Source organism: Salvia miltiorrhiza, chromosome 3, assembly GCF_028751815.1.
Source record: "Salvia miltiorrhiza cultivar Shanhuang (shh) chromosome 3, IMPLAD_Smil_shh, whole genome shotgun sequence".
Lineage (NCBI taxonomy): Eukaryota > Viridiplantae > Streptophyta > Magnoliopsida > Lamiales > Lamiaceae > Salvia > Salvia miltiorrhiza.
This window is the reverse complement of record NC_080389.1, coordinates 4,966,404-5,110,582: the sequence shown is the minus strand read 5'-3', so window position 1 is coordinate 5,110,582 and position 144,179 is coordinate 4,966,404. Positions and strand designations below refer to the sequence as shown.

At 37.2% G+C, this 144,179-nt stretch overlaps 8 protein-coding genes and 9 long non-coding RNA genes across 21 annotated transcripts in view; 11 read left to right on the top strand and 6 right to left on the bottom strand.

Moving 5' to 3' along the window:
- Window positions 1–12,448: 12,448 nt before the first annotated feature.
- On the top strand, window positions 12,449–13,818 carry LOC131018179 (uncharacterized). Its single transcript, XM_057946899.1, has 5 exons — window positions 12,449–12,478; window positions 12,567–12,851; window positions 12,924–13,031; window positions 13,112–13,300; window positions 13,384–13,818. Exons 1-5 carry the CDS (start codon window positions 12,449–12,451, stop codon window positions 13,816–13,818), a joined length of 1,047 nt encoding a protein of 348 aa, XP_057802882.1.
- An 8,813-nt stretch (window positions 13,819–22,631) lies between these two features.
- On the top strand, window positions 22,632–25,246 carry LOC131017156 (uncharacterized). Its single transcript, XR_009099457.1, has 3 exons — window positions 22,632–22,700; window positions 24,293–24,368; window positions 24,991–25,246. It is a non-coding gene; the product is annotated as an uncharacterized LOC131017156 (long non-coding RNA).
- Window positions 25,247–28,996: 3,750 nt separating this feature from the next.
- On the bottom strand, window positions 28,997–31,685 carry LOC131017155 (uncharacterized). 2 transcript variants are annotated; one of them, XR_009099455.1, is made up of 4 exons: window positions 31,370–31,685; window positions 30,063–30,131; window positions 29,853–29,899; window positions 29,253–29,517 (listed from the first exon to the last, which is right to left on the bottom strand). It is a non-coding gene; the product is annotated as an uncharacterized LOC131017155 (long non-coding RNA). The 2 variants fall into 2 exon arrangements; XR_009099456.1 differs by lacking the exons at window positions 29,253–29,517; window positions 29,853–29,899 and adding an exon at window positions 28,997–29,180.
- Window positions 31,686–32,621: 936 nt separating this feature from the next.
- Window positions 32,622–45,949, top strand: LOC131018178 (probable disease resistance protein At1g59620). The gene is made up of 3 exons (XM_057946898.1): window positions 32,622–33,550; window positions 44,258–44,455; window positions 45,435–45,949. The coding sequence occupies exons 1-3, from the start codon at window positions 32,644–32,646 to the stop codon at window positions 45,947–45,949; spliced, it is 1,620 nt and encodes a 539-aa protein (XP_057802881.1). The 5' UTR covers window positions 32,622–32,643.
- Window positions 45,950–60,464: 14,515 nt separating this feature from the next.
- On the top strand, window positions 60,465–63,604 carry LOC131017146 (disease resistance protein RPP13-like). Its single transcript, XM_057945886.1, has 2 exons — window positions 60,465–60,940; window positions 61,743–63,604. The coding sequence occupies exons 1-2, from the start codon at window positions 60,616–60,618 to the stop codon at window positions 62,546–62,548; spliced, it is 1,131 nt and encodes a 376-aa protein (XP_057801869.1). The 5' UTR covers window positions 60,465–60,615; the 3' UTR covers window positions 62,549–63,604.
- On the top strand, window positions 62,692–63,345 carry LOC131018177 (probable disease resistance protein At1g59620). Its single transcript, XM_057946897.1, has one exon. It carries the CDS (start codon window positions 62,692–62,694, stop codon window positions 63,343–63,345), a length of 654 nt encoding a protein of 217 aa, XP_057802880.1.
- A 220-nt stretch (window positions 63,605–63,824) lies between the features above and the next one.
- LOC131017151 (uncharacterized) lies at window positions 63,825–64,658 on the bottom strand. Its single transcript, XR_009099452.1, has 2 exons — window positions 64,595–64,658; window positions 63,825–64,136 (listed from the first exon to the last, which is right to left on the bottom strand). It is a non-coding gene; the product is annotated as an uncharacterized LOC131017151 (long non-coding RNA).
- Window positions 64,659–68,452: 3,794 nt separating this feature from the next.
- Window positions 68,453–71,418, bottom strand: LOC131017147 (uncharacterized). The gene is made up of 3 exons (XR_009099448.1): window positions 70,991–71,418; window positions 69,351–69,430; window positions 68,453–68,750 (listed from the first exon to the last, which is right to left on the bottom strand). It is a non-coding gene; the product is annotated as an uncharacterized LOC131017147 (long non-coding RNA).
- Window positions 71,419–77,834: 6,416 nt separating this feature from the next.
- Window positions 77,835–80,796, bottom strand: LOC131017148 (uncharacterized). The gene is made up of 3 exons (XR_009099449.1): window positions 80,372–80,796; window positions 78,733–78,812; window positions 77,835–78,132 (listed from the first exon to the last, which is right to left on the bottom strand). It is a non-coding gene; the product is annotated as an uncharacterized LOC131017148 (long non-coding RNA).
- A 1,244-nt stretch (window positions 80,797–82,040) lies between these two features.
- On the top strand, window positions 82,041–85,483 carry LOC131017149 (uncharacterized). Its single transcript, XR_009099450.1, has 3 exons — window positions 82,041–82,712; window positions 84,484–84,564; window positions 85,196–85,483. It is a non-coding gene; the product is annotated as an uncharacterized LOC131017149 (long non-coding RNA).
- Window positions 85,484–86,775: 1,292 nt separating this feature from the next.
- On the top strand, window positions 86,776–90,263 carry LOC131017150 (uncharacterized). The gene is made up of 4 exons (XR_009099451.1): window positions 86,776–87,173; window positions 87,257–87,313; window positions 89,479–89,541; window positions 90,052–90,263. It is a non-coding gene; the product is annotated as an uncharacterized LOC131017150 (long non-coding RNA).
- A 6,990-nt stretch (window positions 90,264–97,253) lies between these two features.
- On the top strand, window positions 97,254–103,192 carry LOC131018176 (probable disease resistance protein At1g58390). Its single transcript, XM_057946896.1, has 5 exons — window positions 97,254–97,285; window positions 97,623–97,743; window positions 98,607–98,787; window positions 100,340–100,815; window positions 102,179–103,192. Exons 1-5 carry the CDS (start codon window positions 97,254–97,256, stop codon window positions 103,097–103,099), a joined length of 1,731 nt encoding a protein of 576 aa, XP_057802879.1. The 3' UTR covers window positions 103,100–103,192.
- A 7,227-nt stretch (window positions 103,193–110,419) lies between these two features.
- On the top strand, window positions 110,420–133,432 carry LOC131017145 (putative disease resistance protein At1g58400). Of its 4 annotated transcripts, none has more exons than XM_057945885.1 (4): window positions 110,420–110,664; window positions 110,936–111,041; window positions 129,652–130,466; window positions 131,544–133,432. In XM_057945885.1, exons 3-4 carry the CDS (start codon window positions 129,671–129,673, stop codon window positions 133,247–133,249), a joined length of 2,502 nt encoding a protein of 833 aa, XP_057801868.1. In that variant the 5' UTR covers window positions 110,420–110,664; window positions 110,936–111,041; window positions 129,652–129,670; the 3' UTR covers window positions 133,250–133,432. The 4 variants fall into 4 exon arrangements, with proteins under 4 accessions (XP_057801868.1, XP_057801867.1, XP_057801865.1 ...); XM_057945884.1 differs by having other exon boundaries at window positions 131,541–133,432; XM_057945882.1 differs by having other exon boundaries at window positions 129,652–130,472.
- Window positions 113,180–116,481, bottom strand: LOC131017153 (uncharacterized). The gene is made up of 3 exons (XR_009099454.1): window positions 116,218–116,481; window positions 114,026–114,088; window positions 113,180–113,420 (listed from the first exon to the last, which is right to left on the bottom strand). It is a non-coding gene; the product is annotated as an uncharacterized LOC131017153 (long non-coding RNA).
- LOC131017152 (uncharacterized) lies at window positions 124,011–127,414 on the bottom strand. The gene is made up of 3 exons (XR_009099453.1): window positions 127,151–127,414; window positions 124,958–125,020; window positions 124,011–124,352 (listed from the first exon to the last, which is right to left on the bottom strand). It is a non-coding gene; the product is annotated as an uncharacterized LOC131017152 (long non-coding RNA).
- A 3,601-nt stretch (window positions 133,433–137,033) lies between the features above and the next one.
- On the top strand, window positions 137,034–140,291 carry LOC131018175 (uncharacterized). Its single transcript, XM_057946895.1, has one exon. The coding sequence runs from the start codon at window positions 137,034–137,036 to the stop codon at window positions 140,289–140,291; it is 3,258 nt and encodes a 1,085-aa protein (XP_057802878.1).
- Window positions 140,292–142,831: 2,540 nt separating this feature from the next.
- Window positions 142,832–144,179, top strand: part of LOC131018174 (uncharacterized) — a 1,641-nt gene continuing 293 nt past the window's right edge. Inside the window, exon 1 of the mRNA XM_057946893.1 lies at window positions 142,832–144,179. This exon is cut by the window's right edge and continues 293 nt beyond it. Within this exon, the coding sequence (XP_057802876.1) occupies window positions 142,832–144,179 (1,348 nt within the window).

Sequence of the window (144,179 nt, the reverse complement as noted above, 5' to 3'; positions counted from 1 at the left end):
ATGTCAACCTAGTCACAGGCGAATAGGTATCAAAGAAATCATACCCTTCTTTCTGCCTGAAACCTTGAACGACAAGTCGGGCTTTGTACTTATCTATAGTACCATCAGATTTGTACTTCTTCTTTAGGATCCATTTGCATCCTAAAGCTTTACTACCAGGTGGTAGATCCACTAACACCCAAGTATGATTTTGCATAATGGAATCAATTTCAATATCTATGGCTTCTTTCCATAGAGCTGCATCAGAGCCAGATAAAGCTTCTTTGATCGTCACCGGTTCGCCGTCTAACATTAAGACAACATAATCCGGTCCATAGACCTTAGCTTTTCTAACTCGTTCCCCACGTCTTGGTTCTACATCCACAGGTTTAGACCTTGGTCTTTTCCTATTAGGTGGTACAGGATTAGAACTCGTGGCATCATCTACTTGTGTAGAACTGCTAGCTACGTCTAAAGGTTTAGAACTTGTAGCTTCACACTCAACTCCATTGTTTGAGTTAGACATACCCTTATCCTTATTGGGATAGATATTTTCAAAAATATAGCATTCCTTGACTCTATCGTTGTCCCAACATGTATATCGGGTATCTCCGATTTGTGCACTATGAAACGATATGCACTGCTATTAAGTGCATAACCAATGAAGATACAATCTACCGTTTTAGGTCCAATTGTAGGCACTTCAACCTTAGCTAAACACCCCCACACTTTGAGGTATTTATACGAAGGTTTCCTTCCTTTCCATAGCTCATAGGGAGTTACATCTTTCCCTTTGAGAGGAATCTTGTTCAAGATATAGTTAGCAGTTAAGACAGCTTCCCCCCACATGTTCTGGGGTAATCCTGAACTAATCAACAAGGCATTCATCATCTCCTTAAGTGTTCGATTCTTGCGTTCAGCAACGCCGTTAGATTGTGGTGAATAAGGAGCCGTCGTTTGATGGATTATACCACTTTCGTTGCATAATTCAGCAAACGGAGCTACATACTCTCCACCTCTATCACTTCGAACCATCTTAATTTGACATCCAAGTTGATTCTCGGCTTCATTTTTGAAGTTTCTAAAAGCTTCAATCGCCTCATCTTTACTTTTCAATAAGTAAAGGTAACAATATCTTGTGCAATCGTCTATAAAAGTGATAAAGTACTTCTTACCACCTCTAGTTTGCACAAACTTTAAATCACAAACATCGGTGTGAATTAATTCTAATGGTTTAGTGCTCCTTTCAACCGATTTAAACGGTAATTTAGCCATTTTGGCTTCAACACAAACTTCACACTTCTCTTGTGAATTATATTCATCAATTTTTAGTAAATCCATTTTTACTAATCTTTTTATAGCATTTAGATTAACATGTCCAAGTCTACAATGCCATAAATCGGAACACTCAATCAAGTAAGCAGAAGAAGTAGATTCTTTCTTATTGATAGTTGCCTTGGCAGGCTTACAAGCTCTCACGCCAAGTTTGAAAAGCCCTTCGGAGGCATAGCCTTTCCCAAGGAACTTTCCCCACTTGCGAATTACAACATAATCAGCTTTGAAAAACAATTCAAAGTCTTTCTTAGTGAGCTTAATGCCCGAAATTAAGTTCTTTCGGACAGTGGGAACATGTAGCACATCCTTCAAGGTGATCTCCACGCCCGAAGTGAGTTGAAGAACCACATCTCCCATGCCAAGGACTTGAGAAGTCCGCTCGCTAGCCTCCATGATCGTCTTGTTTTCCACTTCTTTGTAGTTGTGGAACAACTCACGATTGATGCAAATGTGGACGGTAGCGCCGGTATCCACGAACCAAGCATTTGGGCTATCAACATGATTCACCTCGGAAATCATCGCCGCAAAGTTGTCTTGGTCCCAATCGCCAAAGTCCTTCTCGATGTTGTTGACGTTGTTCTTCGCCTTCTTCCGCTTTGGCTTGCGGCAATCCTTAGCCATGTGACCATGCTTGTCACAATTGAAACACACACCATCGAACTTTGATGGTTGTCCTCCACCTTGCTTCCCTTTGCCCTTGTTGTTGGGGTTAGGGCGACCACGCTTGTTGGAAGGACCGCCTTTCTCGGTGAGATTGGCCTTTGCATCCATCGGCGCTTTGCCCTTTTGATCACGACTCCTCACGTGATCCTCCATTTGAAGCTTTGACACCAAGTTTGCCACGGACATCTCCGAGCGCTCATGTTTCAAAAGGTTTTGAAAGCTCCTCCAACTTGGTGGCAACTTCTCGATGATGATCGCTACAAGTAGCGCATCCGCCAAGGGCATTCCTTCGGCTTGAACTTCGTGTGAAAGAGTTTGGAACTCTTCCACTTGGTCCATCACGGAGCGGGAGTCGACCATCTTGTAGTCCAACCACTTGGCGACGACATACTTTGTAGTATTCGTCTTGTCCACTTGATATTTGAGATCAAGTGCCTCCCACACCTCCTTCGCGGTCTTATGGACCTTGAAGACGTTGTAGAGCCGCTCGTCCAAGGACATGAGAACGGTGTTGCGGCACAAGTAGTCGCCTTGGCACCAATTCGCATACTCGGCACGAACCTCGAAGCTCGTCTCCCCTTCACTCGGGGTTGGAGGCGCATCCTCCGTCAAGAAACCGGCAAACCCCACGGTTGTGAGGTAGAACAGCATCTTTTCTTGCCAATACTTGAAGTTCTTGCCCGAGAAAATAGAGGGTTTCTCGGCAAGACCCAACGTCCTCGACGTTTGCAACGGGGCCATGGTTGAAGTGGAACCACCCGTTGAGCCAAAGGATGACCCAAAAAAGGTGGATGAGGTGGAGCCGACAATGGCGGAGGCGGTGGAGCCAATGGTGGCGGAGGAGGTCGAGCCAATGGTGGCGGAGGCGGTGGAGCCGTTGGTGGCGGTGCCGGCAGCAGGGATGGTGGACGCCATTCTCCAAGCAAAGGATTTAGGTTTCGAAAATTTTAGAGTAAATTAAAGTCTAAGCTCGAACGTGCGGCAGCAGCAGATTAATCTTCTTGCGATTGTAAGCACCGGGTACACGATCGAGTGAATTACAATTGAAAACAACTTTTACAATTCGAAACTGGACTAAGAAAGAAGATGAATTAGAAGATAACAACGTGACTAGAAACAGAATTACAAACAAATAAAACAAACTAGATGAATGCGTCGAGTCGAGGTGGAACTCTTCCCGCAAGAAGATTAACGCCCCGGTAGTGCTCACGGTGTAGGCGTATCTTCCCCAAAGGTAAAACGACGAGCGTCTCGTCGGATGTAGCACCACAAATCCGGCGAGCTCCGGCGAACTGAACGGGATCGAGAAGTGAGCAAAATGCAGTATGAGAGAGTGAGGAATGCAGAATTTTCGTAGGGAGTATATGCCATGCAGCTAGCCTCCTATTTATAGGCTACTCACCAAGGGAGGATTAAAGACAGCATTATGGGATTTTAATCCACAAATAAAACTGCTGGATGTTACATAATTTAAATTCTGGAGTTACAGAATTCATGCTGCATAAATCCCAGAATTTGAAAGTTGAGCAGTTTCGAAAAACTGTTGCAGCTCTTCAAAAGCTTGGGCGGGCCGATGGGCTTCAGTTAGGTGGTGGGCTTTTAGTTGGGCTGCAAATAAATACTGTTGGGCCGAGATGTAAGAACCAAAAGAAGCCCAAAAGTATTTTGTCCAAAAAATTATATAGTTTGGACCCAAACACCACCCAAAGCACCAATTGCCAAGATCCAAGTCCTTGGCCGCGGCCCGTACCCGACCCGCCCGTCCGGCGGCGTCGTCGTCCGTCCGATCGATCGATCGATCGTCGGCGGCGGCGCGCGTGTGTGTGTGCGCGAGGCCAAGGCCTTCATCCAAGCCCATAGCAAGCCCACAAGTTATTAGCTCCATGTGCTTTGCTATTCTTATACAAGAGTTTCATTCTCTTGTTTTCCAATGTGGGACAAATAACACTACACAAGTGTTATTTCCCTTCTCAACATCCAAACTTTGATATACAATATCTCACTCACCGGAAATCGGTTTTGAGACTTCAAGTATACCACGTTCATCTACTCGAGACGTAGATTAACATCCAATAATTATTTCAATTAAATAATAAATATTTAATTAAATAATTAATTCCAGATATGGTCCAAAACCATATTTCCAAAACCATATTTCCAACAACTTTTTATGTTAAATTAGGGTAGAATTTTTGAGAAGCAGCCGCACCATCACCACATTCAAGCGGATACTGAATTTTTTCGTGTGAGAGTGAGAAGCAGCCGCTGTTTCATTTTTTCAAACGAGGAGTTCATTCGGTCTTTCTTCAAATCCATTCACGCCATGGCTTCTTCTTCAAACCAAGTAAGTATACTACATTTTTAAAATAATCACGTTTTTAAAATTCACGGTTTACTGTATTATGCATAAAATAATAACGTTTTTTAGGTTATTCAGAATTTAAAAATTTATAACATATTAATTAAAACATATAGAACCATAATAAAGTAATATCCGCCAGTAATTAAGTTTTTTAAGAAGTAGCCGCCGGGTTTTTTCAAACCCAGCGGCTACTTCTTAAAATTATTATTTACTGGCGGATATTACTTAATAGTGGTGCTATATTTTTTTATTTATGTTTGTAGCAATTTAATAGTTAATTATTCATTATTATTAGTTGATGTTTGTTAATTCATTATGTTTTGTAAATTGAGTTATTCATTATGTTTATAGTATTGAATTTTGTTTTGTACTTGTAAGAAAATGTTAGATATATATGTTAGTTATATATGTTTTGTATGTGTTAGATACACTTGTTGAATTTATTTGTTTTGTATTTGTATAGTATTGAATTTTGATTTAGATATATAGTATTTATATAGTGTAGTTGAGTGTTGTTACAAGTTTGAGTATAGTTTCAGTGTTGTTAGAATTTTTATTTAGTTGAAGCATATTTAGATATATTTAATCGTCTATTTAGATCATTAGGGTAATTTTACTGTATTACGCATAAAATAATAACGTTTTTTGGGTTATTCAGAATTTAAAAATTGATAACATACTAATAAAAACATATAGAACCATAATTACCTAATATCCGCCAGTAATTAATTTTTTTAAGAAGTAGCCGCCGGGTTTGAAAAAACCCAGCGGCTACTTCTTAAAAAAATTAATTACTGGCGGATACTTGTTTATTGTGGTTTTATATTTTTTTATTTATGTTTCCAGTAATTTAATAGTTAATTATGCGTTATTATTAGTTGATGTTTGTTAATTCATTATGTTTTGTAAATTGAGTTATTTTTTGTATTGAATAGGTCCGTTATTCGAGGCCCGAGCAAATCAATCGTCCAACAGTTGAGATCAGTTCGTACAACAATATTACTTACCTATCGACAGTAGTCCAGAGACTAACCGAAGTTGGCGGTTTTGCACTGGAGAATACGTTCAGGCATGGGTGCTTTGGATTTATGTTGGATTGGCAGTCGGGCCAGAAGTGCAATGCTGCATTGCACCATATTGTCTCTCGTCATCTTCAGATCACGGCCTTCAATGAGGATGATGAGATCTCCTTCCACATCAACGGGAGGAAGGTTGAGTTTACTCCGAGAGATTTCGCTCTCGTGACAGGATTGTCCTTTGGGGATGATCCTTTTGACCCCGAGGCTGAGCACGATCTGAGCCACGCTCAGACATTTAGAAAATTTTGCCGCTCTAAGCCGGTGTCAGTGCGGGACCTGGCCGATAAATATTTCGACACCGACAATCCAGTAAAAGACCCCGACGGCGGGTTATACCTCCGTGTGGCCCACTTGTTGGTGCTACACGCATTTGTATTAGGAGTGGACGTGCGACGACCCGTGCAGTCCTGGACTTGGAAGCTGGTGGATGATTTGCCGGCCTTTTCCAGATTTCCTTGGGGATCGTGCGCGTATAGAAGCTTGAACTACAGGTTGAAGCACAGCACAATCAAACAGGATTGTAAAAAGTATCACTTCTACGGTCCTTCTTGGGCCCTATTCATTTGGGGTCTTGAGAAAATTCCCTATTTGGGCCCAGCCATAGCCATATGCAATGCGGGGGTTTACCCTAGATTTCGGAGGTGGACGTTCGTGAAGACCAAGTTGGATGGGTTACAGAGTTATTTTGAGTCTCCGGTAATAATTTAGTTGTTTATTTGTTAATATTATTTTATTTTATGAATATTAATGTTTGACTACATTTTTTTTGTTTCTAGGAGAACGGGATATGGGAGATGGTCCCCGATGAGTACGAGGCCAAGACATCTTACTGGCTATCGGTGGCAGGCGTCAATGCCGGGATAGGGGTTCGAGTACCAGAGCCGGCAGTCTTTGGTCATAGGCAGCCTCGGCAGCGCTACACTGGTGGGGACCACAACGAGGATGCTCCTGAGCATCAACCTCGGCGTCGCAGTATGAGACAGGATACTGGCAAGCGCCCGAGGGGACAAATAGTGGACACCTCATCGAGCAGCAGCCATCACGATCAGAGCATTGGGGGCGATCACCCCGTTGATTCTGGTCGAAGGTCTCACAGTCACAGAGCCCCGAGGCCTAGGCACGAGGATGCTCCTGCACGGTCACAGTGGAGCGAGGAGGATTGGCAGCGCATGCAGCACATGATGCGCGAGAGTGAGGGGCGGATAGCGAGGAACGTGGAGGACAGCCTGTTCAGGAGGATTAAGAATTGGTTCGAGGACAAGTTGGATGCTATGCGTTGCCGATGCTCGCATAGCACTGATGTTCACGTGCCCAGACCTGCTCCACAATCTCAGTCTGACAGGAGACTGTTCGCTAATATTTTCACCACGCCGCAAGTATACGGTGTAGTTGCAATAAAGGGAAGCAAGGTCGTATTCCACAAGGATTAGTAGTCAAATTCTAGTGATTACCTAAAGTCATTATGCTAGAGCTATTTAGACTAAACAAGGAGGTGAGTGGTTTGATTAACTAACAAACTCAAAGACAAAATAAGAACAATCAAATAAAGTGGATTAATTAAGTGATGAAGGTGGTTTAGGGATTAGGCAACGATGGATTAGCAATGGACTTCAATTTAGCTCAATATTAGTCTTGATACTCCTATTAATCTAGAGTGATCTCCCAACTAGTTCTAGCCCCCTCCCGGACGACTAAAACGGTAGATTACGGGTCATAGTTGCCGTCCCCGGTCAACTTCTAACCTATAACTCCCAAAAGCACAATAAGATCGATAAACTCTCACCCAACTCTCAACCTCCCGGTTTATTGAGTCAATATGTTTCAAGCTCCTAATCTATTATGATTATCCTCTCCCGATTCAAATCACAAATGAGAAATGCATAGAAAGTGGCCAACAATCCATACAAGAAAGAATTCTAGGGCTTGCAAAGATAATGACAAGGAAGTAATCAAGACATATATTAAGCATAATAATCAATCCATCACATAATCAACTAGCCTAATCCCCAAACCAATGGGGGATTTTATCCAAACATGTTCACAAACAACAAACCTAAATCAAAGAAATACATAAATGAAAGAGAGAGTAAGAAGTGACAAATCCTATTAATGAGCTTTCTCCAATCTTCTCTCCTCTTCAATGCATTCAATCTTGGTAAAAAGATGTGGTAATGGAGGCTAGGGTTTGGTGTGGAGGAATTGGGGAAGATGGAAAATGGGTGTGTATGAGGTTGGGGAAGATGAATAATGTGAGGAAAAGGGGAAAAATGGGGGTTAAGGGCTGAAAAACGCGACTGGGGCCCACTTGGGGATGCTCCGCTCTTTTCCCGCGGTCACGGCCCGCGCCCGCGGCCGGCAAACGTGGGGGAGAGTCAGGGGACCCGCGGTCCCGCCCCGCGGCCGCGGGTGGTGACCGCGGGTGTGTCCTGGAGTCGGGGGCAGCTGACCCGCGGTCCCACCCCGCGGCCGCGGGTGGTGACCGCGGGGTACTGGGCGTTTTGCGCAGCCCGCTCGTTTTGCTCCGTTCTCCCTCGTCCGGACTCGGATTTGGTCGCCGTTTGCGCTCACGGATTCCTCTCGAGACGTACTTCAATCTCATATCTTCAAAATCCTCCAATTAATCCTTGATTTTTCCTGAAATTACTCCAAAACTACACCAAGACATCAAATCTTCATAAAACTAAATATTCGGGCACAAACAAGCATTGGCAAACAAAACATGAAGGAAAATGACAACAAATCATGTGGAATTGAGGTACGAAAACCATGTTTGTCAAGCCCCCAAACTTAAAGCGTTGTTTGTCCCCAAACAACAAAGAGAAGAGAAATAAAAGATAACAAACATGTGAGAATGAATTGGTGTCATTTCAAGGGCTTCAACAATTTCAAAAATCTTTCAAAAATGTATCACAAGTAGAAATGCATTCCAAGAAATCACAAGTGATGAAGAGTTCAATATTATGGCCTCCAAGCTTGAATCCTCACAAATGTGGATGTTTCAATGATGCACTCAACTCTCAAGTGTTTAGATTGGGCGTGTTTGCACTCAAATTGAAACAATGTATGCAATCTACCATAAGCTTGCCATTTATCCTAACTCTCTATACTTCAATGTGTTATAAATAATGATCAACAAGGGCTTTTCTTAAGGTTGTAATGAGGGCTCTTTGGTGAGGTGAGGTGTTTTTAGGCAAATGACTCATATTCCACAATCTAACAATCACAATGAACAAGTCAAATTCACCATTTCTCTTTTTTAATCAATCAAAAACCAATATCCCCACATTTCTTCTTTTCACCCTTAGTGATACTTATCATGATATGATTCAAAAGGCAAATCACTCCCCTTTATGCTCTTTTATTCACATTCATTTTCATTTTTTTTTCTTTTTTTTTCTTTTTCTTTTTAAGCTCATAGGGGACTAGTGATTTTCACTCAATCAAAGCTTGATAAGCAATTTCAATCATTTCCCAAACATTTTCATCAAAGTAACCACTAACAATCTAAGTTCTACCCATCATTGGTTAATTCAAAGAAATGCTACAAGGCACAAAGAGGGTAAACTAGGATCATATGAGAATTTGGACACAATTTAAGTCAAGTGGCTAACAAGGATGGCCTTAAATCACTTCAATATTAACAACACATCTACTTTTATTTTCAAGAGAGGACTCATGGCAAGTTCTAGAGATCAACACACATGCTCAAATGATTTACACTCAAGAACAAAATGAGATTGTAAATGTATGACAATCAAAGGCTCAATTCTTACAAGCTCATTTTCAAGTTCTTGGAGGCAAAACATTTAACTCACTTGTCACAAGTTCAAACTTTTCATGCATAATCCACAAGTGATACACACAATTTTTCCAAGAAACGATTTATATCATAAGCCCAATGACATTCAATCAACATCACAAAGTTTGATACAATTATCCCAAGCAAAACAAAAACAAAAATATCAACTTAACTAACTCTCAAGCTTTCATTTATTCAACAATAACAAAAACAAGACAATAAAACTAAAACAAACAAGAACAAGTAAAGCAAAAGATAGATGAGACATTAATCCATCTTTCCCCTCCCCCCAAACTTATTTCACACAAAGGAGAAATAAGTTTGGATGAAGGAGAAAATGGTTACTTGTCTCGTACTCACAAACGAGGTGGAGGCTTAGGCGGTGGCCATTTTTCATCAAATTTGTATGCTCCATCCGTTGCCATCCAAAAATATGGTGGCTTAGCAATCTTTGAGACATCCCGGGGGTCATGGTAATCTCGTTCACCATCTAGAGTACCACCATACTCAAACAATTCTTTATTAGACAAATCAAAGTGAAAATCAAAAGATGAAGATAAATAAAAGTGAAAGAAGCAAGCCTTCATAGAATCGCCCGTGTCGAGGTAAGGATCGACAAAATTTTTGACTTTGCATTCTTTACAGCTTGTGAAGTCTTCATCTTTTTGGAATTGTAGAGGTTGCATTGGAAAAGTTGGGCTCTCGACTTCAAGGGATTTGGAGAATTGATCGTCATCTTCTTCATACTCTTCTTCAACTTCTTGAGGCTCTTCACTTAGCATTGACATTGGTTCCTCATACAAGGTTCCATTTTGTAGGCTAATGGCCATGCACAAATCATCAATTCGCTTTTGATTCTCCATAGTGGTAGCCAAAGACCTTCTTTGCTCTTCTAGCATAACATCCGAATTTGCTATACTTTTTTCTATCCAAGCTTGTGTAGCTATGAAGCATTGTAGAAGATCGTCTCTAACATTCGGATTCTCCTCTTGATAGTACCAATTTCCCCCTTGAAAGCCTTCTTTAGTGAAATAAGAATTTTCATAATTCCAACTATTGAAGTGGTCCTCATACTCCAATGGTGATTGCCACTCCATGGCATTGCACCCCATGTCATAATACTCGCCATAAGAAGGTGTGGGTTGGAAGGCTTCTTGAATAAATGGTTGCCTACAATTTCTTTTTGCTTCTAAAACTCGCAACTTAAGTTGCATCATCGCCAATTGTAGTTCGAGTTGCTCAACCAACTCATTCCTTCCATCATCCATTTAATATTTTTGGTGTTGTGTAACAATTTTCTTTTTCATCACCCTACCAACCAACAAAACAACGAGTCAAAACAAACATCTTAAGATAGAAAACAAAAATAAATCAAGTAAAATGTCTAAAGTAGTTAAGCACAATGATTCAAAATATCACAAACAATCAAACTAAACTAATCCCCGGCAACGGCGCTAAAAACATGTTCGCTAATATTTTCACCACGCCGCAAGTATACGGTGTAGTTGCAATAAAGGGAAGCAAGGTCGTATTCCACAAGGATTAGTAGTCAAATTCTAGTGATTACCTAAAGTCATTATGCTAGAGCTATTTAGACTAAACAAGGAGGTGAGTGGTTTGATTAACTAACAAACTCAAAGACAAAATAAGAACAATCAAATAAAGTGGATTAATTAAGTGATGAAGGTGGTTTAGGGATTAGGCAACGATGGATTAGCAATGGACTTCAATTTAGCTCAATATTAGTCTTGATACTCCTATTAATCTAGAGTGATCTCCCAACTAGTTCTAGCCCCCTCCCGGACGACTAAAACGGTAGATTACGGGTCATAGCTGCCGTCCCCGGTCAACTTCTAACCTATAACTCCCAAAAGCACAATAAGATCGATAAACTCTCACCCAACTCTCAACCTCCCGGTTTATTGAGTCAATATGTTTCAAGCTCCTAATCTATTATGATTATCCTCTCCCGATTCAAATCACAAATGAGAAATGCATAGAAAGTGGCCAACAATCCATACAAGAAAGAATTCTAGGGCTTGCAAAGATAATGACAAGTAATCAAGACATATATTAAGCATAATAATCAATCCATCACATAATCAACTAGCCTAATCCCCAAACCAATGGGGGATTTTATCCAAACATGTTCACAAACAACAAACCTAAATCAAAGAAATACATAAATGAAAGAGAGAGTAAGAAGTGACAAATCCTATTAATGAGCTTTCTCCAATCTTCTCTCCTCTTCAATGCATTCAATCTTGGTAAAAAGATGTGGTAATGGAGGCTAGGGTTTGGTGTGGAGGAATTGGGGAAGATGGAAAATGGGTGTGTATGAGGTTGGGGAAGATGAATAATGTGAGGAAAAGGGGAAAAATGGGGGTTAAGGGCTGAAAAACGCGACTGGGGCCCACTTGGGGATGCTCCGCTCTTTTCCCGCGGTCACGGCCCGCGCCCGCGGCCGGCAAACGTGGGGGAGAGTCAGGGGACCCGCGGTCCCGCCCCGCGGCCGCGGGTGGTGACCGCGGGTGTGTCCTGGAGTCGGGGGCAGCTGACCCGCGGTCCCACCCCGCGGCCGCGGGTGGTGACCGCGGGGTACTGGGCGTTTTGCGCAGCCCGCTCGTTTTGCTCCGTTCTCCCTCGTCCGGACTCGGATTTGGTCGCCGTTTGCGCTCACGGATTCCTCTCGAGACGTACTTCAATCTCATATCTTCAAAATCCTCCAATTAATCCTTGATTTTTCCTGAAATTACTCCAAAACTACACCAAGACATCAAATCTTCATAAAACTAAATATTCGGGCACAAACAAGCATTGGCAAACAAAACATGAAGGAAAATGACAACAAATCATGTGGAATTGAGGTACGAAAACCATGTTTGTCAGAGACGCGAGCCCGAGCCCGAGCCCGACTCCGATCCGGCGCAGCCTACATCCTCAGAGGCCCCATCGCATCACCGATCCCCTGCACACGAGTCTCCTGCACGAGAGGTGGGACAGACTACTGGTGATGCCATGCACACCCCGCAGTGGCAGCATGATCCGTTTGGACACCCGACTAGTTTTGGGCATGTGCAGACTCCGCACATGGGTGTCCACCACATGCCCACATTCGAGGCGTCCAGTTCTTATGGTGGGCCACGCTACTCGTGGGCTGAGCCGGGCACGAGTTCAGCATACCCTTTTTAGCCGGCCCGTTCTTCGGCTCCGATCCTGACTCAAGATGAGATGCACGAGTATTGGAAACAGTTTAGAGGGGTATGTTGTCGTTGCATTAAATTTACAAGTCATTTAATTTAAATTATGTCAACATTGTTTAACTTGCGTTGTTTTAAGTGAATTATAGGGAGTTTCTGAGGCAGTAGCTGCTGTTCCCCTCAGTATTTGTGCACCGGAGGCTCCACGCAGAAGTCGCCGAGAACGGAACCCGTCGGCTGCACTTCGATCACCATACGTGCACAGCGCCGTGCCGAGACCCGTCGACTCACAGTATGTTGACGGGTTTGACCGTATGATGAAAGCTGGCAACCGTGGCAACTACCGGACGATGTCGGTGGCAGAGAGCGAACACCCTCTCCCGTTTAGCTTTTGGACCACTATGCAAAACACGAGGACTGACCTCTCGTCCAATGTTGGTTAATTTATGAATCAGTTGTTATCATGTAAGTCTGGTCACTTGTTACTAACATTTAAGTACGTGCAGGCTGTTGATTGCTACATGATGACGATGAGATCGAGGTTGATGAGGGGTGATGACTTGATAGACGGTGTTGATGCGAGGACCACCATCGTATTGGATACAGAGTTATTCGTAAGCATTTAATTAAATATTATTATTGGATACAGAATTATAATCAAATATGCTTTTAATATAATGTTTAATTGCTGCAGAAATATTTCGATGATGAATTCACGCAGTTGAAGTCAGCGTGGCGGGAAATGTTTCCCGCGAAGGCAGAAGGGCGGTTTATATATTCCGACGGAGTTTTTGCTACGTGGCAACCGCATTCCAAGAAGATGTATATGGTGCATGGGCAGGGGGTATCTTCGACTCATGGCGATTGGATGAATGCCACAACGGTACACATATATATCTACAGTATCAATATGTTGGAGTAGTTCATTTTTTATTTCCTCTTCACCAATTGCATTTGCGTGTGCAGCTCATTTTGCCTATACATGTGTGTGGATGTTACATTACATGCCGAGTGGATTTGCTGAGTGGAGTTTGCGACATCTTCGATTCGCAGTTGTTCAAGACCATGCCGCAGCCGCGCTTCGATGTGATCGCCGCCCTATATCCGCTGCAGTGCCTGTTGGGTAAGATGCTTGAAGTGTCCCAGTGGTTCGCAAGGACCACGATTGTCGACAACCCGTTGGAAAACCTCCAATGGCGAAGGTTGAAAATCCAATATGCCGACGAGAATGAGCAGTTTCAGCAGCCAGATCAATGCAGCTCCGGTGTTTTTGTGTGCATGTATGTGGAGCGTCTGATATCAGGCTCGCCGAGCCTTGCGTGGGGCAATGGGCACGCCGCCGACTATAGGCGCAAGATAGGCAGTAGCATCTACGAGTTTTGCATCCCCGCATCGAAATAGCTTATGTATTTGTACATTTAAATGATAATTATGCAAATGACGTTTTGATTAGAGGTTGCAGTATCTTTTTTAGTATGTTTCTATGATTTTCCACTTGCATCCTAGATAAAATTATGAAATAAGATGATTAATGCAACTAGCCGCCAGTAAATAATTATCCGCAAGCAGTAGCCGCTTGAAAACATTTCAGCGGCTAATCACGGCGGGTAATTAATTTCTGGCGGCTACTTGGGCTAAACGTCTTATTTGATAGTTTAATGCATAAGAAAGCATACTTTGGGTGTTTTATGCTATTAACTAAACTTTTATATAAAACATTGTTCACTTCTCCAAAGTCTCATTCATAATTTCAACTCATAATTGTTAAGACATGTCCATGTTGGTCATTACTAAAGGCGTGTGTTTTCTGCTTCAAATATTTCAAATCAGGCAACACAATAGCTTCTAAAACATCAAAAAACCGCTAATTATCAAAGTATCCGCCAGTAAATACATATCCGCGGCCAGTAGCCGCTGATGTTTATTGTTGGGCGGCTACTAGTGATAAACCATTAATTACTGGCGGATAGTGAGCATTCCATGGTGTTTGCTAGTTCATCGATATTATGCAAATGACACCGCTTCGAAATTTATTCAATCAGTATCCAATACTCCCAACTTCAGAACATCACTTACTGGAATGAACTAGCTCTACTGAATATTCAATCAGTATCCAATACTCCCAACATCAATATCCATCGAAATTTAATATAAAAGGTAATTAAACTACTGCTCCCAGCCCGTACCCTTGCATGCTCTACGTGTGTGGCCAGGCGAGCCACATAGACCACAGGTTTTGGGTGCTCGTTTTCCCAGACTACTTGATGCATCCGCTGTTGTGGTCCTTTGAGTCGGCCTCTCACCAGCTGAAGGAATTCTAGATTCTCTTGGTCGACCAGCTTGTCGCCGAGAAAGGTTTGGCAAAACAATATCAGATGCAACTTCAAACGGAATTTCCCAGTGCTCTAAGGGAGGCAAGTGATTTACTGCTCCGGAGTATGTTTGAACCAGTGAACTCCGCAGGTAGTAAGCTTCCACGTAATCTTCCACTGGCTCTTTCGCCTCACTGCGAAAAGAAAGCTAATATTTAGTAGGCATCTAATAACTGTAATTTTATAATAAAATAGATTTAGCATACGTAATGGCTGCGATCGCATGAGAACACGGCATGCCGTCCAGGTCGAATTCATTGCATTCACAGCTCTTCGCTTGAAGGTCAACCATGAAGCGACGATCACCAGCACGAACCCTGTATTTTCTCTCGGAGGTCCTCTTCGCAGTGTAGCGACGACTCTTTGAGATCTCCGCACTTATCTTCTGTTTTGCCTCTGGACTAAGAAGGTCATCGCTCTCTTCCGCAGACGCAAGCCTGTCATTGAACCACTGCTCCAGAACCATCCTGATTGCCTCCAGCATGGAGCATATAGGAAGGCGTCTGGCCCACAACAAACGGGCATTCAAAGCCTCGGCAGCATTAGATGTAAGAAAACTATAACGGGTCACCGGACTTTGTGATCGTGCCCACTTCTCAGGGCCTACGCGCATCAACTTCCCGTACGCCGCCGGCTTCAATTGAGCCATAGCCGACATTGCACGTGAAAATTCTGAGTCCGTGTAGGCGTATGCAGCCTGGCGGAAAAGCTCAACAACAGCTTGCCCGTAGCCCTTAATTTTGTTCTGCAAGTGGTAGTAGCAAAGACCGTGAGTAGCATTTGGTAACTCGCTCTTCACAGCATTAGCAATGGAGACATGCGCATCAGAGACAACTAGTAAGTTGTCGGGCTGACCAAAAGTTTGTCTCACATTTGAGAGGAACCACTTCCATGACTCATCATTCTCGATCGGCCCGACACCAAATGCCAACGGAAAAACTTGCTCGTTTGCGTCTTTTGTCACGGCGACGAACAAAATACCATTGTTCTTCCCCTTCAAGTGTGTGCCGTCGATCACAATCACTGGTCGAAGCGAAAAGAAGAAAGGTGTGATGGAAGCCCCAAGAGCAAGAAACAGATGTTTGAACCGGTTGTTTTCGTCTACTTCCAAATCCATCACGGTGCCTGGATTCGCTTGACTTAGGGCATACAAATATTTGGGCAGAAGAAGGAACGAATCATCAATTCGACCGTATATCTTCTCTAAGCTGAGATTTCTTGCACGCAGCGCAACATCATACTTGATTCTGACGCCAAATTCACGTAACAACTCCGCCATAATAGATTTCGGCTTAATGACCTCTCCGTCATCGCGTATTCTTTTTTCCACATAAGCTGCAACCACATTCGAGTGTGCCTTTATTGGTTTCAAAATGCCCAATTCCCCTTGGCAAGAGTGCTCTTTAAACTTATGCACTCCCCACATCCCTCCGCCGTGACAAGATGCACGCACATCGAACTTGCACTTATCAGAGTGCTTGCACTTGTAATAGAGGCGTCCCTGATCTGAGCGTACAACTTTTGCCTCAGCCCCTTGCTTCATATTCCAGAAGCCAACAGCAAGGACCAATTCTTCTTTACTGTTGTAAAAAGAGTTCTTCCCCAAATCAGCAACTCTGGATAGCTCACTCTCGCGAGAAACGAGCGAAGTCGTGGCGTCCACTGGAATCAACGGAACTATCCAATTAGATAGATCACCGGTCGAGTCCGTCGAATTTCCGTGACGGGTTCTACTTTGTCGGATCCAACCTGCTCGCTCGGTCGTCGTGAACTCTATCAGATCATCGTCTAATAAATCCTCAGAGGCGGCAGAATCTGTGCCCGACTCGTTCGTTGGATCGTATTCTTCGTCTTCTTCATCAGAATCGTCATCAGGTTCTTCGGCTTCGTCTTCAGGTTGTACGGCTTCATCCGTCCGCACCTGGTTGAATCTCCCGCACATTTCATTCAGATTCCATGCGGATTCGTCCAACGGTTGCCCATCCCATGAAAAGTACTGTGTTGGAGGCGCGCTCTCGCGAGCATGATACGACGTCTCATACTGACTAGATTGTGCTTCATCATCTCCGTATCCCGAAGCCTGGCCAAAATCAAAAGTAGGGATGTACGCTTCTTCGATCGGGTTGTTGTTGTGCTCAACGTACACCATGGGATATTCTGCAGTTTCCAACAAGCCTTGCACATCATCGTCGTCACTTATTACGCATTTCGTCTCCCTTCCAAATCGATTGGTCGCCAAATAATACAATTGATAGTTCGGGCTCAACGAATGCGTTGTCAGCACATTGTTGATGTTGTATATCAGGCTCGCAACTGTTTCATTTAAGAGGGGAAGGACCTCCGTATCCCTGCCAACATAGTGTATACCATCGACGACTCCGTTGTATCTCACATATATGTATCTCACGAATTCCATCTATAAAACCACATAAAATATAGTATTAAAATACGCTTAAAACGTTCAATACATCACAATAAGCTCGAAAAATAAAGTATCCGCCAGAATATTGTTATCCGTCAGCAGTAGCCGCTGACCTTGTGGGGTCGGCGGCTATTGTCGGCGGCTAATGAAATTCTGGCGGATAGTTTAGTTTTTTTGTTCAAAACATTCAATTATATTAGAAACAGGTTTAATATTTCCCTAAAATGCATTTAAAGTTCAGATAATAAAGAAATTCATTAAAATAACGTAAAACATGCTCTCAACGTTAAAAACAACATACGATTAAACATGCAAACTATAATTTATACAAACAATACAGGAGAATCACCTTTTCGGGTTGAAATTCAACACAAATTGCCTGCTCTCGCACAAAACCACTCAAATCTTTAGGGTATGCCTGAATTTCTGAAATTCAAGGTGAGTATTTCAATTTGTGTTTTGGTCATTCACAAATGCAGTCTTATAAGGACTAAACCTGATTCCTTACAAAAAGTTCACGTGAAGTGTAGTGTTCATTCAATACGGCTTCAATCTATTATTGCATGTCACCTCACACATGCATAAAATTAGCATTAATGCCCCACTACAACCAAAATTTTTGCAGAGTCACCTTCTCAGTATGTACTTTTAATATTTTACTAAAAAATTAACAAAAAAAAACAAAAAATACAGAAGAGGAATGCGTATGTTATATTTAAACATTCATAACAAGCTGAAAAATTAAAAATTATACATATTTTGAGACAAAATAATATTTTCTGCCTCAAAGACCCAGTATCCGCCAGAAAATCGTACAAATGACCCAGTAGCCGCCATACCTTTTTTGTTAGCGGCTACTGATAAAGAAAATAATTTTATGGCGGATACTGTAGTTTTTGGCTATATAATATTTGTTCATTGCCGAATATATGAATTTCCAAATAATTGGTATATAATTTATTATTATTTTATGTGCAAGTCAATTATTTTATGTGTAGTCAACTCATGCATAAAGTGAGTGTTATTACCCCCACTATAATCCAAATTTTGGCAGATTCACTATCTCTCATATTTCCCATCCATGTGTACTTCTTGTACTATAAATATTTCACTATCTCTCATATTTCCCCTTGTAAAATTAAATAAAAATCTAAAAATATCGGTGCATATGTAACAATACAAAATAACGAAGGATAAAAATTCACAATCATGTTAATTATGAACAAATTGTTTTTTTTTGAAGCGAATAACACAAGTATCCGTCAGTAATTAGTAGCCGCTGAATAGTAGCCGCCGGTCAAAAACTTCAGCGGCTACTGCGGCCGGCTACTAATTACTGGCGGATACGTGGTTTACTGGTTTCAAAAAAAAAATTTGCTTAAGAATTGACATATTCGTGATTTTTTTTGCCTTCGTATTAATGTTTGTAACACACAAACGTCCCCTAATTTATTCAAAATTTGCAAATCTATTTAATCTTATAATGCATGAAAGTGACGTGAGTTCACATTTTCTCACATTTTGTACCAATTTTAACTGTTTTCTTACACAACTCTTACACAATTTCCATCATCATCAACTTTTACACAAAAAACCAAGCAACCCATCACCATCAAACTTGCTTTTCGGTCTTTGACTTTGAAAGTGGGTAATTTTGCAAGACATATTATAGATGTGGGTAGATTCCCCTATTAACACATGTTTAATAATCATTTTATTTAAATTCTAAATTGTAAAATTTTATATAGATTCAATATATATGAGAGTGTAATAGATCCATTCGGGAATGATAATTTATTTGAAATTATATTTCATGATAAAATTAAATAGAAGAATCTATTTATTTTAAATGCATCTCAAAAGTATCCTTTTATTTACGTTTTTTTTCATGATGAAGTTCAATAAAGATCAATGCGGGAATGATAAAATATCAATGTGGGAACGATGATAAACTAATATATAAAAGGAGATTAAGCCGTTTATTTAGATATGCCATTATGAGATTAATGTGAGAATGAAGATTTATTTCAAATTATTTTACATATCCAAATTAAATTGAAGAATTTATTTATTTATTTTATTTCATATACTCCCTCCGTCCACGAAATAAACTCCCATTTGCCCTTAAATTTTTGTCCACCAAATAAACTCCCATTTCACTTTTTGGACACATATACCCTCCCTTCTTTTTTAGTTTTACTACCCTTTACCCTTAATTTATTTAAATCACACTTAATTAAATCCTACCAACCTCTAATTAATTATTCTACCTACCCACCCTATTCTTTACTTATTCGGTCCTTAATATCCTAGGGTTCCCTATGTGATTTATTCCATTTTTGGGAAAACCTAACGTCTCGCTGCCACTCTCTCCGCCGTTCTTCACTTCTTCTTCTCCGATTCACTGATGTCTCACGCGTTTCTATGGGAGCAAGATTCGGGATCCACAGCCCTACCATCGATGGAATCGGTGGCAAACACCTATGCCGCCTTTCTTGGGTGTGTGGTGCCGGAATCCGATTCGATGGTGCTGGAAACCGAGTCGATGGTGCTTGAAATCGAATCGATGGTGCCTGAAACGGAGGAGGCGGTGCCGGAATCCGAACTCTTCCATGGGCCGTCTCGATCTTCCCTTCCTTTTATCCCGGTGACTAGATCTACCGTGGATCGGGTCCCGGCGACACGAACTCTTCAAGCTAGGGCTCCGGAACCCGGATCTCTGGATCATGGATGAACCGCCGCCGCTACCCTCCGTGCGAAAGTAGCTGGATTCCTCTGTCCGTAAGTTTTATAGGTGACAAAACCCTATGATGACTATTTTCTAAGGGTTTTTGTGAATAATTGCTCCTATGATTACTTCCCCTGTTTATATGTGATTTTTCATTGTGTTTGGGGGCTGGTGATGCCATTTGTTGGTTATGTGTGGTGATTGGGGGCTGGTGATGCCATTTTCGTGTTATGTGTGGTGATTATGGGCTTGTGATGCCATTTTCTTGTTATTGAACTGATAGTGAACACTGATACTTCCCTTAGCCTTGAGGAAACCCTATGATGAGTGTTATCTGAGGGTTTTTGTGAATAATTGCTGTTGTCATGGTGTCCCCTGTGTATATGTGATTTTTCATTGTGTTTGGGGGCTGGTGATGCCATTTTCTTGTTATGTGTGGTGATTGTGGGCTGGTGATACCATTTTCTTGTTATTGAACTGATATTGAACACTCATACTGCCCTTAGCCTTGAGAAAACCCTATCATGACTGTTTGCTGAGGGTTTTTGTGATTAATTGCTGTTGTGATATTGTCCCCTGTGTATATGTGATTTTTCACTGTGTTTGGGGGCTGCTGATGCCATTTTCTTGTTATATGTGGTGATTGTGGGCTGGTAATGCCATTTTCTTGTTATTGAACTGATAGTGAACACTGATACTGCCCTTAGCCTTGAGGAAACCCTATGATGACTATTTTCTGAAGGTTTTTGTGAATAATTGCTACTTGTACACTTGAATGAGCAACCACTAGGTTGTAAGCCTAGTTTTGGAGGCACATTAGGTGTTTAGCAAATAAGTAAACATGGTTTACATTCCAAACAATTCATAACAGAGATTAACATCTGTTTGGGTTTGTAAACCTTAGGAAAAAGTAACTAAACCTACTATCCAAACTAAACTGTCCTCAAGGCGATGTGGAACATCTCAGCGGCCTCTTTCTTCGCACCATGGCGAAGCTTCCCGTTCGTGCTGTGTTGGAGTAGCCATTGTGCGATAGAGTTCCGTTATTCATTAGTCAACTTTGGCCTTGATCTTAAATCTGTCATTTGTAGCTTTTCTAAGAGAAATCTGATTTTGTAGTTGTGTTTGACGAAAATCTGAAGTTAATGAAGCTATTTATTGTTGTATTCAATGTGTTAGGTGAGAGTTAAAAGTTCCCTCCAAAATTTGGGTGGGAATTTACATATGTACACTTTTTGGCACTAAAATCTGCCGCCACTTTTTAATGCAAAGTTGGAGGCTCATTTTTTTAATATGTCGCCACTTTTCAATGCTCACAGTTCAATCTTTTTAATGTAAGTTGAGTGCTCATTTTTTATTTTCAGATTAAAAGAAGGAAACAGAATTAAAAAAAAAAGAACAAAATAACTTGGGTTAAATACAAATAAGATCATTTTTTATTTTCAGATTAAAAGAAATAAACAGAATTAAAAAAAAAGAAAATAAAAATAACTTGGGTTAAATACAAATAAGATTATATGCACTTTAATTAAATGAGATAAAAAAAACAACAATTTCAATACCTTTTATGTAATTGAGATTAACAAAAGTAATCAAAAGTCATTAGCACTACCCTTTATTCCACTCACAACACCTTTATCAGCTTTTCTTAGTTTTCGTGCCCAACCCCAAATGGGAGTTTATATCATGGACGGAGGGAGTATATCTTAGTATCATTTTGTTTACTTTATATGACTAAATTAAATTGAATAACTTATTTTTAAAAATATTTTTTAAGTGTTTATATGACCAAATCAATTGAATAACCTGTTTATTTTTTAATAGTATATTTTTTTGGTGAATCAAGCTGTCATCCACTAATCATATCCTCTCTCCTCTTTTGCTTATCTTCTTCAACGCATCATCATCTGCAATTCTGCATCTATTTTCTATCTCTCGACTTCTCTCCAAAAAATCAATGAAGTCGTATCTCTCTCTCTCTCCTAACTTCTCTTTCTAGAATCCAACTCACAGCAAATGTTTTATCTTCGCAAAAAGCTCACCAATTTCTCCGTCTCTCAAAATCACAGTAATAAATCGACGACAAGTTGTGTATTGTGTGGGAAGGTTAAGACTTTAGAAGTACACATTACTCCACTGGATCATTATTGCCATGAAAATAGAAATAACTGAAGGGATGAAGATGAAGGACTCTTATCGACGCCATGCTTCTCCCTCTTACAGTAGAATTAAGAAGAAAAAAGAAAATAAAATAAGATTTCAGAGCGACGGAAGATGTGGAAGATGTAGATATGCTTCTCCCTCCTACAGTAGTAATCACTGGTCGTGAGTCTGAATCTCGTCGATGATGGTACTATGAAAATGAAAAAGTGATATTTTTGGTTTGTAATTATATTTTGGGTGTGTAATTAATGGAAACAAAAGAAATGAAACACCTTTCTAAATCGCGTGTATATCACTCGAACCGGAGTTAAAACGATACCGATACTCAACCGATATATAAAAATACAGGGGTAGCCACGTGTTAAAATTTTAAGGTAGACGCGCACCTTCCTCAATTGCGCAACGCGCAGCATAGAATTTACCGATATTTTTACAACTTGTGTTAATTAAAGATGAAGATTAAATGGATAGGCTGAGTCCACGTATACTTTACTGTTCGTTCTTCTTCTTTAAAAGACACTCCCTTCTTCAACAAGTTACCCAAACAATCTCCCAGTTTAGACAGTAACATCAACGCACCTCGACCAAAGTTCTTAAGGTTAAATCTTGAACCCTCATCTGATTTGCTGTTACTGTAAGATTTAAAGTATCACATGTATATATACTCTTCTTCCCAGTAGCCAACTCATTCATGGATAAACATGTTTTATATACATTGTGCATATCAAGAGGCAAGAAACTGAAAGAAATGATCTTTATATATGTATGCATAATGCACCGAATCGGCTATTACAGAAACACATATTTGTATATTTAGATCGCAAATCATAAAGTTTATGTTTTTAAACAAGACATTGAAATATTTCAAGAACATTGCATTCACGAAAACATAAGTAGAAAAAGGGAAACTTGGTTTAAAGCTTTGATTTTTGCTTGCCGTGTTGAGCCGGTTGATGCCGGTGCGTCTGAGTCGGGTCTGTTGGGTGTTGTCGCTACTGAGTCGAGTCGGGGAAGAGGGCTGGCAGAGACGGCGGCGTGGAGACGCTTCTGTCCGGCCGAGCTTGAGCAGAAAGGAGATGGAGTCGAGAGATGGACGGAGGTCAGGGCACGGTGGCGGCTTCGCTGCTGCTGTCCGGCCAAGGGCGAAGGATGAGAGAAGGGGGGAGGCGGTGGTTGCTACTGCCAGCGGCGGCTCCGCCATGGCCAGAAATCGAGGGAGGCGACGGAGGCCACGGAGGCCGCCGTTGCCAAGGAGGAGGCGGTGCGGACGTCGCCGGTGAGGGAGCAGTGAGAGCTGTGAGACGGAGTGGTGGCTCGTCGCTGCCATTTCGCCGGGAGTTAGAGTGTTGGCGCGAGTTGGGGAGCTAGGGCTCCTATTCGCGGCGCCTCTTCGTCGACCAGAATCGGAGCAATAGATGAGGGAGAAGAGAGAGTCGACGGGAGGAGCGGCTGACGACGGCGCCCTTCGCTGGGGTCACAGGGGCAGCGCCGTCTCTGTCGGATTCTGGTGCGTGTCGAGGGAGAGAGAGATTTGAGAGAGCAGAGCGTCTGTGTTTGTGTGTAGCCGAGAGAGAGAGGGAGCGAATTGGGGGAAGAAGAAGAAAGGTTTTGGGCTTGGCTGATGGGCTGATTTTAACTTCTGTTGGGCCGTTTTTATTTTAAAAATATTGGGCTCAAAATTTTTACAATTGTGCTGCAACTATTTATTTAAGTCATGGGTTGAGTATTTAAATGTTGGGCCTCATCTTTTAAATAACTTAGGCTGTGAATTTTTAAGAACTTGGGCCTTGAATTTAATTATTTTGGGCAGTTCATATTTTAATTAATTTAACTACCATTAGTTTGATTAATTATTTTTTAAAAGATAAATTGCATAATAATATTATATTATTATTATGTGCATATGTTAAGTAAATTACTTATCATATGTTTCAACTTTCAAGCATGACATGAAATTGCATTTGCATTATGCAATAAAAAGAATTATGATTTTAATTGGTTTCATAAATCCAATTATCAAAGAAGATCGAGTAAGGATATTGTTGGTGTCATTGACTCAAAAATTTAGTTTTCAGTTATTTATTCATTAATTTTTTTAAAACCCGGCGTGATGAATCATAAAATGTTAAAGCACTTTACCATGACTTGAGCTTAGATTTAAGAGACCTATTAAGAATAGAATTCTTGTAGGCTTTGAGGATCAAGAGGATTAGCACTGCTATTCCGATTCAGAGTTAAGTTTAAAAGACAGGCTTTGCCTATTCAGGTGGGCTTACTTTCCAAATGTATAAAGTATGATTGAGTTATTAAGCTCTAAATGTTTCAATGAAATGCAAATTATTTATTCAATGAAATGCAAACTGTTTATCCAATAAAATATTTATGTGCACTCTGCTCTGTTTAAGGCTCGCCACAACGAATCAATTGAGGTTCTCTTATGGCCTAACACGTTATTTGAGAATTGTGTACACTCGTTAGCTGACTCGGTGGGTTGATCTCCATCGGGCACTAACTAAGAGGCGTTATAAGGGTGCTTGCTGGATGTGTTCCGAAGCATGTAATGTAAGGGCCTGCCTGGGTAGCGTCCCGAGGTCAATTCAACTTGTCTGAGTTACGTCCTCAGGGCAAGTGCAATGGGAGAAATGGATCCGTCGGTGGCTAAAAGGTCCGGGATCACAACGAGTAACAGAAAGGGAGTGTGACATGTGCGCACAAATGAAAGAAATTATTTTAACATGCTTAGAAGTTATTTCAATTTAAAACCTTCTAAGTTATGTCAATTATGATTGGATAAACTGCTCTTTACGAAAATAATGAAATGTTTATGAAAATGCTTGCCCACTGAGTACATTAGTACTTAGCCCAAAAATCCTTTCAAATGTTTTCAGGTTGGCTGGCCGGTGCTGACGGGACGGAGCTGAGGCTAGAGTTAAATTCCTATGTTAGACTTCCGCTGTAGCAATTACTCATATCCGTCTTTTATTTTCCCAACTTAAGATCTTCATGTTAAATTTCAAATGATATACCTGACCGAGCTCAGACTCTTCACTACTAAATTTATGCTAATGAATGTCGGTTGTCAGAAGCATGAAACAAAACTTGTGATCCAAAGGGGCATAGCCCGACTTTCTATCATATTTCGGTTTTAACAAGATTTTTCCCTTGTTTATTTCTATGAATTAGTTGCACCTCGATTATATTTATTCATTCAAGAATTGGGGTGTGACAGAAATTTATAGGCATAAATTTTTATTATTCTTCTTTTTTCTATGACTAGCAGGAAGAACGTGCGATGCACGTTGAACACGTTTGATTTTTACTATGTAAATAAAATTGATCATAGATATTTTTATATAGTTTTGAAAACGTTGAACACGTTAGATTTTTACTATCTAAATAAAATTCATAGATATTTTTATATAGTTTTGAATATTTGTATTAATTCATTTGATTATTATTATAATTTAAAAAAAGAACCAATGCAACTATTAATGAATAAATTTAAAAGTAATAAAGTAATATTCATGCCTCTAAATAAAAATGCTAAAAAATCTATGAAAAACATCCTAAATTATCTAAGTACTGAGCAAGACGAATTTTAAATCTTTTCTTGTTTGATTTTGACGATTGAGGATCTCTTCTTCTTATTTTTGGTTTGCAACAGAATGTTGTTCAGTGGCAGATCATCGTCACTTGTAATGTCAATGTAGTCATAAAACTTTTTCTTGGTTATCCTTCTTTTTTTCTTTTGCGATTATGTAGGCTGCAACTCCATCGTATATTTTTTCTTTCTAGAGGGGATTTTTCTTTTTTTATTTCTCGGGTGAATTTTTCTTTTCCTCCACTTCAGTTGACTCTTCTTTAATATCTCCAACATTGATGCTTTCCACTTCAGTCGGCTCTTCTTCAATATCTCGAACATTGAGCTTTCCATTGGTTGCATTTTTTCATCAGAATTTATAGGAATTTTAAAGCATGAATGTGTTGTTCTTCCTTCTGGCATGATCCCTGCAGCAACTCCAGATGTAGCAGTTGCAAGAGCTATGTGTTTTCTTAATCTAAGATGAGCTAATAGTGCACGATATAAGAAAGTCTTTCCCGTTCCACCGGGTCCATCTATGAAATAAATCCCACTTTCTGCTTTCTGTATGCATCTCAAAATCATAGAAAATGATTTCCGTTGGTCATCATTCAACTTTAACTTTGCATCTTGATCTTCCTCAGGAATTTGTATCGACATCTCATGTTGTATCTCTCTATAACAATTATTTTCTATATTAGCATCACAAGAAGGAATTGTGGGAAGATCATATGAATTTATATCTTTTCCCATGCTCTCTAACAAAACTCTTAAGCTCAACAATGTCTTAGAAACTCGTTGTCGAATTGAAGTATTGGCATCCCTTTTAAAATCTTCAGACATAGCATCAAAGTAAGTATCCCATAGAACTTTTACATCTGCCGGTGCAAAATGTACCAAGATTATTGCAAACAACCTCCGTAGTTCATTTGGCATTTGAAATGTTATTGCTCATTCATGCAATCGAAAATTCTTTGATCAGCTTCTATTAAATCCCTTTTTTGGTGCCGCTTCTTTAAATGTTGAGCATTCTATACCATTAACCGTCAATAAATATCAGAAAGAGGTTGGTCCCCTAACATGATTCAACAATAATTTTTCATAGTACCTTTCTCCTTCAATCGGACTAACTGCACTTACGTCCAATAACACCAATTTTCTGCCTTTTTGTCCAATTTTTGTTCCTCTTATTCATATGTAATGCTATGTTCTCGGTAGAGATATTGCCTTGCCTTTTCACTTGTAGCACACATAGTAAAATATTCAGTTAGCATTGTTTTTGAAACATGATCCCACAACAAAAGCTTCTGCAGATTTTGGGATGCGTGATAGGATACAAACTATTTATTAGGAAGGTGAAGCTGTAAGTTGATAACTGCTAGAGAAATATCATTCAAACCAAATTCACAAATTCTCCACATTGCTTCTTGTGCAAATACCCATCGTGCATCTTGAAATTGTTTGATTTCATCAACTTGACACGGATGATCATCTTGGGTTATATGAACTGACACCCTATCATGTCCCTTATAGATATATTTGTACAAATACTTAACAGTTATGATACCAGAGCATACCTCAACATTAATATGATAGTTGTATCTGGACAATAGATGTGCATTATATGGTACAACCCATTGGTTGTCTAAGTCTGTATTCCGAACACGTACAGTTGATCCATTTTTTCTTCTTCTGTAAATTGGATATCCATCTTTACCTTGTTGTGTGCTTTCACAATATGGTCGTGGATAATGGCATTTGCATTTTCCTGTCACCATACAAGGATTATTTAGATTTTTCTCTCCACAAGGTCCATGCATCATATGTTTTTTCACCAATTCAAACAATTCGGAATTGTTTTCTTCATCGGGAAGTTCGGCACTTACAAACTTATCTATTTCACTTGTCATTTTCAACTTATGCCCGGACTTGAAAATTATCAGCATGTGGACATGTGGTAACCCTCTTTTTTTAAATTCAACTACATCAACATGTGCAGCTACATGTCCAAAAATTTTCCTCTTAAATAATTGATCTTTCAAATCTTGCAATTTTGCTCGAAATACTCCTGTAGTTAAGTCTGGACGATCTTGAGCTGCTTGACCATCATATAATGTTTGTTGTATTTCTTTCCACTCTAGATTGCAAATCATTGTAATGAATAGATCTGGTTTTCCAAATCTTTGTACTAATGTCAATGCATCAAGATATCTACGACGCATATCTCTTGGTCCTCCTATAAATGTTGCTGGCAGAACAATTCTTTTGCCAACTTCATTCCCTCTTAATTCTCCATTGAAGACACTATTCACAATTCCTTGATACAATTTTACTCTCATACTTGCTTGGTTTTGACGATAATAATAGTCTTGTTGTCTCCAATTTTATGTACATATCCACTATATATTGCTGTAATAATCTTCCAGCTAATAAGAGTATGGATTGTCTTGGATTTCTAATCTGTATCTTTTAGCAAATATATTCTCGGCACGATACATGCTTAACGTTTTCTCTTCTAACACCTAAAAACATAGAAAAATGCAATAAAAAAAATTAAAAAAAGTTATATTATAGTGATTAGTGAAATAAAATAAATATAACAATATACAAAATAAATATATATGTCAACAATTGCTTAAAATATATTCATTATCACCTAAACACTCTAAATACAAATCAACACTTTATCGATTCAGCTCATTCATAGATAGGATTTATAGATTATGATTAAGTAGGGATTTCATTAAGACATATGCATAATGAGAAAAGTAAATAGAAGCTAAGGTGGAGCATAAATATTTGTAATTTGTAATTGTAAAATTCTGAAAATCAATTTATATTATGGTGATGATTAGTATGCTACAGTTAATGGGTGGGAATGAAAAGAATGTTCTCTACTCATAGCCAATTATAATCTCATGATTGGAATAATATAACTTTAGAAGAATAAAATCATCCAAAAGTTTAATACTATAATTTATCAAATCAGTAAAATCAATTATAAACATTATAAAAATATAAAATATGATACTTAACTAATTTAATCATTAATCATTTTATAAAAAGTGACGATGAAGCGCAGTCTGTTGGTAAGACGCTTCTCCTCCAACGAATAGGTCGGGGGTTCGAGTCACCCTAGGAGCTAGAGTGTGAGTGGGTTTTTTCCTAATTTAAAAAAAAAATCATTTTATAAAAAGTTAATAGAGATACTTTGTTCTTCATTGGAGATAATATCGCTTGCATTTATGGTTCTTGCTAATGAAGTAGAAGTAGAAACAGAATTTGTGTTAAGAACCAAAGATGCTGGATCAATCTTTCTAATGTTTTGATGTCAACCTATTTCGCCCATTGAAAAAAGAAGTGGATATTGCAATGGATCATAACATCCATAATAATGCTTTATTCTATGTCTGTCGCCGGAATGAGCATGAACTACAATATCCCGCTCCAATGGGATATTTTCATTATTTCCCTCAACCCATATAGCTGCAACTTGATCTGCACGTGAAGAATTATATACTCGTTGATCTAAGTTGACATCTTTAGAAATATGAAGTTGAACATTGTCCATTGAAGGATAATCTTTCAATCTTCGAAAGAATTTTGCATACGGGTTGATCTCTAAAATTTTTATGAACATCTGTACAACTGCTTCTGACAAAACTTGATTTTGCATTATGTTAATTCTGTTCTCAACCTCATTTTATGTGTCATAAAAGTATAGCTGAAAAACGTTGGAGACGTATATTGTGGGACCAATCCAGGAAGATCATGTAAACCTTGCCTTGTGCTCGAAAAGAATAAACTCCCCGTCTTGCAGATGACAATTCTTTATCTAATTTTACACCGAACGAAGTAAATGAGAATATACTATTATAAGCACGAATATTCCTTGTGAAATTAATAGCTTCTTCTGACTGGGCTGTAAACAATTCATCCAACTCCGGAGGAACTTCAGAAAACGCAAGTTTAACTTTCCCATTAATTATCACAACAAAAAGTAGAAGGTTCATATTCAAATCTTCTTACACCACAATGAATGCAATTGGGTACATTTTTCAATTCATGTAGCAATGAACCTAAATAGATAAACAATATAATTAAAAAAACATTAATAGTTTATCATAATGTATTAAACGTATTTTTATCTTAAAAGAATGTAATACTTACAATTCAAATCACTTGTAGATTTTTTCTTTGTCTATATACCTCATTAGCTGCAATATATAAATATAAATATATCAATTTAAAGAATATTTTGATTTGTGCTCATATCGTGTGATATGTGGTGATTATATGTGGTGTCTATATATATATATATATCCCTTAATATAAATACTTAGAACTTAGAAGCTTGTGCGCTCATGCTATAGAAAATACCTGAAGATGAGCTTGTTTTGCGCAATGTGACTTCCATGTTCATAATTAGTGTATATAAATTTTAAAATCCTGCAAATAAATATTTATTCTGTAACACAAAAATAATAAATAATAATAATAAAATAACAACAAAAAGGAATGTTAATAATAATTATAAGTATAACTCTAATCAAATAAATATAAACATATTGATATGGCAGCAAAACAATTACTATATCATTATATTTTATCAAGGCCTAACTTTCACAACTAATTAAATAAAGGCCATTCTACAAACCCAAAAATTTGCATAACTTATAAATCAGCCTAAATGACCAAAACAAAAATTTGAGGACATAACTGAACATTCAGAACCTTTGGATACATGTGTCCTGCAAATATGGTATAATAAAGTTTATTTTTTCCGTTTTCTATCATGAACATGAAATATTTTCTACTTTTTGTCAAATGTAATAACGAATTAGCAATCATAATAAAAAATTTATATTAAAATCAACAAATATTTTAAAAATAAAAAATGTATATTGCTATTTCCAAAAACAACAAAGACAATTAAAATTATGAAATTTATGAGAGGTGAAATATACTACATGAGATCATTTTTCTTCTACTAATAGAGATTGTTGATATGAATCTCATTCTTTGATTCCTCATCAAAGCCTAAATCCACCCCACCACCACATGCAAATTACTCTCACTTTATCACGTGGGATCCACAAGAAAAACACACCTGAAAAACTTATATAAACAAAGTCTAACAAAAACATGAAACTAAGCAAAGCCAGACAGGTTTATTGATTTAGAACATGGTCACTAAACTCAGAGTTAAACGACATGCTTTTGGAATTCTGAACTGTAATTAAATCAAAGCTTTTGGGGATACAAAATAGTTATTAGGCTTAGAGATAGATTGCAACACCACCGTGCATTAATTACAATCATCTTTTTGCATGCTTTCATTAATTATATCTTAGTTTATTATTGGGATTGATAATCTTAGATACATGAGCAATGGGAAATACAAAGCAGTGCTTCACAGATCAGTGGTAAACAAGGAAATAACAAGAATTTCATGGCCAGTTTTCATGGAGCCACCTCCACATCTTGAAATCGGCCTCATCCTAAACTTGTAGTTCAGATATACCAGAACAGAATAAACATCAATCAAACAACCAAAACAAAGTAAATCAGCGCATTGGTAATATCACCATCAAATACCAGCAAATCGATTCATACTGAAAACAATGAATATAATATGATAGGCGTACTTCATACTGAAAACAATGAATATAATATGATAGGCGTACCTATGTGCGGAGCAAATTGTGAAATTCCAGTCGACAGCGGCGACCTGCGGAGCAAATTGTGAAATTCCGATCGACGGCGGTGACCTGCCGGAGATTGGGAGAACTAATATCTGCTCTTGTGGGTGGGTTTTGGAGAGGAAGAAGAGGATGCCTTGTGAAGGTAGAATTCTAATGCAATACATATTGGTGATGTGCTAGATTACGTCCATTAATATTAATTTGTGTTAAATTTAAAAATTATATTTAGTAGTTTTCGTTTCCACTTTTTCACATTGGTTTCGAATCCACTTAAAATATTAGTTTTTGATTTATAATATAAAATATGTAGAGTTTATAATATAAAATATGTAAAGGGGTAAAATAGGCAATCCACAAGTTGTCCCATATAATGCTTAGGCTCTTTTTCTATTAGTATAGATAAATTTATCAATGAAATTAAAGAGAACGCAACCTAATATTATAAAACCATAGTTCGTATATATATTCACATAATCAAAACTCAAGTAATACTTGATAATCTAGGCAGAGCTAGGAAATAAACAAAGGTATAATCAAGATCGTCAAGACAGTTAAGAATAAATTCTACGCTAAAACTACGTCAAATACATCGAATTTCTTTTATACCAAATCTTTTACCAATGAGAAATAGAATTAATCGTAGAGTTGAAAGCCAAACTAATAAAAATATTCAAGCCTAGCTAGAGATAGGAAGTAGAAAAATATACTTCCTCCATCTCCGAAAAATATGCACATTTTGTCATTTTAGGCTGTCACTTAAAAACACGCACTTTCCATTTTTGAACACTATCCCACCCACCATAATCTCTTTATTTTTTTTAAATCTTACTTTTGATACTTATTCACAAAAAAAACATCATGATCCACCATTACTTTTTGTTTAATGATTCCACTCACAATACACTCGTGCTCGTGTCACCCACACAACCGCATGTTTTTCGGAGACGGATGGAGTATATCATTTCACAAGATAATATAAATAATCTATAGATCTTTTTTTACCCCCTAAAAAAAATTCTTATATAAGCTTTTTTAAGTGGTTTCTACTTTAAATTTGTGGGGCATATATATTTGCTTTACAGCCTTACGAAGATTAGAATAAAAGTGGTACCTAGTTTGGAGTGTTTACTTTACACCCTTATGATTATGAAGATTGGAATAAAGTGTTCGCTTGTTTGCCATATTTAATTAAGCCCTAAAATGGTGAAAAGTTTGGCATCAGAAAATTTTAGAGAGCAATTTTGTCATCGATCATTATGGCAGCTGAAGCGGCAATCTCATCTGTGGTCGAACTACTGGGCAATCAGTTGATTCAGAAGGTTAAATCCCTGCAAGGCGTCGAGGGAAAGGTGGAGTTGCTGAGAGAGGAGCTGAAGAGGATGCAATCCTTTCTCAAAGACGCCAACAAAAAGCAATTTGAAGACGAGAGCGTGCGTAATTGGATCTCGAATATCAGAGAGTTGGCTCAAGATGCCCAAGATACCATCGAGATCTTCCTTCTCAACGTTGAGAGTGCCAAGAATGGGGGGCTTATCAAAAGATGTACAACCTTCCCGAAGCGTATGCACCACCTCGACAAAATTGGAGATGAGATTGAGTCGATCCAAGCTAGGCTTGATGCCATTGACAAAAGCCGCGAGAGGTACGGGATCAAGGATCTCGGAGAGGCAGCTGAGTCGGCATCGAGATGGCAAATTGAAATGCGGCGGCGGTTGTGTCCTTGGCAAAAGAACGAACACCTTGTGGGCGTTGAAGATGATTTGAAAAAGCTGCTGCAGGAATCAATTCTGCATGAGAAGAAAGGGCTTTGCATTGCGGTTTTAGAGGGTATGGGCGGGATCGGGAAATCTACACTTGCCCGGGAAATATACAACCACCCTGACGTCGTTGCTGGTCCATTCGAACGTCGTGGTTGGGTTGTGGTGTCGAGTGAATTTACACCACAAGAGACCATCAAGCAGCTTATCTTCGATCTGCCGGGCTCTGACAAACAAAAGGTGCGTGAATTGGAGGAGACGATGAAGGACAATCGATACCTCCTACAAAAGCTTCAAGAAATGCTTTACAAGCAATTGGAGGGAAAATCATATTTGATAGTTCTGGATGATGTGTGGGAGAAGGAACATTTGGAATCTCTCATCACTGCTTTCCCACATCAACAAGGTAACCATACCATTTTGCCTATTCCTTATTAGGGATAATTTGGTTTAAAACCATAATCTTTGCCTAAATTTTGGAATTTCCCATGAACTATGAAAGTTGGGTATAAATACATAAACTATTTTGTTGTTTGGAATTTCCCATAAACCAAGTTTTGATATTCAAAAAATAACCCCATTATAAAATTATTTGTACTTTGACCCCTAAAACTTTTGATTTTTGACCTAAAGACAATTTATACCTAAAACATGTTTAAGATTGGGCTTAAATGGTATATAGGCTGGAAACTTTCCTCGTGCCCGATAGATTACTTTGTAATCTGGGTCTGGACTGTGAGACAATGCCACGTACTGTTAAGCAAAAAACAGTTTAAAAGATCCTAGTCTAAAATGGTATCAGAGCGGGTTTTAATAGAGGAATTATTTAATTATTAATTTATTTTATGATTAACCCATGTGGGAGGAGACTCCATTAGAAATTATGGATCCGGACGAGTGTCCGAGATGTATTGTTTACAGGAATTCTCTTCAAAATTTGGAGAGAGAAACTACTCATCTTATAGACGATCTAAACTGGAATAATCGAGCCCTCGTAACAAACATTCGGCGAGGAGAAGAAGCGGAAATTATTCGTGATATCATCACGGGTATTCAATCTTACCATGAGACTCTCATGGGAATCGTCGGAATAAGAACGGCGATTGAACGAACCAGAGATGAGGCCCATCAGTCACACGACTGATGGAACCAAAAGACAAGGCGGGAGTAGCTTTTCCAAGCTACCACAAGATCGAGCCAAGCTCTTCCGACAACGTCAATTTGCGGGAGATCCAGAAGACGGTGGAATATTATGGCGTCAAGCTATACGATCTACCGATGGAGCTAAGCAGAATATCACTCAAACAAGAGGAAATATTAACCCTCTTGCGTGATATCCAGAAAAGAATGGAGGAGATAGAACGGCGAAAACCATGTTCCGGAAAAATCCGGAAAAAATGGTCCAAAGACCCGACGTATCCATTGCCACTCGATGCAGCACCCAAGGAGCTGACACCAGAGGACATAATTCGAATCATGAAAGGCAAATGAATAGCCTTGATCGAATCGGATTAGAAGATCTACAGGAGTTAGCAGAATCTTTTGCTAACCTCAACATGGTGGATCTAAAAATGAACCAAGAAGATGAGGTGCCCAACCTTGAGGTGCCCAAACCTGAGCACCAAGAAGGAGATTCGTCAAAGAGGGGTGGGGCTTCAGATGATGCAAGCCATTACCAACGAACCAGAAGACGCAGGCCACAGATGTGGGATACTCCTGTACGTAGGAAAGGCCACACTTGAACCAATCCATCCATACGGATTGATTCTCAACCTTGATGAAGCCAGTTTCAAAGATTGGGAAGGACTCATCGATGAATGGGCTTCAGCAATGAAGATTGTGATTGCCACGATCGAATATGACAAAGAAGAATTTGTCAAAATCTTCGAGGCAAGTTTTGCGGGCATGGCAAAACAATTCTGGGATAGAGCCGACACCAAAGGAAAGAATGAATTGTTCGGCCACACATCGGCGGCTGAAATTCTTACGTTGGCTACCAAGCAGATTAAAATCCATTTTCTTGGAATGGGTTTTTTCGAAGGATCTGCAGAAGAAAAGCAAAAGAAATATCATCAGGCACTCTACAATCTAAGATTGGTTGTGCTAGAGCCAAAAGCTCTCGATGAATTTCTGCGCCTATACACCCTATATGTCCATATGGGGGTGGTGGATGATCGAACTGCCAAGGACCTCTTTTTCACAAAGTTTCCAAGTCCATGGAGGGAGATGCTCACCAACGAGTACGTTTCACCTGGAGAATATCCACTTGATAGTGCATCAAGAAGGATGTCTTATGTTCACAAGAAGCTGTCCGAATGGTGTCAGAAGGCAGCGGACCAGAGGAATCTCAAGAAATTGAGGAAACTCAATAAAAGATCTCCATTATTGATATGCGACAACATTGATCTTCCAACAGAGATTGGTGCTGAGTTGCTGTATCAAAAGAGGAGCCGAAAGAAGCATAGGTACCAACCCTATGAAAGAAAGTCTAGAAGAAGTTCTTGGAAGCCAAGAACTATGTGGACCAGACAGAAGGCGCGCTCCTACAAGTCAGGCCAACGGAGCGGACCATCAAGAAACCAATTCTCAAATCAAAAGAGAATCCCGACGAGAAAAACTTTCAGACGTACCCAAACTAAGGCAAATGAAAGTTTTAAAGATTGCAACTGCTGGACGTGCGGTGCAAAGGGGCATATTTCAACCAATTGCCCAGACAACGAGAAAAGGAAGATAAGAAGATTCGAATCCACACCGGATATCGAAGACGCTATCTACCACCAGGAATTGATACCCGTGTATCAATTCAAAGATATATCCTCTGATGAGAGTATATATGAGCAAGAAGAGGTCTTTAGTTCTGAGGATTCGGAGATGACCGATGGATCAACCGGAGACGAGTCAGACTAAAGAGGAGCAAGAGGTTCACCACACCCAGAAGGAGGATCAGAATGGATTTACCAGCCATTTCCTGATTCCACAAGAAGAAGTGGTGAAGAAGCTCGTGAGAAAACTCAAGAAGGAAACCGAAGAGGTTCAAACCTATCAAGGGTTTTCCAATGGAAGATTGAATCGAGTTTTAACCAGCTTGATTCCAACTAAAAGGAAGCATCATGTCTATTTTGGCGTCACAAGCCAAGAAATGGCGCTTCCAATTGAGATCACAAGTAATCAGGTGGAAATCCAGCTGGTTCCAGCCGAAGAAATAAGGCAGGATCTCAAGAAAATGAAGCCAGAAGTCGCAAATACGATGAAATGGATTCATATTGGAGCAATTCAGTTGGTAATCAAATCTTCCCTTTTCCCAGGGACGGACCAACCAATTGATGTCGCACTTTGCGACAAAAGGATCAGAGATGCCAGAGGATCAATTCTGGGAGCTTTTTCAGGCAATCTCTATGCTAAGAAGATTATAACCGAGTTCTATCCACAAATCGCTTATAATTTGCAAGATTCATCCTTCAGCCGAGCCCTGACTCTCTATCAGGACTACAAGAAGAAGGAATACATGACGGATGAAAATAGGCCATACTCACTGACTTATCAAGTCTCGTATGCCTTATCAAATTCCCATCACACAGAATTATTTCTGGGAAGAGAATATATTGAAATTCCAGAAATATTCAAGGAAGTGGCCAAGGCAGTCAATCCAAACCGAGTGGAGATTCCTCAGATCAGAGAAATCGACATCGACATTGGAGACAAGCCGGTGCTTAGCCATACTCAGAGTCTCAGACTAGGAGCACCAAGGCTATCATTCTAAGGAAATAGGCTAACTTCAGGGCCTATAACAAGAAATTTCTCTCATTCATATGAGAGAAGGGCGATTTAGGAAACACCAGCTCCAGACATGAGAGTTAAGCTCAAATGTCCCGAAGGATGGAGACAGGTTTCCACAAGATTTGATACAACTAACAAGGAGAACAAGTTTCCTTGTAGCTCGTTGTATTATTTGGCAAATCCAGGAAGCAACCGATACATCGGAACTCTGGAGGTTGGAGGCTTTGAAATCCAGGCCGAAGGCCAAGCCGGACAAGAAGCAGACGTCCTGATTTTAGGACGAGATTTCCTTGACAAATTTCAGCCATGGTCATAGAAATCAGGAGGAATGGAGATCACAATCGGCCGCCAAAGATTGATGATCCAATGACAAGTCCATTCTCGATATACATCTCTGTAGGGATGTTATATGAGAAATTCAAAGCAGAATATTTTGCTGCTTATGTGGATTCGGGAGCAGAAATCTGTACATTAAAACGAGGAGTTTTTCCAGCAGAAGTGGAAGAAGATCTACCTCGAATTGCAGGAAGGGATTTCTCCAAGAAGATTTTGCTTCTATCAAAGGGAGTAAAACAAACGGAAATATTGATCGGCGGAGCAGGACAGACACCTTGGTACAAGGTCAAGACTCCACCAATTTATTTCCATGATACCGGAGCAGATATATTATTCGAAAATAAATTTCTGTAAAGCTTCAAGAGGTACATACAGGACAATGAAGCCAGGAGGCTAGTGTTCACAACCAATTGTGATCACAAAATCATTGTGCAAAGGCTCAATGGAGCTTTTCATCGATCAATGCCAATCAAATTCCGCAGCAAGCGTGGTGATGATGGCAGACTCCGGAGACCCCATATGAAGGATCAAAGGAGATTCAGAGAAGTTTTGCTCAAATGCAGAACTGAGGCATTCCCAAATCTCTCTGAGGAAGAAACTCAAATCCTCAAAGTATCCCTGATATCACACAAAGATATCAAGGAAGAAGAACAGGTGTCCATAGCCGACGTCAAAAGGAGAATCCAGAAGTGTTACCACGAGGATCCTTTGGCATGGTGGGACAAGAACCAGCTCAGAGCAACCTTGAAAGTTAAAACTGGAAAGGAGCATGAGTTCGTAAGGTACAGACCTATCCTGATGAACCCTCAAGATCAACAGGATATGATGAGTATAATCAAGGAACACCTTGATTTGAAGCTGATCGAAGAAGGAAGATCACCCTACAGCAGTCCTGGATTTCTGGTGAGAAATCATGGGGAGATCAAGCGAGGAAAGCCAAGATTGGTCATTAATTATAAAGGGATTAATGACATTCTTGAGTTTGACGGATACTTCATCCCAAGTAGAGAACACCTCATCAACTGCATCAGAAGTGCAAGGGTATTCTCAAAATTTGATTGCAAATCAGGATTCTACCAGATTCGCATGGAGGAAGAGAGTAAGAAGTTCACAGCCTTCTCAACTCCACAGGGACATTATGTCTGGAATGTCATGCCAATGGGGTTAGCCAACGCGCCTCAGATATTCCAAAGGAAGATGGATAATCTCTTCAAAGATTATTCTTCGTTTATGTTTGTTTACATTGATGACATCCTTATTGCATCAAAAAACATTCATGAACATGTCAGGCATCTGGAGATCTTTGCGGATGTTTGTCAACAAGAAGGACTAGTGCTGTCAGAAAAGAAGGCAGTCATAGCCACCCAGAAGATGGAGTTTCTGGGGATCGAGATCGATGAATCTGGGATAATTCTGCAAGATCATATTGTGGAAAAGGTCCAGGGATTTCCAGAGGATCTTAAAGAAAAGAAGCAGCTCCAAAGCTTTCTCGGAGTTGTTAACTTTGCAGGAATGTTTATCAAAAATCTTGCAGAGCACCGGAAAATCTTCAGTCCTTTACTGAAGAAAGATGTTCCATTCATATGGAAGGAGGAACATCGGGAGGGTATGAAGAAGTTGAAAGAAATTTGTAAAAATCTCCCGAAACTTTCAATACCACAAGACGAGGATGACTTGGTCCTCTACACCGACGCGAGTGATTTCTGGTGGGCAGCCGTGCTTACTAAGATCACCCCTTATGGAGAAGAACCTTGCAGATACTGTAGCGGTCTTTTCTCCGACGACGAAGCTGTGCGATGGCACATCAACGAGAAGGAATTCTTTGCAGTGCGAAAGGCGTTTAAAAAATGGCCGCTTTTCTTACTTGCTAAAAAATTCGTTTTGAAAGTAGATAACACTAACGTTAAAGCTTTCTTAACAAAAAAGATTGAATCTAAACCTAAAAAGGCTAGATTGCTTAGATGGCAAGCAGAATGCCAATATTATGATTATGATATTGTCATCTTGAAATCTGATCAGAATGTTCTTGCAGATTTCCTTACAAGGGATGGAGCTCCCTGAAGTGGAGGCCATCGAGGCAATATAGGGGCAGCTCTTTGAAAGTCTAGAGCTGCTACAACAAGAATGGCAAAAGTGTGTTCTTCACACTAAACAAGCGGGAAAGATACAAGCGGCTGATGAAGCCCAAGTATCCAACCAAATCGATGTTTGCTTCATGAAGATGTTCAATCTTCAGGAAGTTCTCAACAAGCCGCTCTTGCGCGTTATCCGAGAAGATCGGATTAAAGCAATGCTTTCCGTACAGGGCGGATTACCTGTAGCAGGGGATTCAAGTACCCCTAGCACGAGTCCTAAGGCGCCGGTTTTACAGCCGGAGTCCAAAGGAAAAGATGTTGTTAAGGGGTCACACCCTGAATCAACATGTCAACCCTCCACCTCTGGGGTAAAAGAGGAAGAGATCAATCTTAGGCCCATGACAGGCCAAGTTAAGGTTGATACTAATTTTATTGATTTTTCTCCTTCTTGGCAGATGTATCAAGACAGGTGGGAGAAACTTCTCACAAGAAGGGGCATTAATCCGGGAAATTGCCGGGTTGATGTTGCAGGAAAATATCCAAGAGTTTGGATGACTCCAGGAGCCAATCCGAACGACGTCAAGGAATGGTATGAGTTTGGGGCATTAGCCTCAGTCTATACCACCTCTCCAGCCTTCAACGAAATCAAGGGTCTACCCAAATGGATCTAAAGAACGGTGTTTGAGGCATGGGAGAACAACGAGTCCCTTAAACGGGGAGATGTTCTGAAACTGTACTTCTTCAGCGCAGCACCAGAACCCGTGGGAAAAGGGGTCCATGAAGCTTTCCACTTCATCAAGCTTCGGAGACCTGATACGGGAGCCTTGAACCGAATCAAAGTTCCCGATTTCCAGGCCGCAATCGTTTCAACATTCAAGGAGGATCAAATCTCCACGAGACGAGCATGGGGTATATGGGTCTGTCTTACAGAGATGGACAAAATGAAGTCCAGATTCAAGTTCTTTCAGAGCTCGGATCTAGGATCGTTCCTGGTTAATACAATGACAGGAACAACAACCCAGTTTGCCGAAAAATCTTTCGAAAATAAGAGGCAAACGATATGGGACAACAAGATTGCGGGGAGCAAGGAGACTCGTCGCAAATTCTGCAACATGGCTCATCTGGGCCAGTGGATCGAGAAAATCTGCGATCAATGTTCGTCGCAGAAGGAGCCAGAATTCGGCAAAGGTTTCTTCCCGAAACCTGACAGAAGGAGGTTCCGGTCTGATGAACATGACGAGCGTCAGACTCCAAAAGGAAGAACCCCTCGGGCACCAAAAAAGTAAGGTGGCCGACAAAGCAAAGTGACTCATGTGATTCACAGCAAGGATCGCACCCACAAAAGAAACGACAAAAGTGGGTAGAATGACAGGAGGACCACTCACCAAACGCTCCAGGACAAACGTGAGTGGAAGGAAAAGCAGCCGACCCCTACCAGCATTATCACAAAGCGATAGAGCAAGGGTCCAGCACCATGTGATGACACCAATAAATGTCGGCAATCAAGGCCGACAAAAGAAGGTGGCTGTCAATTTCAAGCAAGCTGGCCACGAAGAAAGAATCCGAGGCCAACAGCCGAGCAATAATAGAGGGATTCAGACCTCTATATAAACCCAAGTGCTGGAGAGAAGAAGGACATCCGAAAATCACAACAATTTCACACATCACTTCCTCTCTCTTGAATTTATCTTTGTAATTTTTAATTTTATTTTCAAAGTTTTTCGTTTTAGTTTCAAGTTTCTTTTTATTTTATGTACACAAGTGTTAGCTACTATGAGTAGCTAAAACAAGTTAGTCTCCTCCCTTGGGGAGTATTTTATGAAATAAATTAATTATTATATAATTCCTCTATTAACGCTTAGTTTTTGTCCAACTATTCCGATTGAGTAAAAATTTATCTTTATTTTTCCAACAAAGTATTGAGTCGACACTTAGTGAAGGAGAAGGGTTGCAACCATCTCTTGCGAGTGTGTGGTTGGTGCGTGCCAGGTGGGCAGACGAGCCGTAAAACGCAACAAGACCGACTCCTGAAGAAGACCAGTCGACAAAGGTATAATGTTGGTTTAAATTTAAGATTTATTTCGAAGTGTTACGGAAGCATGTTGGGCCTGATTACGTGTTAAACTGTTTTTAAAAAATCATAATGAGGGTATTTTGTCTTGGTATTATATTATGGTGGGGTCATTATGCAATTTAGGTTTATTTTGGGGCTGATTTGCAATTACTAAGAATGGGTATGGGAAAAACCAAACATAATCCAAAGATGATGTATTTACACCAAAAATTCAAAGTTTATGGGAAAAACCAAAATCTGGATAAAGATTGTGGATTTAGAACAAATTAACCTATTCTAATTAATTTGATTTTGATTCTATGCAATATTTATTTTTTTCAGTAATGTTCGACTTCATCCACTTAAATTACTCCCTTCGTCCCACGAATCTTGACACGTTTTCCTTTTTGGGCCGTCCCATGAATCTTGACACGTTTCCATTTTGGGTAATAATTATTACCTTCTCTCTCTTACATTATCACTTTTATTACTCTCTCTCTCCTACTTTATCACTTTTATTACCTTCTCTCTCCTACTTTATCACTTTTATATTTTATTAACTACACACTTAAAACACTAATCTACAACTTCTTAATTCTTGTGCCAAATCCAAACGTGTCAAGATTCGTGGGACGGAGGAAGTACTATTCATTATTCTCTAAATTAATTTTTAGATTTTCAATTCATAGTTTTAATTTTTATTTAATAAAAATACAAGTAGTTTAATCCTACTAGAATCCTATAGGCTATAGAAAATTCCGAACAAAGACAAAACCTAGCAACTGTAGGTTTACATACCAATTTTACTAGCAGAAAGAACGTACGTTGTACGTGTAATTAATGTTATTTTAATTAATAATTTATTGTTTAAAATCTATTAATTCATTAGTTTTATTAGATAATTTATTGAATGGATATATTTATTTATAAGCCTTATCAATAGCTATAGATATAAAGTATTCTTTATAGATTTGGATGACAAATAAATGTAGGTGACAAATAAATGTATATCAAAATAGATTTATATTTTATAAATATAATAATTAAATATATATATATATAACAGGGGTAAAATAGGTAATCCACAAGTTGTGCCTTAGATTGTCTTAGGTTCTTTTTCTATTAGTATAGATAGATAAACTAGCAAAGAAAGTATGCATTCACGCAAGTGAACTAATTTACATAAATTAATTTTTGTAATTGAATAATTATTATATTGTAAAATTTGAGTAGTCAATTTTTTTTACATCTCTCTATATATATATATATATATATATATATATATTTATCACTTTATAAAAGTATATATGATCGAAGAACTTTGTTTTACTAAAAAAGTTCAAATTCAAGCAACTTTTATTAATTAGTTCAATATTCTTTTCACAAAAGTAAATCTATAATAATTTCTGTAGTGATAAATATTCATATATAAAAGTAAAAAGAGGCACTCTCCCGTGCAACCGATTGCACCGTGCAACTGGTTTCTGAATGACACTACTTCAACATAAAAACGACACTTTAAGATCTTCAAGTGTGATTTGGAAATGTTCAAGTGTCATTTCCGGAATGAAGTAGTGTCATTCTGGAAACTAGTTGCACGGTGCAACCGGTTGCACAAGAGTATTTGTGAAGTAAAAATACTATTAAATTTTGAAAATTATAATATGGATATATTATAATGTAGATTTACATTAACGTTAAACTTGAAAAAAATTAAGTTATTTACTACTCCCTCCGTCCCACTAAAAGTGGTTTGTATTCCATTTTGGGCCGTCCCACTATAAGTGGCATATTTCCATAAATGAAAAAATTTAACCCTTAAAAAAATGTTGGCCCTACCACTTTTAATCAATTTACACTTTCTCCTTAATTTTCGTGCCGAAAAGTTTTGAGCACTTATAGTGGGACGGAGGGAGTATATTGCAATAATTTCAAACTATTATTAATTTATTTTTCTAGCTGAAAATAAAACAAAATATTAACGTTAATGTACACTTACATTACCGTTTGTTTTGCACGAATTCTATTATGGGAATGTAATCTGATTCAAAAATATTAAATTCCTATGTTTAGTTAAATTTTTATCAATCAAGAAAGTAATAAGAATCCTCACAATAAGGAAAGTAGTGCAACTTTCTAGAATTCTTATTCTCTAATTTCTGTTAGGTATTCTTTTTCTTAATTTTCAAGATTCTTACTTACATCTACATTTAATATTATTTTATAAAATGCAAACTAAAACTTTTATTTAGTATGTATTCTGTGTCGTTTATTATTATTATTATTATTATTATTATTATTATTATTATTATTATTATTATTATTATTATTATTATTATTATTATTATTATTCAGAATCCTAATAATTATTTTTGATGTTTTCAAACACAAGAAAATGAATCTATGGAATCATTTTCCTAGGAATAACATTCCCAATTGACATTACTTTTCTACCAAACAAACATGTCCCAAATGTTTTATTGTAAGCAATTTTGAAATTATAAAAAAATTATGAATGAAAAAGATTTTACGTACATTTGAATCTATCCTTTGAATTTGTTTTTGAGACGGAAACCAGGTAAAAATATTACGTAATATCATCAGACAATATCCCGAAGCCAACCTGGAAATCATCAAACCATCTAGTAGTACCAATAAAATCTCTTATGTAATAGACGAGTACTATTTTTTCTTTTACTGGTGTTTTTTTCCAATGGGTTTTCTCCAGAAAGGTTTTATTGAAGCACGGCCCTAATTAGTTAACACCTTATTCTTTTTTCTCCTTTTATATAATTTATATTTCAGCAGTAATGACCGATGGAACCGTTGAATTTGTTTCTTTGAATTAATCAGTTGTTGCTCTAATGGACAGATAAAGCAAGTAGATTATTGGTTACAACTCGCAACAAAATTATTACAAAGTATGATCAATATGTGCACAAGATGAGTCTCTTAGACCCCGAAAAGAGCTGGGAATTGTTGTTAAAGAAGGCATATATTGGTTGCACAGTTAGCAAATGTCCAGAAGAATTCGAGAGTGTGGGCACACAAATCTTGGAAAAATGCCATGGTCTACCATTAGCTATCAGCGTTGTAGCAGCCTTACTCGTGGAAACACAAACCAAGAGTGGATGGGAACAAGTTCTTAACGAAATAAACTCTTATTTATGGAGAACTGAAATCGACGTATCAACAATTTTGGAGTTGAGTTATCATAATTTGTCTCCCCAGTTGAAGTCGTGCTTCTTGTGCTTAGCCTTTTTCAAAGAAGACTTTACTATCCCAACAAAAGGCTAGTAAACATATGGGATGCACAAGGATTGATCCAACACGAAGGAAGCAGAACAACTGATGAGATAGCGAGAGGTTATTTAAATGAGTTGATCAATCGAAACATGCTTCAAATTCAAGAGCTAAACGTCAATGATCAAGTCAAAAGTTGTCGCCTCCATGATCTTGTCCGCGAGGTTTGCTTAAGAAAAGCAAAGGAGGAAATAGGTCTGGAGATAGTAAAGAGGGAAATGCGGATTTCATCATAATCATCCTATAAGCCTCGCCATCGTGTTGTCTATGGCGAGAATATTAAGACTTCCTCGTCAAATCAAAATAAGCATGTACGCTCTCTTTTTCTACATAATGTCCAAGGAATTTGGGATCCAAATATGACCATTCAATCTCATTACTGGAAGAGCTATCATCTCCTTAAGACACTCGAGCTTGACGACATTGCCTTTCATAGATTGCCCAACTCTTTTCGGTCATTGATTGGATTGAAGTGCTTGAAAATATATAAATCTCGAGGCAGTGTGATCAAACTCCCAAGCTGGTTTGATCATCTTAGAAACCTCGAGGTTCTAGACATGAAATGGTGCTATGTAGATTTCCCAAGACTAGTTTCACTGGAAATGGACAGGCTACGTCACTTCAGCGCATATCTTGTCCGTGGACTAACAAAGATAAACATGTGGAAAGATATTGAGTGTTTGACCACAAGGATTGGATGAAGTGCATATCAACTCTAACGAGTAGTTGCCATCTTCGTGAATTAGGCATAAGTTTTGATGAACAAATAGAGCGTCAAGAGTTGATCATAGTGAGAGCGTCGTTGGAGAAGATGCAGAATCTTGTCATACTTCACATATTAGGGTTGTTTGGTTGTCCTACTGACATAGCATTAGCTGTGCCGCACCTCGCCAATCTCACCAAACTTAAACTGTATAATCCGATATCCAAATGTCCAACTGTGCGTATGTTCCCTCCAAATATTTCTCACCTCACGTTGATGAGTTCCGAGTTAGTTGATGATCCGATGGCAGAGCTGGGTAAGCTTCCAAAGTTGTTCTTCCTCAAGATAGAGAAACAAGCTTACTTGGGTGAAACGATGCTAGTTTTGTGTGACGGGTTCCCCTGCCTCGAAGCCCTGGTCCTTCGAGATTTGGATGAACTGGAGAGCGTCTTCATAGAAGAAGGTGGAATGCCGAAGCTCAAACATCTCCGAATCCGTGAATGCCCCAATCTGAAGACTAGGAATCTACCGCAACACATCAACATATTTATTGAATAGACTCAAGCTTACTTTACTTATCTTTAGTTATTCCTGTGTCTATGTGTAAAAAGACATAGTAAAATGTAACCTTGTGTGTGTATATTGGTCAAGAGGTAGAGTAGTTAATATATCAAAGGGCTTAGGTTCGACTCCATCATAACGATATTTATATAAACTAGTAGAAGGAACGTGCGATGCACGTTTAACACATGTGATTTTATATGATGAAAATAAATTATATAGATATTATTATTTAGTTTTAAATATTTTTATTAATTAATTGTATGTATGAAATTAATTTATTCATTTGGGTATTATTAAAATTTAAAAAATTCATCAATAAACTATTAATAAATAAATGAAAATGTAGAAACTAATATTCATAATATACGTCTAAATAAAAATGCAAAAAGATCTATGAAAAATGTCCTAAATTATCTAAGTACGAAGCAAGACGAATTTTATTTTTTTTGTTATTTGATTTTGACGATTGGAGATATTTTCTTCTTATTTTTGGTTTGCGACAAAATGTTATTCAACGACATATCGTCGTCACTTGTAATTTCAATGTAGTCAACATTTGGTAAAATTTGTCATTGAGCTTTGTTTATTGTCATTGCAAAACAAAGTCTGATAGAAAATTGCTTTCATCTAAACTGAAAAGGATATGTTTCATTTTCAGTTGGAATGAAGACATGTTTTCCCATATGTTGTCCAAACATTATCTCTGCATTAATGACATTGCCTTTGAAGTCTCTGCATACTTGTGCCATTACACAGACCATTTGATGGATCTAAATTCCTTAGAAGAATTATTGGACAACTTTTCTTTAAGACCAATTTATGTGGCGGTAATACATTTGGAGTAAAAGAGTTCAAAAAATCAATGTCATAGTTTATTTACATTTGTCTGTTCAATAGCTTCATCAAAACTGTTGAAAATTTGTTCTTCTTTAGGAAACATGGAATGTCAACTTCTCATTCATCTTATCCATATGCTCATTTTTTGGCGTTAATATTGCTCGATTTGTCATGAACTATGCCGAATATGCATTCCTTGCTAAGCTCGAAAAAATTGTTGCGATAAGTCTTTTTATAAATTTTTTCATACTCAATTACCATATCATCTAGAATTTTGATATTACCTTCATCATCCATTGGTTCTTCACTATTTCCAACACTTAGTATGAATTTTTAAATTATGGATCATTCTTGGATCTCATGTTTATGGACAATGTGATTTTTTTCATTTTAGATCATAAATAAGAGTTGACCAAACTTGATAATATAGTCCGGTAAACTGTAGCTTTAGGAACAACCGACAATACTTGTCTGAAATCTCCTCCAAAACAGAGACTTTTCCACCTAAATCTTTATCATTCCACATCACATCTGTTAACAACTTATCAACATTTTCAATTGCCCATTTTTTGTCATAGGTGCTTCATCTCATATAATCAGTTGTGCTCTTCGCAATAACTCTGCAGGTGCACTTTGTTTAGAAATTGAACATTCACTTGTTTCATCAGATTTCATAGGTATTTTAAAGCGTGAATGTGTTGTTCTCCCTCCTGGCATGATCCCTGCAACAACTGCATTTGCAAGTGCTATGTGATTTCTTAACCTCATATGAGCTAATCGTGCACAATATAAGAAAGTCATTCTAGTTCCACCAGGTCCATCTATGAAAAAAATTCTACCTTCTGCTTTTTGCATGAAACTCAAAATTATAGAAAATGCTTTCTGTTGGTCATCATTCAACTTTAACTTAGCATCTTTATCCCTTAGGAATTTTTATCGACACATCATCTTGTATCTCTCTGAAATAATTATTTTCTTTAACATCAGAAGAAGGAATTGTTGGAAGATCATATGAATTTAATTATATCTTTTCCCATGCTCTCTAACAACTCAATATTATCTTAAAAACACGTCGAATTGAAGTATTTGCATCACTTTTAAAATCTTCAGACATTACATTAAAGTAAGTATCCCACAGAATTCTATTGAAGTATTTGCATCCCTTTTAAAATCTTCAGACATTGCATCCAAGTAAATATCCCATAGAATTCATACATCTGTTGGTGCACAATGCACCAAGATTATTGCAAACAACCTTCGTAATTCATTTAGCGTATTTGAAATGTTATTGCATACACGCAATTGAAAATGCTTTGATCAACTCATAACAAACCCCTCTTGTGTGCCGTTTCTTTGAATGTTGAACATTTTATACAACTGACCGTCAATAAATGTTGGAAAGATCGGTTGGTCCCCTAACATGATTCAACAATAGTTTTTCATAGTATCTTTCTGCTTCAATCAGGCTTACTAGCTACAACCAAATTGCACATACATTAGTCATGTATGTAGTGTTACCTATATGTATATATAATAGTAAAGATAATGGTTTGATAAATTTTCGTTATGTATATAATGTTATTTATATGTATATATAATGGTATAAAGTAATGCGTTATGTATGAGCGTTATCAATTAGTCATATATATAACGGTAATCCTCAACCATTATGCAATGCGTTATCTATGAAGATATCTTTTATAACGATAGTTAAAGCGTTATGAAAAGTGTTATATATAAACATCTTTTATAACAATTAATTCAACCGTTATGGAAACTGTTATGTATGTTAATACATAACGATAATCTTGAACCATTATGGGATACGTTATCTAGGAGCATCTCTTTTGTAACTATAGGTAACATTATTTTAGCGTTACGTATGAGTGTTTCGTACCGTTATCTATTCAATTATAGATAACGGTATTTTAGCATTATGTATGAGCACATCATACTGTTATATATTATAACATATAACAACTTTTTTACTGTTACGTAAGAGCGCATCACATAGATGACACCACTATATACAACAGTTTTTCTTGGTATAGATAACAGAGAATCTCCGTTATGTATGAGCAAAATTCTTGTAACTGCATTTATACATCCAATAATGGCAATTCTCTGCCTTTTTTACAAAATATGTCTATCTTATCCTATACTTAATGCTCTGGAAATTCCATGTAAAGATAGTGTCGTACCTTTTCACTTATAGCACACATAGAAAAATATTCAATTAGCATTGGTTTTGAAACATGATCCCACAATAAAACTTTTTACATATTTTGGGATGTGTGATAGGCTACAAATGATTTATTAGGAAGATATGAAGCTGTAAGTTGATAACTGCCGGAGAAATATCATTCAAACCGAATTCATAAATTCTCTACACATTGCTTATTATGTAGATACCCATCGTGCATCTTGAAATTATTTGATTGCAGCTCATCGTCTTCGGTTATATGAATTGCCACTTTATCATGCCCCTTAAAGATATATTTGTACAAATATTTAACAATTGTGATGCCAGAGTATACCTCGACATTAATATGATAATTGTATCTGGTCAAAAGATGTGCATTGTATGACATAACCCCATTGGTTGTCTAAGTCCGCATTCCGAACATGTACAGTTGATTCATTTTTTCTTCTTCTATAAATTGGATATCCATCTTTACCTTGTTGTGTGCTTTCATAATATGGTCGTGGATAATGACATTTGCATTTTCCTTTCACCATAAATGGATTATTTAGCTTCTTCTCTCCACAAGATCCATGTATCATATGATAACTATATATTTAACTAATTTAATCATCAATCAATTTATAGAGATACATTGTTCTTCATTTGAGATGATATCGCCTGCAGTTACTGTTCTTGCTAGTAAAGTAGAAATACAAACAAAATTTGTGTTATATGAAGTGAAGACATGAGATCATTCTTTTTGATGTTTTGATGCCAACATGTTTCGCCCATTAGAAAAAGAAGTGGATATTGCAATAGATCATAACATCCGAAATAATGCTTTATTCTATGCTTGTCACTGAAATGAGCACGAACTACAATATCTCGCTCCAATGGAATTTTTTCATTATTTCCTCAACCCATATAGCTGCAACTTGATCTGCATGTGGAGAATTATATACTCATTGATCTAAGTTGACATATTTAGAAATATGATGCTGAATATTGTCCATTGAAGAATAATCTTTCAATCTTCGAAAGAATTTTGCATACGGGTTGATCTCTAAAATTTTTGTGAGCATCTTTATAACTGCTTCTGATAAAATTTGATTTTGCATTATGTTAATTATGTTCTCAAATCTCACTTTGTGTGTGATAAAAGTATAGTTGAAAAACTTCGGAGATGTAATATCGTGAGATCAATCCACGAAGATCATGATAAACCATTCTTAGTCCTAGAAAAGAATAAACTCCATGTCTCACAGATGCGAGTTCTTTGTACAATTTTACACCGAACAAAGTACATAAGAGATGCTATTATAAGCACGAATATTTCTTCTGAAACTAATAGCTTCTTTTGATCGAGATGTAAATAATTCATCCAACTCTGGAGGATCTTTAGAAAATGCAAGTTTAAATTTTTCATTATCACAACAAAAAGTAGGAGGTTCATATTCAAATCTTCTAACACCATAATGAATGCAACCAGTCATATTTTTTTAATTCATGTAGCAATAAACCTAAATAGATAAACAATATAATTAAAAAAAATATTGATAGTTTATCATAATGTATTAAATATATTTTTATCTTAAAATAATGTAATACTTACAATTCAGATCACTTGCATTTCGTTTACATTTCTTTTGCTTTTGTAGATTTCTTCTTTGTCTATATACCTCATTAGCTGTAATATATAAATATAAGTATATTAATTAAGAAAACATTTTGATATGTGTTCATGTTGTGTGATATGTGTGTTTGCAATTTATACTATGCTGCAAGTATACGGGTAGTTGTAATAAGTGGAAGTAAGGTCGTATCCCACGAGGATTAGTGGTTAAATTCTAGTGATTATCGTAATTCATTGAGTTAGAGCTATTTAGACTAAATGGTAAAGTGAGTGGTTTGATTATCTAATGATTACCTAATAAATTCAAAGACAAATTAAGATAAAAACAAACAAAGTGGAATACTTAAGTGATTAAATGAATCTAGGGACTAGGCATCAATGGATTATCAATGGACTTCAACTTTAACTCTATATTAATCTTGATATTACCTATTTATCTAGAGTGATCTTCCAACTAGTTCTAGCCCCTCCCGGATGACTAAAATGGTAGATTACGGGTCATAGTTACCGTCCCCGGTCAACTTCTAACCTATAACTCTCAAAAGCACAAAGGATCGATAAACTCTCACCCAACTCTTAACCTCCCGATTTATTGAGTCGATATGTTTCAAACTCTTAATCTATTATAATTATCCTATCCCGATTCAAATTACAAATGAGAAATGCATAAAGAGTAGCCAACAATTCATGCAAGAGAGAAAACTGGGGCTTGAAAAGATAATAATAAAAGAAACAATCAAGACATATATTGAGCAAAACAATCAATATCATCCATCTAGCCTAATCCCCAAATCAAAGGGGGATTTAGCCTAGCATGCTTGAAATCAAAATACCTAAATCAAAAGAAAACATAATCAAAGGAAAGAGATAACAAATCCTATTTAAAGTCTTGCAATCTTCAATCTTCTTCTCTTTTCATCAATGCTCTTCAATCTAGGGTAGATGGTGTATTAATGAAAGCTAGGGTTTTTGGTGGAGTATTGGGGAAGATGGGATTGTGTGTGTATGGTGAATGATGTTGAAAAATGAGAGAAAATAGGTGTTTTTGGCTTAAAATCGCGACTAGGAACCACATGGGAGAAATCACACTTTTTCCCCGCTGTCACGGTAGCGGCCGCGGGTAGGGAACATGTGAAAAATGGGAGAGGCAGCGGTCGGGCCTTCGTCTGACTCAGGGCACAACGGACCACGGTCCCACCCACGGCCGCAGGTCTAGTCCCTCCCACGGCCGCCTGGCTGCAGTCGTGGGGTCCTGTGCGTAGCCGACTTTGGCGGCTTCGTTCTCCCTCGTCCGAGTTCGATTCCGTCGCCGTTTGTGCTCATGTATTCTTCTCGAGATGTACTTCAGTTTTATGTCTTCATAATCCTCCTATTAATCTTTGATTTTCCCTGAAATCACTCCCAAACTACACCAAGGCTTCAAATCTAAATAAAGTATAATAATGAGATACAAACAACCATTCACAAGCAAATCATGGGGAAATGACAACAAATCATGCAGAATTGATCGAGGTACATAAATCGTATTTGTCAATGTGGAGATTATAGCATAGACAATTTATCTAGATTATTTTTTCTTAATATAAATACTTAGAAGCTTATGTTCTCATGCTACAAAAAATACCTGAAGATGAGCTAGTTTTGCGTAATGTAACATTAATGCTCATAATTAATATATAAATTGCTAAATTAGGCAAATAAATATTTATTATGTTACATTATCATGTAAAATTTCAATTAATTAAAAGGTGATGACATTATTGCAACATTTTGAAAGCAATGTTAAAATTATAAAATAGAAGCATATAATGTACAACCGTACATTAATAAAGATCTTATAAGCTCAAGAATATAACTTTAATAATTATAAATTAAAAAATAAGTTCATCTACCCAACTTATTTTCTCATTTTCTTATAAGCAACACTCATTTTACAAAATTAATTCAACTATGATTTTTTATTTTCATTATATATCATTCTAATTTCATTTCTTTTATTTTCTCTATCTAATAAAATTTTTCTGTCTCTAACTAAAAAATATCTTTCTAGCTTATAAGCTCAATTATCCAAACACTTTGACAATATAACATCTTATAAGCTCTTGAAACATCTTATAAGCTCCAAGAGAGCTTATAAGCTTAGCCAAACACCCTCTAAGTAATGATCATCACAATGGATTGTGACATTGAAGTCAAGATTACATGCTTGAGCTTATTTTGCAAAGATTATATGCTTGAGCTTATTAATTGTAAAATTAATCTTGAGCTTATTAGATCTTATTTTACAGCATATAATCTTGAGCTTATTATTAGCCAAACACCCTCTCACTTAATTTTACAGCATATAAGCTCTTTAGAAGCTTATTTTCCCAAACACTTTGAAAGATCTTATCAGCTCCCTAAATAGCTTATACGTTATTTTAAAGAGCTTATAAGCTCAAGCTAACACTCTCTTAATTAGTTTCACTTGAGAGCTCGACTCTGGAGTAACTTGATGACTTTACCAAAGAACAAAAAAATAAATCGTTGTGTGAATCGGAACATACTAATAATCGCCGGAAGTGGAGGATGGAGGGCGGGCACAACTCGATACACTCAAAAGATCGCCGGGAGCGGATGATGAGTGTCGCTACAAGAAAAGTGCTAATAGACTAGTGTTAAAGTAATTAACACAAAAAATTGTGGTTAAATAAGATTCCGCAGGGTTGCGAGTGAAAACAAACTAAATTGGCTTTTGGCTACCTTAAAGTGTATCTATAACTATATCTATAAAGTAATTAACACAAAACATTGTGCTTAAATGAGATTCCACAGGGTTGTGAGTGAAAACAAACAAAGGAATTGTAGCTATCTTGTTGATTCCTAATTCAATTCAAACATCAATTCTTAGGGGGTTGTATTCATTCTGGAATTTGATGGATTTCTATGAATTTTAAAAGTCTGGGTGTATTCGTTCAAGACTTTTAAAAGTCTGCAGAAATCTGGGTGTATTCGTTCAAGACTTTTAAAAGTCCATATAAATCTGGGTGTATTCGTTCCAGACTTTTTAAAATCCATACAAATCTAGGTGTATTCGTTATTCTATTGACTTAAAATCCGGAATGACTTTCATGGATTTCATCCAAAAAATACACACGACAAAATCCGGCCAAGAACCACGAGAATTGAAATCCATAAAATTTTAAGCGAGCGCTGAGTTCCAGCGCCCGCGGCCAAGAAGCCAGCGAGCGCTGGAACTCAGCAATCGTTGAGAGCCAGCGCGCCCTGGGTTCCCTTAGAGTAGACTCCATAACTGAAGAGCCAAGATTTTTGTCCTTTAATTCACTCCAAAAGCTTTGACCCTCACCCGTCAGCAGCCATCGATTGATTACTGATTAATTAATTATTTAATCAACAATTAACATCATCTTTATATTTCAACTTTCCGCCTCTTTTCATTAATTTTCTTGTGCTCTTTTATGCTACTCTTTCATTAATTTTCTTGTGCTCTTTTCTACTATTGAAGCTCTTGCTTGATCCGATCATGGCTCATTCTGTTGTTTCTCAAGTATGTTTCCATTTGAGATTTGCTTTTTTTTTTTTGGAATATCTTATTTTTATGTTGACTCGTTTTGAATTCTGAAAAAATCGCCCTTTTTGCAGGTCCCAGTTGCGCTGACTCTGAATATTCCCAGCGCTCGCTGGAACTTAGCGGTCGCTGGGTCTTTTCTAGCGGGCGCTGGTTCTCCGCGGGCGCTGGTTTCATGGAATTCAATTCTAAAATTATCCCGTAAAGTCTTCGAAAATCAGTGAAAATCGGGGTGAAATCCAACCACGAATTCTTTGAAAGTCGTCTGGAATCTATGTGAATTCCATGGACTTTTTAAAGTCTGTGGAAATCCACAACGAATACAAACATCAATTCTTAGTTAAAAAAAATTAGATATCTCGCAACTAAATACAATATATAAAAAATAGATTTATATTTTGTTTATAAATATATAATATAAAATACTCCCTCCGTCCATGAAATAAACTCCCATTTGATGGTCGACACGGAAACTAAGAAAGTTGATAAAGGTGTTGTGAGTGAAATATAAGAGTAGTTGACTAAAATGATAAAGGTGTTGTGGGTGGGCCCATGAGTGGTAAAAGATAATAAATGTGAATATAAAAATGATAAAGGTGTTGTGGGGTGGGCCCATGAGTGGTAAAGGAGAATAAATGTAAGAAATAAAGAAGGGCATAATTGTCCAAAAAGTAGAATGAGAGTTTGTTTGGTGGACAAAAATTTAAGAGTAAATGGGAGTTTATTTCATGGACGGAGGGAGTATGTAATAGGGGTAAAATAGGCAATATAATCCACAAGTTGTGCTCAAAGCTCCTTTTATATCATCAGTATAGATAAAATAAATATAACCTGCTAGCTATTACTATAAAATAAATTATCAGTATTTATTATTAGTATTACTATAATCATAAGAAAACAAATAGCATGTGTATTACAGCAGCGCAGCAACTGAGCGTTCTCATACGTCTGTATAATTATTAATAATTGGCAGAATTGATATTAGAGTTGACTTTCGATTAAATTAATAATGGTTACGATATTCTCAAAAGAATTTATTGACTAATTAGGACGAAGCATGTGGAGTGAAGCTGGAAACGTGCACCCATCTGCTGCTTCTCATGGAAAATAGAAAACAATTAATTTACTTATAATTAATAAGATTATCTGCTTGCATCCCCTTCATGCCTTCTATTTTAATTGTGAATCTACATTATTACGAAAACTTTTGCAAATACTATGAGAACAAGAAACAAATGCCAACTTAATTTTCTCTTTGCATGATTAATTTAATTCTCTCTTGTAACTTTGCTTTGACTTGAAAGATAAGAAGAAAGGGTTTATCAGAAGATCGAGACGAGCAAAGATAAAAAAGAAGAAGAAGAATCACGTATGTAACGGTAATTTCCTTCCACGTAGATTTGAATTTATTTATTTCTATTTTTGTTTTTGAGAAGGAGATTTGAATAATTTTTATATGATGTTTTCACATCGAAAACTTTGATTTTTGAAATCTTTGGCTTCAACAAATTTTATCTAACCCAGAGCTAGTCCTTTAAACACAGAGATCTTTTGGAATATGATGATGAATATAGGCAACAACTATTTCATTTCTTGTAAAGCTTCAAGATATGTAGATGTTGGTATTTGAAGTTTAAGATTTTATTATTCTATTTAGATTATAGCTATAAATTCTGAATCTACTAGAATTAGATTATTATATTTCTTGTTTCCAAGTTTCTCTGATCATTAGGATATATATGTCGATAATATCATATATTGCTATGAATCGTGAACAAAAAAATAGAATCTTGGTTGCTCTTATAGAGAATTAAGGTACTTTGTTGCATTTGGAGACTTTTTAAATTGTTGTTTAGCTAGTTATTATTATTGCTTTTATGTGCATTTTTTTTAAGATGTCGATAATTAATGGTTCCTCATTTCTCAGCGTGGGATCAAACCCCCCACTAATTACCCGGGAAGCGTCTTACCACATAAAAATAATTAACAATAACAGTAAATTCATAAAGACTATAGTAAACTCTAAATATTTATTCACAGATGTATGTTGTAAGAAATTATATTTCCAGTGAGTTTCTGGCGAGCCATGTCAGTATCCATTGTAATCACTATTTTATTAGCAACAAAAATTGCAACTATAACAATATAATTGTAGGACAACATTAAGCAAAATAATATATCACTAAAATTTTTTTATAAATTTAATTTTGTAAATAAAACATTGAACTAACTAATAAAGTCACTTGAATATTACTTAATTCCCTCGTCCACGAAAAAGAGGCCTACTTACCTCTTTTTTTTTCCACGAAAAAGAGTCTCATTTCACTTTTTGAACCATCACATCATACCTTATGTCCTATATTTAACTATAAATTGTACTTGTATTCCATTTTTTTTAACTAATAATGTACTTTTTTACTCTACTTAATTTTTGTATAAACACTACCCCTACAAAATATACATTTATCGTACTTATAACAACTTTATTAAAACTTGTGTCCACTCTCAAACTGAGAACTCTTTTTCATTAACGGGGGAGTAGCTTTTTAATATTTTCTCTAAAGATTTTTAGATATATTGAGAATACTAGAAACATTTAGTTGAACTTGAGTTCAATATTACACATATATATCTTTCTTTTCATTTTTTAATTTGTTCATTGCATTTCTAACATTACTATACCTTTATAATGTGATATATGTATATACCAAGATGTAAAATTTCTATTGACTACTCAAACTATACATTATGATTATTATTTAATTACAATACTTAATTGGGTTAATAGCCGAAAAATACACGAACTATTCCCGAATTTGCATTTTGCACATGACCTTCAAAAATAGCCACATAATACATCAACTTTTAATTTAGTTGTAATTTGCACATGCGTTGACCATCCCTTAAATTCTAGATGACGTGTCTCCCAGAATTTGTAGACGTGGATGCGCCGGTGATCAAATAAAACGACGTCGTTTTTGTCAAGCTTTTTAAATAAAAAAAATTAAAAAAAATAAGAAATCTGCAAACCCGTTGACCTCTCTCTCTCTCGGACCATCCCTCTCACCTGACCCCTCTCTCTCCCTCGGCCGGCGAGGAGCGCCGAAGGCACCCCCTCTCTCCTATACTCCGGCGAGCAGCCAGCCGGCCTCACCTCTCCCGACTTCCCTCTCTCTCGTGTCTCACACACAGACCAAACACATACACTAACACCTGATAACTCACACACACAACGCACCACCTTAGATCGCCGCCTCCCTCTGAAATCCGGCGAAGACACAGCCACCGACCATATCTCCGCTCCTAGATCCCCAACCAGACGCCACCCCTTCGATTCCAGCGACCGCGGTCTGTGGCTTCACACCACCACTGTCGTGCCTTAGCTCCTACCTCCCTCTTCCCTTTGCCACCGGCCATGTCTCCGCCCCTAGATCCCCAATCCAGACGCTATCACCGGGAGAAAGGAGGCGGCGCTGCGTGGGGCAGCGTCGATATCCAGATCTGAGACGGAGGTGGTGGCCTTCGGTGAGTCCGCCGGAGTAGAGGGAGATGAGGCGGTGGCGTGGTGGCTAGGTTCGTCGGAGGAGTGGCGGTTGAGTGGAGGTGGAAGGGGGGGAGGCAGCGGTTCCAGATCTGGGTGGTGGAGGTGGCGATTGAGTTGCCGTGTTGATCTCGGAGAGGCGTTCCTCGCCGGAGAAGCAGGTGGCGGTTGGCTTGTTGTGGTTGCCGGTGGACAGAGGGAGGTGGTGGCGGTACTTTTCGTCGTCGCCGGTAGATCTAGTGCTTAGAGAGGAGGGAGACTGCCAGGGAGGCATTTATTTTTATTTTTTTAGGAAATTTAATTTTTGGGCAAAACGACGTCGTTTTGCCCACGTGGCTTGCCAGCGTGTAAAAAAGCCACGAATAATGCCATATAATGTTAAATACTATCCACGTCATCGTCGGTCAAACTTAAGAGCTGCCGGAATTTTCACCGTGTGCAAATTGCAACTAAATTAAAAGGTGGTGTATTCTGGAGCTATTTTTGAAGGTGATGTGCAAAATGCAAATCCGGAAATAGTTCGTGTATTTTTCGGCTATTAACCCTACTTAATTATATCAATTATTTGAATTGCGTGCAATGCACTCTTTCTTTACTAGTTGTATATAAATTATTGAATTTTCAATTTTTTTGCACACCAAATTTAAAATTCGTATTAAAATTATTCAACTTATTATTTTTTTGTCAGTTTGCTATCTCGCCCATTTTCTAGTTAAACTTAGTGCCGAATTGACTAAAATCTTACGTGTCTAAATCCGTTGATTACTAAAACAACGTCAGTTTGTAAAGCTAGAAAAAAAAATTAATAGTACAATATTTTAATACAGATTTTAATGGTTGAGTGCAAAATGGGATTTTTTAAAAAAATCAATAATTTATATGCAATTAACCATTTTGTGAATGTTGTTATATTCTGTTAAACCTTTACAAATTACTCCCTCCATCCACCAAATATATGCCACTTTGCTTTTGGCATGGGTATTTTTTTTTCTTAATTAGTACGTACAAGTAGAATTGATTGTAGTTTGGATGGGTTAGAGGGTTTTTCATGACAATAATTAATAAGACTGATTTGGAAGCTAGGATAAAAAATTTAAGGCTTGCAAAAGTAGGATACTAATTAATATGTAATGCATCTGTAGGACAATTCTCGGCTCATTTTAATGAGTGTCCTACTTTTGTAATCCCAAAAATTTGGTTTTCGACTCCTTTTAGTTTCAAGTAAGCATGAAATTATTAAAATAGGTCGAGAATTATCTTGCGAGTGCATTACTTATTAATAGTGTTCTACTTTTGCAAATCTGAATTTTTTTTTGGTCTTAGTTTCCAAATCAATCTCAGTTATTGTCTTAAAAAAAACTTGTCAGTACTCTAATTCAAAGCTCTCATATCACCAGCATTTGTCAATTTTTATTCTGAATCCTCTACATTTTCATACTAATTTCAACTAACAAAATTCTCTTCCAAAAATTGAAATTTCAACCGACTTAGTTAAAATTTCAACTTTTTTATTACCACTATAACAACATGTTCCAATAGTAACATATTTTTTGAAGAATTGAGTGTCATTAAATAAAATTATGATATTTTGTAATGAGTAGCTAATATGCGTGTCACAAAATATAGTGAGATTTGAGGATGCATGTATCAACTTTTGTAGGTATCAAATACTTCAATTTTTATATGTAATTAAAAGTAATATATATAGACATGCATATGTGATGTAAGCTAAGTGTTGTTGCACAAAAACTGCAGCATATATATCTTAATGTCACTATTAGACAATTTTGTTCATAGCATAATATTTTCTTATGTATGCAGACAAGGGAAGTAGATTGCTGCTCACGAGTCGCAGTACGAATCCACTAGAAGGCCGCTTCTCTTTGAGTGAGATGGAAAGGAGCATCCATTATACTTATGGGATGCAACCTCTAACTCCTGAGGAGAGCTGGCAATTGTTTTCGAAAACAATATTCAGTGGCATTGATAAATCGCACGAATTCTCTAAGCATTTGGAGAAAATGGGGAGAGACATGTTGACACAATGTGGCGGTGTGAGGTTTGTTATAAAAGAGATGGGAATAAAGCTAGCAGAAAAGAGACGGTCAGGGATTGAATGGGAACAGCTTCTTCAACCAACTCCTTGCCATGCAATGTTGGCTATCATGTTAAAGATAATACAAAAGCCAAACAGCCGTTCAGAGGTAATCAATGTCCTTAAAATGATGGTGGATTTCGTGAGAGACAAGGAATTGGAAGAGGGAAGCTGGCTATATTATTTCATATGCGACATCATCGACATGGCTCAATATCTTGGGGAGAAAAACCTGCATTTCTAAACATAATGAATGCTCTATCCTAAGATGGCTTAGCAAGGTCAAAATGAGCATGCTCGAAGGGGCGGAGACAGAGTCGTCCTCGTGCATATCAGAAAGTTTCGGAGAAGGAGACGGGGAGGTGGTGGGGTTGGAGGAAGACGTGGATCTGCTGCTTCGCAGAGTGCTGATGAGAGATAGGGTATTGGTAGTTTAAAATTATTTAAGGCCACTATTTTAAAGTAGTTTCGCAACAATAGACCAATATTTTTTGGAATTGCAAAAATAGGCCAATTATTTTAAATTTTAGCATCCGTAAACCACATTTGAATCCAATCAGGCTATTTTGGGCCACTTGACCCAAAAACATGGCCTATAAAGGCCGAATTGGGCCCAAATGTGGCCTTAGAACACCAAAAATTAAAATACTTGGCCTATTTTTGCAAGTTCGAAAAATGTTGGCCTATTTTTAATTTGCAAGTTTGAAAAATATTGGCTTATTTTTGCATATCTCCCTAAGATAGTGGACTTAAATAATTTTGAACTCCAGGTATTGGCATTTGGCTTCCTTAATCACAGGCATGACTGGTATTGGGAAGACAACTCTTGTAAGAAAAGTGTACAACCATCCAGACGTGGTTAAGAAATTCCGCCGCCGCCGTGTTTGGGTATGTGTTTCTACCAACTTTAGTCATAAAGAAATATTGAAGAAGATAATAGAGCAGGTGGTAGATTGTATGAAATTGAGAAGGGATTCTATATTGGAGAAAATGGAGCGACCAGACAACTTTTGTGTGGGAGAGATGCTTCGCAAACTTCTCAAGGGAATGGCATATTTGATAGTTCTTGATGGCTTTCCCAAAGAAATGTGCTTGGGATACATTATGGAATTTATTCCGCTTAATGGTATGCCCATCTTTTCGCTTATCTATTCCTCTGATTTGCTAGAGAGATAATTTTTAATTAGAGATAGAAAATTGAAAAGAGATGAAATTAGAATGATATATGATGAAAATAAAAAATCATAGATGAGTAATTTTTGTAAAATGTGTGTTGCTTATAAGATATTGAGAAAATAAGTTATGGTAGAGGAACTTATTATAAGCTCTTTAGGAGTTTATTTTACCAAACATTTTGAATGAACTTATAAGCTGTTTTAAAGAGTTTATAAGCTCAACCAAACACCCTCTTCATCTCATGCAATTAAGATTTTCTATTGCCAATTTGTGTGACATTATCTATTGCACACATGAATAATTGACATGTATCAATCCTAAGAGTTCAAGATTGTCCAATATTAATTTGGGTGTATATGTCTATTCCCCTTCATACTGACACATATCAATCATTCATGAATGCAGTGGAAGATGTCATGCAATAGAAGATTGGAATTGCATGTCATGTGCTATCTATGATGATGATGATGATGATTTAATTAGTTGAAATTAACCATAATTAATGTTGATGTAGTTATAATTATAATTGTATTACGAGAGAAGGTGGTATATAGGATCACCCAAATATGTATAAATTAAAATTGATATTTATAGTATGAGTTTAAAGGGATTTTCTTATTTTCATAACATGAAAAAGAATCTCAGATTTAAGGATGGAGATACAAAATGAGTATATGATATAGTCTAATAATCTAATTACGTTTCCTAGTTGAGTAGTATTCTGAATGTCCCTTCTTGTATTGTGTAAGTAGGTAAAGGAACTAGATTGCTTCTGACATGTCGCACTGCGTATAAAGATCTCAACATCGGTTATACTCATCGGATGGAAACTTTGGATCCTCCTAAGAGCTGGCAATTGCTTTTGAAAACAATACCAAGAGAGCTCAAATTCCCAAAGCACTTGGAGAATATGGGGAGAGAAATGTTGAGAAAATGTGACGGTCTGCCATTAGCCATAATCGAGATGGCCAAACAGTTAGCAAAAAGGAAACCATCGACAGAGAGTGAATGGGAAGAAGCTCTTAAATCAATTGATTTGTGCTCAATACTACCGTTATTTGAATCCAGTTATCGAAAAATGGACGCAGAATCGAAGCCATGCTTCTTGCATCTGGCCTTCTTTAAGGAACTTACAAGTATTAGGACACAAAAGTTGGAACATGTTTCGGCTATAGTAAGAATGGTCTCAGAAAGCCAAATTAGATCATATGTGAGTATCTTAAATCAGGAATGCTTTGTCGAGATCAAGGACAAGAAGAGTTATCGCGTGATTGGTATACTACACATGCTATCGAAAAAAAAAGCAGAGGAAGAAATAGGTTTTGAGATCCTAAGGAGCCATGGAAATAATCAACCCTCTCAGAGTCCTCGACACCATCGTGTTATCATTTGTAGTCGAGACAAGTTCAATTACTCGACAAATGAAGATAAGCATCTTGTTTCTCTCTTCTTCCATGGAGGTGGCTACTTGGATGCTAATTGGGAGAGTTTTGAACTACTTAAGATACTTGATTGGGAAGATTTTGGGCTTGAAGAATTTACCAGAAAAGAGTATTGACACAATGATGGGATTAAGATACTTGGGATTGAGAAATAATTACTTACAAAAGCTCCCACGCGCATTGGGGAGGTTGAAAGAGCTTGAGGTTCTTGATATAGCTCTCAACTTTACTGCTGGAAGTGCCAAATATTATATGGGAAATGTGTAGCCTTCGTCACCTCTACATGTCTGATGTGATTTGCCGAGAGCCTCTGAAGATTGAAATGCTGGAGAATCTGGAGACCTTAACCTACATCTCATTTGATAATTGGACATATGAGCTCTCGGGCATGGGAAAGATGATCCGTCTCAAGAAACTGGGCATTGAAGAAATTGATGAAAACTCGAATGTAAGCAAGCTCTTTGCATCATTGGTTGAGCTGAAGAATCTTGGAACCCTAATCTTGAGAGGGTTTCGTTTCAGAAGCATGCCTTGTTTGGACCAGCTTGGTATTCTAGAAGGAATTCATACACTCAAATTAGAAGGGCTCCTTCCCAAGTTACCAGTAAGTGGCACTAGTTTCCCTCGATTTCTTAGATCATTGACGTTGGTTGATAGCTGTCTTGACGAAGACCCCATGCCACTACTAGGGGCGAAGCTAACCATGCTTAAGCACCTCAAATTGCGGAATGCATACACTGGTCAAGAAATGGTGATCTCGGAATACATGCATTACCTTGAGGTCTTGTGCTTGGAAGAGATGTGGAATATGAGAAATGTAGAAATTTTTAGAGGTAGACTGTATCAACTCGAGAAGTTAGATTCAAGAATTGTCCATATCTGGAGACCCTACCCGAAGAGATTGGGGAGATGAGAGAGTTGGAGGAGTTAAAGATGGTGACAACCAAAACCATTGCAACAAAGATCCGAAACTCAGCCTTAATCTCCAAAATAAGGCAGCGGTCTTCTGATTTTCGGTTGGATTTGAATAGTGATAATTAAGAATTATCTGTTAAATGCTGAATTCGGCATTGATAACTGTCATTATAACTTGTAGTATTACGTTTTAGACTTTAAACTTTTCCTTCACTTGTTACAACTGTGCTACTTGTGTGTTGTCTATTAGTTGTTCATTCATAAATGAACTGCTGGAGCCGAGCCTAATAGTGGAGTCTCGAGCAACATTTTGACATGCCTGTTTAAGAGGTCTGTGTTTACTTTGATGGATAAATTTATCATGGCAAAATGAGAGAACAAAAATTTATTGTCACAGCCCGGCCTAAGCTAGTGTAGAATTAAGCCGGGGAAAGGTGTGACTGGGAAAGGGAGTAAACAAATGCAAAAGAAAAGAGATTTAAATAATAATAATGAACCCTCTTTAACGATGAATTACTTTAATATTGTATAAACATAGGCAATCACTTTTAAAACTCATGAGTAGACAACTTACAATACACAATGACAAGTTGTCTAACTTTCAAGTGATATAATTCTCAAAGCTATTGATTTAAAATATGTACAACACATCAATAAAGTAGAATAGACCGAGTGTTGCAGCGGAATAATTCATGTGGATTACATGTATGAAGACATGGAATCCTGAGCCTAATTTAATATACACTGAAGGCTTTGCTCTGCTTGCTTCCATCTACATCACAGCTTAACCTGCATATTTAGAAACATACGCAGGGCTGAGTACCAAAAAGCACTCAGTGGTCACGTGCCAAATAAGTTAAAAGCTTGCTCTTAGAGCTATATATTGAACTTGCCATCTCAAACATCACACAGGAGTTTTATTTAAATAACCTGTGTATGCAAATCATCATAACATCATATACGTCTGCAGAAAATTAACATGTATGTACCATATCTACGCATCATATAACTCTGAGTGTTGAGAAGTAGGCCTCCTTCTCAAACACGATGACAAGCTAACTCAAAGGTTAACTGTCAACTCTGTGTACACAAATCCTGACTCGCTCAGGACCCGAATTTGTTTTTCTATGTAGATGGTATCATACAAATCTCAAATATTGGCAAGTCAATAATTGGAAAATAAATGCATACACTCAAACTTTATATAATAAAGTATGCATCTTTACTTCTTGAGTTAGTAAGCCCACCTGATACGCTTAATGAAATAGAAATCCTTGCTTGTTCATTCTACACTGCCACTCGAACCTTCATTGTAATGAGGTTCCTAGGTAAGATTGGATAATAAGAAATAAATAAAAATAATTCCTAGTTGAAACTTCTATCACTTGAAAGTTGCATCCTCTAATCTGAGTATTCTACTTTTATGGACTTAATTAACTAAAAGCAAACAGTAACATCATATCTCTTGGGATACCTCAAGTTGACAAAGTTTAAGAGTAAACTAATCCATTCCATATAGATTAGCTTACAATTAATAACTAATCATCAATCACTTAGCATAGTTCTATTAATAACTTTCTCAAGTAAGAAATCTCAATATGTAATCATATATGAATCTCAACTTTGAAATATCATATAAAATCAACCTCTTTAAAGAAAAATACAAGCTTTACATTTTTAGAAATCTCTCAAAGTCTATTTTTATTAGAAAGTTACAAAAATACAATACATCAAGTGTATGAGAAGTTATATCACAAAAGGCAGAATCTGCCACTGAACTTTGCTGCTTCGTGCAGTACATTTCAGAAAATAATTTAGCATATCTAATGGTCTCGGATTTAGCTAAAATTTTGCAGAGAACGACTACACATGATGAAGTTATTACAGTAAAAATTTCAAGTTATTTAGACTATGAGAACACCATCAGAAGCACCTCGAAACATACTGCCCTGTCAAGCCGAAAACTGACAGCAAAGCCCCTTTGTTTCAACTTAACATATAATTCATACGTTTGTCAAATACAAACCATAGGAACTCAATTACATCATCTTACTACACATTAGCATGCTTTAGCTTGAAATTTAACTCATGTTTAACTCATCAACACAAAGCAAGCAAGTTATAACACAATTAATCACCACAACTTCTCCAATCAATACTAAAAGTAGTTCTTCCCTTATTCATAAATCAAAATTGGCTCAACACATAGTAACATGCTCAATATCCCCCAATTTCTATCATATAATCTCATATTTTAGCCACATAAGAGAGTGGAGATTCAATTACACAAGCATCAAACATGTAGCTAGCTTATTCCAAGAACTCCCAAATCCACTTAAACTAAACTATTAGGGAATCATGTTTTCTTGTGAATAAATACCCAAATAAATCCCAATCAATTCTTCACATACATATAGGCATGTATACATAGTCAATTGATACAAATATAAAGAAGATGAAATTCTAGGGTTCTTGAGGGAGGGTCAAAAATCGGAGCTTTGGGATGAAGCTGTGATTCCTGTCATCATTTTACTTAATTCTAAGTAATTACTAACTTAAAAACATATAACATTTTGTTTAATATCTCACTTTAGGAATCTCAGAGAGAAGTCACCTATGCCTCGATTATTTTGGCATGAACTCAGAAATCACAAGCAACATCAAACACTTTCTACAATAACAAGTAGAATACTTAACTTTTCGACGACGAGGGACGCGACCCTGTTCAGTCGAGCCAAGACGACGATGATTACGGCAGCGCTTGCTGCCTCGGAGGGGATCGTGTAGCAGCAGTAGCGGCGTCGTGAATGGAGCGGCGCCGCTGAATCGCCGGTCTTCCACAGACGACGGAGGTGGCAGCCGAACCATGACAGCGGGAGTAGAAAAGAATTAGGGCTCGTTTTCCTTTCTCTCCTTCTCGAGTATGGATTCAAGGCAGAGACGGGCGAAGCTCAGCCGTTCGTTGGCTTTCCAGTCGCGACAGTAGTAATATTCTTCTTCTAAGAATTAGGGCTCCACATCGGAAAAGAAGGGGAAACGGAGAGGACTTCCGGTGCGAGAACTTCGACCACGTCGAAGAGGAGGCTGCTGTATTGCCGAATGAGGGAAAAACATCATATGTGAGAGAGAAGAGATTTATACTTATTTGAAGTCGGTTTCTTAAGCAGCTGCGTGAAAAGCTGAAGGATACGTGCCAGACGAATAGCTAATCTGGATTAATAAATCTAATCGACAGCTTAGAGCTAAGTGATTCACTGCTAACACAAAGAATTGGGCTTGGGCCTCTTTAATATAATCATTGGCCCAAATGATAAAGTATTGGGCTTATTTAAACTTAGCCCATATATACATGTATTGGACTCTATTCCATAACTTAATAAAATCACTAGCCCAAACAATAATTATTGGGCTTTTTGCATAAAATTGAGACTTCTCTTTCTTCTTTAAAATAATAGAAAATAGAAAATAATATTAACAATATATATATACCGTAGTGAAAATGCCGGGTGTTACATTTATGCCTTTAAATGTCTCACTTCTTTTCTCACATTTTACACAAAAGAGAAATTCACCATTTTTCTTTCCTTATTTTCACTTCATGGAGGGATAATATTATCAGTCCATTTTTGGAGGGATAATATTATCCTTCTTTGAAATGAAAACACATAATGAAAAATGGTGAACTTCTCTTTTGTATAAAATGTCAGAAAAGAAATGAAACATTTAAAGGCGTAATTTATCCATCAAAGTAAACGCACCCTTAATATAATTTACTAGAGTTTGCAATTCCTTCAAAGCATTTTCCCATCTATTTAAAGAGTCCTTTCAAAGTTTTAAATTATTCCCTCCATCCACAAAAATTATCTATTTCTCTATTTTTGAAATTTTTTTATCACATGGTGAGACTCTTTTTTTCACTCATAATACGCAACCTATTTTTCTTAAAATAGGTGTCGTCCACTTTTATGACTATTTGTTGTGGACGGAGGAAGTACGTAAAAACGTAAGCCACTCGAATAAAGAACATATATCAATTATTATTTGGGTAAATTTGGTATAAAACCATAATAAATTTCCAAATTTTGGTTTTTCCCACAATCTTCCATTCTTGTTTCAAAATTCATAATAAATCATTTTTTTGGAATTTCTCACGATGACAGATTCTGATCAAAAATTTGAATGACGTGGCAATACAATGTAATTATATGGAAATTATGTGACATGACAATCTAATTGCCCCCTGCATTTTAACGGTGCTTGATCTCGTTAGAGCTGCGCTTGGGGCGGCCGTTAAAACGTGGGGGTGTTTTGCTTCAGTTTTGAAACGTTGAGGTAATAAACAATGTCAACCCTAATGTTAGGGTGTCAAAGGCAATAGGGGTGTCAACGTTGAGGGGGAAAGTGGTACTGAACCCTTAAATATGACACATCATTCAAATTTGGCGCCACGTCATTTAAAAATTCATCGGAAAGTCACACTATGAGAAATTCCAAAAAAAGTGATTTATTATATATTTTGAAACAAAAATAAAAGTTTGTGGGAAAAATCAACATTCGGAAATTTATTATAATTTTAAACCAAATTTACCCTTATTTAAACATCTTTCTAATTTGTTTTTTATACTTACAAATTTTATTTATGTGTGAAACAATAAGTCAACACTTTGGCTTCTTGAGAAAAGCAGGATGCATGTGGCTAATCGAAACTAACCTGACTCACATGATTAATTAATCCCAACATTCAAGAAAAAGAAATCCGGCCCACGTTGAAGAAGAAGCTGCTTTCTTCACTTCACATAATTTAGCAAGACAACCACGGCGGCGAGAAGAGCGGGGCGGGCGCAGTGTGATTGTGGAGAGGTGGTGGTGCGGCGGATGATAGAAGCTTGGGCTGTGTGTGTGTTCTACTTGATAAATTTGCTTTTTAACTTTTAGAATTATAAATATATATTGATCCCTTTGTTTTTTAATAAAAGTGCTTAAGTATATTGTGAGTTGAGAAAGAGTCTCACCTTCAAAATAATGATAATTAATTGTATTTGTCACAGCCCACTATCCCAATGACGGGTTAACCGGGGTTATGACTTGGGGTGAACAATAAGAAATGGAAATGGACAATTACTTAACATTAAAGTATATGGAAATGTCACTCATAGATAAAATGCTAGGATCATATATGATTATTTGGATACTTATAAAACATACACTTAAATGAGAACTGATTAAGGTGGGTTACCCAATAACATGTATCACAACTTCATAACATAGAGCTATCCTAATCAAAGTGTTTTGCAGCGGAAAACGTGTGAGATATACATATGAAGATGTATACTCAAGGTTACATTTCTTGAAATGTCAAAGGGACACCCGCTCAACATCATTCCATTCCATCAGTTGCTCAACCTGCACATTTAGAAATACATGCAGGGCTGAGTATAAAAATACTCAGTGGGCACGTATGCCTAGGTATAAAAATACATGCTTCAAAACTGTAAATTGTCATGCCATCATAAACAGTACAACAAGGGAGTTTTTCGCTAAAAAGGCCCAAGCTTACTAAGTTCATTTGTGATTCTTAAAGTTCGTCTACAGACTAAGTTCTCTTGTAATCTATCATATCTGGAACTGTGTGCCGGAGAGGTGGCCACCTCTCACGGTCACTTGACCGGCCAACCCGCTAGATGACTCACGGTCACTGGTGTACACTAGCCCTGGCAGGATAGCTATCAACTGCTCAGGACCCGAATTCGATTGCATCATTGGCAAAGCCAAAGCAGATAGATATCATACTAAAATTGAAACATTTTATGACAAGACAATACTTGAAATAACTTTAACTCAAAGATTTTGTCATGAAATAACTTGCTCAAAGGTAGCATTAAACTTGTTTGATAGATATATAAAACTGAAATTAACAGTTAAATCATCTCATGCATTCATTCGTATAAGAGGCCTACGACACGCAGGGGATCTCTATATACGTATAGTAAAAGTAATGCCCACCTGGATAGGCAAAGCCTGAAGATCATAATCACATAAACTCGTCTTGGGAAAGCAGCGCTAATCCCCTTGGTTCATAAAGCCTACAAGAAATTCTATTCTTAATAGGTCTCGTGAAGCTAACTTAAAGTCTTAGTGGATGTACTAAACATACTTGATTCATCACGCCGGGTTTTCAAATTTAATAATAAAAATTGAAAGCTAATTCTTGAGCTAAGGACACCAACAATATCCTTACTCGATTTTCTTTTAATAATTGAATTTATAAATAAATCCAATTAAATCATAAATACTTTCACTCACAAAAATACTTGATGTAAATCATTTCATGCTTATTCATATATGCACATAATAATATTAATATTATTCTGCAAATCATTTTTTTAAATTAATTAATTAAACTAATGATAGCTCAATCAATTAATTAAAATGAGGCAGCCCAATGATATATTAAAATCAGGGCCCAATATTATAAATAAGCAGCCCATTTAATAATAATTCAGAGGCCCAATTAAAAATAATAATTGAAGGGCCCAAAATTCAATTAAAATCGGCCCACCTCCTTAAAAAAAAACAGCCCATCTTTGGGCCCAACCCTAAATCCATCTTCATTTATCACACCCACACACACATCACACGCACACACACATCGCAGCAGCTGCGCTGCACACTCCCCCTCCCTCTTCTTCCCTTCTCCAGCGACGGTAGGCGTCGCCGGCCACGCCGCCGTCCCCGACGACTCTCTCCCTCTCCTCTGCTCTCCTATCTCCCTCAAACAGACGCCCACCTCTCTTCTCTCTCTTGAAGTCCGCCGCCGCGGAGACTCGCCGGGGAAGCAGCGGCGACAAGCCGCGCCACCCTCGGCTCTCCCTTCACTCTCTCGAATTCCGCCCCCAACACTCACCCTCTATCTCACCGAACCCAGAACTCCCTCCGACGACTGCACCAGACCAGCCGCCGCCCTTCTCACCTCTCAACCTTCCTCTCTCTCAAACCTCGGTCACCACCGCCCACCTTCAGTCGGATCTCTCTCTTGACTGCTCTTCCGCCAACGAGCAGCAGCGAAAGCCGCTCTTTCTTCTCCGACTCCGGCGAGTAGCAGCGATAAGCTGCTGCTCCACCGTCCGCTCAGACCCTCTCACTGTACACTCCTCTCCTCCTCGGCCTTCCGACGACTGCAGCAGCGAGGCTGCCGCCGACCGAGACTCCCATCTCTCACTCTCTCTGTGACAGTGGCCAACCACCACCACCACCGGACGGACAGCAGCGATGAGCCGCCGCCGACCGCATCTGCCTCCTTCCACCCTCAACTCAACTCATCAGCAGACACACAAACACAACAAGCAAAACCAAAACTCAAAACTCCTTTCTTCTTTCTTTTAAAACAGTCATGCTTCATATACGTATACATACACAGATTGTACTTATCATGCCAGTAACTTGACATCAATATAATGTGTATGCATTTTGTTTTGATCTGGTGTGATGGATGTATGAACAATTATGTGAGTTATGCGCCTCTACATGTATGTCTGCAATGGTGTGTGTTGGGTCTCCAATTGGAGTTTTGATTTGAAAGCAATGATTGAGTGAAAATAGTTGTAACTAGAATACATAATTTGAATGTTTTAAAGAGGTAAAACCTTTAGAACGAAGTTGCTGGTTCGTTGATCTGGTGCACCACAAACTTGGCCTGCTCGAAATATTTAGTGGAGGAAAAACTAAAGTTGAGCTTCTGGTTGCTTGGTCTTTCACAACGAAGGAATAAAATGATTATAGATAGAAGAAAAATCTGATTTGTTGGAGTGAGATTTGTAATTGTATGGCTTGTGCACTGTAGTTGATGGTAAGGGTTGAAAACAAATCATGATAATGATGGCAGCAGCTTATTTTGACAAGGAGTAGGTGGCGTAGTAGGTGGCGTATTAAAGGTGAGGGAGGAAGCATGGTGATCATGGGAAGACATGATGATAGATGACAAGTGGTAGCATGTGCTCATAGAATAATTTAAACTAAGGCTCGAAATGTGAATAATTAAATCAAGCACACATAAATAACTGAAGACTTCAATTAAAATCTCTATAATATTGAAAATTTTGGATATGTAAAAATCCTTTAAAGTTTGCTAATTGAAATACTAGTGCAACTATTTAAATACTCAATTTACATAAATATGAGATGCACAAGAATTTAAATAACATAAACTTTCAAAATTTATTTTTGTTGGAATTAAAGTAAATTCATTTTCTTTTATTTGGCGTGAATCATCTTAAATTCTAAGTTTGAAATCTGCTCTAAATTTAGCTAGGGAAAAGCGGGGCGTTACATTCCTCCCTCCTTATAAAAATTCCGTCCTCGGAATTGCATATCTGGTATTCTATCTTGTGATACTAGTCATTCGTTTCATTCATCTCTTTTGTGGCCTTTTCCATCTTGTGATGGTTCCACTACATGACGAGAACAATATTATTGCCTCGTAAAACTTGAATCTTGCGATCAAGTATCTGGACTGATTTCTCATCACAACTTAGGTCCTGGCTAGGACTACTTTATCTTATTTAATCACATGCTTTCTTAATTGCGAGGTGTTATACGTATTGTATACATCCACAATGCTTGGTGGCAGAGCCAACTTATAGGCTACAAAGGCCTAACTTGTCTAGGATCTCAAAAGGTCATATATAACGGGGTCGTAACTTGCCCCTCTTTTCGAAACGTATAACTCCCTTTGAGGGAGAGACTTTGAGGAAACTCGATCCCGAACATTAAATTCTAATTCCGATCGGCGTTTATCGGCGTAAGACTTTTGTCTATCTTGAGTTTATTTGATTCTTTGCTTGATGTGGTCGACTTTCTCAATCATCTGTTGGACCAGTTCAGGACCTAACAACATTCTTTCACCCACTTCATCTTAGTAAAGTGGTGAACTACCTTAATTGTTTCCTTCGTCCTAAGTCACCTTCTCAGATTTGACTAGGAAATTCTAACATCAGACTTTTCTCATTATCTTGGTAACTTTCACTTAAAGATTAATGGCACTCTTTCTGCCATGTAAACTCATTTTCTTATTTCCAAATGATTATTTAATGGGGTTTCTAAATTTCCATTGTGGTGGCGTTCCAACTTTATTCTTGTTGTAGCTTCTGGCACTTTAGCTAAAGCATTCACTCTCTTAACTTGAGCCTACTAGCCTTGGGGTTGGGTTATACCTTAAGTTTAGTTCTAGTGCTTTCCTTCCATTTCCTTTTTCTTTACCTCCATCTTGAGGTGGTGTACATATCTTGTTTGTGCGTGAACTTTTTCCTTCTCCAATTGTTGTAGTGACTCGGTGGTGAGAGTCTCGTTCATTGCTTGTTCCTTCATAATATCTCCCTAATTTACTAGGGGAATTGAAAATCTCATGCCGCGATTCATTTACGAACTCCTTTACGCATTTCTCATTATTCATTTATAAATGACTTAAATAAGCATTTTAAACTCCATTAAAAAGGAATTTATTTAAAACATTTTAATCCTTTTAAAATCCATACTCATAAAGTCTTAACTTATGCTCTATCTCATATTCTATCTCTTTACTCAACTCTATATGAACTCTCCACTCTTCTCAAATCCTTAAGTTCAAGGATAGGTTTCAAGAAAATCATGGTACTAAGTCTCGATTTATCTCTCATATAAGGCTCGTCTAATCTCATTCAACACATAGATAACACAATCACATAAGGCACATAAGAAAACACCATCAAATATTATCAAAACATGCTCTGTTTTTTTTTTTACACTGACTCAACTTCAAAATCTAACCTGTTCTTACTCCAACACCTACTGGACTCGAGACTCATACCAAAAGAAAGATCTTCGAGTCTATTTTCATATAAAAAAAAAAAATAGAGTCAAAAACTCCAAGTATTGTAGGAGATATGACTATTTTACTACAGTCTACCATATTAGGCAGTTTTGAGCAATCGAAAACTTGGATTTTTGAAAAACTAGTAAATGTTGTCAAACTGGGCTCAAATTTTGTGGATATCTAGTTAACACAATAAGGTTAATACCATAAAATTTTGGAAAGCTAGATCACACAGGAAGCTACTGAAATGAATGACTCTTTCCCTTGCTCTCTGAAACTCTCGGTAGTAATGTGCAGTTTCGGTTTTGTATTTTATAAAAATAGTAAACGAAGTCCAAATGACTTGAAATTTTATTGATGTTCTCAAGACTCATGTAGAGACTTGGTATAAAATGTTCAAAGCTTTTTGATATTGAAAAACCGTCGATCACAGTAGGTCAGTAGGCCTATGAAATTTACCAAAATCTCATCTCAAACTCTTAAAATACTCAACTCAACATTTCTTCAAGGAAACTCATCAAAGCTCATTTTAAACACATATAACACTCACAAACATTTAAGCACATTATAATGCTCATCATACTCAAATCTTGACTCTCTTCTTACATCATAACCTCAAATCTCTAGTAAAACGTTTCAATGAACGCATCATTAAAATTCTCTTCTCATTTTCATGCTCAAAATTACTCAAATACTCAAACACGATCTCATTCATCATATAAATCATTATACACATATAGATTCCCTTTTATCATGTACTAAACTCTAATGAAACTTCATGTATCATCATAAAACTCTTAATAAAACATGACAAACTTTCACATAATGATCATAAAGCAATTAGACTTCATTTTATCAATCATCGACTTCTCAAAATATGAAAACTCGAAAACTCATACAAACTAAACTAAGTCAAAAAATTTCTTAGCCAACAAAAGACTTACTCAAACATAATTATACACTAATATCATGCTCAAATACATATATCTTAAGCCAAAATTACTTAAATAACACATAGGCAAAAAGTCCTAATTTTTATTAAACTAAACTCTTTTGAAAATATCACTAATCATGTATAACCTATTGATCAAATCATAGATCTAACATCCTAGGTTACCAATTAGCACAAATCAACATCATAAAACAAGATCACATATAGATACACATGTATGTCATCTTCTTCCTCAAACTAACACTTTTCATTTTTCACTTCTCAACTTCAAGCTTCAATCACATCCATCATTAATCATCTAGATCATCTCATAAACTCAAATCCATCATCAATACATCAATTGATCCATAGGATCTCAACATCCCAACTTTAGGTAAACTAACCTAATAGAAAAATCTATATCTCATGGCTAATCATCAAGATATTCATATATATTAACTCAATAATCATCAATCATCATATAACTCAAGCCAATTCAAGAAAACAAACAACAAAATTTTGTAGGGTTTCAAGCCCCTAATTTTCGAAAATTTCATAGAAATAAGTTGGGTGATTTTCTTGCTCAATCATGATCATATACTCTCATCATACAATCTAGATCTATAAAAATAAGAATCACTTACCCAAGATTAAACAAAGATCAAAGTTTTCCTTTTTCACTCTTCAAACCAAACCCCACGGTCCTCTTGAAATCTTCAAGAATTGGAAGGTGTTTATGTTGATTTGGTGGAGGATTTGATCTTGATGTGAACTTGGAAGCTTTGGTGATTCATCTATGGTGATCTTTTGGAGCAAAATCGGAAGAGAGGGAGAGAAATTGAGAGTGGCCGAATGGTGAAGAAAATGAGGGAAATGAAGTGAATTTGTCTTGCTTAGGAAGGATGATTGGAGACCAAACACTATTCACCATTTAATACTTGTCCCCCCTAAACCTACACACTAATCCCTTCCCTTCATCTTCATACCACACGTCCACTTCAAGTAAGGCTAAGGAAATTAATCACATGCTTATTAGATTAAAATAATCATGTGTGTGTAAGGTTGTGTAGTCTAGAATAAATCATGTGTTAAGCTACATTAATAAAATCATAAAAGACTAATTACTAATTAATGTAATGCTATAACACAAAACTCTTATGACCAATATTTAAAATAAATATGGCACTAATATTAGTGCACTCACTCAATTATAATATTCCTCATCATAGGAAAAATAATTTGAAAATATTTTGTTTGGAAAAATTTTCATAAATCGGCATTCTTTGATTTCTCGGTAAAAATAAACTGCACTTGCTTTGAAAACTTTAATTAAAATTCCAAGTGCTAAAGTCATCAAATAAAAATCATAATAACTTGCTCACAATGACATACGTAACAAAATTCACATAATCAATCAGTCACGTAATTTCACATAATATCACGTCAAAGCAGTCGGCAAACACAGACAAACTAGACGTCTCTCCGACCGACTTTTTTTTTTTTTTTTTTTTTTTTTAAAGGTTTTTCACTCTTTCTTTCTCGACTCTATTTCCAACTCATTATTTCTATTTTCTTAACAGGACAGTCAATCTCTCTGACATCTCAGTACTCTCAATAGTGTTAAGACACTATCTCACAACATAGGGAAAAAGTACGAGGTGTTACATGTACTATCAAATTTAGATAAAATTCATGACTTCATGCATAATTTAAAATTCATGTGGCTCATATAAATACACTTAACTCACCAATTATAACTTATGCACCACATTTATAAAAATTTCCTTTAACTAAGCACATTAAAACACATATATAACGATTAAATCACATCAGATAAATCAAACCAGTTTTTATTATTAATGGATGCCGAACCCTAATTATTAATAATTAAGCCCTTAATAAGGGATTAAAAGTCGGGGTATGACATACTATCCACTTTAAAAGAAATTTCGTCACGAAATTTGTACCACAGAAAATAATTCTGGTACTTCTCCTTCATGCTAGAATCGAGTTCCCACATCGCCTTTTCTTGATCATGGTGCTTCCAAAGAACTATTACTAAGGGTATCGACTTATTCCTTAGTACTTTAACTTTCCGATCTAGAATAGATTCGGGTCTCTCCTCATATCAATTGGATTTCCAATTCCAATTTCTATACACGAGATTTACTTGAGAATAAGTTCCCTCGTTCTTTTGCGGCGGTTCATTGCTTCTACCTCATTCCAAAGGCTCATCTACGGGGTATTCTATTTTCCAAAGACCAAAATGGTCATCAACCCATTTCTTGTTACCTACACATGCACAATACTTTCCTATGAATCTATCTTAAAACTATCATAGACCAATTAACTTAAGTCCTCGTACTCGAACACTATATTACGGTCTTAGCTTAAACTCTGAATTTCTATCATAATGAGTGGTCGATATCACTAATAGGACAAAGACTAATCTCAACTAATCACAATGAGACACAATTATATGAAGCCATAGTTTGGGTAGTATACTACATCGGTAGACTAACACTTCTTGGTCTTATCAAACAAGGGGATCTATTATGACAACTCACGAGTTGCAAGGCTCAAACTCAACACAACATCAAAGCAAGGTGTTGTAGAAATTGTTCAAGAGAATCAAAAGAATGACCAGAGGGTATGAAATGATTAACTACTAGGTCGAACAAAATGACCTCGAGTATGAACCCATCTGGCTTTTCAACCGAAAGTTGAAACACATGGGTTTTCAACCCAAAAGACGTCTACTGCGATTTGGATCATGTGGACTGGCCAGGTCCAACATCATCACCTCTCAGTCACACGAGAAACATCGTCCCGAACTTGAAGGGCCATGAACATACTATACATAACAAAACATAAGTTCATTATGACAACTAAACTTATCTTAAGGTTCTCTATCCTATTGATCTCAAACCCCAAACCTCTCTTAAGACATATACACACAGACATACGTACACAGGCAAAACACTCTATTCATAAAATCTATCCTGTAGCAAAAGTCGATTTGATATTCCGTCGTACTTGAACATTCGAACGTAGAGACTATAGTTCAACCTTTGATGCAACGTTTACCTTGAATTTGTCTTGTATCGTCATTCTGTGCTTTTTCTTTACCTCGTACATATATTTTCATTCCTCTTTGTAGTTCAAAAGAACCATCATTTTCTTAAGGGAGCTGAGACGTTCTAAGTTCTCTTTCATTCTTCTAAATCATCACCTTAAGAATCTAGATTGTAGAGATATCCTACTAATCTAGTAGTCTATGTTCTTTTGGAATTGTGATCATGCACCTTATAGCAATTTATGTTCTCTGGGAAAACATATGTCACTTTTCTATCATTCATCTGATCATAACATCATAGACTGCGAAAATATGCCATAAAAGGCAAAACATTCAACATTTCATCATAACATGCTCTTCACATAAACATATTCATGAAGCATTTTAGAACATTAACATCTTTAAAACGTTGAAACTGCAGTTACCTGCTTTCCTTGATTGAGCACGATGCAATGGAGTGTTGAGCGGTGCCATATGAACCCATGTAAGTATAAAGAATCAAACTAGACTCGACTATTTAGAATAAGGTTTCTAGGGCCAGAGCGAACGAACCGCTCTGATACCATTCTGTCACAGCCCACTATCCCAATGACGGGTTAACCGGGGTTATGACTTGGGGTGAACAATAAGAAATGGAAATGGACAATTACTTAACATTAAAGTATATGGAAATGTCACTCATAGATAAAATGCTAGGATCATATATGATTATTTGGATACTTATAAAACATACACTTAAATGAGAACTGATTAAGGTGGGTTACCCAATAACATGTATCACAACTTCATAACATAGAGCTATCCTAATCAAAGTGTTTTGCAGCGGAAAACGTGTGAGATATACATATGAAGATGTATACTCAAGGTTACATTTCTTGAAATGTCAAAGGGACACCCGCTCAACATCATTCCATTCCATCAGTTGCTCAACCTGCACATTTAGAAATACATGCAGGGCTGAGTATAAAAATACTCAGTGGGCACATATGCCTAGGTATAAAAATACATGCTTCAAAACTGTAAATTGTCATGCCATCATAAACAGTACAACAAGGGAGTTTTTCGCTAAAAAGGCCCAAGCTTACTAAGTTCATTTGTGATTCTTAAAGTTCGTCTACAGACTAAGTTCTCTTGTAATCTATCATATCTGGAACTGTGTGCCGGAGAGGTGGCCACCTCTCACGGTCACTTGACCGGCCAACCCGCTAGATGACTCACGGTCACTGGTGTACACTAGCCCTGGCAGGATAGCTATCAACTGCTCAGGACCCGAATTCGATTGCATCATTGGCAAAGCCAAAGCAGATAGATATCATACTAAAATTGAAACATTTTATGACAAGACAATACTTGAAATAACTTTAACTCAAAGATTTTGTCATGAAATAACTTGCTCAAAGGTAGCATTAAACTCGTTTGATAGATATATAAAACTGAAATTAACAGTTAAATCATCTCATGCATTCATTCGTATAAGAGGCCTACGACACGCAGGGGATCTCTATATACGTATAGTAAAAGTAATGCCCACCTGGATAGGCAAAGCCTGAAGATCATAATCACATAAACTCGTCTTGGGAAAGCAGCGCTAATCCCCTTGGTTCATAAAGCCTACAAGAAATTCTATTCTTAATAGGTCTCGTGAAGCTAACTTAAAGTCTTAGTGGATGTACTAAACATACTTGATTCATCACGCCGGGTTTTCAAATTTAATAATAAAAATTGAAAGCTAATTCTTGAGCTAAGGACACCAACAATATCCTTACTCGATTTTCTTTTAATAATTGAATTTATAAATAAATCCAATTAAATCATAAATACTTTCACTCACAAAAATACTTGATGTAAATCATTTCATGCTTATTCATATATGCACATAATAATATTAATATTATTCTGCAAATCATTTTTTTAAATTAATTAATTAAACTAATGATAGCTCAATCAATTAATTAAAATGAGGCAGCCCAATGATATATTAAAATCAGGGCCCAATATTATAAATAAGCAGCCCATTTAATAATAATTCAGAGGCCCAATTAAAAATAATAATTGAAGGGCCCAAAATTCAATTAAAATCGGCCCACCTCCTTAAAAAAAACAGCCCATCTTTGGGCCCAACCCTAAATCCATCTTCATTTATCACACCCACACACACATCACACGCACACACACATCGCAGCAGCTGCGCTGCACACTCCCCCTCCCTCTTCTTCCCTTCTCCAGCGACGGTAGGCGTCGCCGGCCACGCCGCCGTCCCCGACGACTCTCTCCCTCTCCTCTGCTCTCCTATCTCCCTCAAACAGACGCCCACCTCTCTTCTCTCTCTTGAAGTCCGCCGCCGCGGAGACTCGCCGGGGAAGCAGCGGCGACAAGCCGCGCCACCCTCGGCTCTCCCTTCACTCTCTCGAATTCCGCCCCCAACACTCACCCTCTATCTCACCGAACCCAGAACTCCCTCCGACGACTGCACCAGACCAGCCGCCGCCCTTCTCACCTCTCAACCTTCCTCTCTCTCAAACCTCGGTCACCACCGCCCACCTTCAGTCGGATCTCTCTCTTGACTGCTCTTCCGCCAACGAGCAGCAGCGAAAGCCGCTCTTTCTTCTCCGACTCCGGCGAGTAGCAGCGATAAGCTGCTGCTCCACCGTCCGCTCAGACCCTCTCACTGTACACTCCTCTCCTCCTCGGCCTTCCGACGACTGCAGCAGCGAGGCTGCCGCCGACCGAGACTCCCATCTCTCACTCTCTCTGTGACAGTGGCCAACCACCACCACCACCGGACGGACAGCAGCGATGAGCCGCCGCCGACCGCATCTGCCTCCTTCCACCCTCAACTCAACTCATCAGCAGACACACAAACACAACAAGCAAAACCAAAACTCAAAACTCCTTTCTTCTTTCTTTTAAAACAGTCATGCTTCATATACGTATACATACACAGATTGTACTTATCATGCCAGTAACTTGACATCAATATAATGTGTATGCATTTTGTTTTGATCTGGTGTGATGGATGTATGAACAATTATGTGAGTTATGCGCCTCTACATGTATGTCTGCAATGGTGTGTGTTGGGTCTCCAATTGGAGTTTTGATTTGAAAGCAATGATTGAGTGAAAATAGTTGTAACTAGAATACATAATTTGAATGTTTTAAAGAGGTAAAACCTTTAGAACGAAGTTGCTGGTTCGTTGATCTGGTGCACCACAAACTTGGCCTGCTCGAAATATTTAGTGGAGGAAAAACTAAAGTTGAGCTTCTGGTTGCTTGGTCTTTCACAACGAAGGAATAAAATGATTATAGATAGAAGAAAAATCTGATTTGTTGGAGTGAGATTTGTAATTGTATGGCTTGTGCACTGTAGTTGATGGTAAGGGTTGAAAACAAATCATGATAATGATGGCAGCAGCTTATTTTGACAAGGAGTAGGTGGCGTAGTAGGTGGCGTATTAAAGGTGAGGGAGGAAGCATGGTGATCATGGGAAGACATGATGATAGATGACAAGTGGTAGCATGTGCTCATAGAATAATTTAAACTAAGGCTCGAAATGTGAATAATTAAATCAAGCACACATAAATAACTGAAGACTTCAATTAAAATCTCTATAATATTGAAAATTTTGGATATGTAAAAATCCTTTAAAGTTTGCTAATTGAAATACTAGTGCAACTATTTAAATACTCAATTTACATAAATATGAGATGCACAAGAATTTAAATAACATAAACTTTCAAAATTTATTTTTGTTGGAATTAAAGTAAATTCATTTTCTTTTATTTGGCGTGAATCATCTTAAATTCTAAGTTTGAAATCTGCTCTAAATTTAGCTAGGGAAAAGCGGGGCGTTACAGTATTATAGATGGAAAAAGAGTCCACCATATGGTAGAACACGTAAAGATATAGTATAATACTATGTTAGTATAAGGTAGTATATATCTACAAATAGAATAAGACTATTTTTTGTGGACTCTCCAAAAATAAAATATGAATACTTTTTTAGGACGAAGGGAGTACATACCAAGAACATGGCTAATTTTTTTATTTTCACCCTTAATAATTGCAGAAGAAATTGAAATGATAAAAAAATTTGTCATTAATAAAAGACAAAATGAAACATTATGCATTATTTTATCGCTGAATCCTAAAATGAGACACGTATCTAGAAATAAAATTTATTTCTTATTGATAATAACTCACTTTCTTTTTCGCGTGTTTATTGATGATGCACTGTTCCAAAAAAGAAACCATATTCTCTCACAAAAAATTGTAGGCTCCACTACTTTTATGACTTTATCCTTTAATCACGTTTCTTCTTAACAATCGTGTCAAATAGTAACGAGTCATTATCAATGAGACGGAGGGATCCCTGAGTACAAAAATAGAGGAAGTATAAATTATAATAACCAATTAACCGCATAGAAACTCTAAAAAATTAAATGAATTTTTGGTGGTATTTGGCAAATGAGATCCTATGTCTCATAATTTATTGTGTCCCATCATGTCCACTCTCAATTTGTTATAAATTTTAATTACTTTTTCTTCAATATTAATTTATTATGTTTTTTAATTTGATTTTTAAGATAAGTAACAAGGGCTCACTCATTCAATTAGGGTTCATAATTATCTTTTTATATATATTTGAACTAATAATGGATTATTTTAGTTAATTAATTCAAAAATTAGGGTATATATATTTTTTTAATTCCAATTTATAGTGATAAATATTAATTAGAATTTATTATATAATAATATTTTAAATTTATATAGCAAATAACTATAAAATAGAAAAATTAAGATGTAACACCCCGCCCAATTATATTAAGTTTAGAATTTATTTTCGAACTTAGAAGTAAGATGATTCACGCCGGATATAAAGAAAATGAATTTATTTTTAATTCCAACAAAAATGATTTACAAAAACATTTGTAAATGTAGTTATTGAATTTATATGCATTGCATATTTATTTAATTTAGCATTCAAGTATTTTCACGAGCTATTTATTTAAGCAAACACTGAACGATTATTACAGTTTTCATAGTACAACCCGGAAGACTTTTTATTTTATTCAATCACCTAATTTCTCCACCTAATTTATCCACCTACTCTTCCACCACTAATTTTTTCTTTTCCCTACCACTAACTTATTTTTATCTAATAAACATGAGTGGAAGTGTGATGAGTGAAGATAGGATTAGTGTGCTAAGGTGGTAGGGAACCAAGCTTTAATCATGAATAATGCTTTGTCCTTAATCATTCTTCCATTGCAAGACAAAGCTCATCACTTCACTCCCTCACACTTCAATTCTCGGCCTCCCCTCTCTCTCTCTATACTCTCTTTTCCTCTATTGATGTCCATTGAAGAAAGCTTAGAGAAGCTTCATCAAACACTACTATGAGATAATCCACCATCCAATCCAATCAAATACTATCATATCTCATCAAATTCAAGAAGCTAGAGCTAAGATCAAAGTTGGAGCAAAGTCTTGATCACCTTTTAAATCATTGAGTAAGTGATCTTAGATTATTTATTTGATCATATTAATGATATGTGAGTGAGTATATGATCATGATTGAGCAAGAAAATCACCCAATTTATTTTTATGAAACTTTCGAAAATTAGGAGCTTGAAACCCTACGAATTTTGTTGTTTATTTTCTTGACTTGGCTTGAGTTATATGATGATGGATTTGAGTTTATGAGATGATCTAGATGATTAATGATGGATGAGATTGAAGCTTGAGGTTGAGAAGTGAAAAATGAAAAATGTTAGTTTGAGGAAGAAAATGATATATATGTGTTTCTATATGTGATTTTGTTATATGATGTTGATTTGAAGATTTGAGTGGGTATATGAGTTCTTGAGCATGCTATGATGTTAAGTGATGGTTTAGATTGATGATTAGAAGTGATGAAATGAGTTTTGGGATGAGTTGTTGTTGAGAATTATGATGTTATATTCAAGTTAGAGATATTATTAAGATATATAAGTTTTAAATACAAATTGGAGAATTTCGTAGGCCTACTGACCTACTGTGATCGATGGTTTGTCGATGTCTAATAGCTTTGAAAATTTTATAGCAAGTTTCTACATGAGTCTTGAGTACCCTGGTAAAATTTCAAGCTATTTCAACTTCGTTTGATATTTCTTTAAAATGCAAAACCTAAACTGCACATTATTACCGAGAATTTCAGAGAACAGGAGAACGAGTCATTCATTTAAGTAGCTTCCTATGTGATCTAGCTTTCCAACTTTTTATGGTATCAACCTTATTGTGTTATCTAGATATCCACCAAAGTTGAGCCCAGTTTGACAACGTTTACTATTTTTCAAAAATTGTAACCTTCGGTTGCACAAAACTGCCAGAAATGGTAGATCGTGGTAAAAACGTCATATCTCTCAAACCACTTGGAGCTTTCGACTCTATTTTTTTTAAATGAAACTAGACTCGAAGATATTTCTTTCAGTATGAGTCTCGAGTCCAGGAGATGTCGGAGTCAGAACAGTTTAAATTTTGAAGTTGAGTCAGTGTAAAAACAGAGCATATTTTAATGATGTTTGATTGTGATTCTTATGTGCCTTATGTGATTGTGTTGCCTATGTGTTTGAATTTTCACTAAATTATTTTAGTGAATTTAAATCTCTTGATTTAAATTTTAATATTTAAGGTTGGGACTATTTATTTTAAATAAGGTCCGTTCTTTTATTTAATTTATTGATGGACTTTAAAAATGAAAACAAATTTTGGGATTAAACCCTCATTTTTATAATATTTCAAGGCTTTTTAAGTATGGATTTTAAATGGTTAAAATGTTTTATTTCATCTCAATGGATTTTAAAATGTTTTATTATTTATAAATGAATAATGGAATTTCTTATTTATTTACATGAAAAAAAAAATGAAATGTATAGAATGTTATAAAATGGTGCATGATTTCTTTTATGTTCATGTGAACTTGTGATTTTAATGATACTAAACTTGAGGATTTTATTTCTTTCTGTTTATTGTTTACGTGATTACGTGATATTATGTGGTTAGTCACGAGGTTATGATGGTTTTCGATTGTCTTTAATGGAACGAATTATGGATGCTAGAACCCTAAAACACTAAAAGAAAATCGAGTAAGGATATTGTTGGTGTCCTTAACTCAAGAAATTTAGTTTTCAATTTATTCATTAAATTTGAAAACCCGGCGTGATGAATCAAGTATGTTTAGTACATCCATAAATACATTAAGATTAGTTTCATGAGACCTATTAAGGATAGAATTTCTTGTAGGCTTTGTGACCAGGGGGATTAGCGCTGCTTTCCCAAGACAGGTTTATATGTGATTATGATCTTCAGGCTTTGCCTAACCAGGTGGGCTTACTTTCCAAATGTACAAAGTATGATTGAGTTATTAAGCTCTAAATGTTTCAATGAAATGCAAATTGTTTATTTAATGTAATGAAAACTGTTTATCCAATAAAATGTTTTTGTGCACTCTGCTCTGTTTAAGGCTCGCAATTCATGGATCGATCGAGGTTCTCTTATGGCCTAACACGTTATTTGAGAATTGTGTACACTTGTTAGTTGTTTCGGTGGGTTGATCTCCATCGGGCACTAATTCATGTAAGAGGCGTTATAAGGGTGCTTGGCTGGATGTGTTCCGGAGCATGTATCATGTAAGGCCTGCCTGGGTAGCGTCCCGAGGTCAATTCAACTTGTCTGAGTTACGTCCTCAGGGCAAGTGCAATGGGAGAAATGGATCCGTCGGTGGCTAGAGGTCCGGGATCACAGCGAGTAACAGAAAGGGAGTGTGACATGTGCGCACAAATGAAAGAAAATGTTTTAACATGCTTAGAAGTACTTCTTTCAATTTAAAACCTTCTAAGTCATGTCAAGTATGATTGGATAAACTGTCTTTATTAAAATATGAAATGTTTCAGAAAAATGCATGCCCACTAAGTACATTAGTACTTAGCCCAAAAATACTTTCAAATGTTTTCAGGTTGGCTGGCCGGTGCTGACGGGACGGAGCTGAGGCTAGAGTTAAATTCCTATGTTAGACTTCCGCTGTAGCAATTACTCATTTCAGTCTTTTGTTTTTCCAACTTAAGATCTTCATGTTAAATTTCAAATGATATATTTGATCGAGTTTAGACTCTTCACTACTAAATTATGCCAATGAATGTCGGTTGTCAGAAGCATGAAACAAAACTTGTGATCCAAAGGGGCATAGCCCGACTCTCTATCTTATTATTCGGGTTTTAACAAGGTTGTTCCTTGTTTATTTCTATGAATTAGTTGCACCTCGATTATATTTATTCATTCAAGAATTGGGGTGTGACATAAGAATGAGACACGATCAGAGACACAATAAATTGTGAGACGAGAGGATCCCATCTGGATACTTGGCGCTCAATAGCTGATTCATTTATGGTATATATATGGTTGAAATTCTTGAACACTTATTCAATTTGTGCGCCTCACATACTCGAAATTTAAAGTAGTGGTAGTATAAAATAATTAAAAAACATAATTTTACTTTTTTTTAAAGCCATATATACTTTTACTTTTATTGATACTAGCAGAAAAAACGTACGTTGTACTTGTAATTTAATGTTATTTTAATCGATATTTAAAAAAATCTATTACTTCATTACTTTTATTAGATAATTTATTGGATGGATATATTTATTTATAAGTTTTATCAATAGTTATAGATATATGAGTAAAATTTTGAAGTAGCCAAAATGAAGTATAAAACAGAATTTATGGCCACACATTGAAAAACATAAAATTTGGCCATTTTTATTGATTTGGACGTTTTCATCCTTAATGAGGCGGACCGGGTAGGATCAGGCACGCGGGTCACGTGTCGGGTCGGATTAGACACTTATGGCACTAATAGTGTCATAAGTGCCAAGATTTTACTTTGGTTTTATTTTGAATTTCCATTGGCACTTATGGCACTAATAGTGCCATAAGTGCCATACGCGCAACAGGCACTAGCTTTTCCCCGCGAGCGCGCAACTCACCCATAAGCTTCCAGTGGTCGCGCAATCACCCCAGCGGCCGAGTAAATAGGGCAAATTAGGCATACCACCTAATTAATGACCATATTTTGATGTTTTAAGATTATGGGCCAAAAATTAATTTTCAATCTTCATTATGGTCATTTGACTACATTGTTTCTAGATCTAAAGTATTCTTCATAGATTTGGGTGCCAAATAAATGTATATCTGTAGTGACCCGCTCTTTTATATATTTTAAATCCAGTAATGAGTGTTTATTTTTGTTCATCAGTGAATGAAAACGGTTATTATCCTGATATGAATTCAGCTTATGATCCTGAATTCATATTATTAAAGCAGTCAATGATATTATTTCAAAGTTATAACTGACTTAGCAAAGTCACGTTAATTAATTAAGCGAGATGAGACTATCGATTCTATTATTATTATAATTACTTAAGTCGTGGATTATTTCCGGCTTGTGAGGAGAATTAAATCTACGGATTTAATTTAGATTATTTTACAGTCCATCGATGCTAGCAAGCAAGAAATCAAATATCGTGCGAGTATATATATATACGCTACATTAGTAAGAATTCAAGATTAGTATTTCATTAAGCGTGTTACTATACTACAAGTTATAATTCCCAAGAGGCAAGAGCTTTACTTCAGCCATATCCCACATTACTACACATCAAATGCAACACCATTCCTTGTTTAATACCATCAGCCGACAAGGAATCAATAAAGGAAAATCATTAAAGCAATAAAGGAAAATCATTAAGGTTAGTGGAAAGAAATAAGTGTGCTGCCACCATCCTTTATTCCCCACCTCTTCAACCACCAAAAGCCATGCTTTCCTCCCTTTACAGCCACCAACTTCACTCCTTATTATATCATCCACCAAATCCTTCTCTCTTTACGCATCAACAGCTTGAGGAAGTTGTCATAATTGCTGCAAGATTCGAGAGGTAAGATTGACCTGATCCTCTCCAGTTTCTTCCTAAGTTCCTCCTGCATTGTTAAGCAAACAAAATGCACAATTTGTTTTCAGCTATCTTCTCATTGAACTCAACATCACCGCAGCCAACCAAAAGCACAAACATTCAAGGTAATCATGCTATCCTAATATTCAATTCAGTTCACATCCATATCTTACATATCACAGTTCATCTGCATCAAATAGGGAAGATATGTCGTACAGTAGAGAGATCATAAGTTTCACAATCTGATGCACTCTAGAATAGCAAGTTATAAGCATCTTGAACTTAGTAAACACCCAACTATGCGATCATGAACAAGTGACAGATTACATAGGAGTAAACGAGCATAATTTGAGATATAAGCAAAACAAGAAGATTTCACCTTGTCTAATTCACGTTTTCGAATCGATAAAAAGGAAGAATGAAACTAAAGAACTTAGCTTAAGGAATAGGGCCGACTGCCCTGTTTAGTCGAGCTCAAGGAAGACGACGGCGAGCTGCCTTGTCGGAATCCGAGTTACAGCAGCGACGTCGGGACTCGGGGAATCGACGGAGGCGGCAGACTTTCGACGGAGAAGTCCGAGAACGGCAGCAGCGGCGGCGTGGGGCGCAACTCGAACCCCATCGACCCCGGAGAACAACGAAGGCGACACCCTTCGCCGGGAACAGCGACAACAAAGGTGGACCCTCCCCTGCTCGCCGGAAATCACACAACAGCAGCTGACCTGAACCATGGCCGAGCAAGGGCTCGAGCGCAGCAGCAGCGGACGCTCGGCAACGGCGTTCTGCCCTTTCTGAAACTTAGGGCTCGACGACGGAGGGAGTTTCTGAGGACGAAGGAGATGAATGGCGCCGCTCCCAGGCGGCGATATCTCGCCGGAATTTTAGAGCCGCGGAGGCGCAACTGATTTTATGGGAGCAAGAGGCGGCGGCAGCAAATCGCGTGAGAGGGTGAGATGTGCGTCTGTGTGTGTGTTTCTTTGAGAGTGAGAAGAGCCGATGAAGGAGGACGAGCGAGACCCGGCTGTTCGCCGGATGTTGCAGCGGCGACAGAGGCGATTTCAATATCAGGGAGAAATTTGGACTCACCCTTCTCGCCTCGGACGAACAGATCGAGAAAGAAAGAGGAAGGGGCTGAGCTCGACTGATTTTGAGGGAGAACTCGGCTGAAGATAGAGTGAGATGGAGAGAGGCGTGAGTGAGGAGAGATAGCAGAAGTGTGTTTCCTTTGAGAGAGAGAGAAATGGGATTTTGAGCAAGAGGAAGTGAAACAGAGCATGGCCGACAATTTTGAGAGAAGAAAAAGAGAGAGAGCGGTTTCTTGAAGGGAGAGAGAGCTCGACTTTTTGGAATAAAGAGAGAGAGAAACGAGAGTGTTATGCTGAGAGAGAGAGAACCGAGATGTTTGGGGGAGAAGGATTTGGGCTTAATGGGCTTGTTATTTAATTGATTTGGGCTTAATGGGCTTGTTATTTAATTGATTTGGGCCTTCTAGTTATTATTTTATTGGGCTTTGTTATTTATTTTCAGTGGGCTTGAGTTGGGCTGGATTATTTATTAATTTTGGGCCGATTTTAAATTATGAATTGGGCTTCTGAATTTATTTATATGGGCCGATTTTAATTACTGATTGGGCCTCTAAATTTATTTATTTTACTCAGATGGGCTTTTATTACATTATTTCATTGGGCCGAATTTATTTAAATTGAAGCCCATCTATTTTATTTTAACTGAGCTGTTATATTCGTTGGGCCTCGTTTAATTTATTTAATTGAGCCCAGTTAATCAAATTATTTATTTATTGGGCCAAGATTTATTTAATTACTTGATGCGATGAATTATTTCAATCGGGTCTCTCATGTTAATTATTCAAGTCAATTCTACTTAATTAATTATTAGGCTACCTTATGTTGAGCCTTTTTGTTATTTAATCTTATAACATTACTTTCTCCCATTTATTAAAGCTCGATTGAGTTTTACGAGGTTAAAGCGAGTAAGTTGAAGTAATTAATTATTTATTTTCTATCGACTACGAGGAGTGGGGTTATTTAATCGGCGGATTAGAACATCCTGAAGAGAATAGATTAATTTTAATTAATTATCCGGTTTCATGAGACGAGACTTAGCTTTTGTTTAAATCCGATAGCCTGGATTAACAATAGAAATTCCCTGATTATTATCTCAGAATAATAGTTCATGCATACGAGATTCATGCATAGTTTAATTACGCATTCTCATTTAATTGAGAATTTTCCCTCGATTTAAAGTCTTACGTTATTTTCTCGGATTAAAGGTCGAGCGCAAGAATAAGAGCTCGTCAAGGAGTCACTAATCTGTAGCAAAGCTTTGCTATCAGGTGGGTTACTTTCATATATATCAAATGAGTTTAATGTTATGTTTGAACAGTTATTTCATTGCAAAATCTTTGAACTGAAAATTTTTTTTAACTGTTGTCTTGCCATAAAATATTTAAATTTCAGTATGATATCTATCTGATGTGACTTTTATCATGTAATCGAATTCGGGTCTTGAGCAGTTGATAGCTATCCTGCCAGGACTAGTGTACAACAGTGACCGTGAGTCATCTAGCGGGTTGGCCGGTCAAGTGTCCGTGAGAGGTGGCCACCTCTCCGGCACACAGTTCCAGATATGATAGATTACAAGAGAACTTAATCTGCAGACGAACTTTAAGAATCACAAATGAATTTAGTAAGCTTGGGCCTTTTTAGCGAAAAACTCCCTTGCTGTACTGTTTATGATGGCATGACAATTTACAACTTTATGAAGCATGTTATATTTCATAGTAGGCATATGTGCCCACTGAGTACTTTTGTACTCAGCCCTGCATATATTTCTAAATGTGCAGGTTGAGCAGCTGCCGATGGTGATGAAGTGACGAGCGGGACTCTTTTGTCTTATTATGTATTAATGAACTCTAGGGTTACATGTCTTCATACATGTAATCAGAACCTTATTCCGCTGCGTACTCAGAAGTTTTATGTTATTTTGGATAAGTCGGAGTTATCCGAACTTACTAGTTATTTGAGTCTATACGACTAAAACTCCGTTATATTATAAATATCCCTGTTGTTAACAATGATACTGCGATCCTTTCTTGTTTGATTATTCCCCTTTCTACCCCGCTTCTAATCTCCCTCCATTAGTCACGGTTTCCCCGGCTTAATTATCCTTAATTAGGTCCGGTCGTGACAATATCAAAATAGATTTATATTTTATAAATATATAACATGAGTAAAATAGGTCATTCACAAGTTGTGTCTTAGAATGCCTTATGCTCTTTTTTATCTAGTATACATAATAATTTTCCATTGTTGTTGTCTAACATCAATAGATTTGTTTTAAATTTATTGTAATAAAAATTGCATATAGTCAACTTCGATTGCGCATTTTGCTCGGAATATTGTTAAACTAATTCCTTAATATAAGCATGACGCATGTGAGGTGAACATGACGATAACTATAATTCCTTAATTTAATGTAATATGATGATAACAACCTTTGACTTTAATGAAAAGTATTATCAAGTATATATTAATTATCTGCGAGGGGTTCGAACGAGAACTCTTAAATAAAATGAGAACGGTGAATCTCATTCACAGTCCTTCGATAATAAAGATCTATTGTATTGATTCATTATTTTGACCAATAATACTTGCACTTGAATCTTGGAGACAGAAAATTTTAGTTTTTTCGAATGCATTAAATTTAACATTGAAGTCATTAACATTATAGGAAAATACACTGTTATCATGTTCTAACGGAAAATGTAGTTCTCACGATAACTACACTTTATATTACCTTACATAAATAGCAGCAATCTTTCCAATAAATTACGATCAAAATAATTATATCTAATTTGTGCAGAGTTAGAGAATTAGCACCTAGTCTTATCTTATTTATCAACATATCCTTTTAACTTTCCTCTCGTAACATTTAACAGATATTATTATCACACCGAAGCCAATGTATAATTTCCAACAAATATTAAATACTGCTTAAAATCTTTTGTAGGCTCAAGTTTTCAATGATGAGACTAATCCAATATGTTAGACTCACTAAAACAAATTAAATTGTCTAGTAATAATATAATTTATATGTAATTATTCTATTTTGTCCTTATTTTTTTATTCTACATATTATTTTCACCCACATTAAATAAAGTTATTTTAGTAAAAGAAATTTTTAATGCAATTTAAATTTAAAAAGTAGACTATATCTTGGGACATTTCAAAAAGTAATCGGTGACTATCAAAATGAGACCGAAAGAGTAAAATTTACTATATCATTAGGTATTAATAGTTACATAAAATTTGAAGGAAAATTCTTGTCCATGTTGAGGGCCGGATTGAAATTCAACTCGATTCTTTGCTGGCTTCTGCAACTGGATATTCAATATAACTGATCGCAACTTTAATATAGATAACATAGTTGTAATATTTAATTAGTTGCAACTTTCTTTAGAATAATTATTAATTAGGTTCGTATCTAGAGAAGAAAACAGATCTAGAATACTGTCAAACACATGTGGCTAAAGAAAGGAAAATTAAGTCCGAATTTTATTATCATTTTTTGGCATCTTCTTTGTATGCTGAAGTTTGAGCTCCCTCTCAATTTCATATCCCATTGTGGTTTTTGTGTTGGTCGAAGGGAGGATTGAATCGGTAGATCCATATAAGAAAATCGAGACGAGCCCACATAACAAGCAAAACGTACTGCAAAAAGAAAAAGGAAATTAAAACAAAGAAAAGAAAAACAGGTATTTTCCCTTCAAATAATTTAAATTCAAGTTATTACTATGAAGATGTTCCCATATATGTTGTGATTTTACATTTGTGGTGTGTTCTCTTTATTAGAAGGGTGGAAAACATATATTTTCATCATTTTTCACTTCCTTTTCACATGTTGTAGTGTGAATATTTTTTCCATTAGCAGGATGAATATATATTTTTTTTCCTGAAAATTCCTTTTGCTTCATTTTTATTCAAATTAATTCATGATAATATTATCAAGAGGTATTGATGTGATACTATTTTTCATGTTTATTTATCCTAGAAAACATAATAAAGATGGAGACCATTAAAATGTGATAAACTTTGTCCCTTTCTTATAGCTAGTAACCAAAGAAAACACTCTAGCTACTTTATAGTTAAAGCCAATTGAGGATTGCAGCTGGGTGTCTTCTCTTTGATTGATAAATTAATTTATCATAGGAAAATGAGGAATAACAAAAAATTCACACTTTAAATGTATTCTTTCTTTTTCTTCATTTCCTACAAAAGAGAATTTCACCTTTCACCTTTCTCATTTATCCTTTTTACTTTGTCACAAAATGAATGGATAATATTATCCCTCTTTGGAGTGAAAAGAATAAATGATAAATGATGAAATTCTCTTTTGTAGAAAATGGTGGGTAACAAAAATGAGGCATTTAAAGGAGGAACTTTTTGTTTTTCCTCTTTTTCTAATGATAAATTTATCAATCAAAAGGAAGACACGCGTATAGAAAAATTTAATATAGAAAAGATAAATACAAAGAAGAAGGCTAGGAAGATATAAACAGAACATTTATATATGCTGCCAGCTAATCCCCAAAAGCTCGAGGTGACATGTCCTCAAACGATATTAATTCAAATTATTGTATCGTGGAAATTTCAAATAGAGAATCAAGAAATAAAAAGTAGCAAGAAGACTAAAAGTACATAGAAGTAGTAATAAATTTAAGACAAGTAAAAAGCGTTGACTTATTTTAAATTTTGGGGCTTATATAATTAGTTTCTTTTTAAGATTTAACTAATAGTACTTGTTTATCCACTAATTAATGTTGTTATTTTATACTTCATTCGTCCACGAAAGAATTTCTTAGGAGAGAGTGACACGAGTTTTAAGAAAAAAGTTGTTGAATGTATTGAAAGCTAGTAGCTAAAAAGGTTGTTGAGTATATTGATAGTAGTGAAAAAGTGTTATAATTAATATTGAGAGTTGTAAAAAAGTGAAAAGTAAGAATAATTATAAGCGGTGGGGTATAATCCAAAAATAGGTAGGAAGTTTTTTTACGAACGTCCCAAAAAGAAAAAATAGGAAATTTTTTCGTGGACGGAGGGAGTACATTTTCTTTACAATACTTGAAGTACTAGTACTATTCCAAGTACTTGTCTAATGATATTTAAAGTGCTCTTCATTAAATTTTGTTAAGCCCAAATCATTTCAGAGCTTGAATAAAATTTGAAAAAAAAAATCTCACAAGGGCGAAGTTAAGGCAGGATTCAACCGGAAAATCAATCGAAACGAGCATAGATAAGAACAATTCAAGACGTCGTATTACACTAACTAAGCGATGTTGTTTTATTAATCGTCCGACAATTCAATGTCATGTCTCCGGCAACTTATAAAATGCCATGTCAGGTTCTCATTTGGGGATTTATGAAAATTGTGGCAAAATTAAACAATCTATTAAATGACAAAACTAAAGTTCATGAAAAGTTGGAAATCGATGCAAAGTTTATGAGTTTTAGAAATGGAGAAGTAGCAAATAGCCCTCTATTATTAATTAAGGTTGAGGTTTGCGTAGAAATATTTGTAGCAATGTATTTTGCTTAACAAATATTATAGTGAAATAAGAAATAAAGAAAATTAAAAAATATTTAACGGTGTTAACTGTCCGTCAGAAATAGAGAGGTAAATGTGTTAGGGGGTTTTATGATAGGGGGTTATTTGCTACTTCTCCCTTTTAGTAATCGTGTCTGATGAAAATATTTAACGAGAGGCTGTGATGAATGCAGTTTGGTCCAACAAAGAACCATGGCAGAGGCTCTCATCTTATCGTTGATCCGAAAGATGGAACGCCAGCGAGCAAAGACTTTCTGTTTGAACCTTTGGATGATGCTGCCGTGCTTCTCCGAGGACGGCATGTACGACACGAAATCGACATTCGAGGCTGAAACAAAAATGATAAATGAGCTGAGAATGATTGTGGAAATAATGAGAGACAAGAAATTGGGAGAGGGGAGACGCCTCAATTATCTCGTATGCGACATTGTCGAGATGGTTCAAGTTGCCCTCGACTCCGGCTATTACTCGTCTGAGGTCGTTTACGCCCAAACATGGATCACCGAGATCAAAATTCGCCTACTTAAATTGGGAGTTGGTGGGGTGGAGACAGGCTCGGGAGAAGCAGACGACGGAGATGAAGATGTGGTGGGATTGGAGGAAGCTGAACTGCTGCATCGCAGGTGGATTCTTGTCACGACCGGTCCTAATTAAGGATAATTAAGCCGGGGAAACCGTAACTAATGGAGGGAGATTAGAAGCGGGGTAGAAAGGGGATAATCAAACAAGGAAGGATCACATTTCATCATTTAACAAAAGGGATATTTATCATATAACAGAAGTTTAGTCATATAGACTCAAATAACTAGTAAGTTCAGATATCTCTGACTTATTCAAAATAGCATAAAACTTTTGAGTACGCAACGGAATATGATTCTGATTACATGTATGAAGACATGTAACCCTAGAGTTCATTAATACATAATAAGACAAAAGAATCCCGCTCGTCACTTCATCACCATCGGCAGCTGCTCAACCTGCACATTTAGAAATATATGCAGGGCTTGAGTACAAAAGTACTCAGTGGGCACGTATGCCTAAGTATAAAATACATGCTTCAAAACTGTAAATTGTCATGCCATAATAAACAGTACAGCAAGGGAGTTTTTCGCTAAAAGGCCCAAGCTTACTAAATTCATTTGTGATTCTTTAAGTTCGACTGCAGTCTAAGTTCTCTTGTAATCTATCATATCTGGAACTTTGTGCCGGAGAGGTGGCCACCTCTCACGGTCACTTGACCGGCCAACCCGCTAGATGACTCACGGTCACTGGTGTACACTAGCCCTGGCAGGATAGCTATCAACTGCTCAAGACCCGAATTCGATTACATGATAAAAGTCACATCAGATAGATATCATACTGAAATTTAAATATTTTATGGCAAGACAATATTTGAAATAACTTCAATTAATTTAATCATGAAATAACTTGCTTGAACGTAATATTTAAACTCATTTGATATATATGAAAGTAATGCCCACCTGATATAAACTTTCTGTGGTACAGTAGTTCCTTGACTGATTATTAATCTCGTGCTTGACCTTTATTACGAAAATATAAATAAGATACTGCTCAAGTAAAATCCTCAAATAATGAGAATACAGAATTAACTATGCATGATCTATATGCATGAATTATTATTCTGAAATAGTAATCAAGGAGTTTCTATTGTTAATCCAAGCTATCGGATTTAAACAAAAGCTAAGTCTCGTTTCATGAAGCCGGATAATTAATAAAAATTAATCCGTTCTCTTAGGGTGTTCTAACTTAAATGGGATTAAAAGATCTCGCTCTATTTAATCGATTAAAAGAAAATAACTAAGTCGGCTCATTCGCTTAGTAATCTCGTAAGAATTAATCGTAATTGGGCAGCTGCGTCTAATTAACCGGGCCAAACAAATATGACTTGAAGTAATAATATAAGTCAAATAATTAAAAGGCTCAACATAATACAGCCTAATAATTAATTAAGAAAAGTGGGCTTGAATTAAATAAATCGTGGCATTCCAATAATTAAATTGAAAAGTTTAGTTGGAGTAATTCATGGACTCAAGTAATTAAAAAAAATTTTAGGGCCCAGTTGAATAAATAACCAAGGCCTAAAGAAAATAATTAGGAGGCCCAATCGGAATAAAATAACAAAGCCCAATGAATTAATTAAATTAGGCCCAATGAAATAATTAAATTAGGCCCAATGAATTAAACTAAAGCCCAAGCAAAATAATTGAATTAGGCCCAATTATAATAAATACAACAAGGCCCAAAAATAAATAATTATGAAGCCCAAAGAAAAGAAAATAAAGGCCCAAATTTTCGGCCCAACTCAAGCCCACTGTAATTTAAAATAAAATCGGCCCACTGAAACGAAGCCCAAATAAGGAGTCCAACATAATTAAATAAACTCCGGCCCAATGAAATGGCCCAATGTAATGGCCCAATTATTAAAATAAATAAAGTCCAACTCAATTAAATGAAGCCCATACAAATCAAAACAACAATTAAATCAAAGCCCATATAAATAAAATCGGAGGCCCAATCAGTAATTAAAATCGGCCATTTAAATAAAATCAGAAGCCCAATATTAATAAATAAGCCAGCCCAACTCAAGCCCACTAAAAATAAATCAACAAGGCCCAAAGAATTAAATAAATAAGCCCAATTAAAATAAATAAGCCCAACTTTAATTACAATAGGAAAAGCCCAAAATTTCTTCCCCCAACATCTCGGTTCTCTCTCCCTATTTCCTCAAAATCAATTCTCGCCTTTCTCTCTCTGATCTCTCTCAAGGGCCGCTCGCTCCCTTTCTCAAAATCGGCGCTCGATCGGCCCTCCCTCTCCGGCCACTCAGCTGCCGCCTGCTCCGGTCGGCGTCATCTGCCGACGCGCCTGGAAGCTATGTCGCTGGACGTCGCCGCTGCTGAGGTAACGCCGCCGCCCCCCCCCCAAGCCGATCTCTCTCTCTCTCGTTCAAGCTCTGGTCGGTTGGGCCGGCCGTTCAGTCGTCATCTGCTCCGGTCAGATTTGACCGGTGACGCTTTAAACCCCAGCATCCCACCGCGAAGAGCGGCGCCCGAGCCCTAGCTCCCTCTCATCCAGCGGCTGCGCCGCCGCCTCCGGCGTCCTCGCAGCAGATCCGCCTCCTCCCTCGGATCTCCTCTGGCCGTGGCCGAGCAGCAGTTGATCGGCCCACCATCTCTCCCTCCGCCGACCAGCTTCTCGTCCAGCCGCCATCCACCCACTGCTATCTCTGGATCGACAGCAGTAGGAGCACCAGGCCACCGTCGTCGTTGATTCCCCGAGCCCCGACGCCGCTGCTGCTGGAACCTTCGGCTTCGCCGTCGTCTTCCTTGAGCTCGACTAAACAGGGCAGTCGACCCTATTCCTTAAGCTAAGTTTTTGTTCTATCCCCTGCTATTGTATTTCGATTCATGTTGCTACATGATGGGAGCTCTTATGGCTTTGGTTGTACAGTGGTAATATCTCAATGTATGAATCATACTACTTTCGTGAAATGCCATAAATCATGAGTTCGCATATGTGGATTGTTATGAGCTCTATAGATATGAATACAACAGGAAAGTAACAAATGCTATTTCATAGAGTATGTAACTTTGCTAAGTTTATCAAGCTTATTGCCATCTATCATTTGAATCTGATCATGTTTGATGGTATGAATGCAAACTGGATTGAATAACTGAGGTCGCATAAATACCTTGAGTATCTAGCTTGTTGGTTGGCTGTTGTGGTATTGATGATTGAGATGAGGAATAACTGAAATATGATCAAGGTGTTATTGCTTTAAAAATGCAGGTGGAGGTTATGGCAGGAGGTGGAAACGTTCAAGCCGAAGCTTACCTTGAGGATTTGGCGGAAGTTGGGCAGCTCTTTCTCTCCTGTTAATGAAGTCTCAAATGAACTGAAGCTTGTTCAAGTATGGCAGCAGGGAAGTCGACGCTGCTGTGAGTGAAAGGGGAGTCTGTTGGCTGGAGTTGAAGTTAATAGAGGAGGATTGTTGGCTGCATACTTGAGTGATGAGTGGTGGGAAAAATGATGAGTGATGGGGGAAAATGGTAGTCAAAGAGTGAATGGTTGGGGTGAAAAATGAGTGGTCAAAGATTGATGGAAAGAAAAAGAAAAAAAAATAATATAGAAGAATTAATGATGTATTTTCTATGTCTCGGTGATTCCGTAACTGAAATAAAATACTGGCTTCGATTCTGCTTGATACTGTATTTACATAAATCTCGATTTCGACATGTGATATCTCGCTAAAATCGATAAGTTATATAATGAATCAAAATTAAATCCGTAGATTTAATTCGTTCGTTGTTCTAATATATAAATTAAATCCGCAGATTTAATTAATTCACGAGTCGGAAATAATCCACAACTTGAGTAAAAATAAAATCTAATTCCATCTCGCTTAAATAAATAACGTGACTTTGCTAAGTCAGTTATAACTCTGAAATAATATCATTAACTGCTTTAACAATATAAATTCAGGATCATAAGCTGAATTCATATCAGAATAATATCCGTTTTCATTCACTGATGAACAAAAATACACACTCATTACTGGATTTAAAATATATAAAAGAGCGGGTCACTACAATTCTCAACGAGGAAAAAAGTCGTTCGATTCTTCTTCTGAAAGGCATGTCTGGGATTGGGAAGACAGTTCTCGCCAGACAACTATACAACCATCCAGACGTCGTTGCCCGATTTGATCGCCGTGGTTGGGTACGTCTAACTGGCTTAACTGTCAAAGATATACTTATGAAACTAATACAACAGGTAGTTGATAGTGAGGAAATGGAAAGAGATTCGTTATTGGAAAAGATGGAGCACGCAGACAACCCAAGTCTCCGAGAAATGCTTCACCAATACCTACAAGGAAGGCAATATCTCATAGTTCTTGACGACCTGCCAAAACGAATACGCTTGCAATCTATCTTGGGAGCTCTTCCATACGAAGGTACGTCTTTCTATGATTAATGATTCTCCATTTCCAATCTAATGATCGGAGGAAAAACGTCTTAGCAATTGAGTTGCGCTTTATATATAGGGTTGAATTCCAATATAAGCTCATTAATCATAAAAACTAAAAACCTTGTACTTAACTTATACTCCCCATATCTTACAAAAACATGCATGGATATTTGCGAGTGACACGAGTTTTAAAAAATATTAATAATTAAAGTAAATTGTGAGTTGGAAATTGGTCTCACTTTATGAAAAGTGGAGATAAAAAGTAAATGGATTGTGGTGCGATAGTGTACAAAGAATAAAAATATTCATATTTTTGTGAGATGTCCCAAAATGGCAGAAAGTTCATGTTTTTTTTTTTTTTGTGAGACGGAGGGAATAGGATAATTGCACTTAACATATAATGTAACTACATTTTCCTAGTAATAAACTGCACTATATAGGTCACGAAAATGTAAATACTTTATAGCACAAGTGTAGATACTTTATAGGTCAAGTGCAACTGGTTTGTAGTTTGTATGTTAAGAGAGATTTTTATTTGATCCAATCCCTGAAATAGGAATGGATTTAAATAAGATTTAATCTTAGAGAATTGTGTGTAAATGTATGAATTTTATATAGAACGTATGAATTTGCCGTGTAAATATTTGAATTGCAAAAATAATTTTTTTTTGCTACATGTAAGATTCGAACTCAAGATCATGAATCAATCTCGGATCTTGATGATCTAATGATTTAAAATAGTTCTTATTCTACTTATAATGTATCGGTTGAAATTTAATCTTAAGAAAACGTATGTAAATGTATGAATTCTATATAAAATATGTATGAATTCACTGTATAAAATGTCTGAATTGTGAAAAAAAAAAAAGTTGCTACCTATGAGATTCGAACTCAGGACCATGAATCCATCTAATAAGGTGATGAATCAATCATATATTTTGAAAATGGTTCATATTTTATAATTAAGAGGTATTTATATTTTAGTCCAATCCTATATATATATATATATATAGGGAAGGGATCAATAGAGAAGCTAAATATTCGAGAGAAGCAGAGAAGTTGAATAAGTCAATAATTTTACTGAATACGCCAACAATTTCACTGAACGAGATATTCAGTGAATAACACGCACATTTATTCCGTTCAGTAAAATTGTTGGCGTATTCAGTAAAATTATTGACTTGTTCAATTTCTCTGCTTTTCTCGAATATTTAGCTTTTCTATTGATCCCTTCTATATATATATATATATATATATATAGTGTGTGTGTGGTTCTATTGAGATTTTTTTTTTCGTGAGAAATGAAAATAGTGAATAAATCAATAAATTTTCTTTAATAAACCAATATAACTAATGAATATACATACTATTTAATATGTTGAAAATTTTCATCAAAATTATTGACTTATTTGTGCATGTTCACATGCATTCTCAATTCTCAACGCATTTAACATTCACAAATGAATTTTCAATTCCAGTACGATTCAATTAAACTTTTGTTTACAACACTCTTTTTTGCATCATTCTCATGTAAGCAGACAAGAAAAGTAGATTGGTGTTCACAAGTCACACAACGAGTGCAAATGTACGGATAATGGACCATGAAGTTTATGATATGGAATTTTTGGATTCTAAAAAGAGCTGGAAATTATTTTTACAAACAATAAACCGTGGCAATAAATTGGGAGGTGAGTACAACTTCCCAAAGGAATTGGAGAAGCAAGGAAGAGAGATGTTGACCAAATATTGCTGCGGTCTGCCATTAGCTATTAAAGAGGTGGGAAAACAGTTAGCAAAGAAGAGATGCTTAGGGAGTGAATGGGAAGAACTTCTTCAGCAACCAATTGATTTGGGTACAACTTTGGAGAAATTGGATCCGTTTTATCATAAATTAGATGAAGAAGTGAAGCCATGCTTCTTACAGATGGCATTCTATAAGGAAAATATAACTATGAGGGAAGAAAAGATGGAACAGATTTGGTCTGCAAAAGGAGGAGAGGGTTCTGCACATCGTGTTCATTCCTATTTACAAGATTTAGTTGATGAATCCTTTATTGAATGCAAGGAAAAGGGCACAACACTACTACAAAAACGCTCATAGATAACGGATAAAATCCGTTATCTATGAGACCAAAAAACCGATAAGTATAGTGGTGATATGTATGACACGGTCATACATATCGGTTTTTAAACCGTTATGTATAGTAGTATAGATAACGGTATATGCGCTCATACATAACGATATAAAACCGTTATCTTTAACACTTATACATAACGGTTTATACCGTTATGTATTAATATTTTTTACCGTTATGTATTGGAAATTTTTATTTTTTTCACCATCATAGTTATCGCATTTTTCGACTTTTTATAACGGTTTTTACCGTTATCTTTGTAATTAATAGATAACGGTTATATACCCTAATAGATAACGGATTTTATCCGTTATCTATAACAGTCATAGATAACGGATTTTATCCGTTATCTATAACAGTCATAGATAACGTTCACCACCGTTATTAAAGATCATAAAAACCGTTATGATTACATATTCAAGTTATTATAGATAACGTTCTAGTTTGCGATACATAACGGTTTGTTTACGTTATCTTTATTATACATAACAGTATTATAATCGTTATGTATTGTTTAAATTTCGTTATCTAGTTTCATCATAAATAACGGTTTTTTGTGTTTTACATAACGGTTACTTTTCGTTATCGTTGTTTTACATTACAGTTTGCATCCGTTATGAATGGTTCGAATTGTGTTGTCTATTTTCATTATAGATAACGATTTTCTATTATAGATAACGGTTTTCCTGCAAATTCTGTATTTATTCTCAAATTTTCTTTTATTATGTCTAAAAATGAATAAATAAATTGAAATAATAAAATAACATTAACAAAATAATATTAGCATAGATAACATAGCATCCAAAGATGTAAGTGCTACATATAACCATCCAAACAAGTCTTGTCATATATGTTCTACATAAATAACAAAACGCTGCCATATATGTAGACATATTGACTAATTTACAAGAAAATCATTGAAATCGTTGCTTATTATATATGAATGTTGTACTACACAAGCTATCCATCCTTGCAAGGTATCACGTGAATGTTGTACTACACAAGCTATCCATCAAAAAAGCAGAGGTGGAAATGAGTTTTGAAATCCTAAGAAGCAATGGAAATAATCGACCCTCTCAGAGTCCTCGTTATCATCGTGTTATCATTTGTAGTCAAGACAAGTTCAATTACTCCACGGATCAAGATAAACATCTTGTTTCTCTCTTCTTCCAGGGAGGTGGCTACTTCGACACTAGTCCATCCTATTGGAAGAGTTTTGAACTACTTAAGATACTTGACTAGGAAGATTTTCGGCTGAAGAATTTACCGGATGGTATTGGCACATTGATTGAGTTACGATACTTGGGATTGAGAAACAATCACATTCAAGAGCTCCCAGACTGGCTGGGGCGCTTGAAAAAACTTGAAGTTCTTGACATAGCTCAAAACTTCATGATGGAGGTGCCAGATATTATATGGGAAATGCGTAGCCTTCGCCATCTCTACTTGTCACATGTCATCTGCCGCAAGCCTTTGAAGATAGATGCGCTACAGAATCTTGAGACCTTAACCTACATCTCAGTTGATAATTGGACATATGGTCTCTCGGGATTGAAAATGTTGTATCGGCTTCGCAAACTGGGTATCGAAGAAATGAATGGAAACACAGATGTAAGCAAACTCTTTGCTTCATTAACTCAGTTGAGGAACCTCAAAAACCTAATATTGAAAGGGTTTCGTTTTAGAAGCATGCCTTGTTTGGATAAGCTTGGTATTCTACAAAATCTTCAGACACTCAAATTGGATGGACTCCTTGCCAGGTTACCAAATAGTTTCCCTTCAAATCTTGAATCCTTGAAGTTGGTTAATAGCTGTCTTGAAGAAGACCCCATGCCACTACTAGAGAAGCTGCCCAAGCTAAAACACCTCAAGTTGCGGAACGCATACACTGGTCAAGAAATGGTGATCGTGTATGAATATATTCCCAGCCTCGAAGTCATGTGCATCGAAGAGCTGTGGAATCTGAGAAATGTACGAGTTGAAAATGGCTTAGCGCTTTCGCTCAAGCAACTAGAAATCAAGAATTGTCCAAATTTGGAGACCCTTCCAGAATCGATAAGATATGTGGGAGGGTTAAAGATGGTGACGACCAAAATCATTGCAACAAAGATCAGGAGGTCAGGCATAAGCTCCAACATGAGGGTCGTGGATATCAATCCATAAGCGTGACTGCTGTCAGCATAATTTAAGTTGTTTGTTGGCGTTTAATTGGATATTCTGTAAGTTTTTTTCCTTGAATTCCCCCTTTGATGTTGTGTGTTTGCAGACAACTTTATTCACCATTTTCACAAACAATTGTTGCATAGTGCCCAACACGCGACATATTTAATCTTATCCCGGCAATTAGCATCATGAAATTATTTAAATATTAATAATACATACTAGAATAAATAGAAAAATATGTGAGATTTTAATTTATTTTTAATCTTTAATTTGTAGACGCTGTCTGTTGGTAAGACACTTCCCCTCTAACCAATAGATCGAGTCACCTAGAAACGCTATCTGAAATAGTTGATCATGGTTAAACAAGACGATGAACCCAAACTATGGTCCGACTAGTATAGTTCAACCATCCATATCAATGTAAAATCTATATACTCGTACTCGTCTCAAACACAATTAAAAAGTATTTTTATTACTTTTTATTTTGGGGGAAAGTAGAATTTTCAAAATATGTCGAGATACATATTATTTCCCAATAAAAAACATCCACTTATATATATAAAAAAACATTTCAATATTGAAATAACAAAAAAAAAAAAACAGCGTAGTTCTTGGTTTCCTAGTTGTGTTAGAATAGTTTGGGGTTTGTTTCCAGCTTTAAATACGGAACATATTTGATACATATTAAATATCTGATGCATATCTCTTTTCAGGCTTTTAATATTTTCCTAATTAGTTTTGGTTTCCTAGTTGTGTTAGGATAGTTTAGTGTTTGTTTCAACCTTTAAATACGAAGGTTTGATGTTTTGAGATAAATTTTGACTAATTTTTAGAGATAAAATTTGCATATTTTCTTTCGCAGGATAAAATTTGCATATTTTCTTTCGCAGGAAGAGCGTTTATCTTCTGCGTGTTACTCTCGGGTCAGCTATGGATACCGAAGGCGGCGAGCTATCTTTCTTTTTTCCTAACGAAATCGTTGAAGAAATACTGTCAAGACTTGCAATCGTTGAAGAAATCGTTGAAATAGTGTTAGTTATTAACAACGAGAAACTTGCAATCATCAAGTATTTTGCGAGTGAAATTCACTAGTTATACGTCAATCGGAATAAGCAGCTTCTGGTCTCGGATTTAAATAAATCAAACTTTAGCCACGAACTCGCCTTATCCACTATCTTCTAATCGCAAAGGGTAAACTTTAAATTGTTGTTACTTATTTGGTTATTCCTGTTATTTTTTCTTGAATGGTTTTTCTAAAAACATAGGTTAGAAAAAATTGAACATAGTATTTCGGATGTGTCCAAGACTAATCGGAATCAGACCGAAGTAATTTTGATTAATGAAATTCTGCAAATTTTGAATCTATGAAGAAGAAGAAGAAGATGATGATGATGACGGAGGCGAAGAAGAAGGATTCATCACACTGGTGGTGGTTTGACAATCACAGCAAGGGCAGTCCGAATCGATCGCCATGGCTTCAGACAACACTTTCAGGTGATGTATTTCTTTTCTTTCTTGCAAAATATTTTGTCGGATTATTTTCCTTTAAATCCCTTTTTTGCATAAAAAAGGTATGTAATTTGAGTCGAAACTATGAATGAATTCACTTTATTCCCACTTTAGATCTCAGTATTTGACCGTTGGAGGTGAGGTCTGCACAATAGAATCTTGAAATATGAAAAGATACTGACTGTGGATTGAACTATTGAAGCAGCTTTAGCTTTAGTTCAATTAGATTCATAGCCGACATTGCTACCTTCGACATGAAGAGCGAGGAGTTTGGAGTGATGGAGATGCCACGTGACACGACGCTGTCGTTGAGCCTCAACGAGGGGTGCCTTAGCGCGGTTTGTTATAATTATAACAAGAAAACGCTCTTTGATGTGTGGGTAATGAAGCAGGATTGTTGGGTGAAAGTGAGGGATGTTGTTGTTTATGAGCCTTGTGAAACTCTTCCATCCGTAGCCCCATTTAGCGCAGTCGACGACGTGGAGATTCGGCTAGTTCATGGTTCGGCTTTTGAGCTCGACGATCCAGTAGAGGACGACGATGTCTTTTGGCGGATCAAGAAACTTAAGCATTCATTTCCAACGAATCTCTACGTCGAAAGTTTAGTCTCTCCGATCCCTAACAAGAGGGGTAACTGTGCCTAGATATACCAACTTTCTCCTAATTTTAATTTTTTACATGAATTTAAAATTCTACTTGCACCAATTTTGGTAAATTGTTGTGCATGGTATCTTATTTTTGGCACAATCATCGACTTTAGTGAAGAGGCTAGTTAATATACCAAGTCACTTCTGATCAAAAAAAAAAAAAAAAATATACCAAGTCACTTGCATATCAAATTATATCTAGTATATAGGTCATTTAAGTCATGTAGAAATTTTAGGCGTCTAATTCAGCATTAATTTTTGGCTATTCATGACAACATTGTAAAAGTTTGTTTATTTGAATGAAGAATATTTAGTTCATTGGTAAAATTAAAATTTAGTGAAAGTTTGTATATCAAAGTGCTAGCAAATCTATACCTATTATAAAAATGTTTCTCTCTCGATCGGATGGTTAGAAAAATGTTTTAAGGCTTTAGAAACACAAATTTTCCTATGGGATAGTTTACACAGTGTGAACTAAAAATTTTATTAGATCGAATATTTAATAGGGCATTTACAAATATTCTATTAAATTATGTGAGTGGTCCATATCATAATGTGAGCAGTCCACACGGTGCAGACCACTCTATGCGAGCGAATGAATCATTTGGGAGACTTCCTCTTTTGAAAAATATAAGTAGTTTAATTAAGGGATAATATATATGTAACTAGTCAACACGATGATGATGCAATTAATGGAACATTTCAACAACCATCTATTTTTCATAAGGATAAATCCTTACGGATCAAATTGATCCGGATCAATGAGGATAAAATAGTCATAATATTTTAATTAAAAATTTGTTTTTTTTAATTCTTTTAGTTTTTCTTACCTAATTTTTAATATTTTTAGTTTTAAAATTTTATATTTTATTTTAATTATTGTAATGTTGAATTTTGTTTTTAATAAAAAAATATAATTTAAAATAGAAGTGTAGAAATGAGATTAAATGAATATGAGAATTTATGGACCTCCTATAGAGCCTTTGCACTGGTGATGGAAGGTGTTGAGGTGGGGAACTGTAATACCCGGGCTTTTGATGACGTGTTTAATTGCTTAAGTTTGAGTAAGTAGGGTATAAGATCCCTTGTTTGATTACTTTGTATAGAGATGAGGAGTTATATGAAGTTTTGTTGTTATATTTTAAAGATGTTGAGATGTTCTTTTGATGATGTGAGGATGATGTGTGATTTTATATCCGTAATTGAGTTTGAGTATTTGAATAATTCGAGATAATTATTTGAATGAGAACGGTGAACTCGGAAGTGAGATCTGAGTCCGTTAAGACGTTTTTGAAATTTTTGACTTTTTGACGATGAATAGTAAAATACTGCTATTTCGTCTTTTTGTCGACTTTCAAAATCTTACGTGCATGTCGTCGAGAAATATTCTTAATTTTTCGATACGAGTCCAATAATGAAAGTTTTTATTTTTGGACGACGAGTGAATAGTAAATCGGGATTTCTCGATAAACGAACCGAGCTCGTTTATCAGAATTTCGAGAACGAGCTTGCGTTTTCTATATTTATATAGAATTACGAGTGTAATGAAAGTGAGTAGGAGTTAAGAGGGTGAGTAACGAAGAATGTGGGTAATTAGTCGTTAAAACGAGACGAAACGGGATATTTAACGACTAACGGGTTAATATCTTAAATATCTAAGGCTACCCCACCAAAACTGAAAGATATTATGGACTAGATTAGGATATATTTGATATATTCTAATACTAAGTAAGACAGTTCAAGTGTGAATTCCTTAGTCGTAATTGTTGACTCAAGTGTGAATTCCTTAGTCGTAATTGTTGACTAAGGAAGACAAGACAATTTAGAATTGTCTTCTTCGCTTATAAATAAGGGAGCTTGGTCTTACGAATCGATATATGAAAATATACGAAAACATTAGCTTAGAGCTTTTGACTTCCGATTTGAGCACCGAGACGAGCGCCGATCATCTTTTCGATCACGTATCTAAGTAGGTAAGATCTCTACCTACGTTTTGATGGTTTTCTTTTCGATTTTCGTCGACGTCGAAAAACGTCGATTCTCGACTTTATTTTGAAACGACGTCGGATCGTCGTGAAATTTTAGTATGTTGTTCTTGGGTAGATGTTGAGCATGTTTAATGAAGGGAGTAAGAACGGAACGAACCGTAGCTATGAAACCCATGAGGGCAGCCCCGTTTTTCACATATTAGCTTGTCTTTCGATTTTTGTTTGATCGTTTTGACTTGATATTTGTGCTTAGGGGTATGCTAGAATCGATATATATTAAATTCGTATTTTTCCAAGCACGAAAATTGTATAAATTTTTAGAGTATGATTATTTAAATTCGTGAAGTTTGAGACGTTGCATAATGAATATTATTGCGTATATGTGTTCTACGATATCACATGAGCATGCTAATTGATTTACAATTTATGGATGATAATTGTTGAACGAGATTAAAACTGGAATTCTGTCAAAATTTTACAGCAGTTTCAAGCTTATGTTTCGATGAGTTTTCATTGCTTGATGGCTCTGAAATTTTAGTATGTTTATCTATGATATGTGTATTTCGTTTCTGCAAAATTTCATGTCTTTTGGATGATGTTTGCTATTTTAAAGATATTTTGAAAAATCCTTGACAGAATCTGTCAACTATTGGTAGACTTCACAAAAACGTTTATATCTATTAATCCATGAAGGATTTTGCATCACCGTTTTTTTTAAACGAAACTAGACTTCAATAATTTTCTAAAAACATAAGATTTCGATTTTTATGACCTCTGAAACAGAGCAGTTTATTATTTCAAAAATGCCCTGTTCTGCTGTCATATTTGTCCAACAGTAAAAGTGTATGAGTTTCATTGTTTATTTGGCAGATCATATGAACGTTTTCTCTTGTGAAAATTTAACCAAATCTTCAAGGATACCTTTAGTTTTGGATGATTAAATTTGATGGAATTTTATTAAGGTTTGCCTTGGTTTCTAATGGCCTAAACAAAATTGGCAGAAACTGTCAATCTTTGACAGCCTGCACTAAAAGAGCAATATCTCCAAAAACCTTTAACCTTTTTGGTTAACTACCATTTTTAGAGTGAACTACACTTCATGAAGTTTTTGAGATCAATTGGTATGATAGTTTATGATGATTGAGTTGGTTGTTATGAATTTTTAAAGATGACACAAAAACAGCAAAACTTTCTAGAAAACAACTTGATTATATTTGTTTTGATGGATGATACGATATGACTAAATGGTGTGAGTTGTGAGAGTTATGATTAACGCACATAAATGTTGGTATCTGACACTCGAACAATTGGTGTCGAGTATAAATGCTAGTTTACTGATAAAGAGTTTTGATGATTTTGAATTGTTTGGTTTGCGTTGAAAAGATGTCAAGATGTTAAGTTTTGAGTCGAGAGACGAGTTCACGTAGTGAGATTCACGCGTTGAAATCTCGTGGCTGACATTATATATGAATAGGTCATGCCGAAATTTTTAGTGAAATTAGAATTTGAGCATAGTCAATTCTTGTTGACCCGTGACTCAAATACATGCCTAATGGAAAGTTTAACTTTCTAATCGGTTAATTAGACGAGATGAGAGCGAATAGATCTGCTAAGAAAGTGGACTTTTCGATGTGTTAAATATTTCTTTTAATTGAAGCGCTGCTAATTATAACATAAGGATGTTATAATTAATGAGTAATGACGAGAGATAATAATTGTTATATTGATTAACAATCAAGAGAGATGAACATTAGAGATACTAATGTTTCATAAAAGAGATTAGATTATTAATCGAGGTTTCTTTTATAACTTCTCACCAATTCTTCATAACGATGAAGGTCCTTTTGGGAAGTAACGACTTGAGGGAGAGAGTGACGTTACTCATTGATACAGAGACACAACGAGGTGGGCATTTCTTTTACTATACGTATATAGAGATCCCCTGCGTGTCGTAGGCCTCTTATACGAATGAATGCATGAGATGATTTAACTGTTAATTTCAGTTTTATATATCTATCAAATGAGTTTAATGTTACATTTGAGCAAGTTATTTCGTTACAAAATATTTGAGTTAAAGTTATTTCAAGTATTGTCTTGCCATAAAATGTTTAAATTTTAGTATGATATCTATCTGCTTTGGCTTTGCCAATGATGCAATCGAATTCGGGTCCTGAGCAGTTGATAGCTATCCTGCCAGGACTAGTGTACACCAGTGACCGTGAGTCATCTAGCGGGTTGGCCGGTCAAGTGACCGTGAGAGGTGGCCACCTCTCCGGCACACAGTTTCAGATATGATAGATTACAAAAGAACTTAGTCTGATCAGACGAACTTTAAGAATCACAAATGAACTTAGTAAGCTTGGGCATTTTTAGCGAAAAACTCCCTTGTTGTACTGATTATGATGGCATGACAATTTACAGTTTTGAAGCATGTATTTTTATACCTAGGCATACGTGCCCACTGAGTGCTTTTGTACTCAGCCCTGCATATGTTTTCTAAATGTGCAGGTTGAGCTGATGTGATGATGGTGCTGCAATGAGCGGAGTCTCCAGGGTTGTTAATAAATAGTTAACCTGTCTAGAATATGTCTTCATACATATGTCTAGCTACTTTCCGCTGCAAGATGTTGTTGATGTTATAGTATGTTATGTCATACTTTGAGTCTTAAGAGAATGGTTTCATATGATGTATAACTTGATTAATGATATTAATTAAGTTTTATGCTGTCTTTCATAGACTGTTTTCAATTGAGTATTAATGATATTAATTAAGTTTTATGCTGTCTTTCATAGACTGTTTTCAATTGAGTATTAATGAATAAAAATGACGAGTTTTATTAAGATGAGTAAGTTTTACGGCTATAAATAACGCCCCTTTTCTTCCCCTTCTTCTTTAACCCCATCCCTAGTCGTGGATCACTCGGCCTAACTATCCCTAGTTAGGGCGGGCTGTGACAGGAACACCTTATAGCACTTCTCATTGGAGATGCTCTTATAAATAGAACTCTCAAAAAAAAAAAAAATTGGCCGTTATTATTGGGACCGGCGGAGTATATAATTAATAGTGGTTATATATTAAATATGATTATTTGCTGGCGTATCCAAGTGGATATTCAATATACTTGATCGCAACTTTCTAAGGACTAATTAATACATTCAAATAACATAGTTGTAATATTTAATTAGTTGCAATGTTGTTTAGAATAATTATTAATTAGGTTCCTATCTAGAGAAGAAAACAGATCTAGAATTCTGTCAAACACAGAGGGCTATAGAAAGGAAAATCCCTTTCAATTACGACATAGCTCATTGTGGGAGGATTGAATCGGAAGATCCATACAAGAAGATTGAGACGAGCCAAGATAACAGGCAAAACGTATTGCAGAAAAAAAAAAAAAAAAAAAAGAAGAAAGAAAAACAGGTATTTTCCCTTTAAATAAATTTAATTCATGTTACTATGAAGATGTTCTCATTTATTATTACCATGACGATGTTCCCATATATGTTAAGCTTTCACATTTGTGGTGCATTTTCTTTGTTAGAAAAGGGTGGAAAGCATATACTTTCGTCATTTTTCACTTTCTTTTTATATATTCTGTAGTGTGAATAATTTTTCTTGAGCAGTATGGAATTTTTTTGAGGCTATCCTTTATGCCTCATTTTCACTCCACTTTATGATGATATACATTCAGATCACACTCAGCTGGCGAGACAAGGGAGGACTGCTAGCTAGGAAGATCAAGACGAACGAAGTTAAGGGGAAAGTCAAAATAAGAACGAAATTCACAAAAAAATAAGGTATACTAATTTCCTTCTCCTTAGATTTGAATAATATGATAATGCGCATGATTATGATTATTTTAATGTGTGTGAAAATAATATGTAATTATTTAGCCACTTATTAATATTATTGTTGTTATTTTATGCATTTTCTTTGTATTTTTATTAATTAATACTGTTGATTCATAAAACTTTGTTTTATGAAAATAATCATATTTAATGTGTGTGAAGATAATATGTAAAACACTAAATAAGTGCAAAATAGAACGATTATATATAAATAATATTATAAAATATGTGTAGAAAAGCAACGTAAACTATCAAAGGGGGGAGGAATGGAGTAATAAATTTAAGATAAATAAAGCGTTGACTTATTATTAAGGTTGAGGTTAAGTTTCCTTTTAAGATTCTAATTAATGAATGCTTCTTCTGTTTTTTATTAAGTGTTTAAAATACTTACCAATAAAATAAGATATTTACATTTGTAGTAATTATCGTAATAAATGCATATATACAATTATTTATTGTATTCATACAAGTATTAAATAAGGATAAAATAGGAAGAATGTCATAATTATACTCTCAAATTTTGAAATGGAAAACTTATTAAAAAACAAGAAATATAATAAAATAGGACACTTAATAAATAAACGGAGGGAGTAGTAATGCTTGTTTAGCCACTTGTCATTATAGTTGTTATTTTATGCCTACACTCTTTGTATTCGTATTAATTCACAATATTTACTGCTGGTTTGTTTGGGGTGATTAGGATATATAATATATACTGTGGTTGTCTCATTAAAAGTGGCGAATTACTTTATTATACGTAAAATAAGGAGAAAATATAAAATGGTTAAAAATGATAGGATCTACATTTTTTTATGAGTTAAATTTTACCATTTATGGAAACAAGCAGTGCAGATCCGGGGGGCTGAAGCTAGGGCTATAAACGAGCCAAACTACTCGTGAGCTATTCGACGCTCGACTCGATAAAAGTTCGATCGGTAATTTAATGAACAACTCATTTAGCTAAACAAGCCAAGCTTGAGCATGACGATACTCGACTCGTTAGCTCGTGAACAAGCTTGTTAAGTGATTTATCTTAAAAACATAAGATTATTCATTATATGTCTTACTATATTTTAGACTATAATTAGTAATATTTGAATTAAGTATCTAATTAACATAATTTATTTACAAGAAAATAGTAAATATATTAGATTTTTGTGAATAAAATAAATTATATATTTGAAAATTAACTTATGTATTAGGAAAATAACTAAAATTTTAAATTTAAAAAGGTCGATTAGGCTTGGCACTGTATTCGACTCGATTAAAGCTCGATCGATAATTAAGCAAACAGCTCGATTCGCTAAACGAGCCAAGCTTGAGCAAGACTCTATTCGGCTCAACTCGGCTTGATTACACCCCTAACTGAAAGCCCCTTCCCAATTTTTGAATTTTTTAATATATATATATATATATAATTTTATTTTATATATCTATATATATGTTTATATAAATAAGAAATATAAGAAAAAATATAATACATTGTTTATAGTATCCAACTATACATATTAATTGTTTAACATTGTACATTGATTTGTTACATTTATATTATTTTTATTCTATTTTTTTTTTCTTAGTTTATTTCTATGATGCACGGATTCTTCAAAAATTAGCATGTACGGCGAATCGGATTCTTTTAGGGTGCGATTCTTTCGGATTCTCGTCGGATTCGCACCCGATTCGCCACGTGGCGTATCTTTTAAAACAAGGTGAAATTTCATAGGCGAAATTCACGCCCGATTCTCGTCGGATTCGCACCCGATTCGCCACGTGGCACCTGATTCTATATATCTTTTAAATCGGATTCGCAAATTTCATAGGCGAAATTCACGTATCTCGTGCATGAAAGGCCTACACAAGGTTATTTTAATAATTTTATTTTCGGTTATGACTTATATATTGGACTAATAATATTTGAATCGTTATATTATTACTCAATTAACTTATATAATTGAAAATGCTTAACTTTTGGGTAAAATAATGTCACGACCGGTCCTAATTAAGGATAATTAAGCCGGGAAATCGTGGCTAATGGAGGGAGATTAGAAGCGGGGTAGAAGGGGGAATAATCAAACAAGAAAGGATCGTATTTCATCATTGTTAACAACATAGATATCTATAATATAACAGAGTTTTTGTCGTATAGACTCAAATAACTAACAAGTTCGGATAACTCCGACTTGTCCAAAATAACATAAAACTTCTGAGTACGCAGCGGAATAAGGTTCTGATTACATGTATGAAGACATGTAACCCTAGAGTTCATTAATACATAATAAGACAAAAGAGTCCCGCTCGTCACTTCATCACCATCGGCAGCTGCTCAACCTGCACATTTAGAAATATATGCAGGGCTGAGTACAAAAGTACTCAGTGGGCACATATGCCTACTATGAAATATAACATGCTTCGTAAAGTTGTAAATTGTCATGCCATCATAAACAGTACAGCAAGGGAGTTTTTCTCTAAAAAGGCCCAAGCTTACTAAATTCATTTGTGATTCTTAAAGTTCGTCTGCAGACTAAGTTCTCTTGTAATCTATCATATCTGGAACTGTGTGCCGGAGAGGTGGCCACCTCTCACGGTCACTTGACCGGCCAACCCGCTAGATGACTCACGGTCATTGGTGTACACTAGCCCTGGCAGGATAGCTATCAACTGCTCAGGACCCGAATTCGATTGCATCATTGGCAAAGCCAAAGCAGATAGATATCATACTAAAATTTAAACATTTTATGGCAAGACAATACTTGAAATAACTTTAACTCAAATATTTTGTAACGAAATAACTTGCTCAAATGTAACATTAAACTCATTTGATAGATATATGTAAAACTGAAATTAACAGTTAAATCATCTCATGCATTCATTCGTATAAGAGGCCTACGACACGCAGGGGATCTCTATATACGTATAGTAAAAGTAATGCCCACCTGATAGCAAAGCTTTGCTACAGATTAGTGACTCCTTGACGAGCTCTTATTCTTGCGCTCGACCTTTAATCCGAGAAAATAACGTAAGACTTTAAATCGAGGGAAAATTCTCAATTAAATGAGAATGCGTAATTAAACTATGCATGAATCTCGTATGCATGAACTATTATTCTGAGATAATAATCAGGGAATTTCTATTGTTAATCCAGGCTATCGGATTTAAACAAAAGCTAAGTCTCGTCTCATGAAGCCGGATAATTAACAAAAATTAATCCGTTCTCTTCGGGGTGTTCTAATCCGTCAATTAAATAAACCCCGCTCCTCGTAGTCAATAGAAAATAAATACTTCAACTTATTCGCTTTATAATCTCATAATTAATCGGGCTTAATAAATAAGAACAAGTAATGTTATAAAATTAAAAAAAATAAAATAAAATAAAAAGGCTCAACATAAGGCACATAAGAATCACAATCAAACATCATCAAAACATGCTCTGCTTTTACACTGACTCAACTTCAAAATTTAATCTGTTCTGACTCCGACATCTCCTGGACTCGAGACTCATACCGAAAGAAAGATCTTCGAGTCTAGTTTCATATAAAAAAAAAAATAGAGTCGAAAACTCCAAGTGGTTTGAGAGATATGACGTTTTTACCACGATCTACCATGTTCGGCAGTTTTGAACAATCGAAAACTTGTATTTTTGAAAAATAGTAAACGTTGTCAAACTGGGCTCAACTTTGGTGGATATCTAAATAACACAATAAGGTTAATACCATAAAAATTTGGAAAGCTAGATCACCCAGGAAGCTACTGAAATAAATGACTCTTTTCTCTGTTCTCTGAAATTCTCAGTAGTAATGTGCAGTTTAGGTTTTACATTTTAAAGAAGTATCATACGAAGTTGGAATGGCTTGAAATTTTACCAGGGTACTCAAGACTCATGTAGGGACTTGCTATAAAATTTTCAAAGCTGTTAGACATCGACAAACCGTCGATCACAGTAGGTCAGTAGGCCTACGAAATTCATATTTATAAGTCCTTAAAAATAATTTATATAAATCAAGAAATAATAGTTTAATCCCAAAAATATTCATTAAAAGTCCATCCTAATTTAAATAAAGAACGGACCTCATTTAAAATAAATAGTCCCAAACTTGTTACGCACATATACTAAATCTTTCACGAAACATCCTTTAAAATAAACTTTGATACATAGAAAATAATTCAACAACTTGAGCTCTTAAGGGGTTGTTTTACAACAGACACCAAATCTACCTCGGATCTCCAAATGAGGCTCCAAAAGACATTCTGGAAACTAGACATTTCAAGGATCATTCTCCAATTTGAATCGAATGAAAAACAATTCAAACGAGCAAGATATGCCCTCTCAAAGATGGGTATTTAACAAGCAAAAATCTGTAAATTTCATATTTCCAGATTACAACCAAGTCAGTGGGCTTTCTTTAAAAATTCATATCTCCCTTTACAAAACTCCACTGGGAACCCCAAAGGTCAATCTGGAAACTAGGGAGAGATCATAACACTCTCCAGTTGGATTTACTCTAAGAACCTTCATGGTTTAGAAGATATGACTATCTAAAGTTCAGTGCACAAAAAGAGCTCAAGTTTGGCAGATTCAGAACATAAATCGGAAAAACCACTTTAAGCTTCACCAAAAATTCTAAAACTGAACAAGTAAGTTCCCAACATGTCAGTGAATATTCAGTAGAAAGATAGGCTTGAGAATCAAATATTTAAGTCGGCCTTTTCCACCTCAAAGTCGTAGGTTTGTAAAATCTACTGGATGGTACATGGAATAAGAACTAGATTTCAAGAATTTATACCGGTTGTTTCCCTTACTCAAAAATGGTGAGGCCGATGTCAAAAGAAAGATACGGGAGTCTAGAGTGACATATTCAAGTTTCAAAGGTTTTCACCGAGTGAAACTTTACTTATGATCTCCCAAAGATTGTTTACCAAAAATGTATTCCAGATGGGCAGTGATGTTTACAAATTCATAAATAAATCATGCGAGCTCTAAATATTCTGAAATTTTACCAAAATATAGAAAATGTATGAAAGATGATACACAATTAATTTGGGAATTTTTGGGAACCGTTTGGATGGCTGGAATCGCCTTGCAAAACACTGCCGGAGCAGTGTGCTTATGGCAGATTCGCTGCCTTACCTCATGCACGGTTTTTCACCCAATAAACTCTAGCTTCGAGTGTTGGGGTACTACTGGACTGGAGCAGCTTGAAATCTTGGCAAAGTAGTTAAGCCAAGTCTTCCTTCTCTTTGTGATTGCTGGTGCGAAATGGAAGGAATGGGTGAAGTGTTGGAGTTGATGGGGAGCAAAGGTAGTGGAGATGGTGGGGAGCATAGGGTAGTGGAGTTGATGGAGTGGGGAACAAAATTAATGGAAAGAAAAAGAGAAGAAAAAGAAAGGAAAAAAAATGTAGAGGAGAAATATTGATGTATTTTCTCTGTCTCGGTGATTCTGTAACTGTAAGATGGATCGTGTGCTCGTATATGCTTGATACTGTTTATTTAAATAAATCTCGTATTTCGACATGTGATTTCTCACTAAAACCGATAAATTATGAAATGAATCTAAATTAAATCCGTAGATTTAATTCGTTCGTTGTTCTGATATCTAAATTAAATCCGCAGATTTAATTAACTTCCTGAGTCGGAAATAATTCACGATCTGAGTAAAAATAAAATCAAATTTCATCTCGCTTAAATAAATAACGTGACTTTGCTAAGTCAGTTATAACTCTGAAATAATATCATTAACTGCTTTAACAATATAAATTCAGGATCATAAGCTGAATTCATATTAGGATAAAAATTGTTTTCATTCACTGATGAACAAAAATAAACACTCATTACTGGATTTAAAATATATAAAAGAGCGGGTCACTACATACTACCCCTCTTAACAAAAATTTCGTCCCGAAATTTGCATATTTCTTCTAAAACAGTTCGGGGTATTTCTCCTTCATTTTGTCTTCAAGCTCCCACGTGGCTTCCTCTTGTCCGTGGTGTCTCCATAAGACTTTCACTGATGTGATTGCCTTATTCCTGAGTTGTTGTACTTTTCGATCTAGAATGACCTCTGGTCTCTCTTCATAGCTCAAGTCTGGGCAAATGATGATCTCTTCTTGGTGGATTATGTGCTTTGGATCGAAAACGTATTTTCTGAGTTGTGATACGTGGAAAACATTGTGAACGTTTCCAAAGCTTGGCGGTAACGCCAACCTATAGGCTACTGGGCCTATTCTCTCCAAAATCTCATAAGGTCCTACGAATCGGGGCCTAAGTTTTCCCTTGACACCAACCTAGTTATCCCCTTGGTAGGAGATACCTTTAGGAAGACCTTGTCTCCTATTTCAAAACATAACTCAGTTCGACGTGCATCAGCGTAAGATTTCTGTCTATCTTGTGCCTCTTTTATTCGCCCTCTGATCTGGCGGACTATCTCAACCATCTCATTGACCATGTCTGGTCCTAAAACTTTTCTCTCACCCACTTCATCCCAATAAAGCGGTGATCTACATTTTCTTCCATATAATGCCTCATATGGTGCCATATCGATAGTTGCCTGGTAACTGTTATTATAGGCAAATTCAATCAACGGCAGCACTGCTTCCCAACTTCCACCTCTGTCTAACACCACTGTTCTCAACATATCTTCAAGGGTCTGAATTGTCCTTTCAGACTGCCCATCTGTCTGCGGGTGGAAGGCGGTGCTGAAATTTAGCCTCGTGCCTAACTCCTTCTGTAAGCTCATCCAAAATCTAGATGTGAACTTCGAGTCTCGATCTGATGTGATTGACACGGGTACACCGTGTAAGCGTACAATCTCTCGAACATACAACTGAGCTAGCTTGTCTGACCCGTGTGTGATCGGTATTGGTATAAAATGAGCACATTTTGTGAGTCGATCCACTATTACCCAAATGGCAGTGTTTCCTCTCTTTGTTTTGGGCAAACTGGTCACAAAATCCATTGCGATGTGCTCCCACTTCCATTCTGGAATTTCCAACGATTGTAGTTTTCCATATGGCCTTTGGTGTAAGGCCTTCACCTGTTGGCATGCCAGGCATTTCTCCACAAATGACGCTATGTCTCTCTTCATGCCTTCCCACTAAAAGTGTTTCTTTAGGTCCTGATACATCTTAGTACTCCCTGGGTGGGCAGTATAAGGGTATCGTGAGCCTCACTCATGATTTTATCCTTAAGCTCATCATCGTGGGGGATGCATATCCTTCCCTCAAAGAGGATAGCATTATCTGATGCTTCTTGATAATTCTTGACGCCTCTTTTCCTTACTGTTTCCCGTAGTTTTTCCATCTTCCCGTCTTTTCTTTGTGCTTCTACGATCGTCTTCCTCAAGTTAGGTACCGTTGCCACAACGCTTGCTATCGTCCCTGGTGGTTTAACCACTTCTATGCTCATTTTGCTAAATTTCCTTATGAGCACCGTCTCTCGAGTGATGAGAGCTCCCAATTTAGATTGAGTCTTACGACTCAATGCATCAGCCACTACGTTGGCCTTGCCTGGGTGGTAGTTAATACCACAGTCATAATCTTTCACTAATTCGAGCCATCTCCTTTGTCTCATATTAAGGTCCTTTTGCTCGAAAAAATATTTCAGACTTTTGTGGTCTGTGAATATTTCACACCTAACTCCATATAGGTGGTGTCTCCAAATCTTCAGCGCATGCACCACTGCAGCTAACTCCAGATCATGAGTCGGGTAATTCAGTTCATGTGGCCTAAGCTATCGTGACGCATATGCTATCACTCTTCCTTCTTGCATCAGCACGCAACCAAGTCCATTTTTGGACTCGTCTGTGTAGATCACGTATTCCTTATCAGCTGTTGGGACGGCTAACACTGGTGCCGTAGTCAACTTTTCCTTGAGTTCTTGGAAGCTCTTCTCGCACTCCTCTGTCCAAGAAAATTTTATTCCCTTCCTGAGTAGTTGCGTCATTGGCCTTGCAATTTTGGAAAATCCTTCCATAAACCTCCGATAGTAACCTGCCAATCCTAAGAAACTTCTTATCTCAATAGGGTTAGTAGGAGATCTCCATTCACGCACCGCTTGCACTTTTTCAGGGTCCACTTTAATCCCTTCTGATGATACAATATGTCCTAAAAACGTGACTTCGCTGAGCCAAAACTCACACTTGCTGAATTTGGCATAAAGGCGCTCCGTCCTCAACGTTTCTAGGACAATTCTCAGATGTTCCTCATGGTCTTTCTCGTTCTTCGAGTAGATCAGGATGTCATCTATAAACACCAAGACAAATTTGTCTAAGTACGGATGAAACACTCGATTCATGAGGTCCATGAACACAGCTGGCGCATTGGTTAGTCCGAATGGCACAACTACAAATTCGTAGTGGCCATACCTAGTTCGAAATGCCGTCTTAGGTACGTCTTCTGGTCGAATCTTCAGCTGGTGATAACCAGATCGCAAATCAATCTTCGAGAACACGCTTGCTCCCTTGAGCTGGTCGAAGAGGTCATCTATCCTTGGTAAAGGATATTTGTTCTTCAGTGTCACTTTGTTCAGTTCTCTATAGTTTATACACATTCGCAATGTGCCATCCTTTTTCTTCACAAAAAGTACGGGTGCACCCCAAGGTGATACACTTGGCCTAATGAATCCAAGTTCTAAAAGTTCTTGCAGTTGTATCTTGAGTTCTTCCAACTCTTTAGGAGCCATTCGGTATGGTGCCTTCGAAATGGGAGCTGCCCCGGGCTCCAAATCAATGGTAAACTCAATTGGTCTGTCCGGTGGTGGCCCTGGCAGAATCTCTGGAAATACATCTGAAAAGTCCCGTACAATTGCTACATCTTCTATACTCTTTTCAGTACCCAGTTCTCCGTGCAAGTATACGAGGTAAGCTGAGTATCCCTTCTTCATCATTTTCGTTGCTTGCAGGGCGGAGATGATCATCTTTCTTCTTCCCATACTAATTCCGTGGAAATGTGACGGCTCCCTTCCTGGGGGTCGAAACGATATCCGTCTTTCGTTACAAAGGACGGTGGCATAGTTCTCGACTAGCCAGTCCATTCCTAGGATTATGTCCACATCTCCCATCGGTATAACATTGGAGTTGTTCACTACAATCTTGTGTGACCCTATGTTCAGTTCTAGGTTCAAGCACACATGATCTACTGTCGTCATCCCTCCTATAGGTGATGATATACTCAACTCCTGGTCAGCTCTTTCCATTTTAAGTTTTAATGTATCAACACATGTACTTGAAATGAAAGTATGCGATGCGCCCGTATCAAATAGAAGTACAACAGGAGTATTGAGTAGCATGCCCATACCTGCCAGGTTTCCCTGGTTGTTCTCGGGCTGCTTCTGCCTCATAGCATAGGCTCTAGCATGACGAGGTTTTTCATGTTGTTTCTGTTGTCGCTGCTGTTGTTGGCGGGCCTGTTGCTGATACGGTTGTTGAGGTTGTGGTTGGTACAGTAGCTGTTGGTGCTGTTGTGGCTGCTGATACTGTGGTTGTTGCCTTGGGTATGGTTGGGGCAAAGCTTGGATTGCTCGCAGATGCGGAGCCTGGATAGGTGGGTTCGGCCTTGAACTCGTTCCGTTTTGCTTATTCGGGCACCGGTTTGCATAGTGCCCCTTCTGGTTACAGATATAGCAACTATCATTGCCGGCCTTACAGATTCCCACATGATTTTTGTTACATTTGGGGCAATGTGGGGCCCTCTGTTGGTTATTTCCCATCTGTTTCGATGCACTCTGGCCTCCATAGCCCTGTGACTGGAAGACCCGTCCCTGCCATGGCCTATTCTCGCCTTGGTTCGGGTTACTGTTGTCCCATCTCCTTTTTCCTTTGAAATTCGGATTATAACTTTGATCATGTGGAGGTGCTGGCGCAGGTACAGTTGCAGGTCTTTCTCCAGGCATGGCTGCCTCAATGTCTAACGCTCGGCTGAGCGACTCAGTGTAAGACAATCCTCCGTGGCTTGCCAAAGCCATCCTAATCTCGTGCCTCAGACCGGCACAAAACTTTTCAGCCATCTTCTCATCTGTGTCAACTTGTTCCGGCGCATATCTAGACATATCGCAGAACATCCTGTCGTATTGAGTTACCGACATCTTCCCTTGTTTCAGATTGTAAAATTCAGCCTCCTTTTTTTTGCGGTAGCTCTTGGGTATATACTTGTCATATATACCGGCTTTGAATTGTTCCCAAGTCAGGTTTTCTAACTGCTCTGCTGTCATCGTTTTCATCCGTGCTTCCCACTAGAAATCAGCTGACCCAGTCAGCTGAAAGGACATACAAGTCAGGCGCTCTTGGTTGGTGCAACGCAGGAAGTTGAAAATGCGCTCAATAGCGCGAACCCAAGTTTCAGCTTCTGCCGGGTCTCCTGTCCCGTTGAAGGTAGGTGGGTTCTGTCGCAAGAATAATTCTTCAATCCGTCGTTCTGGCTGAACAGGTGGTTGAACTATTTCTGGTTCTGGCCCTGTTTCTGGGCCTCTTCCTTCATTTCGGGGAATCCTGCCCCCTCCTCTTGGTCGTCCTCGTTTTGACGGCATTCTATTAGGTCAAAACACAAGTTGTTAATGCAACATCACAAGACATACTATTGTTCTATCCAACTTCTCTCGGACGCCTTTGCTTTGTTGGCATTCCGATGAGTCGACATATAGTCACCAATGTAATACACAGATGCATATCATCGATTCTGTAAATTATTTTCTTGATTCTCAAATCTCGCTCATACTCTTCCTCATGAAAGTATATAAATAACATAGCGGAAGTAACTTGCCGCAAAAGACTGATAGGGTCGCTACATAGACATGGGAAATTAGTATCAATGAGGACTATTTCATCAACAATTGAATATAGATCTGGTGATCTATCCAAGCATTATACGATGAACTAGCTATCTAGCAAGGTCATCATGAAAGAGCTCAGTTCCGAAATGCCCTATGAACCAGCATTTTCGTACTAATACTAGTCAAAATAACTAAGCCAACATAGGGGCATACAAAAGCATCGAAATGATCATCGTTTTTGAAATACACAAATAAGGTCCTACTAAATGCACAAGAGATTGTCTGTATGCATTACGTGCTTGACCCTTGGGTTGAAGCATATGTGTTTGACTGATTTAATCAGATAAGTATCTGTTTGTCCTTGGATCACAGAAAATCTACCAATAGCTAGTAGATCGCAATGATTCAAATCACAAATGGAAATTAGGCAAAGTGTTTCAATAATTTGCCAAACAATTGAAAATGAATAACCATAGGGTAGAAATGAATTGACTGAAAGGTCGAAACGAAATGACCTAATAGTCTGAACCCGTTTGGCTTTTCAGATGAAGGTTTAAAATATATAGGTTTAAAGACCCATATATGACGACTACTGAGATTTTGGCCATGTGGACTGGCCAGGTCCGACACAACTACTTCTCAGTCATTCGAAAATACTTTTCCGAACTTGGCAATTCTTGTTCCTTGGCTGCAAAAGGTATATTTGGTCTAAAATCACTACTTTCTTCTTAATATCTTGAACATGTCCTTGAGAATATTCTAGAGCTTCTCAAACTTGGAGTCTGCCTCCTAGTTTAATGCAATCATTAAACATCTTCTAAAGTCGAAATAAGGTAGGCTCGACCTTACTCAACAATGTTCCTCTATATGATCTTAATGTAGTACTTCTAGTACTTAGTGTTCCTTCACATAGCGCTTGAAATGCAACCATATAATTTGAAGCACTCTTCCGTGTTATTGCAAAAGACCTTCTGAATCATCACGTATTCAATAAGAAAATAGCTTTTGCTCATCTGAGCACCTTTATAGGGTATGTGTCATCATATGTAATGCTAAGTCATGGAATGACCTTAGTCAATGCTCTCATTGCGGCTACCAGACTAAATGCATAATCCAAGACGTTCTAACTGAGGCGATGTCCTCGATAGGTTAAGGTATATATATACTTATCTTGAGTATATCCTTAGGGTCTCATTAGAATCTTAATTCATTTGTTTCAGCATTGATCCACTGTCGGCGCTTCTAGCTATTATTAAACTATAAACCATCTTCGAGAACTTCTCTCGTCTTACACACTTGCGTAAACTTTTATGATCAGTCATAATGGTTGGTAACTGCTAGTACCCATATCACATCTCGTCTTTCCGATTCATAGTAGGTGATCGTAATCAATAGAGATTCTCAGTCATGTCCTTATCCATTGCGATAGGTACTGTAAGTAGAATGGTTCCGAATATCTGAAACTATAAGCTGATAGTTTTAATCGCAATGTTATAACATCATACACAAAGTGTTATAACTGCATGTGAGTCTGACTCTGAAGTTCGAACATAAATCATGAAGGTTCTCTTCATGCCATAACTGGTGATAATCGAGAGTTAGTAATGAGTCTTAGCTCATTATGCGATAGCTAACTGATTACATAAGTCACACTCGTCGCTACGAGCAATGACTCACGTGATCTATCATCAAATAAGGCAATAGTCGATTCGGTGTTCTGTCACGCGTGAACAACCTGAATGAAGAACTATGCCTGCTTCAGTGATTCGTGCGTGGCACTCTGCTTGCACTGCTTTCATTGGATTCTCTTCCTCTTTCTTAGCTCTTCACCATGGCTATAGTGAAATATAACTGAGTTTCTAGCTTCTATTGTTCTTCTCGTAACAGTGATCATGCATTCTTAACGCATCTAAGTTCATTGAGATATCTAATCAATCAATAAAGCATAAAACTTGAATGTAAGCATCAGTACATTCATATAAAACGTGAACTTCTCAATGTTTTAAAATCATTACCACCTTCTTTCTTGCTGAGCATGACGATGTGATGAAGTGATGAGCTTTGGCTGACTGACTTATATATACTAGTGATCATACTAGAAAAATGGGCTAACTCTAGGGTTCAGAGCAAATGAACTGCTCTGATACCACTCTGTCACGACCGGTCCTAATTAAGGATAATTAAGCCGGGAAATCGTGGCTAATGGAGGGAGATTAGAAGCGGGGTAGAAAGGGGAATAATCAAACAAGAAAGGATCGTATTTCATCATTGTTAACAACATAGATATCTATAATATAACAGAGTTTTTGTCGTATAGACTCAAATAACTAACAAGTTCGGATAACTCCGACTTGTCCAAAATAACATAAAACTTCTGAGTACGCAGCGGAATAAGGTTCTGATTACATGTATGAAGACATGTAACCCTAGAGTTCATTAATACATAATAAGACAAAAGAGTCCCGCTCGTCACTTCATCACCATCGGCAGCTGCTCAACCTGCACATTTAGAAATATATGCAGGGCTGAGTACAAAAGTACTCAGTGGGCACATATGCCTACTATGAAATATAACATGCTTCGTAAAGTTGTAAATTGTCATGCCATCATAAACAGTACAGCAAGGGAGTTTTTCTCTAAAAAGGCCCAAGCTTACTAAATTCATTTGTGATTCTTAAAGTTCGTCTGCAGACTAAGTTCTCTTGTAATCTATCATATCTGGAACTGTGTGCCGGAGAGGTGGCCACCTCTCACGGTCACTTGACCGGCCAACCCGCTAGATGACTCACGGTCATTGGTGTACACTAGCCCTGGCAGGATAGCTATCAACTGCTCAGGACCCGAATTCGATTGCATCATTGGCAAAGCCAAAGCAGATAGATATCATACTAAAATTTAAACATTTTATGGCAAGACAATACTTGAAATAACTTTAACTCAAATATTTTGTAACGAAATAACTTGCTCAAATGTAACATTAAACTCATTTGATAGATATATGTAAAACTGAAATTAACAGTTAAATCATCTCATGCATTCATTCGTATAAGAGGCCTACGACACGCAGGGGATCTCTATATACGTATAGTAAAAGTAATGCCCACCTGATAGCAAAGCTTTGCTACAGATTAGTGACTCCTTGACGAGCTCTTATTCTTGCGCTCGACCTTTAATCCGAGAAAATAACGTAAGACTTTAAATCGAGGGAAAATTCTCAATTAAATGAGAATGCGTAATTAAACTATGCATGAATCTCGTATGCATGAACTATTATTCTGAGATAATAATCAGGGAATTTCTATTGTTAATCCAGGCTATCGGATTTAAACAAAAGCTAAGTCTCGTCTCATGAAGCCGGATAATTAACAAAAATTAATCCGTTCTCTTCGGGGTGTTCTAATCCGTCAATTAAATAAACCCCGCTCCTCGTAGTCAATAGAAAATAAATACTTCAACTTATTCGCTTTATAATCTCATAATTAATCGGGCTTAATAAATAAGAACAAGTAATGTTATAAAATTAAAAAAAATAAAATAAAATAAAAAGGCTCAACATAAGGCACATAAGAATCACAATCAAACATCATCAAAACATGCTCTGCTTTTACACTGACTCAACTTCAAAATTTAATCTGTTCTGACTCCGACATCTCCTGGACTCGAGACTCATACCGAAAGAAAGATCTTCGAGTCTAGTTTCATATAAAAAAAAAAATAGAGTCGAAAACTCCAAGTGGTTTGAGAGATATGACGTTTTTACCACGATCTACCATGTTCGGCAGTTTTGAACAATCGAAAACTTGTATTTTTGAAAAATAGTAAACGTTGTCAAACTGGGCTCAACTTTGGTGGATATCTAAATAACACAATAAGGTTAATACCATAAAAATTTGGAAAGCTAGATCACCCAGGAAGCTACTGAAATAAATGACTCTTTTCTCTGTTCTCTGAAATTCTCAGTAGTAATGTGCAGTTTAGGTTTTACATTTTAAAGAAGTATCATACGAAGTTGGAATGGCTTGAAATTTTACCAGGGTACTCAAGACTCATGTAGGGACTTGCTATAAAATTTTCAAAGCTGTTAGACATCGACAAACCGTCGATCACAGTAGGTCAGTAGGCCTACGAAATTCATATTTATAAGTCCTTAAAAATAATTTATATAAATCAAGAAATAATAGTTTAATCCCAAAAATATTCATTAAAAGTCCATCCTAATTTAAATAAAGAACGGACCTCATTTAAAATAAATAGTCCCAAACTTGTTACGCACATATACTAAATCTTTCACGAAACATCCTTTAAAATAAACTTTGATACATAGAAAATAATTCAACAACTTGAGCTCTTAAGGGGTTGTTTTACAACAGACACCAAATCTACCTCGGATCTCCAAATGAGGCTCCAAAAGACATTCTGGAAACTAGACATTTCAAGGATCATTCTCCAATTTGAATCGAATGAAAAACAATTCAAACGAGCAAGATATGCCCTCTCAAAGATGGGTATTTAACAAGCAAAAATCTGTAAATTTCATATTTCCAGATTACAACCAAGTCAGTGGGCTTTCTTTAAAAATTCATATCTCCCTTTACAAAACTCCACTGGGAACCCCAAAGGTCAATCTGGAAACTAGGGAGAGATCATAACACTCTCCAGTTGGATTTACTCTAAGAACCTTCATGGTTTAGAAGATATGACTATCTAAAGTTCAGTGCACAAAAAGAGCTCAAGTTTGGCAGATTCAGAACATAAATCGGAAAAAACCACTTTAAGCTTCACCAAAAATTCTAAAACTGAACAAGTAAGTTCCCAACATGTCAGTGAATATTCAGTAGAAAGATAGGCTTGAGAATCAAATATTTAAGTCGGCCTTTTCCACCTCAAAGTCGTAGGTTTGTAAAATCTACTGGATGGTACATGGAATAAGAACTAGATTTCAAGAATTTATACCGGTTGTTTCCCTTACTCAAAAATGGTGAGGCCGATGTCAAAAGAAAGATACGGGAGTCTAGAGTGACATATTCAAGTTTCAAAGGTTTTCACCGAGTGAAACTTTACTTATGATCTCCCAAAGATTGTTTACCAAAAATGTATTCCAGATGGGCAGTGATGTTTACAAATTCATAAATAAATCATGCGAGCTCTAAATATTCTGAAATTTTACCAAAATATAGAAAATGTATGAAAGATGATACACAATTAATTTGGGAATTTTTGGGAACCGTTTGGATGGCTGGAATCGCCTTGCAAAACACTGCCGGAGCAGTGTGCTTATGGCAGATTCGCTGCCTTACCTCATGCACGGTTTTTCACCCAATAAACTCTAGCTTCGAGTGTTGGGGTACTACTGGACTGGAGCAGCTTGAAATCTTGGCAAAGTAGTTAAGCCAAGTCTTCCTTCTCTTTGTGATTGCTGGTGCGAAATGGAAGGAATGGGTGAAGTGTTGGAGTTGATGGGGAGCAAAGGTAGTGGAGATGGTGGGGAGCATAGGGTAGTGGAGTTGATGGAGTGGGGAACAAAATTAATGGAAAGAAAAAGAGAAGAAAAAGAAAGGAAAAAAAATGTAGAGGAGAAATATTGATGTATTTTCTCTGTCTCGGTGATTCTGTAACTGTAAGATGGATCGTGTGCTCGTATATGCTTGATACTGTTTATTTAAATAAATCTCGTATTTCGACATGTGATTTCTCACTAAAACCGATAAATTATGAAATGAATCTAAATTAAATCCGTAGATTTAATTCGTTCGTTGTTCTGATATCTAAATTAAATCCGCAGATTTAATTAACTTCCTGAGTCGGAAATAATTCACGATCTGAGTAAAAATAAAATCAAATTTCATCTCGCTTAAATAAATAACGTGACTTTGCTAAGTCAGTTATAACTCTGAAATAATATCATTAACTGCTTTAACAATATAAATTCAGGATCATAAGCTGAATTCATATTAGGATAAAAATTGTTTTCATTCACTGATGAACAAAAATAAACACTCATTACTGGATTTAAAATATATAAAAGAGCGGGTCACTACAAATAAAATGTAAATTAAATATAATTAATTTAAGAAAATTTAAATTGTATATATTTTATAAGCATTATATATCATAAAATTTTAATAATTAGATGTATCCTTGCCGAATCGCACCCTATAATTTTTAAAAATCCGTATCCCCGTACTTGTATCGTATCGCCCCCGCATCCGCACCCCCGTACCTATGCAACATAGGTTTATTTTTAATGTTGAATTTGAGTCAATTCTCAAGTTCAAAGTAAAATTGTGAATTATTAATAATGAAAATTAGTTTATTTGTTTAAGAGATGAAACATTTGTTTTTAAAATGCATAAAAGTATGTCTCTGTATGCTTTCAATTTGCTTGATGTTTAATTAATTGAATTGCGGATAATTATCTATTATATTAAGTGACTATTAAAAAAATGCATGAAAATGAAGTGTGCGGAATGCTCAAAAAAATTTGTTTCAGGGGTGGAAGCCCCCGAACCCCGTGTAAATATTTTCAAACATTATAGATTGACAAATTCACCCCGGCCCCCCTAACGTTAAAACGTGAATCCGTCTCTAGAAACAAGCCACTTATAATGAGTTAACATAAAATAGAATGCAAGCCGCTTTTTATAGGACAAAGGGAGTATATGACATTCTAATACCATATTTGTTTTCAAAGTACGAGATATTTTGTAAAATAATGACCCATTATGTATTATACAGATCTTTAGAAATATTGTATACTAAGGTATAAAAAGCATAAATAACAACAAAAATCGTTTTATTATTGCGAGTCCAAGACATTAATGTGGAAACAATTTAAATTTTCCGGTGATTTGTATGCTAAACTAGTTTATTGTTCGCTATTTATTTATAGTACACTTGCGTACGATGTAACTGCAATAAGTGAAAGTAAGGTCGTATCCCACTAAGATTAGTGATTAAATTTAATGATTATCATAATTGATTGAACCGAGGCTATTTAGACTAATGATATGATTGGTTTGTTTATCTAGTGATTACTTTAACAATTAAAATTGACAAAGTAATTGTGCATTAATTGAATGATAAAGGTGAATTAGAGACTAGACATCAATAGATTAGCAATGAACTTCAATTTAAATCGATATACTCTCTATGTTCCACTAGTAATGTCTCATTACTTTTGAGCACGTAGATATATTAAGAAGAATATTCTTATTATATAAAGTGAGTTGATGGAAGATATTTAAGTAAGTTCGTATATAAAGTAAGGTAGGCCAATAGTTAATAACATTTTAAATGGTTACTCTTTTTTTACTAAAAATGGTATGAGATATTACTAGTAGGACGTCCCAATATAATAATTGAGACATAACTAATGGGACCTATGGAGTATACTTTTGATATGACCTATTTATCTAGGCAATCTCACACCTAGCTTTAGCCTCCTCCCAGATAATGAAAATGGTATATTACGGGTCTTAATTACTATATTCTTTCGAACAGTATGCTTTCACATTTTATCCAATTTTTCTTTGATATTTTCTATAAAATCACACCAAAACTACAATCAAACATCAAATCATCGTAAATCTCCACACTAGGGCACAAATACACATTCACAAGCAAAATATAAAGAGAAATAACAACAATTCATAATAGGTTGAGGAACAAAATAAAATTATGTTTGTCATTTATTCATGTTTTAAGCTTTTTAAAAATGGAATTAATAAATGTCTCCACGATGAATACCTTATGTGCTGCGAGTGGAGTCTTGGAATAATGGGCGGGGCTGTGAATGCAGGTTGGTCCAACAAAGAAGCATGGCAGAGGCCCGTATCTTATCGATGATGCGAAAGCTGGAATGTCGGCTAGCAAGGTCTAACTGTTTGAACATTTGCATGAGGCTAACGTGCTTCCCTGATGACAGCATTGGTGTAAGGAAATGGATAGACGAGGAGCAAACAGAAATGATAAATGAGCTGAGAATGATTGTGGATATAATGAGAGACAATAAATTGGAAGAGGGGAGACGCCTCGATTATCTCGTATGCGACGTTGCCGAGATGGTTCAAGTTGCCCTCGTCTGCGAATACCACTTTCAGGTTCGCCAAACCCTAACGTGGATCAGAGAAATCAAAAAGCACTTACTTAAATTGGGGGTGGAGACAGACTCAGGAAATGTCGGAGAAGATGAAGATGAAGATGTGGTGGGATTGGTGGATGCTGTGGAAAAGCTGCTTCGCACGAGGATCCTCAACGAGGAAATAAGTCGTTCGACTCTGCTTCTGAAAGGCATGTCTGGTATTGGGAAGACACTTCTTGCCAGACAATTATACAACCATTCAGACGTCGTTGCCCGATTTGATCGCCGTGCTTGGGTATGTGTTACTCACCTAACTATTAAAGAGATACTTATGAAACTAATACAACAGGTAGTGAAAAGTGAGGAACTGGAAAGAAGAGATTCGTTGTTGGAAAAAATGGAGCGTGCAGACAACCGAAGTCTCCAAGAAATGCTTCACCGATACCTACAAGGAATGCGATATCTCATAGTTCTTGACGACTTGCCAAAAAGAATGTACTTGAGATCTATCTTGGAAGCTCTTCCACGTGAAGGTGAAGGTATATATGCCCATCTTTTGCTTATATCCTTTGATTTTTTTTTATTTTTTTTTCCTATTAATAACGGTTGACGGGAAGCGTCTTATCAATCGAACTAGGCTTCCTTGTCTGGTTCTTTGATTTATGTTAAATGTGCCGGTGTATCGCTAGCACTTAGAAAGAATTATTGAAAAGACATGCATGCAATTATTAATTTTTATTTTAAGTGCACAAATGTGTTTCTAAAACAATTCATAACCCCTTTCAAAACATATAAAATAGGTTGATTCTTTTACATATTTCTTTTAGTACGTGAAATTTAAGTTGTTATTCTTATATGATTTTTGTGAACAATTAATTTATGTAATAGGCAAATCAAATTTTATAACACAAGTCTCTTTTATAATAGCAAAATCAAATTTGACCTAATATATATCCCTTATATATACATAATTTAAGGCTAATATGTAATTTAATGTATTATACATATAATAAAGGATTATTAGCATGCAAATACAAAATATTTTAGACAATTCTGAATTGGACATGAACTTTAATTTTGGTATAAAAATATTTAAACTTTCAATTTGGTCTAATTTTTTTACGAAACTAAAATCCCAAATTTTCATTAATTAGTTCCTAAGAGAGTGATGCATAAATTTTTATTTTATTTTTTGCATTGTTTTAGTTTCAATTCATGCTGTATTTTAGCTTGTTTTTCAAACTTCATCAAAGTCATAAATTTTAGCTTAATTATTTTTTAGCTTGATTGACTTTGAAAGAGATTTAAATTTGGAGAGATTTATTCGTGATAAAATCATAATAGATTGAAAGTTTATGTATTCTCATAGCTAAATTATAGCCCAGTGTGCAATTCATGAATTGACTAAAAATTTGTGTATTTTCAAGCCAATGTCATTTAACAAAAATCATTAAAAGAATAAAGTAAAATAACTCTAAAACATATTAGTGTTAGTTCAAAGTTTCAATTGATTGTTGAAATTTATAAAATACAGTCCGAATTGAATAAATTTCACGAATTATTAGTGCCTGTAGGATTTAATTAAATTTTGTATCGTTCTTATGTAGCAGGCAGAGAAAGTAGATTGGTGATCACAAGTCATACGACAAATTTAAATCCAATCGACAATTATGAAGTTTATGATATGGAATTTTTGGATTCTAATAAGAGCTGGCAATTGTTTTTACAAACAATAAACAGTGGCAATACATTGAAAAGTGAGTTCAAATTCCCAAAGGAGTTGGAGAAGAAAGGAAAAGAGATGTTGACCAAATATTGCTGCGGTCTGCCATTAGCTATAAAAGAGGTGGGAAAACAGTTAGCAAAGAAGAGATGCTTAGGGAGTGAATGGGAAGAACTTCTTCAGCAACCATTTGATTTGGGTACAACTTTGGAGAAATTGGATCCGTTTTATCATAAATTAGATGAAGAAGTGAAGCCATTATTCTTACAGATGGCCTTCTACAAGGAAAATACAACCATGAGGCAAAAAAAGTTGGAACAGATTTGGGTTGCAGGAGGTTCAGCAAATGTTGCTCAATACTATTTAAAAGAATTAGTTCATGATTCTTTTATTGAGTGCAAGGATAAGGAAACAAGGTATCACATGAATGCTATACTACACATGTTATCCATCAAAAAAGCTGAGGAGGAAATAGGTTTTGAAATCCTAAGAAGCAATGGAAATAATAGACCCTCTCAGAGTCCTCGACTCCATCGTGTTATCATTTGTAGCAGAGACAAGTTCAACTACTCCACGGATCAAGATAAACATCTTGTTTCTCTCTTCTTCCATGGAGGTGGCTACTTCGATTCTGGTCCATCCTATTGGAAGAGTTTTGAACTACTTAAGATACTTGACTGGGAAGATTTTGGGCTAAAGAATTTACCAGAGAGTATTGGGACATTGATTAAACTAAGGTACTTGGGATTGAGAAACAATCACATTCAAGAGCTCCCAGACTGGCTGGGGCGCTTGAAAGAACTTGAAGTTCTTGACATAGCTCAAAACTTCATGATGGAGGTACCAGATATTATATGGGAAATGGATAGCCTTGTTCACCTCTACATGTCTGATGTGATTTGCCGGAAGCCTTTGAAGATAGACGCGCTACAGTATCTGAAGACCTTAACCTATGTCTCGGTTGATAATTGGACTTATGAGCTCTCGGGCTTAAAAAAGTTGAGGTTTCTTGAGAAATTGGGCATAGAAGAATTGGACGGAAACTCAGATGTAAGCAAGCTCTTTGTGTCATTGGCTGACTTGGAGTATCTTAAACACCTAATCTTAAGAGGGTATCGTTTCAGAAGCATGCCTTGTTTGGATGAGCTTGCTATTCTACACATTCTCAAAACACTCAAAATAGATGGACTCCTTGCCAGGCTTCCAAGAAGTTTCCCTCCAAATATAGAATCATTGACGTTGGCGAATAGCTGTCTTGATGAAGACCCCATGTCACAACTAGCGGGGAAGTTACCCGAGCTAAAATACCTGAGATTGCAGAATGCATACACTGGTAAACACATGGTGATTTTGTATGACTGCTTTCCTAATCTCGAAGTCGTCTGCCTTGAAGAGTTGTGGAATCTGAGAAAGGTAGAAAGAGATCTTTGGTTCGGGAGATTAGAAATCAAGAATTGTCCAAATCTGGAAACCCTCCCTGAATCGATAAAATATTTGCAAGAGTTAAAGATGGTGACGACCAAAATCATTGCAACAAAGATCCGGATGTCAGGCTTAATCTCCAAAATGACGGAAGTGGATATCAATCCATAAGCGTGAGTGTATCAGCGCAGTTTATTTAAGTTGATATGTTTTGTTTGTTGGCATTTGGATATTCTATAAGTTTTTGTTCCTTTTGATTTTGCCCCTCGTTACTGTGTGTTTTCAGACAACTTTATTCACCATTTTCACAAATAATTGTTGTATAATGCCCAACATGTGACATATTTAATCCTATCCCGGCAACTTAGCATCATGAAATTACTTATTTGTGTAATAATATTGCAAATGAACATCATGACTGCTTAGTTCTTATGGAACTCAAAAATCTTAGAGCATCTCCAGCGCACACATTTGCGTGGAGGAAGCCGCGCTGGGGGGCCGCACCGGCTCGTGCTGGGTGCGGGGGTTGGTGCCGGGCACGGAGGCTGAAATGCGACGCCCGTGTCATTCACGTGTGTATAATTATTAAAAAAAAATCTAATTTTTTTTTTTTTAAAATTGCGAATGTTGGGTAATTTTCACTTTTTTTTCCACCGTTGCATAGCGAACGACTCTTTCAAATTTTTAATTTTTTTTAATATATATTTCCTTTTCTTTCTCTATATATATACATCTTCCCCACTAAAATTTTCACATCAAACACAATTGTCTCTTCACATGTGAAAGTGTGGAAAGCAATACACGACAAATGCAAAGCCAATTGGGATAGCGTAATGAGTGACGAGCAAATCACTCAATACGCGCGCAAGAAATCTACGAGGACAACAATGGCTCCCAATTCAAGCATTTCAATGCTTGGATGATTTTGAGCTAATGTCAGCGATTCGCATCTTAGGACAAGGATGTACACTCCTCCAAAAAGTCAAATGGCTTCGAAGACAGGCCACATGTAACAACATCTTCGAGGCCAAGTATCACGATGAGGCATGTAATACCCCGTTTTCTTATAGCTAAGTTTAGAGTATTTTGAATTTTGAAGTTAAGATGATTCACGCCGAAAATAAAATGATTTATTTAAATTCCAACAAAAATGATTTACAAAATCTTTGTAAAATTTAGTGATTTAAATTCTTTTGCATTGCATATTTATTTAAATTGAGTAGGGAAAAGGCGCAGATTGGCCCTCGAAGTAGTAGCCCCTATAGCGTATAACCCCTCTCACTCACTGTGTGTGCAACTAAACCCCTGAACTCCGAGAAAAGGGTGCAGATTCCCCCCTCTGACCTAACGCCGTTAAGTGTCCGTTAACGTTTGAGTTTATTTGCACCCAATACTTCAGGGATGGATCCGCACCTTAATTTTTTTATTTTTTTATTTTTTTAATTTTTTTTTAATTTCAGCAACCCACCTCCGGCATCAACTTAACCACCCCCGTACTCATCGGCTCCAACTTACACTTTGTCAGCTCACACGCGCTCAATCTCTTGATCGTCGACTACTTACCTCCGACATGCAGCAGCATCACCAACTCCAGATATGGACCTGGATCGAATCCTGCTTGGTCCAAATCCATATCCGTATTTTTTTACTTAGGTCAGGATCTGGTCCAAATCCATTAGGTCCAAAAAAACGAGATTCATGTCCAGATCCATTAGATTCACAGGGTCTCGAGTCCTGACCTGGATCCATTCTTTTTTCTCTTTTAAAATAAATTTACAAATATTAAATTAACCAAAAATAAAATCATAATTATTATCTAGAGTTTTAATAATTATTCAAAAATAAATAAATAAAATTTAAATATATATTATATAGATAAATATATACACAATTAATATCATAAGATAAACCTAAAAGGTTAAGGTGTTGGAGGAGATGCTGTTGTGCGGGGCGGTGAAGATGCTAGTGGCGTTGCTGCATGTAAGCGGTGGGCAGTCGACAACCAAGAGATTGAGCGCGTGCGAACTGACAAGGTGCAAGTCAGAATCGATGAGTACGGGGGTGGTTAAGTTGATGCCGGAGGTGGGTTGCTGAAATTATATATATAAAAAAAAAGGTGCAAATCCACCCCTGAAGTAGAGGGTGCAATTAAACCCAAACGTTAACGGACACTTAACGACGTTAGGTCAGAGGGGGGAGTTTGCACCATTTTCTTGAAGTTCAGGGGTTTAAGTGCACACATAGTGAGTAAGAGGTGTTATACGCTATATGGGCTACTACTTCGGGGGCCAATCTGCACCTTTTCCCAATTGAGTATTTGAGTGTTTTTAATTAGCAAACCCTGAAAGATTTTTACAGATACAATTCTTTTATCATAGAGTTTTAATTGTCATATCATTACTCTCCCATCAACACCCATGCCTCCTCCCATAATTCATGCATACCTACTTCTAACTTCTAAGGCCATGCCCATTTGCAGCACATATTCACACCTTTAGACCAACTCAATACTACAGCCAAAGTTATTATCGCAAATCTCTACCTCCTCAGATTCAACAACACAACAGAATCAAATCCAAACTATCAGCCAAGTTCAACCTCAAGGTTCACCTCAATCTTTTAATTACATCTCATGTTTCACTCTGATTCACAAGTAGCAATTCATCTATTCATATATCACTCAATGTTGGGTATCTTCGCCTAGCCAGGATTACACCACTTGGTTCCCGAACCTCCTGTCTTCCCCACTCGTGCTCAAGCACTTGATCTTCCCTGCTTGGGGTGACTTCCCTGCTCGCCGCGAATCCTCTGGCGATTCCCTGCTCGCCGCGATTCCTCTGGCGATTCCCTGCTCGCCGCGAATCCTCTGACCTCGGCTCCGCTGGACTCCGCTGCGCTGGACTCGATTTCTCTGGCAGCGGGGAAGTGATTCCGCTGGCCTTGATCCCGCTGGCATTGGACTCCTCTGGCGCTTCTCTGATTCCTCTGGCGCCTCTTCTCTACAACACACAAAGAAAGGCAGCAAGTAAAAGAGAAACAAAGTAACCCTGAAGGAAAGAGAGAAAGAAAGAAATTCAGAGGGAACTCAAGGTGGGGAAAATGTGTCCTCGGGACACTTTGGCTCAGATTTTCCCACAGTAGGCAAGGGCTCTTCCAGCAGCGTTAATGATCACAGCTCAAAGGGAACAGGAGATACAGATCAGCACCCCACTCTCGGTTACACAGCTACCAACAGCAGGATTCCGGTGATCAAGAAACCGATGGCGTACACACCCAGCAAGTATCACCAAACAGGAAATCGATGGTCAGGAATCCGGTGATACAAGCACTCAATTGAAGCGAAGTTCACACCCACAGTCACCAATCAGGAAACCACGAACAGGAATCCGGTGACACTTCAAGAAGGAATAGCAGAGCCTTCTATTTCAGAAGGTGTGAAAACTTTCTTACTATTGAAAGACATGCGGTAGGGATAAAAAAGGGAGTGGAGGTCATTGGGAAGGAGGGAGGAGCATTGAAGTCTGGGGTGGGAAACGAGGAGACGGGCGGCGAAACAGATGAAGCGGCGCAGATGGGATAGTGGGCTAGGGTTTGGGAAAAGGGCCGGGTAACAGATTTGGGCCAGAAGAGGTTAATGAGCATTGGGCCAACTCTACACACTCAAGCAAGTTAATTCATTCATTCATGTACATTATATATTTGCATATAGTATGATTTTTGAATGTACAACAAGAAACAGAGAATGACTTAAAACAAGTAGAAGTTTTGAGCTATAGTTTAGGCTTGAATGACCCCTGTTTGTCGGGCTTGGTGTTGTTGGGGCTTTTGTGCTTTTGTGTGTGTTCCGTCAGCAACACTTTCAATTGGCGTCAGAGCCAACACTCGATACACTGAGTGTGATCCTTGGTGTTGTTACAACAATTATCGTCACAGTTGTTACAACAGTTGTTCCCACATGGAGCCGTTTGGTGTTATGCGTCCTCCTATCCTTGATGGTGCAAACTACTCGGCCTGGAGGATAAGAATCCGGCAGTACATCAAGGCTATCGATCTTAAAGCCTGGCACTGCGTCGAAGAAGGGTGGTCTGCTCCCAAGACCACTGATGCCCATGGTGATGTGATCTTGACACCACCTGCTCAATGGAGTCGAGCTGAGTTCGAGGAGGCAAATTTTAACGAAAAGGCTATGCATGCTATCTATTCTTTCGTGGACATGAACATGTTCAATCTCATCAAGAATAACACGTCGGCCAAGGAACAATGGGATATACTCCAGAGACATTGCGAGGGCGACACAAGTGTCAAAGAAACAAGGCTGCGACTCCTGACCACTAAGTTCGAAAACATGAAGATGGATGAAGGTGAAGACATCAAGGAGTATTCCAAGAGGATACTCAGTGTGGCTAATGAATGCCGTGAGCTCGGAGATCCAATCAGCAATCGGGTGCTTGTCTCCAAAGCACTACGAACGCTCCCACCGCGTTTTGAAATGAAGATTACTACCATCGAAACAAGTCAGAATGTTGCAAGCCTGGAGTTCGTGGACTTGATGAACACACTCCGGACCTATGAGATGACATTGGAAGAAAGAGGATTGCTGCACAAAAAGAAGGCTGTTGCGTTCAATGCCGGATGCTCATCTACGACAACAACCAGCAGCCACATCCTTCAGATACGTGATCTAGAGGATTCTGAAGAATTGGAGGAGATTCACGAAGGAGATGATGTTGCACTCATCACAAGGAAGTTCAACAATATGGTGAGAAAACTTAGACGGACCAAAGAGAATGATCGAGAAGGAAGCTCTCCAAGGCATGATTCCGCACCACCTAAGAGGAATGACTTCACACCCCCACGACCAATGAGGAAAGTTTCCTCAACGACTGAAACTTTCAGGTATGATCCAAATTTCATCAATAATGTTCAATGTCGTGAGTGCAAGGGGTTTGGTCACTATGCGAACCAGTGTGCGAACACCCTACGAAAACGAGGCAAATCATATTGGGTGTCTTGGAGTGATGATGAGGCTGAATTTTTCGATGGTTCGGAAAGCTCAAAGGAAGAAAAAGAAGATGATGATGATCCCGGTCTGTCAGCTTTCCATGTCAAGTTCGGAAAAACCTTGTCCGACGATGAGGATGATGAAGGAGACCAGCTGTTAAACAGGTATGACACAGGGTTCTTTCCAAATTGTCTGTGCTTTAATGCATGTGTAGGTAACACTGAGGAGAGCAACGAAGAGACCATGCTGGTTGTCATGGAACTTAAAAAATTCTATGACGAACTACTGGGAAAATGGAAAAAGCAAGGAGAGGAGCTTGAAGCAACAAAGGAGGAGAATGTCAAGCTAAAAGGATCGTTGGCAAAGCTTGAAGCCTCAATCACACAAAAGGAAGTCAAGCTTGAGCATGTTACAAGCCAGCTGGAGGAAGCCCAAATCACCATTGCCAAATGGAATTCAAGTCGGCATAGGTATGATGATTTTGTGTCTGCAGGAACTACAGACACCACTGGACTTGGATACACTGCTGCACCCGCTGTTGAATCCACACCTGGAAAGACAAAGGTAAAATCTACTCATGGAAAGGAGTTTGTCGTGGAAAGAACTTCAGTTGGTCAGACACGACCACAAAGAAAAAGGTATGTGTGTCACTATTGCTTTCAAATTGGCCACATTCAACCGTTCTGTTTTAGGAAGTTCAATGACGAGAAGAAGATCTTTGTCAACTCAAAGAAAACAAGAGCCAAAGGGAAGAAAAATCCACCACAAGCTCATAGGAAAGTCTGGAAGTGGGTTAGAAAAGATGAACTAAAATGTAATGTTGTGTTCACAGCACTGAAAACTAACATCTCAAGTTCATGGTATTTCGACAGTGGATGTTCTCGTCACATGACAGGTGACAATTCTTACCTTAATAACTATCAGGTATGTGATGGTGGGTTTGTGTCTTTTGGTGGTGGTTCGAAGGGTAAAATCATTGGTAAAGGTACCTTAAATGTTCCCGGCTTACCTTGTTTGAAAAATGTTTTTCATGTTAAAGGTCTTATGGCAAATTTGATTAGTATTAGTCAACTATGCGATGAGAACTTACATGTTAAGTTTAACAAGGATTCTTGTGAGGTTTTTGATACTCAAAATTGTTGTGTAATGAAAGGGCAAAGATCTAGTGATAATTGTTACCTTGTCGATGATCCAAAGTGCAATAAGGCCCAAATTGATGAAAGCATGCTGTGGCATCAAAAGTTAGGGCACACAAATTTTAAGAATCTTGACAGGTTGTCCAAGTTGGAAGCAGTCCGAGGTCTCCCAAAAATCACACAAAAGGAAAAAGAAGTTTGTGAGAGTTGTCAAAAAGGGAAGCAGATCCATGCCACTCATCGTGCTACCCAACAAGCTGAACAACATTTTGGTACAACCCGATGCTTTGAACTGATTCACATGGATTTGGTAGGACCAGTCGGTGTTGAGAGTATTGGAGGTAAACGGTATGTGTATGTCTTAGTGGATGATTTTTCAAGGTTTACGTGGACCTTTTTCTTACGTGAAAAATCTGAAACTATTGATGTTTTCAAAACACTCTTTGCCCGGTTTACTAACATGTTTGGTGTGAGAATAGCAAGAATGAGGTCTGATCATGGACGTGAGTTTGAGAATGCGGCTTTCACAAAGTTTTGTGAGAAGAAAGGAATTTTCCAAGAATTCTCAGCCCCCAAGACGCCACAGCAGAACGGAGTTGTGGAACGAAAGAACCGAACCCTGGTGGAGATGGCAAGAGTGATGTTGGCTTCAAAGAAATTGGCACAACGCTTCTGGGCAGAAGCTGTGAGCACCGCATGCCATATCAACAATCGAGTCAACATCAAACCTGGTACGTTCAAAACTCCATATGAAATTCTGCGTGGTAAGAAGCCAAATCTCAAATACTTTCATGTCTTTGGGTGTGTGTGTTATATACTGAATGACAGAGAATATCTCACAAAGTTTGATGAAAAAAGTGACAAATGTACCTTTTTGGGATATTCATTGAATAGTCAAGCCTATCGAGTCTTTAACTTGAGAAGCCAAACTATTCAAGAATCTGTAAATGTGGTATTTGATGATGTGAGGAGTATTGCAGATGAGAATAATAGAGAAGGTCAGGTGATGGACATTGTGATGCCAGCAGAAGATGCAACCACAGATGCTGAGGCAACAGAAGAAATCACACCATAAACACCAGAAGAACAGTGTGATGCCGATGAAGAAGAAACCCCCAATAACCAAGGAGAGAATGTGACTAATGCACCCTCCAGAAGGATTCACAAAAATCACCCAACCTCCCAAGTAATTGGCAATGTAAGTGACGGCATAACCACAAGAGGTAAACCACCGGTTGACTACCGGAAGATGATTTGCATGTCTTCTCTTTGCACATCTCTACCAGGTTTTTTGTGCTTTGTGTCGAAACTTGAACCAAAAACAGTCAAGGAGGCTTTACGTGATGAATTTTGGATGTTAGCCATGCAAGATGAACTTAATCAGTTTGTTCGAAGCGATGTTTGGTATCTTGTGCCTAGACCTGCTGACAGGAATGTGATCGGCACAAAGTGGATCTTCAAGAACAAATCAGACGAGTGTGGGACGATAGTGAGGAACAAGGCGAGACTTGTGGCGCAAGGTTACACCCAAGTCGTAGGTGTTGACTTCGATGACACTTTTGCTCCAGTCGCCCGCATCGAGTCAATACGGCTGCTTCTTGCAATTACGTGCCATCTCAACATCAAGCTGTACCAAATGGATGTTAAAGGAGCCTTCCTCAACGGCATCCTAAAGGAAGAGGTGTATGTAGAGCAGCCGAAAGGTTTTGAAGATCCACACAGACCACACCACGTCTACAGGCTAAAGAAGGCTCTCTACGGCCTTAAACAAGCCCCTCGAGCATGGTATGGACATCTAACATCTTTCTTACTTGAGTTTGGATTTGTGAGAGGCTATGCTGACAGGACACTGTTTATTAAAAGAGAAAGTAGTGATATTCTGATCACTCAAATCTATGTTGATGATATGATTGTCGGTGCTACCTCACAACATTTGTTAGATGATTTTGCAAGGGCCATGACCACCACGTTCGAGATGAGCATAGTGGGTGAACTGACATTCTTTTTAGGGATCCAAGTCAAGCAAGAACCAGAAGGAATTTTCATCTCACAGGGGAAGTATGCAAGGGATATGGTAAAGAGGTTCAATCTGGAAGGTGCAAAGCACATGCGCACGCCGATGGGATCAAGCGACACTCTGTCAAAAGACAATGCTGGGGAGGCAGTAGACCCAACACTCTACAGATCAATGATTGGGAGCCTCCTTTATCTCACCGCAACACGACCTGATATCATGTTTAGTGTGTGTGTGTTTGTGCCAGGTATCAAGCTGATCCTAAAGAGTCTCATTTAAAAGCAGTAAAACGTGTGATAAGGTATGTGGCTGGCACACTTGATCTTGGCATTTTCTTTTTCAAAGATTCTAACACGAACCTTGTAGGTTTTAGCGACTCAGATTGGGCAGGGGATACTAATGATAGGAAAAGTACAAGTGGTGGGTGTTTTTATCTTGGAAATAACTTGGTGTCGTGGCATAGTAGAAAGCAAAATTGTGTGTCTCTATCTACTGCAGAATCCGAATATGTTGCTGCAGGTTGTTGTTGCTCTCAACTTCTTTGGTTGAGACAAATGTTGTCAGATTACGGTGTGACGAGTGATGTGATGGTGATGCACTGCGACAACATCAGTGCAATAAACATTTCAAAGAATCCGGTTCAACACTCACGAACCAAGCACATCGATATTCGACACCACTTTATTCGCGATTTAGTGGAACAAGAGGTAATTAAGTTAGAGTATGTCCCAACCGAGAACCAAATTGCAGATATTTTTACTAAACCTTTGGATTTTGAGAGATTCACCATGTTAAGAAGGTCTCTTGGCCTTTGTCTTCGAAACTAATGAAAAAGGAAATGTTTGTTGCATCAGATTCAAAAGAAATACTCTTAGATGCAACTGTCTTTTTGTCTGTGTGATGCTCTATGTTGTTTCAACATGTTCTTGTTCACTAACTCAGTTTGTGTGTATAATCTATGTAAAGCACAGAAAAAGCCAAAGTAGTTTGGGGGGCACGGCGATCGCTGCGACGATGCTACCTTACAAAATGGCCATCCTCGATCGCTTTCACAAATTTAGACTAGGGGCACGGCGTTCGCTGCGACGATGTTCTCTATGTCAATAAAAATGAGTGAATTTTACTTGGTGCTGTGCTTATAAGTGCGAAATAAAGTTTAACTGAGTTATGTGTTAGGGGATGTTGTTATAACAGAAGGCAAAACATTAGACATAATAATTCTGGAAAATCTGAGAAGTTTTTTGGTTCCGATTTTCATGGGATTCTCTCTCTATCCGCAGGTTCTGTAATTTTTGACGCATATCTTGTTCTTGATTTGATCATATCTCTATCTTAATCTCCTTCCAACCCTATTTTTCGAATTTTATGGTGAAGATTTTCTTGAAAGATTTGGTTTTTGAGTGATTGGATCTGATTTCTTTAGTATTTATTCACTGCATGCAAATCATATCATCACCATTCTTCATCATTGCACCTTGATCTACGTGAGAGACTCTTTGCGTTCTCCATTTTTGTACTTAGTCTTTTAGCTCTCTCATAATGTCTAACCCACGTTGCCGGAAAACCAAGCAGTTCCATCGTTGCCGTCTCTGCCTGCTCCGATGACAAACCCAGCAACAGCAAGTGGGCATCCTCCTTCACCGGTTACTCAAACACCGGAAGTCTCAAAAGAAGTGCTGAATCCGGCGCCCATCTCTACCATCGAGCACTCCGCCGACTCACCGGACGAAAATCCGGCAAAGCAAGGGGAACCAGCCAAACCCTCAAATAAACGCAAAAGGAAGGCGGCCGAAGCCCCAAAGCCCAAGCTCAAAGCAGTTCGTAGATCCAATCGCATTCCCACCCAACCTAGGGTTTTAAAGCTTGGACCTCCGAAAATTGTGCTACTCGACGAATCCGAAGACGATGAGCCCCCAGCCAAGCACGCACGCAGATCTGGTCCAACGGTCGAAACCTCCACCACTGCTGATGAAGAGTCTGCCGCTCCAACAGAGGAGACCACAGAACCAACGGTTTCTTCTCCGGTGGAATCTCTTGATACTCTGCTCAATGAGACCGAAGCAGAGGTGGCAGCAGAGAATCCGTCTGATGACGAGACACCTCTTACAGAGGTATTGACGAGGCTCAAGCGAAAATCAATCCGTGAAGGAAAGATGAAAGCTACCACCTCAGCTGCGCCCACAACACCGGAGGCCACAGAATCGGATGAGGAAGACATGGAAGTGGAGGACGAGGACCCCGAAGGCTCCGACATGGAGGTTAGCAAAGCTTTCAAGTCCTTCTTCTACACTGCTGAAGCGGCGAAGTCTTGGCAAAACGTCAAGGAAATGGATTGCTATAGTGAGCGAAACATTGAGCAAGATTCCTTCAAAATGTTCAATCTTGTGGAGTTTTTTAAGGCTCGCCACTTGTTCCAGTCAGTAACCGAGGTGGAGCCCTTTGTGACATCGGTGGTACAACTTGTCTACAGCAATCTGACGGCAGATCTCGGAAATCCAAGGTCCAAGAAGTATGGGAAAATCTTCTACAAGAACAAGATCTTCACACTGACTCCTTCAGTCATCAATGGCGTCCTTGGCACACCTGATGTGAAGATCACAGCGGTGAAAAACATGGACAAAGTCGCCAAGGTCATCACTGGAGGGAAAGAACAAAAATGGTTGAAACCAATGAAGTCTTCCACCTTGTCATACCTATACTCTGCTCTGTTCAAAGTCATGACTCTGAATTGGATAGTGTCAACCAACTCTACCGTGGTCACACAACAGCACGGCATACTTCTCTACTGCATTGGAGAAGGGTTGCCATTCAATCTGGGTCAGGTTATCTTCGATCAGATCGCTGCTTCATCTCAATTATCTGGTTTGCCGTTTCCCTCTTTGATTTTCAGGGCCCTCCGGAGTCAAGGCGTAAAGGTAAAGGATTCTGTCAAAAGAGAAGCCGTCCATG

Bases quoted from the DNA above. Each gene is read 5' to 3' on its own strand.
- LOC131018179 (XM_057946899.1), top strand. From the start codon at position 12,449: ATGCACGAGTATTGGAAACAGTTTAGAGGG. The intron at 12,479-12,566 runs GTATGTTGTCGT...AGTGAATTATAG, and splicing joins ATTGGAAACAGTTTAGAGGG to GGAGTTTCTGAGGCAGTAGC. The intron at 13,301-13,383 runs GTACACATATAT...TTGCGTGTGCAG, and splicing joins ATTGGATGAATGCCACAACG to CTCATTTTGCCTATACATGT.
- LOC131018178 (XM_057946898.1), top strand. From the start codon at position 32,644: ATGGCAGCTGAAGCGGCAATCTCATCTGTGGTCGAACTACTGGGCAAT. The intron at 33,551-44,257 runs GTAACCATACCA...TCTAATGGACAG, and splicing joins TGCTTTCCCACATCAACAAG to ATAAAGCAAGTAGATTATTG. The intron at 44,456-45,434 runs GTCTACCATTAG...TTCGTGAATTAG, and splicing joins AATCTTGGAAAAATGCCATG to GCATAAGTTTTGATGAACAA.
- LOC131017146 (XM_057945886.1), top strand. From the start codon at position 60,616: ATGACTGGTATTGGGAAGACAACTCTTGTAAGAAAAGTGTACAACCAT. The intron at 60,941-61,742 runs GTATGCCCATCT...TTGTGTAAGTAG, and splicing joins GGAATTTATTCCGCTTAATG to GTAAAGGAACTAGATTGCTT.
- LOC131018177 (XM_057946897.1), top strand. From the start codon at position 62,692: ATGTGTAGCCTTCGTCACCTCTACATGTCTGATGTGATTTGCCGAGAG.
- LOC131018176 (XM_057946896.1), top strand. From the start codon at position 97,254: ATGGGAGCTCTTATGGCTTTGGTTGTACAGTG. The intron at 97,744-98,606 runs GTATGGCAGCAG...CTAATACAACAG, and splicing joins ATGAACTGAAGCTTGTTCAA to GTAGTTGATAGTGAGGAAAT. The intron at 100,816-102,178 runs GTTCATTCCTAT...ATACTTGACTAG, and splicing joins GAGAGGGTTCTGCACATCGT to GAAGATTTTCGGCTGAAGAA.
- LOC131017145 (XM_057945881.1), top strand. From the start codon at position 129,671: ATGGCAGAGGCCCGTATCTTATCGATGATGCGAAAGCTGGAATGTCGG. The intron at 130,473-131,540 runs GTATATATGCCC...GTTCTTATGTAG, and splicing joins TCTTCCACGTGAAGGTGAAG to CAGGCAGAGAAAGTAGATTG.
- LOC131018175 (XM_057946895.1), top strand. From the start codon at position 137,034: ATGGAGCCGTTTGGTGTTATGCGTCCTCCTATCCTTGATGGTGCAAAC.